This window comes from Tasmannia lanceolata, unplaced genomic scaffold (assembly GCF_043159265.1).
Source record: "Tasmannia lanceolata isolate RefF3 unplaced genomic scaffold, GAP_Taslan_0.1 ptg000005l, whole genome shotgun sequence".
In the NCBI taxonomy this organism is placed as follows: domain Eukaryota; kingdom Viridiplantae; phylum Streptophyta; class Magnoliopsida; order Canellales; family Winteraceae; genus Tasmannia; species Tasmannia lanceolata.
In genome coordinates, this window is record NW_027518682.1 from 14,279,381 (window position 1) to 14,423,559 (window position 144,179).

Below are 144,179 nucleotides of genomic sequence, written 5' to 3' on the forward strand. Positions count from 1 at the left end.
TTTGTTGCATGGTTCTTTTGCTAATGGAGATTTTGAGTACTCAATCCTGCAGGTTTCTTGACAGTGAAACCAAGACTTCCAGTGGGACACACAGAGTCCTTCACTGCCCTTTTTAGCATTCCTAGGCAGTGTTTTAAAATGCAGATGCGGGTCAAATTATGGCCAAAGCAAATCCTAGTTGACACTACTCGATACAGTCGAGTACTCGGTGGCAAAATGAAACTTGGAGAACAACGTGGCCAAGGCAAAAGGGATTCGAAACAGGGAGTCAATACTGACACGGGGGAGTTTTGAAACTATGTTCTTACTTCCTACTTCCTAGCAGGGCGGATCTACGTGTAGGATAAGGGGGCAGCTGCCCCCCTTGAGTTAGGCAAAAATTTCTTATGGGCCCACTCGAATATGTTAACTATTTAAGTTAAGAGGGCTGTTCAAAGTAATACAGGGGTGGTGAAAATATTAAAAATGCTCATCTTTCGACCACTTAAAAATCGAGCTGATAAATGCGCCCCTTTGTATTCTGCCCTTTCGTGTTATTTTATCAAAGTGGGCCCAACTGTACAATTAGCTTGCCTGCGTGTCGCCCCTCTCTCATCTTCCTCAACTTCTTCTCACCGACTCTCTCTCTCTCTCCAGTTGCAGAAGCTTATGGAAGCTCCTGAGACCAGTGTTGCCTTCGGCCATCCATTTCTTTAAGGTTCCCCGAGGGGTCAGTGAAATCAAATACAATACAACACATGTTTATTTTCCTTATAAATAAGTTCTGCTTCTCATAGCTTGGGGCAGCCTCCATCTCCGTTGTTGCTATACTTGTTAGACAATGATTTTGATGACGACTTTCAGGGCAGCCTCCCGAGTATTTGTTTGATCATATCTCCAAGCCCTAACACAAAACCCTTAACCCTAACCCCTCTGGAGAGACAGACAATCTCTAGTTTCAGAATCACCCTGGATGGAAAAAACCCACCAGTCTTAAATATATGGAACATCTCACAAACCAAACAGTTGGATCCTTTCTGGAACATGCTCCATGGAAGATTACCCAACCTGGGCAAAACTAAAATATGAAGAAAAAGTAAAACCCTAATGAGAAAAAAATCCCCTGCCATTACACCACACTGGAATCGGCTACCTTCTTCGCTATACATTTTATTGGGTTGCTGGGAGAAGGCAGGTGGAGTACGATTTTGATTTGAGTTGTTGGGATTTGGGAAATTTAAGAGATGAAGAAGAAGGTGAAAAACCCCTTTAAATTAGCTTTCTTTTGCACTTTAGATTAAAAAACCCCTTGGTTTGGACTTTGAACCACAAATTCCACAGTGGTTAGAGGACTCTCTTTGTTTTCCATTTTATAATATGTTTTTGGGCAGATAATTGATAGGCAAGAAAAAAAAGGACAGTGATATCCCCCCGTCCCCCTCTTATGGCTACCCCCCAACCAGTTTTCGCTGACTTTTAGATACGGGTGGAGAAGCAACCGTTAACTCCAAAGCATAAAAGTTAACAAAAACCTTCTCTTTTTTTCTCTTTTTTTTTTTAATTTTTTTATGTTGGGGCGGGGGGGGGGGGGGGGTTTGCATTTTCACTACTAATTTTTAGGGACGTTAATGCTAGGGTTGCAACTCGGGTTGGGCGGGTCGGGTTTTCCAGAACCCTATCCCACCCGAAAAACTACCTCGGGTCGGATTGGATTAAATATATTATCTTATTTTGCCCATTAAATCCAGAACCCTATCCCACCCGAAAAACTACCTCGGGTCGGATTGGATTAAATATATTATCTTATTTTGCCCATTAAATCCTTGCTCCGCCACTGCTTCCTATCATATGTGTTTTGGCAAAGGGGCTGCCGGTAGGACACTGAAATTGTTCTTTTGTCATAAATTTATTTGTTTATGATGCTGCACTTGAGAACTATCGATATGGTTCGTTATCCTTCTTCTTGATTACTGATCTCTTTATTCTACAGTGAAATTATCATTTCTACATCCGGATCCGGTAGGCTGAAATATGCTACGTGTAGGAACCTTATTTCACCTACATACCCATTTTGATCACTTGCGAGTTGCAAGATACTTTATACTGTTTCTACACTTTTTGGGCAACTGCCTTGTAGTTTTGTGTCTGTTTGGATTGAAATTTAAAATCATTTGCGAGAAACATTTGGGTCGTTTTGTGTCTGTTCGGGTTGAAATTTAAAATCATGTACACAACTCAGTTCTAAACAGGAGTGATAGTGGAGGGATACTCTCTTAACGTAATTACATTGTTAAACGGTGCACCCCCCCCTCCCCCCCCCCCCCCCCCCCCCCCCCCCCTCTCTCTATCACGTGAAAAGATCAGCTAACTTGGATGCAGCTAGACTTGCCAGGGAAGGAGTGGAGAGAGATGAGCTCCACCTCTTTGATTTCTTCCCCGTGATGGGTTGTATTTTATCTTTCTGTTTTCTCTTCTATAGTGCCTGACCTCCTCGGTCATCCCTGTATATTTTATGTTCTCTATTAATGACACATTGCCATTAAAAAAAATGTATTATTCAGTCATTTTATGAACTGATGTTAAAAAAACCTCAAACCTGTTACAAACAAGTACAGGTAAATCTAGTAAGGGCCCGTTTGGATACCTCATGCATTTGTATTTTGATTTGGATCTGAGTTTTGGATATAAACTACATCAATCATCTTCATGAACATGTTTAGAGAGAGAGGGATGTCTCGCTGCTGCCGGAAGTTGCCACAAATATTGATTTCCAAATAATGTCTCGCATAACAGATTTGAAAATCGGAATTTTTTGCACTGTCGTAGCTGATTTGGAAATCTAAAGGATCTAATCCGGTTCAAAATATGAACTAAATCCAAAACTAATCTTGTGGGTGTCCAAACGTGGCCTAGTTGATTTATGTAATGGATTTGAAGCAATGATCACCACATTTCAGCTGCCTGGTTTCTCTTTTTCCTTTGTCTCTCCACTATGAACAAAGAACTGTAATCAATTTAACTGTTTCTGGTGTCTTCTTTGATCTTACATGGATCGATGGAGAGGGAGCCTCTTTGGGTGCTTTTGCTTCTGGTTCTATGAATTTCTGGTGTCTTGTTAATACTAGTTCTAACAAAATGAGTGGGATTTGGATTGTAAAAAGGATTGACATAGGAATTTTTTGGGAACCCATAGGTAAGATTGGCAATGGTACGGTGAAGGAAAAAGTTAATGTTTTGGTAGTGAATTTGTTCTGTTAAGTTTACCTTATCTGGTTTAGGGTATGCCCGGTCCAATCTTATTGATATTTTGTAACGCAGGACAGGACTCCTGTTCCCCAATGCTTTTCTAATATCAATGAAATCTGTCATCTTTCAAAAAAAAATTAATTGTTTCTGCAGCTGGCCTTCTACTACATCTTATGATAGAATTGTAAACCAAGGTTGAGTGTATTTTCAAATCCAAAATTCCCCTTTCCCCTTTGTGGATACTATTTACCATCTGAACAATATTGGAGGAGCCATATGTTTCACCCGTGCAAATCTTACAACTTAATGAGACACAACCTGAAAGATTGAGACGCAGGGAGCCAATTGTCGTGGAGTGTGGGACATTAGATTGAAACGCAACTTGAACGATAGTGAGATTCATAGCCTATCTTCATTGCTGGAGCCCCTATATTCCACCTATTGTACCCTAGTGTGTAGGATTTGGATACTGGATCCTCAAGGTGCCTTTGTTCGTTCATTCTTTTTGGAGGTTAAAGTTAAACACTTCCAACATGGAATGATCAAGGAAGACAAAAAATTGGAAAGCAGCTGCCACTCGAAGAGTAGTTGTCTTTGCATGGACATTGGCGTGCAAGAAAGTTAATACATGCGAACATCTGAAAAAGAGAAATTCCACCTTGAGAACTAGAGCATTTTCTGCAGGGAAAAAGGAAAAATCATTGGATCATTTTATGGTATGGGGTCCTGATGACGAACTCAGCTTGGACAACAAATGTTATCACCGACACAACATTTTTCTTCGCTCGGCAGGGGAGATAGTCATCAACTGCATGTAGTATTCAGTGGCTACAATGTTGCTCATTTTCTACAACTTTGCTGCAATTAATTGACTTCCTGGAATTGCAATCTTGCAGTGGTGTTTAGGTTGGTGACAGAAAGCATATGCTGCTTACTTGGATACTGGTTATTGTTGTTGATATTTGCATTGAAGGCAAGCTAGTAAATTTGTGGGACATCTTGTCCCCTCCTTTGTATTTGGATGCTTTTTTTAGCAATGAAAGTAACCTTTCAAAAAAGAAAAAAAGAAAAAAGATGGGATATGATATTCAGAGGGCTAAAGTATACGTATAAAAGAGTTGAAACAATCCCCTTGTTCGCGAACCAATCTTCAACACAGTTTTCCTTCTCCGAATGTGGGACTAATACACCACAGAGTTGTTGGTAATTAATCTTGACCGCTAGATCATGATCATCTATCCACTTAATTTCTTGGTTTGGAAGATTCTTGACCGCATTGAAAATCTCCTTTGTGGCATTTAAATGGCCTAGGGACTATGTTTTGTGTTTTGGAATTGTGCTAGTCATTTACTTTTCATGTGATACTGTGTTAGTGGTACTTAGGGAAGCTAAGATTAGTTAAGTCTTATTAAATTCGGATTTGGAATGTAGTTTATGTTTTAGACTATGTATCTTCTTCATTTGTAAGTTCTTTAAGTGAAATTTGAAGGGTTTTGAGTAGTACAACAACTTGGGTTACTTTCTTTGTGTGTTTGATATCAAGTGAACAATCTTCTTCTCTTGAAACTCATCTTCTCCCTCCAACCTCGTTGGTTTCATTCCAACAAAGTGGTATCAAAGCATAGGTTAAAGGTTGATCATGGCTTCCAATATGTTGCAACCTCAACTTCCTCGATTCAATGGCAAGAACTACAACCAATTGAGCATCAAAATGAAGGTTTTGTATGGATCTTAAGATCTATGGGATATTGTTGAGACCGGCGTTGAAGAACCGGAGGATCAAGCGGCTCTTACTCCACAACAACTCAATGAGTTGAAGGACAATCGAAAGAAAGACAAGAAGGCCTTGTTCTTTATCTATCAAGCGGTGGATGAAGTCATCTTTGAACGAATTTCATCGGTATCTACGGCAAAAGAAGCATGGGATACACTCTGTACATCGTACAAAGGAGAAGACAAAGTAAAGTTGGTAAGATTACAAACCCTTAGATGTGAGTTTGATGCATTAAGGATGAAAGATTCGGAATTGGTTGAAGATTTTCAATCGTGTTATATCTCTTGTGAATCAATTGAGAGTAAACGGTGAAGATATTCAAGATCAAAGGATAGTAGAGAAAATCCTTAGAAGTTTGACTCAAAAATTTGAGTATATTGTTGTTGCAATTGAAGAATTAAAGGATCTTGCTTCTTTATCCATAGAAAGTTTGTTGGGATCACTCCAATCCCATGAACTACGAATGAAGCAATTTGATTCTTCTCCTCTAGAACAAGCTTTTCAAACTCAAGTCTCTTTTAGGAGAGGCTCTAAAGGAAGAGGAAGAAATTCTTTTCATGGAATGGGGAGAAATGGTGAAGAAAGAAATCAAGAATATGAAAAAGATGAAGGTGGTTCTTCTACAAGAGGAAGAGGGAGAGGAAGACCTCTATCCCAAATTCAATGCTATCATTGTCAAAAGTTTGGTCATACAATGAAGTATTGTAGAAAGAAGATTGCGGAAGAAAGCAAGAAAGACTCCACCTTCATGCATGAGAAAGAAGAAAGTAAAGAAGACACACTTTTTATTGCTTGTAATGTGCAAGAAGTGGCTTTTGAAGAGACGTGGTATATTGATAGTGGTTGTAGTAACCACATGACCGGCAACAAAGGCGTATTTGTAAAGTTGGATGAATCTCTCCAAAGTGAAGTTCAAACGGGTGATGACAAGAGGCTTTCCGTAAGGGGAAGTGGTGATATTCTTGTTCAAACAAAGAAAGGCGTCAAGCGCATCTCCAATGTTTTCTATGTTCCCGGTCTAAAGCAAAATCTCTTGAGTGTTGGGCAACTTCTAATGAAAGGGCACGATGTTCATTTCAAGGAAGATGTATGTGAAATCAAAGACAAGAATCATATTCTCATAGCCAATGTGAGAATGGCTCAAAACAAGATGTTTCCTCTAAAGTTTCAAAGTGAAGCTTTTCCTTACTTCAACACTATTGTCAAGGATATGTCATGGCTATGGCATCTTCGCTATGGTCACTTGAGCTTTAGCACTTTATCTCTCATGAACAAGAAGCATATGGTGAGAGGCATGCCGAATATCGACCGCCAAGATCAAGTGTGTGAAGGATGTGCACTTGGAAAGCATCAAAGAGACTCTTTTCCCATTGGAAAGGCATGGAGGGCAGCAAATCCTCTTAAGCTAGTGCATTCGGATATATGCGGGCCTATGCAAACAACATCAATTGGAGGTAATCGATATTTTCTCACCTTCATTTATGATTATAGTAGAAAGACATGGCTATCTGTTTTGAATGGATTAAAGTATAGTTGGAAAGTAGGTTATGTCATAATACTATTTCAAAAGCGAAGCTGCTGTTGCAGTTATGAAATTTTGCGTCTATTTCCTTGAAATATTTGTAGTAAGGAGCAATCATTTGATTTTCATGTAGCCTGTTATCTCTTTCTTTCAATAAGTAAATCATCAATCAGGACATGTCTTTTAAGGGAAAAACATGTCAAATATGGATACATGCATGTTTCAAGTGAAAAACAGGTAGGGTGTTTTGAGTAGTTTTCAACCCAAAAATTTAGGTATTGTGAGAAGTGTCTGCATGGTTAGGGCGCATCTAAAGCTAGCATTCATGAAGCTAAAAAATGAAAAGATTTGAAAAACCATAGAAATTATGAACAAGTCTTCAGGGCTACATTTTCAAACATTGGCAAGATACAGGTTTGCATATACTTTTAGTTTGTTGCCATGTATTAGTTAATACCTACTTGCGTAAGAAAATTTTAAGATCTCTGAATGACTGGCTGTGTTTGGGTATATGAAATGCAGTCAGAAAAGGCCCAAGTTGGACTCGGTAAAATTCAATCTGAAATGCCATCTGAAAAAGCCCGTGTTGCACCAAACCCACCCCTACAGGGAGAGAAGATGGAAAACCATTACCAATTTACACATTGGATAGAGTACAGAATTTATATTCTAGATTTACAATTTGACATTATGTTGATACAATTTTTCTAGTAAAGAAAGATACTGGTTCACTGAACCAATTACAAATTGCATCATGTTGTCCTTAAACAATCATTCCAGTCAAGGTCACCAAGTTCATCCAGGAGATTATAGTAGAGACCAATTCCAAAATTATGTTTTTTTTTCATGGTTCGAATTGTCATCTCTGTTTCTATAGCTACCAAAAATGTCTTCATCTCCATGCATATAATTAGGGTTGCAACTTGGGTCGGGTTAACATCATTTTGGGATACCTCTATGGTCTTAAAGATCTGTAACATGAGTTGGTGAATTATATGGAGTTTTGTTCACTACGAGAAGCTATCCTATATACTACAGATCAAGATTTTCTATGATTAAAACAGGTCATGCGCACAATTACAGATTATGACTCTCAATGTTCATATGAATCATATTTAAAAAAAAAAAAGAGTATTCAAAAGCGTATTTGACTAAGCTACTGTTTGTTGAGTGTGCACTTTGAATTTGAACATTTCAATATTTTTAATTGGATAAATATAGTGCCTGAAATTATAAGGAGAAGACTCTAGTCAAATGTTGTATATTTTAGCTTTAGAAAATTTATTTGGAGTCGAGAGTATTTATCTCAGTTGGCCTGGGGAAGTCATAATTAATGCTTTGCTCGGCTATGCATAGTTCTTGATTATTTGTCTGGTATATGGAAATGATATTAGCTCAAGCATGTTACAATTGTGGCATCTTGTTGAGAAATGCTTGGCTTGTTCTTTGGATGTCCTTGAAAGGGATTACCATTATGTTTAGACATGCCCATAAATCTGCCTCTGTTTAGCAAAGATGCATACACATATATTTGTTTCTGTTTAACACAGTGCATACACAATTTCTGTACATTTTAGCCCACTGTGTCCACACAATTTCTGTACATTTCAGCCCACTGTGCACACACAATTTCTGTACATTTCAGCCCACTGTGTCCACACAATTTCTGTACATTTCAGCCCACTGTGCACACACAATTTCTGTACATTTCAGCCCACTGTGCACACACAATTTCTGCACAGATTTAACCCCATTGCTGCCCAGTTTCTGCCCAATTTTAGTCCATAAATTCTGCTCATTTTCTGTGCATAAATCTGTCCCAAATTTTGGCACAGTTCGACCCCTGAATCTGTCCTAATTTTGGCATAGTTCAGTCCTTGCTTCAGCCCCTGCTTTTGGATCAGCCCTTGTATCTTGAGCAAATTGATGAAATTCTTGTAGTTCCTATTTCAGCCACTGTTTTGAATTAGTCCCTATTCTGGATCTACATTTGAAAAAAGAATAATCTTTCTCTTACCCTTGGTGGATTGATATCAGCTCTACCATGTTTAACAACTAGTCAAAAATCAATTTTATTTTCTTTTGTTCTCATTGTTTTGTTTAATCTTCTATGGCTGGTAGCGACATTGTTAAATCATCGCAATGATAAAATGAGTTGGGGCTGATTGGAAGAGAAATTGGTGTTGGTTACATCATCACCAAGGAGTAAAAGAGAGTTAACATTTACATCACCATATGCTGATGATAGCACTACTCATTCAGTTCTGAATTTATGACCCATGCATCTTCTATTGATGAGACTGGACTGGTTGTTGTTGACTCTGTCATGCAGGTGCAATTCCCGCCACTAGTTTCTGGGCGGTTTTTAAACCGTATTTTTGGGCAAGTAAACGACAGAATTAGAGAAAATGATAAACTACAAAGTTTTAGGTCTTTTCAAGAGCTTTTCAACAAGTACTCGTGATCAAAATTTAGAGCAGTGGATAAAAAGTTATGCCTGTTTTAGTGGACTGTGTCTGCTAGTATTAGGCTAGTAAATGCATTTGAAAGTTTTTTTGGTTACTATAAAAAAAAAATGTCTTGATGGAATTTTTAAAAGCATGGTGATGTTGTTATCATTTCCCATTTTAGTTTAACCATAGTATAATAGTTGTCTAACCCATGCTTATGAGCCCATTTCATTTGTAGCACTTAGGAAGTTCTGTACTTGTTTTCCTGGTTGCACTATAGAATAGCATTTGTGAAGTTTTATACTCATATTTTTGCAAAATCATTTGTTCCTTTTGGAAGTATTAAATATCAGCATAGTTATATTTGTTAGTTATTTCCATTTAGTTTGGGTATTTTAATTTGGAATAGGAAGGGCCAACCCAGTTTTGTTGAATGCATTGCTACAGCTTATATTTTCTTTTGGAAATGTTTTGTGAAAGATCCTTTGAGATTTTTAATGACCTGTTGGGTGAATTTTTATGATCATTACTTATCCCTTGTTTGCCTTTTCCTCTGGGAAGTGATATTCTTATTACTTGATGGAATTTGTCACATATCACTCAATATATGCTTGTATCGTGATCAGAGTTCATCCATGGTTTTATATCACATTCTATATTTGATTTCTGAATGCGTTCTGGTTGATTTTTTTTTTACTGTTATTATTATTTTTAGGCTAATTAGATGTTTTTTTTTTTTTTTTTTTTGCAAGAATTCTAAATCTTGAATTTCTTACACTGTGGATATGGACATAGTTATATGCTACTTTGATTACATAATTGCTTATTCTAAAATAATAGTCATTATATGCTTAAATTGTTTTCTGTTTACTCCTTTGGTCATTCGAGACTAGTTAGGTCTCATTGATGTTTTTCTTTCCTTTATTGCATGGGCGATGAAGGTGTCAACCTAAGCCCATCATCCTTAAGGGACTCGCTTAGTCCAAATAGTTTTTCCTTCTTTCATTTAGTAGGCTAGCCCAGCCATTTATAGGAGACTTGCTCAGTCCAAATAGCGCTCCCCTCCATTTGTATATAAAAGACTTTCTTATGTATTTTAAGTCATACTTTAACTCAGTCGCACTTTATCTTAGAGTTTTAGAGAGTCTTTGACTCATTTGCCCTCCTTTAGAGTGTCTTTGATATTACTTGTAACCCCTTTTTAGTGTTGTTTGGTTTAGAAGTTTATCCTTAGAGACTACCTTAGTCTTGTTCGAGTTTGACCTGTTCGGAACCTTTATCCATTCTCCTTTTACTTTAAAATTTCAATTATTTGTTTTATGGTGTAGTTCAAGTGTCTTTGACACTGTTTGCTTGTTCGGGGTTTCCCCGTAGCTTTAGGGTTTGGCCCTAGTTTGTTGCTTTGCGTGTTCTCTTTAGGTCTTTGACCAAAAGAGTGAAAACGTTTTAAAAATCTAAAAAACACTTGAACGCTTTAAAATTCAAAGTAAAACATTAGAAATTTGAAACCTAAAAACAATTGAATATTTTTAAAATTCAAAAAAAACATTGAAATATCTTAAAATTCAAAAACATGTTAAAACATTTAAAAATTCATAAAACATTAGAAATTTGAAACCTAAAAACAATTGAATATTTTAAAATTCAAAAACAGTTGAAAAATATCAAAAATCTTAAGTCATTTTGAATTGCTTTTGAACTTTTTAGCGCATTAGGAGAGTTCGTTTCGAACTACGTTGGCTTGATCCTCTCTCACGAGATACGTAGTGCAGCTTGGGATCCACATCCCAAGTCCAGCCAAACCTTTAAAAATAAACATTTCAAATCTTCAAAAAAAATACAAAGCTTCTTCAAAACCTTTTTCAAAAGATCTTCCTTTAGAGTTAGGAGTCTGTCCTAGCTGTTTGATGTGTTTTAGAGTTAAAGGGTTTATTTTGATTTGTATTGATATGGTGTGTCCTGTCGTGTGAGTGTCCCTAGAGTTAGGAGGCCTCGAGTCGATCGGTTAGACATTTAGTCGAACCGATGGCTAGACTAGGCATATAGTCAGCCTATGGTTTTCATTAGGTTGCACAGCCTAGTTACACATAGGATGTAGGATCCACCTGCATTAGCTTAAGGCTAAACAACTTGCATTAGTTAGGGCATATAGAGTCCTAAAAATTACAATTCACTTGAACTTAAGCAATCGTACAAAAAACTTTAAAAATTAGTCGAGTCTAGTGGAATCGAGTCTAGGATAGCGATTCTAAATGGTTAGGCATCGTAGTTTAGAATAGGGCATCGAACTACGTTGACTCCGATTCTTCCCGAGGCCGGGATACGTAGAGCAGCTGGGATGGACGGCCATCTTGGTCCGAGTCAGGTCGCATTAGAGTTAGGACTTGTCTTGTCCTATCATATATAGGTTTGATTTGTGTTTTATGTTTTGATGTGTTTTCTTACTTTCTTGTACTGATACTATACCTTTAGCTGTAGCTTGCATGTGTATGTCCACCAGAACTTAGACACCCATTAGACATGTCACTCATAACCTAGCTTTGCTTAGGTGACACATTTTTCATTTCATTTTGTATGCTTATTTCTTTATCCTCAGGAAATGCATGCTTAGGTAGACGATTCCTGAGAATTGTTCCTATTTCATTTGATTTTTGCCCGAAATCCTTTAAATTTAATAATAAATGGCATAAGAGACCAAGTGCTTGCACTCGGACGAATTGGGGGTGCTCTTAGACTTTCTCCATTCGTAATCAGGCACGAACCCATATATATTTCTGGTTATCCATGGTATACAGAGCATATTTTTGTTTAAAGGATCCATGGCCGTATACCGTGGATGGCGACTCTGAGTTTGTTTAGGTACGTTTCGAATCCGGACTTGTTCCCGAATCGAAAGGTATCTCTTTTATATCGCCACTCGTGCTATGCTATGAAGGTGGCATCCGTTTCGAGAGTTCCTTGGTAGAGCTCTCCTTCACACGTGGATGATCCTAGAGGCCGCTGGGGGCTCGTCCCTCACCTCTCTCTCGGATCGGGGTCCACAGAGATGACCGACATGGGTCTTCTCCATTTCTTTCTTGGTATTGAGGTCAACCAAAGAGAGGATGAAATTTTTATTTCTCAAAAGAAGAATGCAAAGGATTTGCTAAAGAGATTTAGAATGGAAGGTGCTACACATATTAGCACACCTATGAAAGTTGGTTTGAAACTATGCAAGAATGATGATGAGAAATGAGTTGATGCAACTCTTTAAATAAGTCTTGTCGGTGGTCTCATGTACTTGACGGCTACAAGACCGGATCTTATGTTTGCGGTGAGTATGTTTAGTAGATTTATGGAATCACCAAAAAGAAGTCATTGGGAAGCCGGTAAAAGAATCCTAAGGTATGTAAGTGGAACGGTTGATCATGGGATACGTTATGGAAGAGTTAAAGATTCAAGTTTGATTGGTTATTGTGATAGTGATTGGGGCGGAAGTGTTGATGATAGCAAGAGTACTTCCGGCTATATTTTTAATATTGGTTCGGGTGCAATTTCATGGGCATCAAAGAAGCAATCGGTTGTTGCTCTTTCTACAGCGGAAGCGGAGTACATTTCATTATCTTCAGCGGGTTGTCAAGCTCTTTGGCTACAATGGATATTAGAAGAACTCAAACATCCTCAAGAACGTGGTACACATTTATTTTGTGATAATAGTTCGACTATTTCACTCACAAAGAATCCAGTTTTTCATGGCAAAAGCAAGCACATAAGGATCAGTATTATTTCATTCGAGACTTGGTAAATGGTGGAGTTGTCAACGTTCGTTTTTGCAAGACTCAAGATCAAGTTGTGGATATTTTTACAAAGGCTTTGAAGACCAATACATTCATCAAGATGAAGGCAAAACTCGGTATTGTAGTGGTCTAGCTTAAGGGGGGCTGTTGAAAATTAATCTTGACCATTAGATCATGATCATCTATCCACTTGATTTCTTGGTTTGGAAGATTCTTGATCACATTGAAAATCTCCTTTGTGGCATTTAATGGCCTAGGGACTATGTTTTGTGTTTTGGAATTGTGCTAGTCATTTACTTTTTATGTGATACTGTGTTAGTGGTACTTAGGGAAGCTAAGATTAGTTAAGTTTTATTAAATTCGGATTTGGAATGTAGGTTATGTTTTAGACTATGCATCTTCTTCATTTGTAAGTTCTTTAAGTTAAATTTGAAGGGTTTTGAGTATTACAACAACTTGGGTTACTTTCTTTGTGTGTTTGATATCAAGAGGACAATCTTCTTCTCTTGAAACTCATCTTCTCCCTCTAACCTCGTTGGTTTCATTCCAACAAGAGTGTGCTTGGAAAGATCTTCAATGCTGCTAAGGATAGTGGGAGCAGATAAGAGAACTTCTTGACACTTTATCCTACCGTATGTTGGCTCCTGCCTCTTCCTAGAGTTATGAAGGAGGTGAGCAAATAAATGTTTCAGCCAAAGGCAACTCCATCTCATTGATTTTGGCGGACTTTCTCGCGACACCATTGTTGCTATCCTACAATTGGAATCTTGAAGTGTCTCCACAAGTTGACAGTGCCTGCTTTTTTATATTTTTTTGTACCACATAGTTTGTTTTTCTCAAAACTCATTTTGCTTGTTATATAAACTTTGAGCAAATAAATGTTTCAGCCAAGGCAACTCCATCTCATTGATTTTGGCGGACTTTCTTGCGACACCATTGTTGCTATCCTACAATTTGAATATTGAAGTGTCTCCACATGTTGACAGTGCCTGCTTTTTTATATTTTTTTGTACCACATAGTTTGTTTTTCTCAACACTCATTTTGCTTGTTATATGAACTTTGCTTCAATGAAATTAAACCATCCTGATTCCAATACTTTCGTTTCTCTCTTTCTAAACATGGCAAAAAAAAAAAAAGTGGGTTTTATTATCGGTAGGAGCTTGAATTTGCATTCCTTAAACCACATTTCTCACAAGAAGTGTGGTGATTTCCAAAGGTTAATTTGAAAGTTATAAGTGGTGAGAGAATAAAAAAGAGAAATTTCTCACAATAAAAAAGTTACTACTAATAAAAGAGAAATTAAATCCCGCCTGATTCGATCATTGAACAACCTCTAAGACCATGTTTGGCTAACATGAAAATTTTTTCCATGGAATTTTAGTTTATAAGTGGTGAGAGAATGCTAGGGCGTGGGACAAAGAGAGACTAGGAAGGGCATGAATCAGGAGAGGGTGAGAAAAGGTTGAAAAATAAGAGAACAAAAGGCTCTAATCAAAATACAATTTATTTTTTCCTGTTTTTAGTCACTGCTTACCCTCTCCTGCTCTTCATCTCCCACCCTCCCCATAAGCTATCCAATGCCATTCATCCATTCATTCATTTTCCTAGTACCCAAGAATCCGAGCTCCAATGGCATTTTCGGTAGTTTTTCTCAAATCCGGTGGCAGTAATATACACTCCGAAAGAGAGGAGCGGGGTATTTTGGTAAACTTTGGAATATAAAGCCCTAAACGGGAATTACCATGCACCTCTAACCCCGTTGTTGTTTTTTGGCGGTCGGGAGAATTAAAAAAAAAATAACAAAGAAAACGCCTTCTCGCTTCTTCTCAGCTGCCTTCGATTCAAACATAGATTCATGCACAGCTAATTCCAACACTGTCCCTCACTCTATTCAACTCGCCCATATATCCTCTCCAAATTACAGAACCTGCCCCTCTCCCTCTCGTAAACACTTCAAAGGCGAAACTTTTGCTCTAGTGCTCTCCCATGAGCTCTCTCTCCCTATGTAAATCGTTTCCGTTAGGGTTTTTAGGGTTTCAGATTTCTGAAATCCGATCCCGCTTAAGATATTTTATTGATTTTTTTATTCTCTGATGTTGTAATCATACAGTCCATTAGGGTTAGGGTTAGGGTTAGGGCTAGGGCTAGATTTTTATTTTTTTTTGGTATTGGATAGTAAAATGAAGAGCTCTGGTAGATCCCTGGCTAGGGCAAGAGAACCGGGTCTAAAAAAGCCAAGATTGGTACAAGAAGCCGAACCGAATCTTCACAATTCCAACAATAGTGCAATCATCGATCCAGACCGCCCGTTTCCACAGCGTGTTCCTATGGGTGGCGGCGGAGGGCCACTGATTTCTAGGGTTAGGGCAGAGGAGAGAGACAGAGAAGTGGGGAGAGAGGACTCGGCTCGAGGCGCTTATCAGCAGTCCCATCAGGAGCTTGTTACACAGTATAAGACCGCTCTTGCCGAGCTCACTTTCAATTCGAAGCCGATCATTACCAATCTTACAATCATTGCCGGAGAGAATCTTCACTCTGCCAAGTCGATCGTTGCCGCCGTTTGTGCAAACATTCTCGAGGTGAATTGAATTCGGTTTCGATCACTGTATTGCCCTGTAAATCCATAATTTATATTGTCATTTTATTTTAATCCCTGTCATGGACTCATCTTTGTTGGGGGAAAAAAGGAATGGAGAAACATAAATGAAAAAAATAAAGTTATTGATGTTGCAGAGAAGTGCTTTGATCCATGATTTGTGTGGGTAATTAATTCTGTGCGATTTCAATATTTAGATTGCAATGGAAGTTGCTATTTAACTCATTGGGTTTGTTGTTTATTGAAGTATCGGACCTTGATACTCAGGTTATCTCTATCAGTGATAAGAAGAAGTAAAGAATATATTGTCTAACTTTTCCTTGACTGGGTATTAAGTTTCGACTCTGACTTGAGAAGTGAGCTTGGAATTTTGTCTGATTCAATTCGATGTCTATACTGGGCCGTGAGTTGTCTTGTAGTGATGCACGGTGTTGCGAAAACCTTAACGGCTAACTTTACATGTACTAAACTATGGTGGTGATGACATTGAAAATTTTCTAAAGGATTCATTAGCCGACCCCAACTAGTTTGGGACAAAAGCTTAGTTGACTTGAGTTGAGTAAACTATGGCGGTGATGACATTGATTTGTCATGTTGAAGTTGGTACTATAGTTGCACGGTTCTAATTGCGATATGCTAGTGCCCCTCTTTGGAATCCCATGATTCCCAGACACTTTGAAACTCAATATAACCTCTTTTCTACTTTTTGCTGCTGCTTGCTTTGCTGCTTGCTCTGCTGCATCCACTACTGCTTTTTCACCAGTTTAGATAACAGAGGCCAGCTCTTTGTACCACTGTTTTAAAACACGGCCAAAGCAAATCCTAGTTGACTCGGCACACCGCTGTCAAGTACTCAGTTGAGGCAACTTAGTACTAGGTTAACGTGGTCATCGTAGCTGAGAGTCAAAGGAGTTTTGATTGACTTTATAGGAAAAAATGCGGACTCGGACTAGAACACAGCCAAGGTAAAAGGGAGTCGACTCGGGGGAGTCCATGATGATGCGGGGGATTTTTGAAACTATGCTTTTTTATAATTATTGGCCTATGGTCAGCACCTCAAGACGTAAACAAGAGGCACGATGCACCACTAAAGTGTATTTGAGGTGTGAACTTGGATGCTTATCATTTAAAATTGGTGTACTTGTGTTGCTTTTCTCTACATTTTCTTTTTATGAAATGAACTGGTCATAGTCATACTAATCTCTGTTGTTAAAATCTTATGATTTACGATTTGAATCTTACGATTCAAATCGATTCGTGGATTCAACGATTCAAATCGGACATAGAATCTTTTTTCGAAAAAATCTTACGATTCAAGTACGATTCTACTTTGAATCGTGCGATTTTTACGATTTTTATGATTCTGTCTGTTTTGAATTTTGAGAACTTATTGTGATTTCAAAATGAAAATCATTTCAAAATACTTTGTTTACTGCTGACATTTCTTTACATGATGATTATTATAGATTTGAGTATGTCTTTGTTTACTGTTGTGATAAATTATATAATGATTTATTATATGATGAATATAGTTTGTGCTTTGTTTTGTAATTTATTGTGTGATGAATATGGTTTGTGCTTCGGATTACTAATCATGAAATTTTAAATTTAATTTAATAGTTTCAAATGGAAAATAGATAATTACTCATTTTATTCTTATTTTTTACCTTTTTATAGTTTTTAATATTTTTTCTCATTTATATATATAAATCTGAAAAAATCTTACGATTTACGATCCGATTTACGATTCGAACCCTGTTACGATTTAAGATTCGATTCCGATTTTCAGAACCTTGATACTAATGATACGTTTTCATGTTTCACATTGTTCTTGGTACTCACACGCTTAAGAAACTAAATCTGTATCCAAATACTTAAATATTAATTGTGTTATCCAAGATGTATCCAGATTGTGTCTAGTTGTCTTTAGTTAATGTCCATGACTCAATGTGTTGTGTTGCAAAATTGAAGAATCTTCAAGGGAGTGGAGAAGTCTATTGTAGCATTGAGAAATTTAGTTTTCAATGGCATTCTCTAGTAGGCTGCTTCAACCAAATCTTTATGGTTGCTGCGTCAACCAAATCTTTATAGTTGCTGCGTCAACCAAATCTTTATAGTTATTGCTATTTCTGAGAGGCACTTATTGCTATTTCTGAGAGGCACAATTCCTAGATAAGGGTCCGATCATTCGAGGCGTCTTCATGTGGGTAAATAAATGTGTTAGGAGCATAGTTGGCCATTTCGTTTTGGCGGCCATTTCGTTTTAGCTACCGAAATGAAATTTCGGTGGGATTTCGGTCATTTTCGGTGCATTTCGGTCGAAACTTTTCCGTCACACAAAAAAAAAAAGAAGAGAAAAATCCAAAAAAAATAAAAAATCAATAGAAAAGGGATAAAAAAAACTAACAAATAGTCCAAAATATGTGTCCCAAAAGGCATATTCCTTACTTAAACACTTAAAGTCTTGCACAAGTCCAACTGATAGTCTGATACATAGAAGAACATAAAAAAAAAATACATGAAAGTGAAAGATAGACAATAGCTAGTAGCAACAACTCTTAGTCATCATAACCCGGACCCGGATGATCATACTCAATGTCGTCTTTTTCGTCGTCGTCGCCGCCGCCATCACCACCTGGACCACCAGTAGGGACGTCTTCTTCAAGAGGCATGACAAAGTGATCACCGTCGTCCCCGGCCCCAGCCCCAACCATAGTAGTAAGTGCTTCAAAAATTTTCCACCCAATGTCTTCCGGCGTGAAAATGACATCTTCTTCCGCAATCCAATCCATCATAACATCCAGATGGTCTAATGCTCAAAGGGTCACTAGTGGTAGATGATTTCCTCAACAAGTCCCTGAAAAGGAAAACATTTAAGTTTAATGTCAAAGGTTAAACACTTAAACTTAAAAGCTTAAAGTGATGAGGTGAGAGTTGAAAACATTATATTACGTTGTATAACTTTGCCGAAACTTAAGGTTGTAATGGACCAAGTCATCCAATCTCTGGTGCTCCAACCTATTTCTCTTTGCGGAGTGAATGTGTTCGAAAGTGCTCCAGTTCCTTTCACATCCAGTCGCAGTGCAGGTATGACTGAGGATTCTGATCGCAAAGCTCTGTAATTCTTCCACGTCACCTCTGAATTGATTCCACCATGCAACTATAAAGTAACAAATAGTAAAGCATTATTTGCTGAGAAACTGAAAGTTAAAATGAATTATACTTAATTAAACAAACAACTCAAATATACCTGCTCCCAATTTCGTTCAGTTGCGAATTGCAAGCTTCATTCCAAACATACCCTTAGCCTCTCGATAATTCTCAATTTGATTAATGATGAGGTCTTGTGTAGCTTTATCAGGTACCAGTCGAGTGATGCATGCCAGCAAGCCTCTGGTTACTTCACTGTGCCTAGAGAAGGTAGGAGTGAAAAAGAGAGCAGGGTTACCAGTCGAGTGATGCATGCCAGCAAGCCTCTGGTTACTTCACTGTGCCTAGAGAAGGTAGGAGTGAAAAAGAGAGCAGGGTTAAGAAAATATCTTGCTGCACGGAGGGGACTGTGGAGTTGCCTATCCCATTTTTGGTCGATGATCCTCCAGATGGGCATGTAATCTGATTTTTTCTTCAACATCTCTTTGATGTTCTCTTTGACCCTATCCATGACCTCATATAGATAACCAATCGTCGGTTTGTCCTGCCGATCTACCAAACGTAGCACTCACTAAAGGCTCACTGATGTTTAGAATGTACTTGCATTGGTCCCAAAAAGATTTGTCCAATACAATACTAACTACCCCTTCACTCAGTGGGTGTTGGACAAACCTACTAGTACTATACTCATCAGACACGAACATCTGCTGAAGTGCTTTCCGATTCAACACCAGACTTTGTATGCTAATGAAATTTGTAGCAAATCTGGTAGAAGCAGGATGGCACAACTCCTTCCCACCTGTGAACTTTTTCCTCATCAAATTCAAGAGGCCTCCGTGGTTGTAGATGAACTTTGCAGTCGTCCGAGCCCTCTCAATTATGCTTGCTATGTGAGGAAATACACTCGGTTTGCACAGATGCTCCAAAATGAGACCTAAGCAATGGGTTGTGCACGGAGTCCAAAAGAATGTACCATATTTGGCTTTTAGTCTTTTCCCAGCAGCTTTATAACTTGGCTCACTGTCAGTCACAAACTGCACCACATATTCCGGATTCACCTCTGCGACAATCTTTTCAAAGATATTGAATAATTCATCGGCATTCTTCACTATGCCAGATGCATCAACGGATTTGAGGAATATGACTCCTTTAGGGCATTACACCTAAAAGTTGATTAGGGAACGTTGTTTGGTGTCTGTTCATCCATCTGTCATAATGCTACTGCCATTGTATCTCCATGACGACATCTTAATCTCCTCCAAGCAGTTGTTTACCTCATCCATTGTATCTTCAAAATGGAATTCCTTGAAGCATGATAAGTAGGTGCCCTATAACCCGAACCCACGGCATTCACAGCATCAAACATAGGTTGCCAGAATGGTGAATTGACAACGTTGAAAAGGGAGATTGGCATCGTAGCAAAGCATGCCAACCGCCATGTCTGCTCTATCCACTGTTTCTTTGTTAGCCAAAGCACTTTTAATGCTTGGCTGGGCTCTCGGGGTTGTTCGTGGTGCAAAGAAATTCCTTATCCCTCCTGTGATTCGCTTTTTCTTCCTTTTTGTACCACTCGGTTCTACAAGAACTTCCTTACCCTTTCGCTGAGACAATTGTGTAATGCCAATGTCTTCTTCATCATCCTGCTCTTCTTCTTCGTCTGGTGTGCCATAAAAACCTCCAACCTCTGCTCTGGATACGCTCATCCTAGCCCTTTCTTTTTTCTTTGCATCTAAAAGTTGCTTCATTCAGTATTTTACATCTTCAGTCACTTTTTTGCGTGATGCTACCTCACCAGGAACAGCCGCTAAATGTTCTTTCAAGCAGGTTATATCTCCACCTGATATGACTTTGCCACAGAATATGCAAGTTACTTTATTTTCTTGACCTGGAACCAATGTACCGTAAGCCCATGCTGGGTCATCCAATCCAGCGGGTGTCGAACCTATAGAGGATGATCCTCCAGAAGGTCCCGACCCACTCATTCTGAAATGAAGTAGAAGAAGGGGGGAAATGAATTAGAAGAAAGGAAATGGAAACAAATTACAAAAAAAATGAAGTAGAAGGGGACAAATGAAGTAAGAAATAAAATTGAAATGAAAGAAAGGAAATGGAAAGAAATAAAGAGAACCTTGAAGTTGAACTTGAGTTGAAGAGAATAAGATAATATTAGCCTTCACTCACTTGAAATTTGTAGTGTAACTTGTAAGCCTTCACTTGAAATTTGTAGTGTAATTTGTAATTTGTAATTTGTAAGCCTTTGGAAATAGTTCTTGTAGTTGTAAGTTAAAAGGTAGGCCTTCCCTTTGCTCCAAAATGGACTTGAATTGAGCTGAAGAAGAGTGTAGACTTGTAGGAAATTTAGTAGAATAGATAGTGTAAGTGAAAGTAGAGAAGAGAAGGAGAATCACTTATGTAGTTATGTGAAGGTGGAGGAGAAGAAGGTAGGGAAAAGGCTATTTATAGAGTTTTTTATTGATTGTGCAAGTAAAAATGACTAAAATACCCTTCCCAACAGGTATAAACGGTCACATTTTGAGGCTAAAATTGTCAAAAATCCAAAAGAGCCGTTGCACTGGAATTGAGGTAATTTCTGCGAATTTCAGTCAAACTAGCCGTTATAGGCTTTTTTGGACGAAATTGAAAATTTCATCCATTTCGGACGAAATTACCTGAAATTTCGACCGAAACGAAATTTTGGGGATTTCGTTCCGTTTTCAGAACGGAACCGAAACGTTTCGTCCGAAATGGACGAAACGAAACGAAATTTATAACTATGGTCAGGAGTCATAACCTGTAACTTTCATTACCACAATGGAGTGGAATGCTTTTATTCTATGGTTTGTGGACACGGACACAAATGTTGCGTGTCAGCACGGACACATAGGGTCGGACACAAGCACCTAAAATTTAGAAACCGGGACACAGTTAAAATAGAAAGTATATATAATCATGATTTGTGGACATGGATTCATGTGTCGAGTTTCTACACGGATACAAGGTTGTTGACATGGCAATTCCTAAAGTGCTATCCTTCTTTCTTGGCTCGACACCCCCAAGGCCTTTGTGGACTTTTGATCCTTATGCCCTAGGTGCCTATCATAGGCTTGGGGCCCACACGAACTCTGTTGATTTGTGTGTCGAGTTTTGTCACGGATACAAGGTGTCTAACATGGCAACCCCTAAAAATCTAGAAATGGCGACATGCCCTTACAAGTACATACATATAAAATTACTGATTACTATCATAATTTGCAACAATATAAATACGATATTCATTTAATGAAGTAATAAATCTTTTGATTAATCAACTATAATCTAAAACAAAAATGTGATAATCAAATAACAACACAATCATCAATTTAATCTAGTTCTTTTCCGTCTCCAATATGCAATGAGAAAGGGAGACCAGTAGGATTTTTATTTATTTTTTATAATGATAGACCAGTAGGATACGATGAATATAATATTGGAATAAGAGTTTGTTTAAGGTTTTAGATTTAAGGAGGGGGGGATATAACAATAAATGTTTGTTAAAGAAGAGGTAATAAAAGAGTTTATAATAAAAAAATAGCAAGTAACAAAAGAGATTAACACAATATTCAATAATAAAATAAAATTCCACTTCTGAAACGGTACAAAAATGTGTCGACACGCCCACATTAACATCAAGTTGACACTTTTTTTAATGGTAAGTATGATACTTCTAGCAGTACATTTAAAATTGTTGAAAGGAGTGTCGGCACTTGTGGATATCCATGTCAGTGTGTCACAATAAATTCAAAGTGTCAACTAAATTATAGCTTTTTTTACACGGTTCCAACTTTGCTTTCTCGGAGTCTGAAATGTTAATTTTGTTTGGTGCTCTCACTTATCATTTTCTAATTGGTGTTTACTTATTTTTGCTTTGAAATAAATATGTTAGCAGCTGATATATGATTGCTGGATGTTACTTTTTTTTTTCTTCATTTTGATATTGTTGAATTTCCTGTCTGTTCCTTCTATTATATCCACCCAAGAATTGCTTCTTCTGTATTTATTAGATTAATTTATTTGGCATTCGGACATGGGGTTTGTTCATTAAGGGTATTTCATCTGTTACTGCGGTTATTGGAAGAATTTGGTTATGATGTGTTTTATCTGATGTCACAGTTAATGTGCAGGTTCCTAGCGAGCAAAAGCTACCATCCCTCTATCTTCTAGATAGCATTGTGAAGAATATCGGTAGAGATTACATCAAATATTTTGCTGCCAAACTACCCGAGGTTTGAATCCCCCATCTAATTCATCTTGGCATAATTCTTCAAGAATGCTTTTTATTATCATTCTATTTTTCAGAATACATCTATGCTTTTCTCTATTTTCAATGTATCTTAAGGAATATTGGAGATAATATGTTAGGGCTATGCTATATCATGCAATTCTGCACTGGACAAAATAGATAAAGAATACGAAAAATGTTGTATCAAGTAATTCTTTACTTCTTTTTTTTTTTTTGAAAGTTATCAAGTAATTCTTTACTGAAAAAAATAGAATACTTAAATAGGGTTGTTTGATCCCCCATTGTTTCATTGAAACCTAACAGATTTGGATATTAGTGCTTGTGCTCAAATAGAAAGTAAGTTGATAGGGTTTTCTCTCTTAGGTCCTTTATAGGGTTCTTGAGCAGGGGGGTAGTGAATCTATCTATTCTACTTGTAGATTGTGGTCTATCCCTGGTCTTTCCAAAGTTGTTGCTTTTTGTTGGGTTGCTGGATGGATATGATTTTGATGGTGGATCATTAATCTCGCACCTCCCCGCCCCGCTCAATCAATCGCAAGGCTGGTGCATCCCTAACAGATGTATGTTGTCAAGACAAGGAAACTACTATCCATCTTCTACTTTGCCTGTTTGCTTATGGTATGGGCTTTGGTGTCATACTCTCTCTTTGCTTGACGTGAGTTGGCCGTTTCTTGGTTTTATTTAGGCTCTATCGAGGCCCGCTCTTTTTATTTTGCTTTGCCCGTTCGCTTATGGCTTTGGTACTGTCAAATTATCTCTTTGTTCGATGTGAGTGTGCCATTTCCTAGTTTTGTTGATGTTTTCACCGAGGCTTGATTTGCTCCTTTCCTTCCATTGAAGATAACATTTATTTGGTATCTATCCTTTTTAGACACATGTGGATGATTTGGAAAGAGTATGACATATTCTCATGACAAAAGCTGCAATTTGGAGGTAATTAAGTATAAAATTCTAAGCCTCGATATTTATTGGGGTAGAGTGAAAAAAGAGTTAATTTCTAGATGAAGAGACCGCGTACTCTCGCTTTCCAGGAGATCACCTTCTTGGTATCCCCCTTAGCCCGATCATCTTAACTTTAACTTTGATGACTCTTTGTTTAGCTACTTGGAGCCGACAAGCATCAATGGGGTAATAAGAGGTCATGTTAGTGCCATTAGATCTTCTTTCTCGGGGCTGCTTTTGTTAAGGGTTCCGCTGAAGCGGAGGTTCTTCCCCTACTTCAAAGTTTGAAGTGGGCTTTATCTAGCTGGTGATGGGAGACTTTGGAAGTGTTATAAGTTGGGCTTCTCAAGCTAGGAAATTTCCGTGTAGACTGGTTAACCAATAGAGGAGATATTGGATATTTGTGTGTCTTTGGAGGCTTCCTTACAAGTGTTTTATAGGAGAGGATAACTGTGTTCCTTACTCTTTCACGGAGGAGGGGTTAGGAGGGAGGAGCTCAGTGTATGACAGCATTACCCTCTTGAGTTCATTGGTTTTGTTTTTGCCTCTGTTTTGGTTGTTGTGGTATTATGACCTCCTTGGTCACCTCTTCGTAGTATCTTCTCTCTTTTAATAATTCTTTCATTACCCTTTGAAAAAAAGGGAAGACGTTAACAGCATCCAGTCGCTGGGGGCCCTAAAGTTTTACTTCAAGTCATTTTTTATTCCAAATCGGTCCCTCGATTTTCTTTTGCTCCTTCAAGTTATTCCTCATTAGGATGTGCTTTAATTATGTATAGCTGCTACTTCACGTTTTGTTTTGTTTTTTTTTTAGTTATTATGGCTATTTTGAAATCTCTATTAATGCTTTCCTTTTTCCAGGTATTCTGCAAGGCTTATGGGCAGGTTGATTCTTCAATACATCCTGGTATGCGGCATCTTTTTGGGACTTGGAAAGGGGTTTTCCCCCCTGCATCACTTCAAATCATCGAGAAAGAACTTGGCTTCCCTCCTGCCATCAATGGTTCATCGTCTGGAGTCACAACATCTAGGCCTGATTCTCAGTCACAGCGTCCGCCACACAGCATCCATGTAAATCCCAAGTACTTAGAGGCAAGGCAGCGTCTCCAACAAACTACCAGGGTAAGTATAAGTACTACATGTAATTACATCCGTGTAAATCCCAAGTACTTATACATTGCAGTTTTTAGCATGGTTAAGGTAGCAGTAGCATTTGGTTTTGGATTTTGAGAGTTAGACACTTGACGAAATTAATGTTCCATTGGATTTTCAACTTAGGACATGTGAAAGGAACTCTCTCAATGTAACACACTCATATATTCCCTTTTCAGCTTCTGGGTGGCCCATTTTAGACTTAAGACTGACAAAATGGATCGTGTGAAAAAAGAGCTGGACGAGTGGAATCATCTCCTGTATTTTCTTATCACAACATGCACGTTGACACAGCAGTAAAATGGATTTTTATGGTCCTCTAAGATTAGACATGGAAATTCCTTCAATTTTTGTTTTATTAAGACAAAAGATTGAACGCTTATTTATCTTCAAAACCCCTTTCACATAGGTGTTTTTATTAGAGGAACCCAAGACTCTAATGTCCCACACAAGAAACTTTATAAGTACATTAATTTAGATGAATCCCCCACCCTCTCCCCAACTGCTACTTACTCTTGGATCTGCTCTCTGTCCCACGGCTCCCAAATGTTCCCTCATCATTAACATTGAACTCTTACATTGCCATCCCCCTGATCCCTACGAGTTGCTGTATAACTTTGTGATTTTTTACCCGGATCAGACCACTGCTAACCGCAATTCGACTGGAAGGGAAAAAAAAAACTCTTGTATCAAACATTGATATATAGCTAGAACCAAAACTCATCATAACAATATCATAATAAGAATTATTTGTGAAACAACCAATTACTCCAAAAGATTAAGCTGTTAGAGTTGGTGTTATTGAATCATTTATACTTCAGTACTCCCCAGTCCCCCTCACGTGTGGGCCCCTTTTTTCATGGATTATTATTTAATATCAATGAGTTGTGAGTTTTGAACCCAGAACCTATAGCTCCGATACCATGTGAAACAACCGATTACTCCAAAACCTTAAGCTGTTAGAGTTGGTGTTATCTGATCATTTATACTTCAATATTATTAAACATTAACTTAAAACTATTCAACATGCGGTATGATTATTGAGGGTGATTACCCTTCCATGAAGCATAGCTAAATTTTATGCTGTCCAATTTTCTGGGTAATGTGGAAGGGATTGGGTCTTCTATGTGGCCAATCAGCTTTATTGCAGCGAATTTCTTCCTTTTCCCATGGAAGTGCTATTGTCTTCAATTTCTCATCTAGGACAATTTTATTCTTTATATATTGTAGGACTTGCTGTTGGAACAAATTACAATTTCTTTCCTCAATGCGGTGTCATCTTCTCCCATTTCAAAAAAAAAAATGCAGTCATCTTTCTTTTGTCAATCGTTGTCTTCTCTTGCTTTTCTTGGGTAATGCGAAAAGTGTATGGCATTGCTATTCCCTATTTGTGTTATTTTATAATGTTAGCATGCATGTACTGTCGAGTCAAAGAAATGTACTCAAATCTTGGTCTGAGATCTTTGATATTTTGGTTTCAAGAATGATGTTTTGCTTCTTGCCATTGTGCTTCTGTTTCAAATGGGTACAGACAAATACATAGGTTCGTAACTATGGCAATGCAAATGGTTTAACTACCCAATATGGCCCTTGTTTGATTGTTGTTGTCTCAGTGAATTTTTCATATTTATCTATCTGTAGACTTACTTTCTGGGTTGTTCCCTTGGTTTCTGTAATGAAGTCAAAAGGAATAAGCAGTGACAACAGTGGGAGTACAGGCTCAGTCTCGGTTGATGATGGAGATAAGCTTGATAGAACAGCTATTAGTGGTAGTGCAAGGCCGTGGACAGATCTGCCTGTTAAGGTACAGATATGCAATTTATTTAGGGAAATGATATCTGCACATCCATATTTTGATATTTTCACAAACCATCTTGTCTTAAAATTTTAAGTGCTGTCAAAAGGTTATTACTTTTCCCAAAGAACTCTCAGGAGCCAATTAAAGAAGAAAAGACAGTTGGGTTTGTGCACATATCAAAACATGGTTGTGCTGATAACATTCCCCGTTATTTAACTGTTTGATATTTACTTTATGTGATCACTCTTTCTGAAATTGACCTTTCAAACATGGTGTAAGACTGATGTTGCTGCATCCTTTCATGTTGGATGTTGATTTGAGTTCAAAGTTTTCGCAGAATGTCCAGCGTCCTCAAAGAGAGCAATTGAATGAGCCAATTCTTGATAGGAATCCCAATGCAGGATATGGAGATTATGAACGCCAATCAGACATAGAAATTGGAAAATCATGGGAGAGGATTGCAGAGCAAGGACTTGAAAAACCATGGTATGGTGCTGGTAGTGCAGACAGCACTGTTGGACAAAAAAATAGTTTTGATATTCCTAATGTGTATGGAAACCACCGCCCACACAGATCCACACAAGCCAGTAGCCAGCTGCATCCAGCACAGGCCATTGCAAGTAGAAGTAGCAGAGGGACATCAGGGAACTGGAAGAACTCTGAGGAAGAGGAGTACATGTGGGAGGATATGAACTCTAGATTGACAGATCATGGAGGGACTCATAATTCAAGGAAAGATGGGTTGAATCCTGATGATGCAAAAGAGCCGGTAAGCTCGCAAAGAGGCAAATGGATGCCCTCGGAAACTGAACTTCTAGATGCTCGGTGGAACACACTCAATACTTCTAGGTTGGAGAAACCCGCTGGTGGTGAAGGTGGAGTTCCATTACAAACAGAAAGGGTATTCTCCTCTTTAACGTCGTGTGTGATTTGTATCAAAGTTTTAAACATTGGTTTCAGTGTCGGTTTCAGCGGTTTGGGGGGGAATTTCGGCTGAAACCATGTAAAATTCTGACAAAATTTCTTTTTTTTAAAAAAATCCACAGAAATGTATAAAATTTTGGTAATTTCGGTGGAAATCTTCAACATTTCGGTAGAAATTTTGTAAACAAGGGTGAAAAACCTAATTTCGGATTTTGGGGAAATTTCAGGAAAATCATGTAACATTTCGATTCAATGTACTTTCGCTGTCGGGCCCTGGCCGAAACCCAAAATTTCGGCATTTCGGATAAAATTTAAAAACATGATTTGTATTGCTTGGAATTGATTTGTGCTAGTCAGGCTGGTATATCTCGCAGGCTAATTTACATTCCACATGCAGGAGGTTGAAGATCACCTTCCAGCACCTCGTGGCCTACCGGATATTGGGTCAAGGGCGATTAGAGAAACTTTCGCAGATTCATTATCCGGGGGGCTGGCTGCATTTGGGCATCGAGCCCCATCAGTATGGCCATCACAAGTGTCACGCCCAATAGATGTCTTGAACCTGAGTTCGTCTTTAAGCAGGGAAGGACCTGGATTGCATATGGGGCGATCTGTAGGTTCTCTCTCTTCAAGCTCTGGATCCGTGGCAAATGCAGTCTCGGAATCAAGTGGAATGTTTGGGCATCAAAAGCAGCTGCCTGTGCGATCAGCATCACCATCTGAACCCTTATCTGCACACCAGCATCCCCATTCACCTTCATCCTCATCAACCCATCAACATCAGCAATCACGTAGTCAGATGCAGAAACCACCATCTCAACCCCCAATTTTCAGGGAACCCCAAATACTAGGGTACCCTGGAACAGGGAATTCAGACAATGCTGCTGCTGAGGTCCTGGGACAATCTAGGACCAGTAGTTTATTAGCTGCTATTATGAAGAGCGGACTACCCTTGACTAATTCTGCCGCCAGTAGTTTTCCAAGCCTGAGTTACCCAGACTTGTCAATGCCTTCGAATTTGAATATTCAGCCACCTCTACCAAGTGGACCTCCTCCTGTCCAAGGCACAACTTCTCGAGGTAATGTATCGGCCATTGCAACACAGCCTTCGAGAGCCGTACTGCCTCCACTGCCACCAGGCCCACCACCACCGTCGTCCTTGGTAGGTTCATCAGCACAAATGTCAAGCACAGCTAGTGCTGTCCCAAATCCACTTTCAAATCTTCTGAGCTCATTAGTTGCGAAAGGCTTAATATCGGGGCCCGCAACAGAATTGCCAGCCCTTAGTGCACCTATTGTATCCACCAAGCTCCATAATCAGAGCACCGGCCTTACTATCAGCACCCCAATGCCTGTTTTATCAAGCTCAGCAGCCTCAGCCATGGCGCCCTCATCTTCTGTGAATGAACTTCCTTTCTCAGAGTCTTCTCGAAAGGGCACTTCCTTCTCTCAAGCCACAACAGGAGAGATTAAGGACCTAATAGGCATCGAGTTCAAGCCAGAAATTATCCGTGAATTCCATCCATCAGTAATAAGTGCCCTCTTTGATGATCTTCCACATCAATGTAGCATGTGCGGCAATCGGTTCAAACTTCAAGAGCAGCTCGATAGACACGTGGACTGGCATGCTTCAAAGAAGTATGCGATAAGTTGTTGCAATGGAATTTCACAGAAATGGTTTGTGGATTTGAGCATCTGGGTGGGTGGAAATGTAGGACCGCCATCTGAACCTGTTCCCACTTATGTGGAAGCGTGGGTCAAGACAGCTGAGAAATGTGAACCCATGGTCCCTGCAGATGAGAGACAGTGTGTATGTGTTTTATGTGGAGAGACATTTGAAGATTTTTTCAGTCTTGAAAGGGATGAATGGATGTACAAAGGAGCAGTTTATATGACTATACCGGCTGGGGAAGCTGGCGAGGGAGGCACAGATGAGAGTTCTGTGCAGGGTCCTATCGTGCATGCCAACTGTATATCAAGAAGTTTATTTGATGATTTCGAAGTGGCTGAGTATGATAAAGTGGTAGGGTCCCATATTCTCTAAATGTCCTCCAGTCAATTCATAGTCGTTTATGCTTTGTTTGCTTAGGTACCCGTAACACTAAGTCTAAACGGGAAGCCAAAAAAGCCCTATTTAGAGTGTAGGCTTCAATCATTTTCATGGATCAAAGATTAGATATTTAGCCCTTCTATTTTTTTTTCTCCTGCAGGATTACACAGATGGTTGATATTCTAAAGAGAATGCACACCATTCCTATTCCTTTGTAATGCAGGCACAAGCCTAAAAATCAGAAGCAGCGGGACCGGGTCTTACTCTTAACAGTTTACATGTGCATGCTTCCCATGCTAATTGGGTTGTGCCCCAAAATAGGGAGCAAGTCTCCCACTGATCCATATATATCTTTTCTTCTCTGCCATATTTTTGAAAGAAATAGATGCACAGGGAAGGTTACTTATTGGCTGTCTTCTCTAATGTGGTTTGCATGTTGTTGCTTATGTTTTGTTTTAGTTGCGTTGGTGATGGTGCATTGTGCTTAAAACCCGCATCTGATCTTCATTGGCAAGAATGCGCTCTTTCATTCTGTGCATATGGTGCTGCTGGCTCTGCGTTTGGGTGCGTCAAGAATATAAAGATCATCTTTGTATCATTAATACTAACATAAATCATGTTTCCTCAAAATGGGCTTTGTTTCTATGTTTTTTTATCTTTTATCGAGTAAAATGGCAGGTAAATTTGCAAGTCAAATGCTTATATTGAGATTATTGAGGTTTTGTTCCAGATGGTTGTACTAGCCTCTGTGTATTTCCTTGTATTGAGTTCTCTTCATCAAGAAACTAAGCATTGAAACTTTCATACTCGTTGCCCCTTCATCAGCAGAAACTTATCAGTTAAATATCAATGAGACTATAACCCTTTTATTTGCCATGTAAGTGAGCCCAACTAATTTAAGTTGAATCACTTGAATTGGGCCCTTTGATTGATTGGGATGTGCAAAATGTACTTTTTTTTACTAATTATTTGACGTATCATTGTTAAATACCCCTTTCTAAAAGACATTTATTTGGTCCAATTTCTTCCTCGTGGGCGTAAGGGTGTCAATTTTGGCACGGGCTCGGAAGCTCGCTCTAGCTCGGCTTGAATCCTTAACGAGCAGAGCCGAGCTGAGCCCGAGTTAGGCCAGGCTCGGCTCGGCTCGTTAAGGCTCGTTAAGAATTTAATATATTTAAATATATATATACACTGAAAGGGGGAGGCAAAATATGTCAATTCTTTTTTGGAACCCCATTTGTTACTTGGACCACCCCCTTGTGTAAAAAGAGTAGTAAAAAAAACACTAGATAGGGCTGTCCAGGGAAGATGAGGGGTGTAAAATTAATATAATTCGAGCTAGATAAGGCTCGTGAGCCTGGCCGAGCCTGACCGAGCCGAGCTTTTGAGCTTAACGAGCCGAGCCGAGCCTGGCCAAGCTCGGCTCGGCTCAGCTCAGCTCGTTTACACCCCTACGTGGGCGTGATCACCGATTTTTTTTATCCAAACGGTGCTAGTTGAGAACACCTTGATCAGATGACTTGGGCTTTTGCTTCATCGAGGCCTGTACAGAGTTCCACCTAGTAGATAAATGAGGGCTGATGGTATAGAATGATAAGTGGTCTTGATTACTACATTTCCCCGTGGGGAAGCCATACATTGATTGTTGATCATCAGGGTTAATATTTGATCCCAGGCTCACTAGAGAAAGATGTTGCAAATCATAGCAAACTACTTATTGATAGCTACTTTTTTTTTCCTAGGGTTTTTCTTAGTGCCATTCCTTGGCTAATACTCACATAAGAAAGTTTTGTTATCCAACTCACCAAAAGAGAAGAAAAGGAAAAGGAGGCCTAATTTAAGAAAATAGAACCTTGTAGATAGTAGAGCCATAAATACAAGAACTATAACCACTGACTAGGACTCCCATGCTTTGGTGATGGTTATTGACATAGTATCTGAGAAACAGTTCCCTGGTATTAACTTATTCTTATACATGAAAGCTTGAGGGGTCTATGGACTAGGGATGAAGTACATAAGAAGCATAACCCAAAAAGAACTTTTAGATGATTAGTTATTGATATGATCACCCCCCATCCCACCCCACACAAACCCCCCCAAATAAAAGCCTGTACTCTCATTTCTATGGTTTTTTGGGGTGTGAGTAGACATACTCGAAGAGAGTCTCTGAAACCATCCTCCTCTTCAAGCATACCTCATCTCCATTATCATAATCCTCCAAGTCCATTAGCTACAAAAATTACCAAACATCATGAAAAACAAATTTTGGACAAAGAAAATAAAGAAAAGAAAGCAAACACCCATCTCACCTTCCATGGATCGTCTTCCTCTGAATGACCCAACTGAGAAAATCCATTATCTTTAACCTCCTCCTTCCCTATAACAAAGTTAATGCAGTCATAAATGAATAAAGAAGAAGATGTAGAAGAAAACTACTTTCCTTACCTTGTTTTGGTTTTGAGAGATGTGTAGCTCTTGTGGAATACAAAGAAAGCAGTAGGGCCCGGGGGCGACGAAAAAGAAGCTTTTACTTGAATTTCTAAGGGAATAAGGAGAGTGTGGTGGTGCAGTTCTGAGTTCTAGAGATAGTTATATAAATAGATGAAATGAGGGAAGATCAACTTGAGACCAAAGTACCCATGGTAGATTTTTTTTTTACTCAAAAGATCAAAATGTCCATATATGTAAAACTATGAAAATTACCTTGTAAAAAATATCAAAATTCCTATGACAGCCAATAATATGTTTTGAATCAAGGATGTAAGAATATCATTTCTATATAATAGCATTCTTACCAATGGTGCTTATATAGACCACTTACATGATTAAGGGGTGCAACTCGGGTCAAATTTTGGGAATTCGGGTTGAGCTTCTACCCTAAAATCAGGTCGGTTTCGGGTTGATTCCTATTCATTTTCTAGCAAAAGCTCAACCCGACCCAACCCAACCCGAGTTGCACCCCTATAATTAACATAGAAAGAAGATCATGATAAACATGGAAAGAGATAATACTAGAATATTCTAATGTAATCTAGTTACTAATTTAATCTATGTACCTAATATAGCAAGGTTCCTCCTTTAACCAACTTGCCTAATCTACCACCACGATGATCAAACAATGTAATTTCATCCCAATCTGACTGTAAGAACACACCAACGATCGTGAATCCCTTCTAGAATTCTTTTTTTTTTTCCTTCTAGAATCATATCCTTAGCTACAGTTACAAACTGAGATAACTAAAACTAAGGTAAAAACTAAGATAAAGTAAATTAAGACCTTCTCTGGACTCAATCATCTCCTCGATCTTATCTTAATTTCAAAAATAGGTGTAAACAATCCAAGAATAAAATAAACGCCAGCTTGCTACACTGAACTGTTAAATAGTAAGTTGGGTCTGTTAAATAGTAAGTTGGGGTGTATTTTATCCTTGGATAGACTTGCTATCCTCTATTAGGATGACCAGGATAGAATCGGTGGACAGCTGACAAAATAATAGTTTCAAAATAAGCTTATCTGAGCAGGATAGCCCCAGGAAGGAACAGCTTCGCTAAGGATTTGTATCCTCATGTTGAATATCCCTGTTGGAGCCACCATTGTACTAAGAAAGATGGAGAAAGAGAAACTCATTCTCACATGACTGAGGGTGCAACCTCATTGAAATATAATGTGGGGCACAGCTATAGCAAGTGGGTCCCACATTTTCGATCCAAATTGTTCAACTGGCTTTCGATTTCATACGCCCCACTACTAATCAAGCGGATCATATAATCGTAATGAGGTCGGGCCCTACTGAATCAAAGAAATTATATCGAAACAAGAACAATATGGGTTGAGTGGCCCTTGGGATGGGCTTTTGAAAATGTATATGGATGAGCCTTGATGGACCTCCATTGCAGCAAAATCAGCCTTTTACATCATATGAATGGCTGAGATTAATCAGAAAACAGAAATATGGCAGATGTTCAAAATTTTCTGAATTACATAGTCCTGAGGACGGATACTAGATCACCTCTAATCTAAAAGCAGAAAACCTGAGCTAAGAACTAGCCATAGCAGGTCTAGCAGATGAATGGTTAGGATCATCAAACAGGCCAGGGCCCACCTATTGCTTTTTTCTTTTTTCTTTTGTAACAGGGAAATACATCACAATTAACTTTCTCCAATGGAGGGAGTAATCTTTCCCTCCCATTACCATTAGGCAATACTTGATTTTAATTAGAGGAATTCTAATTGAAGGGCACCCTAGCAAAAACCAGCAGCATGGGCACCCCATAGTACCCACGTCACCAATAGCAGTGAAAAATGTAAAAGAATAATAAATGCACGCTGATGCCATGAATCCAATGGGGGCCCTTGCGGCTGATTTTTGCAAGGGTGCCCTTCAGTTTAGCATTCAACTGGTAACTAATACCCATAGGGGATTAGGGCCCATTCAGGGGCGATGGCACTTGAAAGGGAAGGGGGACAATTGCCCCCCTTAATTTTTTGGGAAAAAAAATATACCTTTATTTTTTAATATTTTTTTATACTTACTCTTTTTTTTTAAAATATGCCCCCCTTTCCAAACATCCATAAGATAGAAAATAAGTTTAAATTTTCAATTTTACCATTTTTATATCCCTTCCTTCTAAAAAATATCTTTTTACTATAATTTTTGCCCCCCCCCCTGCGCAAAATTTCTGGCATCGCCCCTCCCATTCTTATGAGGTTTTATAGCAAATCCTTGCACCTTTAGCTCAATAAATTTCACAAGGTGAAACCCCCACTCAAAGCTAAATCCACTAACTTAGTGGCAATCTTCATCCAACCTTGTGCAAAATTTCTGGCATCGCCCCTCCCATTCTTATGAGGTTTTATAACAAATCATTGCACCTTTAGCTCAATAAATTTCACAAGGGGAAACCCCCACTCAAAGCTAAATCCACTAACTTAGTGGCAATCTTCATCCAACCTTGTGCAAAATTTCTGGCATCGCCCCTCCCATTCTTATGAGGTTTTTATAACAAATCCTTGCACCTTTAGCTCAATAAATTTCACAAGGTGAAACCCCACTCAAAGCTAAATCCACTAGCTTAGTGGCAATCTTCATCCAACCGTGACACGGAATAATTTTCTTGTCTCAATTACTAGAAATCATTCTATATAGGACATAAATCTCTGATTTTTTAATCTATCTAATGATTTGAATCGCGAGTATAATAAGAAAAACGAAGGAAAACGATGCGCTGAAGACCTGAATTTTGGCTTTGTGTTCAAAAAAGTCGTTGGAATTATTACTCATTGAACTTTAAAACCATTTTAACATATATTGGGTTATACAAATTTGATAGGGAAATCATGGTATTGGATTCACTTAATATGAGAGACTCTTTATTGGGCCCACCTACATGACATTAGCACCATAACTTCAATCACTTAGCCTATGAGTCTCAATCGTGGATGGGCCATTTCGAACTATCCTTTAGCCCAAAAGTTATAAATATTTGAAAAAGGTATTTCCAATGAGGAAAGTGTCTCTAGTCTCTCCCCTAGATAAGCTTATCTACTCCTCCCTTTAAAAAAAACACAGTGGGCCCACGCTGTTTGGATGATCCAAAGCATTCATTTGATAGGTCCTAACATAGATAGGGTGTGCCCAAAAAATCAGCACCAAAGGATCATCCTAGAACTTCATTTGTTGGGCACACCGTGTCCAGAATGGACGCATGGACGTTTATATGTGTCCATTCTGGGTACCACAAGGCACCACAAAACGAAGTTCTAGGATGACCCTTTGGTGCTGATTTTTTGGGCACACCCTATCTATGTTAGGACCTATCAAATGAATGCTTTGGATCATCCAAACAGCGTGGGCCCACTGTGTTTTTTTAAAGGGAGGAGTAGATAAGCTTATCTAGGGGAGAGACTAGAGACACTTTCCTCATTTCCAATAGGCAATTAGTCGAGGGAAATAATATCAGCACAACCATATTTTGATATTAACACAAACCATCTTGTCTTTTAGTATTTAAAGAACGTTTAAAAGGTTATTACATTTCCCAAAAAAGCTCTCACAAGCCAATTAAAGAAGAAAAGACAGCTGGGCTTGTGCTGATAACATTTCCCTTTGTAAAATGCTCAGAAGAGAGGGGAAATGATATATTTGCTTCCTTTTCTTCCTCAGGCCACGATCTTATAGTGTAAAAAGTGAACTCATAAATACACTGAAAGGTTGGCCCACGGAACAAAAGGGGGCGAATATAACTTCACAAAGAAAGTCACTTTTACACTCCTTAGAGACACTGAATGGCCCCCAGTTCTTCCTTGTTTGTGTGATCAGATCCGTTGAAAATATAGGTATAATTAAATTGGTTTTGATTTTGAGAGTTCATTTCCAGTCCAAAAATGATTATTGGACACAAAATTGAATTAAATTCATTAATATTCACAACAGCAAATGGAAAATATTGACATTGGAAGCTTTTGCCTTTATAGATGGTATAGTCTTGTTAATTTATCACTGAAAATTATGCTAACATTTACACATTAATTCGGAATTTGTTCCTGTTTGGACTGCAACAAAAACATTTCTGACAGAAAACTTTCCACAATTTAGTGGGAAGTGGTATGATTGTGGTTGATTTAGAAGAATATTATCATAAATTGTAGGTCCCTCTAATTAAAAATTGAATTGGGTTGGTTCAATTTGTGTTTTTTTAAGTGTAAAAATGTAGGAAGGTTTATAAATATTTTTCCTTTCCATACTTTTCCAGAAAATTCCGGCAATCCAAACAGGGCAAGGATATGTTTTCCTATTTGATTGGGCTCCAAGTGTTTCCAACAACTTGGTGTGCAAGAAAAAATTGCGATTACTTGTACTTGTTTTCTAAGAAAAATTTTCTAGTACTGGTCTTCGCAAGCAATTCCTCGACTCTTTTGTTAAGTAAGAGTTTATCATCTTCTAAGGCAACTTTTCTTAAGAATAAATGTTTAAAGGAAACTATGTTTTCACCCTGTTTTCCTGCATTCCCACCTCTCTTTCGTTTGCCTTCTCTTGTAAATGAACTCATAGGAAAAAGACATACAAAAACGGGTGGAAAGACTGGGAAAGGAGTGAGAATCGATTTTAGGCCCTATTTGTTTTTGAATTTTGAGTACAAAATTGATTATTGGACTAAACAAACAAAGGCTTCGGCTTAAAAGCTCATAAATTCCACAAACAAAGGCTTCGGCTTAAAAGCTCATATGTTTTTTTACAAACGATATCTTCACTAATAATGACACCATCTTGTGCTTAGCAGACGTCATCTAAAACAAAGATTCAATTATTAAAGGGAAATGATATCTGCGCCCAAGTGTTTTGATAAACATGCGCTCCACTTGTTTGTCGTCGGCATTTAAAGGGCTTTAAGCACTTTTTGAGAACTCTCATCCCTTTAAATACTACACGACAAACAAGTAGAACGCATGTTTATCAACACACTTAGCGCATATATCATTTCCCCTATTAAAATGTCGTCTTATTTTCATAGACGCGACACTATGAGATGCATTTATATGAGAAAAAAGCGATATCAAATGACACATGAAATCAACAAATATGATCTAGACCGTTCATCCAATCCGCCTCACTATAGAAATACCATAGCTTGAAAAGATCTTCTTCTTTTTTCAATTGGTGGTTGCATGCGGATCGAAGAATTAGGATAAACCTACAAATGCGATTTTTCGATTATTGGGTTTTGACAATGTGGCCCACGAGATGGAGAGTCTAAATTATGTGGCCCAAGCTCCCATGCATGTGCATATGATAGTATCATTCCCATAACTTTCAGAAGGCTACTAAGAAATCAAAAAAATTTAAAACCCTAAGGCCAAGGATCTGAAGCTGTTGGCTAGGACGTAAGGATCACAACGTTGAGATAATGACAGGTTGGATCCCATCTTACCCACTTAAAAAATAAAAATATTACATATCTAACAATGTGTGGTTTGGGTCTCGATCGTGTTAAGGTTACACCTAGAAAGTCTTGAAAAATGCAAGCCGTTGTGAGTCGATTTCAGTATATGATATTTCCGGACTTTGTTCAAATCAGAAGATACCTTCAGTAGAGATACGTTTCCCATTACCTGATTGTCTTGTCCCCAAATAAAGCAGATTTGCCAAAATTCTCAGAGTAAACAATAACGGGACGACTTTTTTTTGACATTGGCAATCCTTACTTTCTTATTGACTATAGATAGTTTGTTTTTTTTTTTTTTTTTTAGGGAAATGATATCAGCACAACCATGTTTTGATATTTTTACTAACCCATCTTGTCTTTTAGTATTTAAAAACCCATCTTATCTTTTAGTTGTCAAAGGTTAATAGTTCCCAAAAAATGTCTCACAAGAGAAAAGACAAGCAGGGTTTTTGTGCAGTTATTAAAACATCCCTTTCTCTATTATCTTGCGAATTGTAACAAGAGGAAGATTTCTTTCTTCTAACGCTTCTTCTAGATTTTAAAGTGTTGGTGTCGCCACGACGAGAAAGAACAATTCGTCGGCAAGAAATATGAGTAGAGGGCCAAAAGAGTCAAATGGCGTGGGAGTGCGATGAACGGCCAGTAATGTACCACGTCATCAGGCAACGTGGACGTCATCAGACCAGTAGCTTTCACGAAAGGATGCCCACCTACCGCACCATTTTCGTCATGCGTTTCCATCTCCCACCAAACCCCCCGATCCATCGTGGAGCATGCTCACCAACACTCACTTATTTTTTTATTTATATAACAAAATACTTCTCAAAAAAACAATAATAACAATGATAATAAACCATGAAAAATAATGGCTGCATATTTTGATAATTGCACGAACCCATCTTGTCTTTTCACTTTTAATTAGCTTTTGACCGCTCTGGGGGAACTGTTATAACCTTTGACATCTGTTTAGATAACAAAAGATAAGATGAGTTCGTGCGATTATGGAAAATGGTAGTGCCAATATCAGTAGCCAAAATAAAAATACAATAATTATTGCCTGTAAGCAGGCATTTGAAAATTGATAAGGTATTGACACATTTTTCTTTGAATTAAATAATAAATAGAAGCGTTGAAAAAGAGGCAAAATTCTTTTCAATCTCTCTACCCACCGACCTAACCCTCCAATATGAATTTCATAGGAAGAAAACCTAAAAAATAATAATAATAAGTGAATGTTAAAAAATGAAAAGCGAGGTCAATAAGAAATCTAGAAGGCGTGACGAAAAGAGTAAATACAGTAGGAAGTGGTGTTATTCACCCAAAATTTTGAAACTTTCACCCGTTCAATTTCCCCTATTTGACTGTTGATGATTACTCTTTCAAAAGAGAAGAGCGAAATGGGTTCCCATTTTTTACAGGAGATGTGCCATTATCGGTCACAATAGGGGCTTTTTGGAAATTTACCAGCAGCATGTGCCATTAAATTATAGTTTTTTAATTAGATTTTCGCAGCTGTTATAGGAGAATTTATATGATGGGTGGCCGTGAAAACACCTGAAGTTTGAAAAAAGTAGGTACGGCCTACTTTTTCCGATGATCCAAACCGTTCATCTGTTTGGGCACAGCGTAAATAGGTTGTGCCCAAAAAATCATTTCCCGAGGATGATCCTAACCCTCCGATATGTAGAAGATTCCATAAATGATTTTTGGAAATCTCCATTTTCAGATCAGTTCAGATCGGAGTGTTAAGATCATCCTATGGAAATGATTTTTGGGACACACCCGATTTAAATTGTGCCCAAACAGATGAACGGTTTGGATCATAAAAAAAAGGTGAGCCGTACCTACTTTTTTAGAGTTCGCGTGTTTTCACGGCCACCCATCATATAAATTCTCCAACCTTCAATCATAAAAGTGAAACAAACTACACCAGTTGCTTTATCAAAATATAGTAAAGGGGATATCACCTCCCTATATATATAGAAAAATGATATATTCGCTCCTCTGTTTACTTAGGACAGCGCCCCCATGTTTATGTTTAAAAGAGGAGCCATAAACACACTAGGGGTTTGCTCTGCCAAATAAGGAAGTGATAGATTTTAAATGAACATGATCACTTACCCTGATAGATTTTAAATGACCATACTCATTCGTACACGTGAAATGGGCCCCAGTTGAACCATACCAATAGCGATGAATGTAGTTAGATACCGATGAATATACCAATAGCGATGAATATAGTTAGATACCGATGATTATAGTTAGATACCGGCTATAAAAGGGTGGTAATACCAATAATAGGGATATAATATATTTGCCCTTTATTTTTTTTAGTTGGTACAGCCCCTCTAGTGTAAAAGAGTAGTCATGACCAAGGTTTAAAATTTCGGTTTCAGTAATCGTTTCGGAAATTTCCGGTATCTGAAATTTCGGTTTTCGGTCGAAATTTTAAACCATTGTCATGAGTCATGAATACACTGGAGAGAGCTGTCCCAATTAAAAAAAGGTGGAAGAATATATATCACTTTCCCCCATAATAATGTTTCAAACATTGTATCGTTTGCCGCATTGGTGAGGAAAGTGTATGGAAATGACTTTGGTGAGACGATGAAAAGCCTCACTCTGTGGACCAAGAAATGAAGTCGGAGTCGAACGTGCAAAAAACCATTGATAAGACGGTGAAAAGCGTAGTGAGATTTTCGTGGGACAGCCCCATCTAGTGCATTTCCGCCTACTCTTTCACACTCGAGCTGTCCCAAGTATAAAAAGTGGGGGGGGGGCGAATATATCATTCCCCAGGTGAAAAACGTATGATAAAAATCTATTTAGTTTGCGTAGGGCCAAGTGGCCAACTATGCGGATGGTCCAAATTCTGTCTCAGAATTCATGACTTTTTCAATACATCTCTACTAACCTTCGACTTCCTCAATTTCCCAAAAAAACATAAATAAACCCACATATTACAAGTAAATAACAGTTGCATTACAACAATAACAACACTTAAATATTGACACAATATAACAACAATTCGCTTCTTTGATGAACAATGAACGGATCGATAAATTCGAAAAAATAAAAATAAAAAGCTCCTTTCCTTATTCCTTTTTCTCCCTTGTGTAATGATTGAATCGAATTGGAAAAATTCAATCACGAGAGGAAGGGTTCCAAGGCGTCATATCCATAGGATAACTCCCCAAAACCCTAAGAAAAGATGTAAATTCCTGAACCTCAGCAAGAGCATTCTGAGCCCTAGTCTCAGCCATGGACGCTTCAAAATCCACATAAAACATATACTCAAAATGCTTCGCTGTCCCCACATTCGCATCATCAACCAACCTAATCGGACGGTTCCGATGAGGCCGACTCTCGATCTTAGTCAGACTGATGTTCCTAAACGCGAAAGCGGAGAGCACTTTGAAAAGAACAGAAGTTCCCTTATCATGAGCGAACACGATGCTCGTTTTAAAAGGCCGATCCGTACGCGGAATGATCGGCTCCCGAGCCAACATAACGAAACGAGTCAGGTTACTCGAATCGTCCTGGATCCCATCCGCCAAAATCTGCATACCGTACAACTCCGCCGCCCGTGCGCTCGCGATCGCTGCCGTGTCACGGAGATTATTCGCCGCGACAAACTCGGCCGCTCCAGCCGTGTCATCCACCGCTTCTCTTACCACGTTGAGGCCGAGTTTGGTCAGAGTCAACTCGCACTGAGCGAGTGCTTGTGGATGGGAAATCACTCGGTTTAAATACTCTTTTCTTACGCCGGGAAGAGCTAGGAGGCAGTGGTGGACGGGGAGCTGGACTTCGCCGACGATGTGGAGACGGTGCCGGAGCAATAGATCGTAGTTTCGGTGTATGCTCCCGCCGAGAGAGTTTTCCACGGGAAGAACGGCGCGATCAGCGATCCAGAGCTCAACGGCTTGGAAGGCGACTTCAAACTGATCGCAAGGGATGGCTTCGCAGTTCGGATAGGCTTTCCCGGCGGCGGCTTCGCTGTAAGCTCCGGGAACGCCTTGATACGCGACGCGGAGCTGAGATCCGTGCATCGGTGCTGGAGAGAGATCAGTGATGGTGAGAGGACGTGGACGGTTGGATTCAGAGATCGCGACTAGATCTAGGGTTTTATGACCGTTGACGGAAGTTAGATCGGAGTTTTCAGTTTTTTCTGTTTCTTGTTGTTGAGAAACGGCAACTTTAGAAGCTATTATAGCGCAGGAGGTTTGCCAGTCGTGCTTGTTGAAGCCGATCCCGCCGGAAAAGTTGGTGGCCGTGCCGGAGTCGGAGGGAAAATATGCGCATTGGATGACACGTGTCGGTTTCCGGCGAGGTGGTAGGGTTTGGTCGATTAAGGAGCGGAGTGAGGGATTTGTAGAATGAATCGCCTTCATAATGGAGATTTGAGAATGAAAATATAAAAATATATATACAGAAGAATAAATTAGGGTTAGGGTTTGGAAAAGGAGGAGGAGGAGAAAGCTTGTTGTTCTGATGAGGAACCCAAGCTGAGAGAAGAAGGAGAAGGGTTTGGTGGTTTTATACGAGGGAGGGGAGGCAGTCTACACGCGGGTGGATCGGTCAATCTCATACCTACCCTCTTTCTCTTTCTCCCTCTTTTACCCTTTTCCTACGTTTTATTTTTGTTTATATTATCTGTGTCAGATATGATATTTCCACACCCCTTCAATTTGAAGCTTTTTAATTGGGTAATTGCTGGGAAAAGGTAAGGACCGCTGGAACAGTTGCCAGTCCGCCTGCCCTGTTTGAACGACCCAGTCCTCAATAATGCACGTTTCTGAGCAATGTATATTAAACAAAAAAGATTCGCATCACTTGTTATCAATGATAAATTCGCACCCTCTGGAGGATAACTCGCACCACTTGTACGTGAATTGTTATCCCCCTTTTTCTTTTTTTTTTATTATTGACGTTTTTCCAGAAGAATATTGTTTTATTTACTTTTAAAAAAGTTTTTTCCAAAAACCTACGCCCAAGGTTTGTTTTCTTCTTCCAGACTTCCACTTTGCTCTTTTCCTTATTTTATTATTTTTTCTTTGAATTGGGGTTCTCCACCTCAATGAAATTCAACAGGCCCTGGATCGATTGCAGGAATTTTTCTAGGAAAGTTTGGAAAGGAAAAAAATTTCTAAAATTTTCAACATTTTTGAAACGGAAAAGAAAGAGAGGACACCAACCAATCCTATTTAATTTTTATCTAGAAGGGCCTTCAAATTTTGATAATATCCATCTAAACTGAACATAAACATATTATGTCCCTCTAAATCATGGAAAGAAAAAAAAATTCCTTCAGAAATGTTTTTCTTGGAATCCAAACAAGGTACAAGTAATGAAAATAAGGTTTTTTCATCGTACTCGTCATGAGACTTTGGATACAATCTAGGATGTTAAATTTAGATTAGTGTCGAATGTAGAAAAAAATACTGTTACATTATATAAATTAAAATATGATTATGAATAATCTAATTCAATTATATATCAATAAGTTCCAACTGCTCTATTTCTTTGTTCATCTCAAGTGGTGAGAATCAATGATTTATTAATTATTATTAGGATCAATTACCAATGCGGGACAAAATTTAGGTGGAATTATCAACATGAGCCATGCTTTTCAGAAATTATCAACGAGGGACAAAAGATGTCTTGTTATTAAAAGCTGGACGAAAATGCCCCTTTCTTAAGCAACACGTTTTGCCTTTTCACTTTTCCCTCTTCTCTTCTTTCCCTCTTTTTTTTAACTTTTTTCATTTTCAACTTTTTTTTTTTTTTTCCTTACCGGTCATCTTCTTCATCATTTAGCCACCATTGGAGGCGGGAAAACTCAAAAATTTGAAACGTGAGTTCATTCCCATCTATCTCTCAATATCTAGGTTTTGTTTTTCATTTGTTTTAGCGTTTTGCATTTCTCCTTCTCCCTTTCAATGGAGGATGTGGAAGATGAATCGTAGGGTAAAAAGAAAAAAAAACATGAAAATGAATGAGTGAAAAAAAACAGGAAGTAAAAATGTGTTCATAAGGGACTTGAAAAGCCCATTCGGAATTTGGTAACCCCATTTTTTATACTGGATAACCCCAACCCCAGAGACTTGAAAACCCCCTTCCAAAACTCCAACACCCTTGGGCAATTTTAAGGTACTTCATAAGCCCATTCGTAAATTGGTAACCTCATTTTGATACTAGATAACCCTAATCCCAAATACTTGAAAAACCCCTTCCAAAACTCTAGTACCCTCCGCCAATTTTCAGGGACTTGATAAGCCCATTTGGAAATTGGTAACCCATTTTGATACTTGATAACCCCAATCCCAAAGACTTGAAAACCCCCTTTCAAAACTCCAGTACCCTCGGCCAATTTTCAAGGACTTGATAAGCCCATTCAGAAATTGGTAACCCCATTTTTTATACTAGATAACCCTAATCCCAGAGACTTGAAAACCCCATTCCAGAACTCTAGTACCATTGGCCAATTTTCAGGGACTTGATCACCCCATTCGGAAATTGGTAACGCCATTTTTTATACTAGATAACCCCAATCCTAGAGACTCGAAAACCCGCTTCCAAAACTCCAGTACCCTCGGCCAATTTTCAAGCACTTGATAAGCCCATTCGAAAATTGGTAACCCTACTTTTGAGAGTTACTAACCCCCTTCTAGAGAGTTGATAAACCCCTTCTGCTACAAAACCCCCTGCCTCTAGCAACTCTTCTAATGGCATTACAATTCTGCTCATGATAGAAATAACAAAAGAAATGGATGTTGTTTTTATTAAATGTGCTTCATGTATTACATCACAATTTGTGTATTACAAAAAAAAAATTAAGTAAATCAAAAAATGTGTAGCCATCATTCATGTATTACATCAACTTTTTCTTATACAACCACTTGTCTTCCAAAAAAGTGAGTGAAGCCATCAATGCATTATCTCCAGAACTCACCCTAAAATACAAATCGCTTAAACCGTAAACAAGATAAATCAGAAATAGAAGAATGAAAATAGTGCAAAACCTTAAAAAAAAAAAAAAAAAAACAAAACCTAAATACAAAGAGATAGATGGTAAGAACTCAACATTTAAGTTTTCAAAATTTGCCAGTAACAATAGTGGCTGAACAAGGAGGAAGATGACTAGTAGGGTAAAAAATAAAAAAAGGTGATAATGGAAAAGTAAAAGAAGAGGGAAGAAGGAAAACACAAGGTCAAAACGTGTTGTAAATGCCAAAGGGCATTTTCGTCCAGCTTTTACTGACAAGACCTCTTTTGTCCCTCGTTGATAATTTTTGAAAAGCATGGGTCCTGTTGATAATTTTGCCTAATGTTTGTCCCCCATTGGTAATTTTTCCTTATTATTATTTTAGGAGGAATGCTAAAATGAGCTTGGGTTTCTCATATGTGTGACTGGTAGGGAGCTCCTTGGGTTTCTCCCGGGTTTATCTCCTGGGTTTTTCTCGGGTTAATCTCGGTTCATGGTCTTGGGTGAGAGAGGCAAAGAAAGGGCTGCGGGTTTGTGGGTCTTTGGTTTAATTAATTGTAACCCTTTGTATATTGTTTTCTCATAATGAAAGATAGTGTTCTCGCCCAAAGATGCAGGGAACCACGTAAATCTCAGTGTTCATCTTGTGGCTTGTTTTATTCTTTTATCATGATCAGATCAGATTTGCCGAGTTGATGCACCTATTTAAAAACTACTTTTTTTAGTTCTTTACTTTCTTTCACCATTCTCGGGAGGTTTTATATGAGAAATTAGGTCAAATTATATGGTGTGTGGGTGTGACGTAAGGGAGGTATACCTTCTTTTCTCTCCAGGCCACACCTATGGTAGTGTAAATAGAGTAGTTATAATCCATAAATACACTAGAGGGGTGGCCCGGAGAAGAAAAGGGAGCGAATATATCATTTCCCTTTTGCAAATTTGCTCCTAAAATTGGGTAACCTCAGGGGATCTTACACATAAATAGGTGCTAATACTTGAGTATTAAATCCGTGTGTTAAGCTCAAAATAGTAGGGTGCGACTCGTGTCCATTTTTGCCATCAAATCGTATTGGGTTCAGGTTGATTCCAATTCTTTTTTTTTTAGTAAACGATCAATTCCCTACCCAACACAAATTGCACCCCTACAAAATAGTACTAATACTTGTGGCCAGGAATAAATCCGTTTGCTCGACTCTTTCATAAAAAGTCGAGAGAGAGAGAGAGACTGTATTTGCTATTCTCACCTACGAAAGTGATCCATGCGAATTTGCCTATAAAATCCATATTATAGGAAAACTTAGGTGGCCCCAAAAGTTCATTTAAAACCTTACAAACTGAGTTTTCCAGTTAGTTATAAAAAACATTATTTCGATCTCCACAGTATATAACACTATAACTTGGTGGCCCCAAGGTCATTTCATACCTTATAATCTAAGTTTCCGCACAGCTATTAAATTCTTTATTACTATCAATACAATATACAAATATAGAACTTGTGTTGCGTCGAGGCCACACAGCCTCACCTTTTAACATGCTTTGTCTTATTCATTTAATTTTAATTCATCTGATGTGGTTGTTCTCTCATTCAGAAGTGAGCCGGGAAATGGGTTTCTGCGAAATTGCCTAGCAAATCCCTTTATTATACGTGGTTCAAATGAGGATATTCTGCACATCGCGGCAAATTAAATTACCTAGGAATAAACATAGCGATATAACAGGAAAAAGGCAGTGATAAATCGACTCCCCATGTGTCTATCTCTCCCCTCTTTCTCTCTCTAACCTAGAGGAGAGAGAAAGACACATGGGGAGTCGATTTATCACTCCCCAAATAAAATCCTAACGTCCAGTAAAATTCTAAGTAATTTTTGTCACCTATGCGCAAAGAAACTAAGGGAAACAAAGAAATGTGGCTCTTGCCCTGTAGTCGTATTCATGTCAGATGTACGTATTAAAATCTTTTGAATTGGTGGAGAACCATAAATCTCAGCTCACTATAGTTGGTCCCACCATAGCTGGGTGATCGTCCTGACCAAATATGGTATCTTTTGGAACCCCACCAAAAGATCCAATATTTTTGGATTTATCGGTGTTGATCTTTCTGTTGGGGTTCCATTCAAAAAAAGATCCTACCCAGAAAAGTGAAAGAGATGCGGTTGAGCTTATAAAGGCTTGGGCACCTTCCCCTTAACGGCTAGCTTTTAAGGGTGAGCTCCACCCAGTCCAGACAATTGGTATGAGAGCCAGGGCGTGGTAACTGTTGTCCTTACAAGCCTATCCACACATCCATTCACTTTTCCTATGAGATCTTTGTCTTCACGTGGAACCCCCAATAATCTCCCCCTCGATGTGGAAGCAACATCGACATTCACGCCCCTCCACGCGGGAGCAACATGGGAACTACGAGATCTACCTTGAGGGATTTTCTCCACCATTTGGATACACTAGAGTTATCGAGACCTTACCCGAGGGTTTTTTCCATCCTCGAGGGCACACGCCCTGGCTCTCATACCACTTGCGGGAACCTAGGTAGAACCCATCCTTAAAAACTTTTTTTTATGACGTAGGGTATACCCACGTCATTTTAGGGCGGGATTAATCCCTATGGATGCACGCAATCACCCGTAAACCACATGCATCGGGTAACTCCAAATGGACTCGAACTCGCATCTATGGGAGCAAACCCACGACGCTAGCTGACGTGCCAACCCCGTCCGTGTTAAGCCGTCCTTAAAAGCTAGACGTTTAGGAAAGGGTGCCCAAGCCCTTATAAGCTCATCCACATCTCTCTCACTTTTCTGATGTGGGATCTTGTTTTCGTGTGGCACCCCCAACACCACCACGCACCCACAACACACACGCGAGCGGCTGCAACGCGGGAACCAGGTGATCTTCCCTGAGGGATTTCCTCCATCCTCAAGGGCGAACGGGGTTACCAAGATCTTCTCCGGGGAATTTTCTCCATCCTCGAGGACACATGAGAGTTATCACTCCCCCGACTCTAATACCACTTGTTGGGACCAGGGCAAAACTCACCCTTAAATGCGAGCAGTCCTTATAAGCCCATCCACATCCATTCACTATTCCAATATGAGATCTTTGCTTTCCCGTGGAACCCCAACACTTTCGAGGGGGCGAGTATGCTGTGGAGAACCAAGATCATGTTGGTAATTGCCCCGTGGGGATCAAATAGATTAATGGCCTTGATCACACATGTATGTTGTGTGGGACCCAAGATTGATCACTAATTCATGTCTAACAATTAATGTGCGAGTAGTGAACTTATAAATTTAATCTACACCAAGTATAACAGATAGCAATCTTTGGACCACGACCTATCTCTATGCTAGGAACCAATAAATGAATACTTTGGATCGTAACAATAAGTGGGCTCCTTCGCATGGTCTATTTCATACTAGTTTTTTTCATGCATTTCTAATAAAATGTCACCATTTCAACAAAAAAAAAAACCGAAGTTAAAGGATAAATTTTCTTTTTCCTATTATTGTTGTTATGAATTTACTTTTCACATGACAGCCCTTGCTAGCCGTAAATTCTCCAAAATTTTCACTCTTTGACTTTCCTCTCAAATCGAGAGGAAAAAGAAGGTAAAGAAACGAGAATCTATGTTCCTTTTCTTTTACTTCTCTATTAGGTACAACCAAATGGACTCTAGATGTTGGGAGATATTCCAAACAATTCATTCATTTGTAGTACTATGTGAATGAAACTTAGGAAAATATCCCATGCGAATACAAAAGTCACTTTCTTCTTTTGCTTTTAATGTTCTTTCCATATTTTATTGAATTTTAGTTTTTAATTTCAGTTTTGCTCTTTTTTGGAAAAAAAAAATCTTTAAAAAACATTCAAAATGCATATAAATTTGTTATTTTTTATTTTCTTAGAATACGTTGTTCAAGGTACATATACTTTGCAATACTATATATAGATACAATATAAGAGAATGACGAGACAAAAAAAATGCAAAAGAAAATAGGTTTCAAAATTTACACACCTAAATCACATTTCATACCACTAACATTCTGATAAGATTGGAGAGTGTGTATTTAATGTATATCTCTAACCAGAAAAAGAAGTGTGACACTCGCTTTCTAGTATAGACACTCATTCTGACAAGATTAAAGGATATGTGTCATGTCCCGACCCCACTGTGTAGATATTGTCCGGTTTTGGGTCATCTACCTTCTCCGATTTTGTTTTCGAGCAGCACTAACCGTGCCCGACCCACTCCGCAGGGCCCGCCCCTTAGAGATGTTGAAAACGCGTCTACATAGGGAGATGAGAAATCCACATATATAGACCGGTAACTTTTCCTCCCTTTCCGATGTGGGATCTTTCAATGTGTATATATTAGGCGGTGATCACTGATCTCTCTCGATTGATAATAAGCGTAAGAGTGCTCTCTCTCTCTCTCTCTCTCTCTCTCTCTCTCTCTCTCTCTCTCTCTCTCTCTCTCTCTCTCTCTCTCTCTCTCTCTCTCTCTCTCTCTCTCTCTCTCTCTCTCTCTCTCTCTCTCTCTCTCAGCATTAAACGCTAGAAAAGAAATGAAAATTAAGGGGTGGTGATAAGGGGCAACGAGACTGCAAGAAAAATCGGGTGATGGCCTTATTTTCTAATACGTATTATGCTCTAACATCCTATATAAAAGGTTGCTAATGTGAAAATAAAATATAGGAATGTCAACTTTATATGAGGTTGTCTCGAATAATAACTCTAACCCATGCGTGTCTTCACATAATTTCCCTTTCTGTTGATATATAGTGTTAAATATGAGTCAGTTTGAGCTTGCCTTTTACTCTTTTGAACCTATTACATTTATTTTACCAAATTTCAAAGGGTGTCTGTAGTCTTTGCCCCACCTTCGTCAAGTTTTTTTTTTTTTTTTTTTTTTTTAACTACATTTTTTTGAATTTTTGCCATCCCGTGTTTTTTGCCCAATCAAGGTTTGCTAACTATAGCCAGAAATAAACTGGAGGGGTAACCCGCGAATATGTCACTTCCCTTAAATTATTGCATGGTACGGCTCTCTATTCATCAGTAGAAGTAGGTGAGGAAAATGCAGTGTGTCACGTTTCTCACGCTGAAGGAAACAACGTGTACCACGGTCCATAATGTCCGTATACATTTTGATGTGGACTAACCATACCACGCCACACGTTTCAGCTACCTCTCAACGGGACAGAAACACACACATTTCCACCCAATTTACAGGTTAGTAACACGATTTGGACTCATTCACCAATTAGTCATTCCTGGTCATTCAGTCAGAGGCATGCAATTGGCGGGAAAACTCTCTCTTCATCGTTAAAAGCCATGTTGTATGTATGCGAAGGTTGAAATTTTCGGTGGGAATCCTGTAAAATTACAAAAACATCCGGAAAGGAAACGTCATAGCACAAATGCGTACTCTGAAACCATCACATAAGTAATATAACCATCCATGATAGTTTAAAAATTAAAAAACACCTAGGGACATAAACTGTATCAACGATTATTTACAAGCTGTGATCAAATCAGTAGCACTTCTTTTTCTTCTTTTTTTAATCAAATCACTAGCACTTCTTTTTCTAATTTTTTTGGTTCTAATCACCCGTTCGTTCGACGATCACGAGTGCCAATCTCAGATGGACGGGATAATCTGTTGAGCGAAATTTCATTTCATCCACATAGGAGAAATTGATTCCGGCTCCGGAGCGATTGCAATCACCCCAAGTGTATGCAACTCAAAACATCTGAATTCTAATAAATATATATAACAAATGAAAAAGAAATAAGATTCAGCATCTACACTCAAAGAAGACAGTGTTTGCTAGTGGCAGTTACTGTACACAAATAACCCATTTCTGTAAATTTTCCAGGCCCCATCAACAGACAACAACAGTAAACACAACCACCTAACCAAATGCTCACTAGCACATAAAAGCCCTTCTTGTGTAGTGTTATCTATGACTCAGATACATACATTGTCTGTATCTACCATTACAGACATCAACAAATCTTTTACACAGAAAATTTGCATCTCTAATGTTTCTGGTTCCTGTTGAAGGCCATTGGAGAAACACTTATTCCCAATCGTGATCTCACAAGCACAATGGGAAAAAAAATATCATCTCGGGCGCCCAATTGCTACAGCTTGGAACAGAGTACATTATCTACAATTTAGAATTACAACAGCAGCGAAGATCTTTCTGTGCATCTGGCCATCGACGAACATTAGAAAAATGATACCAACATTGCTAGTATTAAGAATTGCCTCAGAGGCCAACCCATTTCACCCATCTGAAGATTCGACCAACCCGGAAAGGCAATCCATAATCTTTGGCAACGGCTGGGTCTCTCCTTGCGGCCTCTGGGTTCGACCACACGTAAACCCCACGTTCCTGCCGGCTACCCGGTACTGTATTGTCAAGGATTACAGCAACTAGAAATGCGATGACCATGTGAAATGACAATACCGTGTTCATGACATAGTTCAGCTGCAAAAGAAACAAAGTAATATAGTAGGGTTTACAGCCTTATATTAAAGAACCATGGATTTGCAGGCATCAGCACATATGTTTACATTCTCCGCATGAATGTATCTCTGCATTTATGTGAGTAAGCTCCATAAGCATCTCATGACTACATAATATATAGAGAGAGGAAAGTGTTTTTGAGCTCGAGCTCAGATAAGATCTGAGCTCCAGCTCAAAAACTCATGCTGGCCCACATTTTTGGGGTGATCCAAAGCACTCATTTGAAAGGCCCTTACGTGGATAGGGTGCCTACAAAAAATCAGGTCCATAGGATCATCCTAACCCTTCCATTTGTGGAGGGAAAATGGACAGATAATTTGAAAGGCCCTTACATGGATAGGGTGCCTACAAAAAATCAAGTCCATAGGATCATCCTAACCCTTCCATTTGTGAAGGGAAAAAATGGGCAGATCTGTGGAGAAACAGTATCTATCCATTTTTCCCTTCACTTTTGGATGGGTTAGGATGATCCTATGGGCTTGATTTTTGGTACAAACCCAATCCATGTAAGAGCCATTCAAATGAATGCTTTGGATCACCCCGAAAATGCGGGCCCACGCAAGTTTTTGACGCTCGAACTTGGATAAACTATCTGAGCTCGAGCACATAAACACTTTACTCGTATATATAAGTATATAATCTCCGCGTATAAAGTTGCCTCCATGCCCATATGTGATGTGTTCCAATATCAGCATGCTAGCAAAAATAACAAATAGCTGCACGTTGGTGTGGGCATGGCTGCATTCACATATGCATCTATACATAAGCACATGCATATGTTGCCTCGAATGAATGTTATATTGTCTGAGACTCTATCACATTCATCTATATGAGCAGAAACAATAAGTTGTTTGTTCATGTCACTGTTTAAAAACTCCCCAAGTCAATTATCGACTAACTTGAGTTGACTCGATTTACCTTAGCCCATTTCTCATGTAATGAAAGGTTAACTGCATTAATCATTGACTCGCCCAGAGTCAAATCCTATTTAACTTTGCTGAGTTCTCGTCCAAATATGAGTTTTTAAATACTGGTTCACGTAGAGGGCGTGGTCTCCATGTGTATAATTCTCATCTCAATGTGGGCAAATGCCAAAATTCGCACCTGAATGTCAATGTTAGATTAACTCATCCTACCCAAGGCATACCCTTTTAAAACATGGGCACTTCACCCTAATCTCTACTGTAACATGTGGCATGTATGTGGTGACTAAGATACTTTCTACTTGCATCCACCAGAGATAACCAAGGTCAAAAAAACTCAGAATCCTGAGAAACCCAAACATATGATCAATGATCTGAAAATGCATGGTCAGAATACTCCGAACATGAATGACCAAAGGTACATATTCAAATGGCTGATGCCATTTATTGATGACTGATGATCTGATAAAGTTTTTGGACAATGGCTCACCTTCATTGCATTCTAGTGGATGCGGAATGTCAGTACTATATAAGGGGCCATGTGTACAGTGAAGATTGGATCAGAACTACCAATAGGGATGTCGTCAGGAAACAAATTGGATGTGATGTTAGAGAAAGCATAACAGATAAAGAGAGTTATGGAAGTGATTAGGGAAACTCTTGGAAGTGTAATGTCAAGAGTTTAACAGAGAGAATCATGTGTGTTTGCATTCTCGTCAGAAAGAGGGAGGGAGAAATTTGGGAGTGATTTGGTTTCCTATTTGTTTAGAATTCCTTATAAACGAGAGAGAGAGAGAGAGAGAGAGAGAGTAGTGATTGAATGGGAATGGAAGCTAGAAGATTATGTATGGATTGCTGTTACAAGTTAATTTTGGCATATGTGAGCACTAGCATATTAGCCCATATGCACATGTCCATGATGGCATTAATGCTTATCCATGTAAATTAGCACATAGTTGTCTCCATGTACATAGTATCTATCACATGCACATCTGTAACTTATGTCACCATGAACACACCTATCTGCATGCAAGCACACAGCATATGAAAACAAGAATTTCCCCAACTCAATGAGGGAAGAAAATTCAAAATAATATTTTCAGAAAAGCGGTTATTTTCTTTTGATTTAGTGCGAAATTTTACAATCTGAATTAAGAAGCAAATTATACGAAATTGCCAACAATGGAGCATTGGAAAAGTAAAGAGAGCAAGCATACCCCGCCATAGTTCGTGTGGAGAGGCCCATGAGACGCCACAATGTATGGCTGAAAATAACTTGGAACAGATGAGTTTGCATTGGGAACAACACCATATTGCTGGAAATAAGCAGGTATTGACAAGGACAAAAACAAAGAGAGTCCAACTATGATAACATTTCTGGAGCTTCCAGCCTCACTGTAACGTAGGTTTGACAAGCCTAATGCTGCAAGCATGGCCCACATAAAGCAAAGGAGAGCAGCAACCATGACATCCGGAGCTGAAGCAAGAAAGCCCCCCACTTTACCTGTGACCACAGAATAGTTGCATCAGTGGGCAACAAAGACCATGATGGAAAAGAAAAAGAAAAGGGCAAATAAACAAGCTTTTTTGTCTTGGAATGATGAATTTCAACGTCCTTTTAGAGCAAATTATGCTCAACAGATGACTTGTATAGAGATAATTAATTGAAAGAAAAAATTGGCATGCTAGAAAAGCTAGTCAAAAAACATGTCCCATGCATGTTAACTACTAATTTGGGCAAAGTATTGATGATTTTTTCTTTTAAATAGTGGTGCAGTGAATCTATCCTGGGTCTCCTCTATGGCACCAGTGAATCTCCACGGGTGGCCAACCTAACCTCTCAGCCATCACACAACTTTAAGGGAGTCCCCCTCAATAATCATCTGATCTAGCTGTGCTGAGTCAAGTAATCTGACCCCATTGAGAACTGCCCTAATCTCTGCCTTCATTGCATCTTTGATCCTTATTGGACCCAAAAACGTCCAAACCGTTTTGCTCTCAGCTGATCGAAGAATACCCCATATACCTGTTGGTCCGGATGTTTCTGAGACTTGAGCCATCAAAGTTCAGCTTCGACTTCCCAAAGGGAGGGGGCTTCCATCTAGGACGTTGTACCTCCTTGGAGAATCTACTCAAATGGATAACCTCCCAGAACCTATAGAATGAAGACAGAAAGAAGTCTTTGAAGGTTGGAATAATTGACGCCCAGGGGCCAGACCAGACCAACCTTTGAAAAAATCAGCCTCTGTAACCTGCGAGCACCCTTTGAGCCGCTTTTAAACACTCTCCTATTTCTTTCTTTCCAGACCATCCATAGGGTGGCAGCAAAGAAAAGGTTCCACAAGCTCTTGCCTCCGGAAGGCCATGGGTTGTACACTCATGACTAAACTAGGTACACAATGTGCCCAGGGAGAACCCAACAGATTCCAAACAGATCGAAAATGTAGTACCAGATTTCGCAAGTGAACTGACGTTGAACCAACTGATGATCAACCGTCTCAGCATAGACAAGGCATAAAGCACAATAGTTGATAATAATCTTATGACCAGTGGAAGGTGATCCACCATAAGGATCTTATAAAGGAAGGTGATCCGGCAGAAAACGGTAACACAAGAACAAAGTATAGATGATGTTTTCCCTTGTTTTGAGCTATTATTTGTGTACTAAGCGTACAGTTTTACTTTATATCTGTTTATCTAGATGAATAATGCCAACTACAAACGCACATGGCAGACCACTAATTTCGCACAAAGTATAGATGATGTTTTCCTTGTTTTCAGCTATTACATGCATACTATGCATCCATTTCAAAAAAAATTGTGAACTATGCATACAATTTTACTGTATATCTGTTTATCTATATGAAAAATTCTAACAACATATGCAAAGGGCATTTCGCTTAATGAAATCGCTATGCCCAGAGTATTGTGTGTATGTAGTTAGCATTCCTTATTAAAATACATTATTTACTCTATTATTTGACCAAATAGGCTAGTACTTATAATATTAGGTCTTTTGGTGTTATCAAAGAAACCTACAGTTTTGCGATGATTGTCATGCCAGACACCTCATGTCCACCATCAGAAGCCAACACAAAGGTTCATGTCTAAGTTTGACAAACATGTTCAAAAAGAAAAAATTCTTACCAACAAGAGACAAGAATATCAAAATGCAAGCACCAATCTCAACTGATCTCCGGCTTCCAATTTTGGTCACAGCGATGGTGTGAACATTCTCAGTAAGGGTTGTAGACCCAGTTCCTGTGCCCCACAAACCGGCCAAGACACTTGAAAGGCCTTCCAAACCTATCCCACGGCTGAGAACACCACGAGTTGGAGGTCTGGATGCCACCAACAAAGAGGATGCATGGTATGATCCAATCTAGAGCAAGAAGGCCACATTAGCAAATAAGATGGGGAAGTAAAGGACAATTCCAAAATTTCTCCAGAACTTTGAAGCACTTAAGCAAGTAGTTAGTTTACTTGGATAAAACTTAAAAGAATTAATTCCATGGAACAATTTTTCACTCAGTATAATAGCATGTGGGAATGCAAACAATTATGACCATTGATATGAATAGCCTATGCCGTTCATAAGACAGCCACATCGATCAGAAAGAAAATCGATAAAAGCCTCGGATTAGAGAATAGGAAACTCACTGAATCAACTGATGAGATTATGGATACTGCACACATCACAAGAGCCAGTTTCCAGTGAAAGACAGGTGTACCCCATTGTAATGGATATGGAAATCTAAACCATGGGGATGACTTTAATGAGTGGGAAGTATCAACACGGCAGTGTTTCATCTTTAAGACATGCTTTCTGCAGGGACTGTTAATAATATTTGAGGGAGGTAGATTTATATCACAACCCTTGTAGCTATAGGCTCCAGCTTCTGTAAGAAGGAAAGCAATGGCCCATGTGATTCCCAGACCCAATGGAACCTGTAAATTATGCCACAAAATATTAAGAATCGTGCAGAGGTTGAACATTATAAAACTACAATGGTACAATAGGACATGGCCTTACCGCGTAGATTAGAAATATGCGATGACCAAATACAGAGATCTTACGAAGATACTGCAGAAAAAATTATATAACATTAGGAGATAAGCCACAGAGAGTCAGAGATGATATATTCATGGTTTTAAATTTCGGCTGAAATACCAAAATTTCGGATTTTGGTTGGGACCGAAACCGAAACCACCAAAATCCAAAATTTCGGCTCGAGTCTAAAATTTCAGCCAAAATTTCGGGATTTCGGAAATTTCAGCCAAAATTTCGGGGAAATGTAATTTTTTAAATTTTTTTCCAAAATTTCGGCACATTAATGAAATTTGCTTTTTTTTACCAGATTTCGGCCGAATCGGTTTCAGCTAGGTCCGAAACCAAAACCAAAACCAAAATTTTAAACCTTGGATATATCATAAACTCCAAAAGTACAAGAAGAATAAAACAAGCAGCGGAGCGTTTTGCTAGTCTACACTCACAAGTGAGAAAATAATCACAAGCAGTATCTGCACAATACCAATCTCCAAGCAGGTACCTACTTGAGCAAACCCATAACTAAAAAAGGAAAGTCCGACAGCTGCAATGGTCGGGGAAACAACCACAGGATTGATCAACCTGAAACAGAAAATTGATTGCCAAAGCATGAGCATTTGGAAAGTCGGGTATGTACTAGGAACTGAAGTTAGCAGGACTTGAGAAAAAATTCCATCATGGCAATGAACAATGATTCAATACATCCATAGCCTACAAAAATATAAAATTGCTATGTCAAATTTCTGATGCATATATAGTAGAACTTCAGAAATAAAAGCCATGGCAGTTAAACCACCTAGAAGGTTGACATCAAATAAATACCTACTAAAATATATTTCCATAACCTCTATTGCATTAGCCAAATTAGTATTCTTGTCCAAACAACATATCATAAACAGAAATTAAGCAACATATCATAAATAGAAATTAACTTAATGTCAAGAAAATGGACAGATCCATAGTTTCAAACCTCTCCCGTGTCGTCGTGGACTCCTAGAGTCGACTCCCTTTTACCTTGGCCGCATTATTGTCTAAGTCTGTGTTTTGCCCTACAAAGTCAATCAAAACTCCTTTAACTCTTCCGAGTTATGACCACATCAACCGAGTACTCAACCGTGACGTGCCCAGTCAACTAGGATTTGCTTTGGTTGCGTTTTAACCCGCGTTCGCATTTTGAAACTTTGGAGGGAGAGGAACTTCTTTTTCAGTTGTAAAGAACTTTCAAAACTTTGACTCTTTTTTTAATAAAAGAGTCCTTCCGGGAGAGCAAATGACTAATGTAGTGGGTGAAGGGGACTCTTTAAATTTCATCCGTTGGCTAAAAGGCTCGCAAAATCATCCTTGGAGATTTGACAGTCTATTCGATGAGATGCTTGATTGGATTGGATCATATCATATTGTGTTTCGTCGATCTGCAAATTCAGTGGTGGATAGCTTAGCGAGAGATGGAGTGCCTAGGGAAGTTTAGCTTTATTCAATACTCTTCCTCCTTGATTTTTGTATTTAGGGGAGCCTAGAGGCTTCCCTCTTCTTTTATTTCCCTTTGTACTTTGACCATCTCGGTCTTCCTTTCTTTGCAATAAATTTTTCAGCTACCATTCAAAAAAAAAGAGAGTCCTCCTGGGAGAACTCAATCGATTCGTTGAGAATACTAGTATTCTTGGCCCATGCTAGGCATGGGTGTAATACAATGGGTCAATCTCATCAAAAGATGAGGTGTAAAATGTTGAACCCCACACTATGCATGGGCTTAGGTGGAGATCGAGAGGCCCACCTCAGTGTAAAATGGTGGGCCCCATCTTGTGCATAGATTTGGGGGGAGATGGTGGGCCCACTCATGAGGGTAAATTGGCGGGGCCCACCATATACATGATTTTGGCTAGAGATGGTGGGCCCAGCCATTTCAAAATGAGGTGTAAAATGGCATGCCTCACCCATGCTATGCACGGATGCAAAATGATAGACCTGAGCTTATCAATACCTGTGTCATAAAAAAATATAAACAGTAAAAAAATTCAATAAAAATTTCTATGGAAAAACTTTTCGAATAAAAGTGTTCTGGAAAAAAAACGAATGACACTGGAAAGAAACATGTTTGTTTAGGTTATATTATAGATAGATTAACCACGTTGACTCTTTTTTTATAAAGAGTCTTTTCGGGAGAGGAACTCTATTGAGTCATAGAGAATATTAACTACTTTGACTGTTCTTTTGTAAAAGAGTCCTCATGGGAGAGGAACTCCTTTGAGGTGTAGAGAATTTTTAAAACTTTGACTCTTCTTTTAAGAGTCATCCCGGGAGAGGAACTCCTTTGAGTTGTGGAGAATGTTAACAAGTTTGATTATTAGTATGTAAAAGAGTTCAGTCATAAAAGAATGTTAATTCCCATAAGAAATTTTGGCATGCTTTCTCTTTCAAGAGTCCTTATGGAAAGATGCAGTGTTTCAAAACGCAAATGTGTGTCAAAATGCGACTGAAGAAATTCATAGTCAACTCAGCACAACATGGTCAAGTACTCGGTTGACGCGGTCATAATTCGAGAGAGTCAAACGAGTTTTTATTGACTTTGTAAGGCAAGATGCGGAACACGACCAGGACAAAATGCGAAACGCAACCAAGGCAAAAGGGAGTCGACTTGGGGGAGTCCACAATGATGCGGGGGAGTTGTGAAACTATGGGAAAGAAGCACTTTTTAGACTTATGCAATGAAGAAGACTTCTATTGGTGTAGCAATTTATAGACCCATTGGCTTCGGAATCCTCTTCTTTAATCTAAAGGTTGATGAACTTAGGTAAAGTTCTTTTAACTTTCTTTGAGCTCGTCATCTTACTCTTCCATTGATATGCATCTTTCTAGAGAAAATCGTCTTTTTATGGGAGGAGATTTCTCCCTTCTCTTTTTTCTTTTTCTTTTCTTCTTTTTTCTTTTTTTCTTTTTTTCTTTTTTTTTTTGAGGTCGGGGGGAGATTCTGCTTCTCGGAGGAAGCCTTTTTCCTCTCCCGGAGGAGAGGATGTTCTAGTTACAAAGGTTTTTTTTTTCTTTTGCTGCTGCTTCTTCTTCTGAGACAAATGTAGTCTTATCTAAAAAGATGTGATCTCTAAAAAGGATCTTATCTCTTGTGGTTTCGTTATTCTTCCTATTTATAGTTGGGAAACTACCAAAACTTCCTTTCTTTTATTTCTTTTCCTTATCTTCCTCCTTCGTGCGAAGTTACATAGCTCCACTCTTTAGAGTGACTGAGTGAGGACAAGGCTCACTAACTAACTCTTTTTCCACGTTGGAATTTACTTTCTATGCTTATCATGGGTTTCCAATCACCTTCTTTTTTCAAGAGAGGTTTTTACTCTCTTTCTTTTACTACGTCCTTAGATTTATGTCATTGGTTTCCAACCACCTTCCTTTTTTACCAAAGGTCTTTACTCTCTTTTTCTTTTACTTACCTCTTTAGATTTAGGTCGTGGGTTTATGACCAACTCCTCTTTTACCTAAGGTTTTTACTCTATTTTATTTTACATACTCATGTGGAATTTTTTGGCATTTATTTCTTAATTTTCGTGTAATTTATTTCTTTATTTTATTCATGTATATTTGAACTCAACAATGGTAAAATAAGCTTATGGAATTTGTTAACTTTCGTTAGGAGTGTTTATGATAAATTCTTTTAAAAATTAAGCCTTTTAAGGTGTTCTAACCTCAAATGAACTCTTTAAATTTTTAGAGACATCTGTTTTCTTAACCCGGGTGGATTTCTTTAGATTCTCTTAACTCTATAAACCCATGAAGATTTATTCAAGACCATTTCAGTAGGTAGAAACTATAATTTCATATTACACTCCAGCATACATCACACAGCTTATGATATTTTAAGATAAAGGCTAGACGACTCTTTATAGAGGCCTGAGGTCAGATGCATTATTATTATTTTTTATGGGTAAGGTCGGATGCATTATTGACATTCAAGAATAAAGGTCGGAAGCATTGTAAAGGCCAGCAGCCTTCTATCGAAAACGATAAGCAATGATGCCTCCAAGCTATTAGCACGAGAGCCTTCCCTGCCTTTACTTCTCTAGACATGAACATTGCTACCAACTAATATCATTTTTATCGCTCGGTCTAGCTCCAAAGAGAAAATTCAGCATTTTTGGATCACATCACACATGTAAGCTAATATGAACAAATGCAATATGGATCACATAAGTCCATACATGTAGCTAATATGAACATGTGCAATATACTCAAAGGAATAAGGAAATAAAATGACTAACTTTTTCAGGAATTGGACACAAACATTAAACAGATTCACTGTCTAAACCAATCTGTACTATAGAAAAGAAAGATATAACCACTAAGAAGCCCATATGTCTTCAAATGTACTTGTACCTAATGATGCTTCCTAAATCGGCTGACTTCACATGCCAAAAAGATTTCATGCACAGGTAATGATGGATTAAATCTCATAAATTTCAACCAGAGAGGTGAGGCTGTTAAGAAACACACCTCAAAAAGAATGACATCAGCCCACTATACCCCATTATCGCTTGAAATGCGGAAGAAATAATTATAGCCCCTTGCAGCTCCTTCATGATGTGCCTAAATTTCTGCAGTAAAACGTCATTTCAGAACCACTAACAACGTTGCAGAACCACTCACAAAGAACCAATTAATAAAATACTCACTGTTCATGAAAACATCCATAGAATAAAAGGTTAGCAAATACAGTAAAAATTAGTATAAGTGAGTAGACTGCTCTACATCACCATCAGATTTTGCAGAATCTGCAAAAGTATAGAAGTTTGCACAAGTTGCTCACATTAAGGCCATTCTATGTTTACATGTGAAACCAACTTAATTAGCCTAGCATTTAGAAAATTGTAAGTTCATATGGACTATTTCTTTTAGGGAAATGATTTCAGCACTCCAATATTTTGATAAACATGCACTCCCATGTTTGTCGTGTAGTGTTTAAGGGGCTTGTAAGAGCTTTTTGAGAACCATAGTATTCCTCTGACAGCCCTGAAACACTACACGACAAACATGGGAGTGCATGTTTATCAAAATATTGGAGCACTGAAATCATTTCCCTTTCTTATATCAGCAACAGATCAAACTATAACTAATGCATAGCGGGGAATCCTCAAGTAATAAACAAATGTGACAAAACTTTATCCCTTCATAAGAACCTTGGTTTTTGGTTCAACTACGCATGTACGTCAATCATCATTCTCCGGCTCATACGTGGTTTCCAATTCTAATCAAGAAGCAAAAGAGTTCCACTCTCGCTTTAGGGCTTTTCTTTCTCCTAACTAGCAAAAATGTCACAAACAATGCACACAGCAGAGAGAGAGAGAGAGAGAGAGAGAGGGTTGGGTGGACGATCAGAGGTTTCTGACAGACGATAAACAAAGCTTAGTGCGAGAGAGAGAGAGAGAGAGAGAGAGAGAGAGAGAGAGATGTGTGAGAAAGTGGGTCAAGGGTGGGCTGTTATAGTTTTTAGAAAAACACTGAAAGAGAATTAGTGTTTGAGAGAGAAAGAGAGAAGAGTAAATGAAGGATACAAATATTAAATTTTTATGATTTTACAACAAAATGTGCAAAAGTTATTCATGCAAAAATTGCAGGCTTTTATAACTAAATTTTTATGAGGTAAAAATAGAACTAGAGCTTTAAAACGGGATAGATACAAGGTATTTAATAGCTAGAGAGAAATTTTCATGTACAAGGTATTAACAGCTACGGAGAAATTTATAATTATATGTATTTAATAATTACAGGAAACTGTACATTTATAAGGTTTTAAATAACCTCGAGAGCCACCCAACTTTTTTCATTAGGATATTTAATAGTTAAAGGAAACTTTATATTTATAAAGTTTTCAATAAACTCGTGGACCACCCAAGTTTTCCTCAACTCAACTCAACAAAGCCTTTGTCCCGAACTAGTTGGGGTCGGCTAAATGAATCCTTTAGAAACAATTCATGAAGAAGGTAAAAGGAATCCACCCGGCTCTAATCCTGGTTCTTGTTGGGTTCTTCTACGTGGATCATTTTCTTCCATTCTATCATATCCAAGGTCATGTTCTCTATTATGTTCCTAGCTATCAAGTCTTTCCTCAATGTTTCTACCCAAGTTATTTTCGATCTGCCCCTACCTCTTTTTACTCCATCAATTTGGCACGAGTCGCCTCTTCTCACCGGAGCATCCAAAGGCCTACGTTGGATATGTCGAAACCATCTTAAGCGGTGCTCTCTCATCTTCTCCTCAATTGGAGCCACCCCCACCTTTTTACGAATGTCTTCATTTTTAATTCTATCTAGCCTTGTGTGGCCGCAGATCCATCTAAGCATTCGCATCTCAGCTACACTCATCTTATCCACCCAAGTTTTCCTATTATGTTTTATTTTATTTTTTTGAAATGGTCCCAAGTTTTCCCATTATCTAAAAATGAAAAAAAAAATGTGGGAAGAGATAAACACTACCAACTTCTCCATAAGCTTAAGCTGTTGGAGAAAGGCGTTATTTATCTTTTATACTTAACTCCCCCACGCGTGTGGCCCACTTGGCGAACATGCAGCACATGTGGTCCCACTTTGGGCCGACCATCGCATGTGGATTTTTGCTATCCGCGAGGTTTGAACTCGAGACCTTTCGCTTAGATACCATGTTAACTTACCAACTTCTCCAAATAATGCCTTTCTCCAACAGCCCAATCTTATGGAGAAGTTGGTAAGTTAACATGGTATCAGAGCGAAAGGTCTCGAGTTCAAACCTCCCGGATAGCAAAAATCCACATGCGATGGTCGGCCCAAAGTGGGACCACATGTGCCACGTGTTTGCCAAGTGGGCCACACATGCGGGGGAGTGTTAAAGTATAAAAGATAAGTAACGCCTTTCTCCAACAGCTTAAGCTTATGAAGAAGTTGGTAAGTTAACATGGTATCAAAGCGAAAGGTCTCGAGTTCAAACCTCGAGGATAGCAAAAATCCACATGCAATGGTCGGCCCAAAGTGGGACCACATGTGCCACGTGTTCGCCAAGTGGGCCACACGTGTGGTTTTAAATTAGATATTATCATAAATGGAAGAACAGATCTGAACTGGGTTGACCTGTTGGTTTTAAATTTCCACGAAATCCGACACGAAACGACAGAAATATTTCCGTTTTCAACCCCACCGAAATGACTGGAATGCATATCGTAAGTGTAATAGTGGTATACTGTATCAGTATGTATTACATAATCATATTTATATGAATTGCATGTGAAATGCAGTGCATGTATTATGTATAAATTTTTGCTAGAATTACATGTGAAATTTGGTATGAATTAAATTTTCATATATGCGCGACAGTGCGTGTTACTAGGTGTTTGATGTTTTTATACCATTATGTCTTTTTATGTGACGGTCTCTAAGTGTGCATTTGTGCTTATTATAGAATTTTCTGAAATTTCATCTTAAATTCTATCATTTGCATATGTTTCCATATGTTTTGTGATTTTACAGGATTTCTACCGAAATTTCCAACGGAAACCAAAATGTTTCTATTTTCGTGGTGACCGAAACCGAAACCAAAATTTAAAACCTTGATTATTTATTGTGGCATGAAAATTAATGGGTGAAAAAAACTCGCACCGCATGGAGAGAGAGAGAGAGAGAGAGAGAGAGAGAGGTTATACTAACAGAAGAGTGATGGCCTTTTTGGTATGAAAGGCATGAGAGAGTTTGACATCTCTCTCCAAGAGAAAGGGCAGAGGATTACTATTACGGAATATAAATTTTAGTTGTTCAATTCTAAACTCAAATATGATATAATGGGGGAGTTCTCCACCTTTATGAATGGAAAATCTCAATATATGCAATGTGGAAAGCTTGTGATCCAGTCAGTGAATATGTTTGTACCTACCATTTCTTTTCCTTTTTCAATAAATTGTTTGTGCATGGTGGGCAACAGTCGCCGGTTTTTTTTGCCGGGGGCATGAAAGTTCCCAAGAGGATGAAAGCATTCGTTACTCATTCGACAATGATAAGGAAATTGGAAAACTTGATACAAGACTTGAATTGCAGATAAGATGTAAAGGAGGATAAACATTGGGACAATTAATGAAGACATAGAGGACAACCATAATTGATTATATAGATCTCAATTCCAATGGGAATTCAATAGAAAAGATAGTTGAACCTGATAGCTGATTGATTCTATCAAAGTCAATTTCAATGGGAATGTACTGGAAATCTAGACCTAATGGAAATAGGAGGGAGGGTTGGTCATAGAGATGAAGAAAAATATGCAATTTCAGGCCTTGAGGGATCAAAGAATTAAACAAGATTTTAAAAGGGGAACAATTGATAAGTTAAACAGAGCCAGAGATCAGAAATTTCATGAAGAGACTAAATAGGAAAGCTAGTACCATGAGGCAATTTGAGTCATGTCATTGTGTAAGAATTAAGATTGTGTAGGGATTAAAGATTGTGGGGGTAAAAAGAAGAGCCTAAATAATAAAGATTGGGACAATTAATGACGACATAGAGGACAACCATAATAGATTATATAGATCTCAATTCCAATGGGAATTCAATAGAAAAGATAGTTGAACCTGATAGCTGACTGATTCTATCAAAGTCAATTTCATTGGGAATGTACTGGAAATCTAGACCTAATGGAAATAGGGGGTTGTTGTGGAGGGTCATAGAGATGAAGAAAAATATGCAATTTCAGGCCTTGAGGGATCAAAGAATCAAACAAGATTTAATAAGGGGAACAAATGATAAGTTAAACAGAGCCAGAGATCAGAAATTTCATGAAGAGACTAAATAGGAAACCTAGTCCCATGAGGCAATTTGAGTCATGTCATTGTGTAAGAATTAAGATTGTGTAGGGATTAAAGAATGTGTGGGTAAAATGAAGAGCCTAAATGTCTTTTAATTACATCATGTGAGAGAAAAGAAAGATAGCAAACTCGCTAGCTAAGGAATACTACAATCAACATTAGGTGTTGGATAAGCCTTGACCCCAACGTAAAAGTTTTCTATTGTTTATGTTGCAAAGGGAAATGAGAGAAGAGAAAATGTGACACATGTTACACTCTTCATTTCGAGCTTCGTCCCTCAAATGTGGCGCCTCTTTTTAGCGTTGGCCTACACGTGGCACATGCGGCCCCTTTTTTGGGTTTGGCCATTGCATGTGGATTTTGCTATCAAGGAGGTTTGAACCCAGGCATTTGCTTTGATACCATGTGAAACTACCAGTTATTCCAAAAGCTTAAGCTGTTGGAGAAGGCGTTATTTTATCTTTTACACTTTAACTGTGTGAATTCAGAGTGTGTGTGTGTGTGTGCGCGCGCGCGCGCGTGTGTGTGTGTGTGTGTGTGTGTGTGTGTGTGTGTGTGTGTGTGAGAGAGAGAGAGAGAGAGAGAGAGAGAGAAGGGGAGGGAGGGAGAGAGGGAGGGAGGGAGGGAGGGAGGCGTGGGCGTGGGCGTGACGAGAGATAGAGATAGGGAGGGAGGCGTGGAGATGGAGAGAGGAGAGGGAGGTGGTCAATGGTGGTCCCTAGGGATTAGAAACCCTAGGGCTCTAATAACATGTTGCAAAGGGAAATGAGAGGAGCAAATGTGAGTTGGGAGAGTTTTTGAATGGTTTAATAATGAAATTGCTATTTTTGAAAAAGAAAAAATCTTGGAAGTTAAATACCGTGAGAGTTCAATGGCCATAACTCAACTGTGTGAGTCACAATGCCACAATGAAGAAGCAATTAATTACTTGTAGACGTCACTTGGGCTCTAAGTACAAACCTCAGCTATATATTGAGGTGTCCCTCACCAAAACCATAAGCTTATTATGGTTCATGCTGCCTCCATGTCTACACTTGGCATTCTCTGTCAGGTTGTTGACTAGGAATCTAAAAAGTGTACAGTTACTCTCTCTAGGTGGCACTTTATATCTGCATATGATCTTAGACATTATACTTGTTATGGTTGCAGTCTTAGTACAAATGTCCTTGCGTCAAAAAATTGTAAAGAGATTAACTATAGAAATCTAATAATTCTTCTCTCCCCACCCATTCCCCCTTTGTCAGTCTTAGAATAAAAACGCTCAAATAATGAAATATTCGGTTCGTCGAAGTTGAACTGGTCAATCAGGTTGTTGATTAGGGATCTAAAAAGTGTATTGTTACGACTTACGATACCTAAGTGGTAAGCATCGAATAACCCCTAGTAGAGCTACTTGAGATGTGCATATGATCTTAGTACAAGGAGGGAGAGAAGCTGAGAGCCAGCCATCTAGTTTGTGAATTGTCCAGTTCATCTAAGCTGAATTGTCCAATCCATGAACCGGATAGTCCAAGGAATTTTTTAGAAATGGAAGCAGCATGGTCAAACAGAACCAAAATCAAGACAATTCAGATTCAACCCAATCCAGCTTGGTCAAACCAAACCAAAACAGGAACTTGTTCCGTTTTAAAAGATATAATATCTTTCTTAACATTTACTTTTATAGCAAAAGGATCATCAACTCATTTGCTTGAGCGCTAAATCAGATGATAATAGCAAGCCTGAGGCAAACTATAATGACGACCACAAGACCACTGCACAAAGTAATTGAAAACAATGTCTGCGTTGACCACTTGACTGGAATCAGTGACTATATATCTTGTATGCAGTTTGGGACAAATGAAAGTAATTGAAAAGAATGTCTGCGTTGACCACTTGACTGTTTTCTAAGTGCAGGATTACCATCCCGGCCTCACTACCGGTAAAATACAATACATCTAACGCAACATAATTTAACTGTCATTTAGCAGCAGACCACGTCTGACCATTAGTGTGTATCTAATATTAGAACTCTCGTTTCATATTAACTGTAAGAAGTTTTATCTGCAGATCATTCACACTGTAAGTGGCAATAAAAGATCAATTAGATCACATTCGGTATAGTAGACCTTTGAACCGTCCCAAATCTTTTTCCCTAAAATCCAGAGCCGAGCATGAGTGTAGGAATTCAATATTGACTGATTATGTAGTGTTCTGCAAATCAAATAAAGTTTCACACTTTTTTTTAATGGCAAAGTTTTTATTGATCAAAAAGAAAAAAGAGGGGGGAACCCCGCGACCGAGGAGGTCAGAATGGGGACCACTACATAACAAGAACAAAAAGCATGAGCTAGTGTCATGGTAGAAGATAATCAAAAAGCTGTAGACTATCCATAAGAGCCCCTAATCTGGCCATCCTATCCACATCCTCATTTACCGATTTTTTTATGTGATGGAATAAGATTGCAGAGTTCTCTACTCAGTCTTGGATCTCGTCGAGCCAGTGAGAGAATCTCCAAGGTAAGGGATGGTTGCCCCTCAACCACCAGATAACGTTGAGAGAATCACCCTCCACTATCATTCAGTCCAATAGGATAACCTCTAGAATCCTTATCCCTTGAAGTACTGCTCTAACGTCTGCCTCATTGGAGTTTGTAATCCCAATAAGCCCCCAAGAAGGCCCACAACGTAGCTTCTATCTTGTCTCTAAGCACTCCAACTCTGAATGGCCCAAGGTTGCCCAAAAATAGAATCATCAAAATTGAGCTTTAGGAACCCATGATCCAGCATCCCACATAGGAGATTGTGAAGATAACAATTCCAAACTAGCACAGATCTACCTACATCCATACCACAGATCATGAGCGGAAACGAACGTAAAGGATGGCAAGGATCTAACCCAGGCTATGATTATAGCTATCACCTTCCAAAATATGAATTGAGTACTTTTGACCACACCTTTGAACACTCGGACATTTTGTTCCTTTTATAAGACCCGGATCACAGCTAACAGTTCCACACCTTGTTGGTTTATTTGGTTTATATGGCATGTGGCCTTAGATGTCATTTTGTAGTGGTCTCATCATTATTTTTTCATTTCAGTAGGCATTAAGTTTAACAGAACCTCTTCAGCCTAAGATCTTAAACTGGGAGAAACCATCATTAACAAGAGTTGAGTTTCACCATGCGACCAGAGAGTTTGAAAATAAAAAAGCAAAAGAATCACATCCACTGCTGTCATTATCATCGGGCTTGCGCAACCAAACCTTCAAACCTAAGTTTGATTCAAGATGCCTTGTAGAGGTTTCATGCACCAAAGGTAGGGTTCTTTTGTGGACTCGAGATGCCTTGTAGAGGAGTCATGCACCAAAGGCAGGGCTCTTTTGAGGAACCCTCTAAGGTATGCAAGAATGAAACAGGGAAAGTCAACTCTCGACATGGCCTCTCAAGTACCACTAATATTGTCAGGTGATTTGTTTGTAAAATCAATCCAGTAGTCATGACTCATGAATCATGAAAGAATTAATACCAATCCAACTGCCAACAAATTGACTTCCCCTTGGGACAAAAACTATCAAATCTACAACAGTTGCCAACTTCAAGATCCACAACCTCCGGATCTCCAGAATTTGACATCATACAATTGTCAATGGCTAACTTCGTCTCATTCACTGAAATCTCTGGATCACTTTACACATTTTTCATTAATAAAAAGTAGCACTTACTATTATCAAGACAAGAGAATTTTGAAGTAGTAGATCATGAAAAGTTATTCATGGCAGATTACAAAACAAAACTCCTATGAGATGACTAAGTAGAGATGTAGCATAGCATACAAAAAGGTGGTTGTGGTTTTGAAGCAGTACACGACCTAACAGAGCATAAAAGATAGAAGATAGAAGAAATAAGGCAGAGCAAGAAGAGAAACCTACATTCTCGTTCAAATCAATGAACTCATAGGAATTGATGATGGCCAGTGCTGGAGCCAGATAAACAAATGATGGGCCTTGTATTAATGGTAACCTTGACCCGAACGATGTGTGCAACAGTGTTGTCAAACCCGACACAAAAAGCACGGTAGACACCACCATTGAAGTATCTTCCTGTCAATCTATCAATTAGCTCAAAGATCTACAGTTATAGGTCAAACTATACCTATAATTCTTCATAAGGGTAATCAAGAAAAATATGGAAAATTGCTTACGGAATTGCCACCCATTGCTGGTACTATGACAAGCGGAATAAGAATCAAGGAACCCACCATAGAAATGTAATGCTGGAATCCATATAATCCAATGGGAACTGAAAAACACAGGTAAATCACAGATTAAAGATATAAAATAAAAACTATGAGAATTACAGTTTTCCAATAAAAACTAATCTTTAAAGCAGGAGCAAAAAACTTACCTAAACCAGGAGTGTCTCTGAGCTCATACTTCATACGAGAATGCCGAGTCGGAAACTCTCCATCCTGATCCACCTGTGCCACCACATCAACCTCCCGTTCCCGAGTAGACTTCTGCTGCGGCAGTGAATCGGTCGGAACTTGCCCATTTGATCCACCATTCTTCGCAACCTCCTTCGTCTCCCTTCTCTTCTTCACTGCCAGATCTTTATCCGCCGGCATTCTCTCCTTCGCCTCACCATTCACTCCAACTAGAGCACCTCGAGCTCGTCCCGATTCCAGATCCAATTGTTGCTCTACTGGATTAGGTTTCGTAGTTGTTGATTCTACGCCTAGCTTAGGTTTCGGAGGTGTTGATGATACTCCAATTATTTGACCGGAATCACTTGCATTGATATCCCCTGAAAGCTTCGTTTTAAAACCAGTCCTCTTCGCCCAAGACGAAGGAGGCATTGTGGTCGGCTCAGAGGGCACGGGCGGCCATGGTCCGGGCCGCGGGCGTTTCGAACCTTCGCGGCCCTTCATCTCTCTTCTCTACTACTGCATTCCGCGAGAAATGTATCAGATCTGGTCTATAGCTAGGGTTTTGTAGAGTTTTTTTACAGATTTCTAGGGTTTTGAATATGAGATGGAGGAAACAGAGTTAGTATTCAGACTTCAGACAGATGATAGCGGGGTGGGGAGGCGTGTGTCGTGTTGTTTAGTGTGGGAGAAACGACAAAAATAAACAACTCTGAAGTTAATATGGGATGGGAGAGTCAGATACCCGTTTCCTCGCGTATTATTCGGATGATGGAAGGAAAAAAGTAACACTTTAAATGCCGTCGTAATGTACGATATACTCCGTATCTTAGAAAATCAATTCCCTATTATCCTCTCACGCTTAATTGACTGCCATAAATATTGGCTACCGATATTGGCACTGCTATTATGTTATAATTGCACTAACTGGTCTTGTCTTTTATTCATGAACAGCTGTCAAATGTTATTACAGTAAAAGGTTGAACCCTAACAGTTTAATGCCACTGCCATGGATGATATACTCCGTATCCTACAAAATCAAATCCCACTTATCCTCTCACGCTTAATTGGCTGCCATAAATATCGACTATGTATATTGACACTACCATTATTTGATAATTGCACTAACTCACCTTGTCTTTTATTATTTGAACAGCTTCGAATGTTATTACACTAGGGTTGAGCCTTAGCTCAGTTGATTAAGGATTTGTGTAGCCAGCCTTGAGGTCGGAGGTTAAAATCCAACTTACCTAGCTAACACTTTAATGCTGTTGCCATGGAAGAATATTCTTTTTTTTCCTTTTTGAATGATATGATATGCTCTGTATCTTACAAAATCAAATCCCAAATAACCTCTCACGCTTCATTGATTGCCATAAATATTGGCTACTGATATTGGCACTGCCACTATTTGATAATCACACTTACTCATCCTGTCATTATTTGAACAGCTGTCAAATGTTATGGTATATGTTCTCATAATATTCCAACATTGAAATGAAGATATAGATGGTTCAAATGTTCGTCGCCAGCAAAAGAAAAGTGAAGGATTGACAGGTGCTTAAGAGGAGGCCTCGATCTGTTTTACGCGGAAAAAGCTATGTAGGCCATCACGTGTCCCCCAAAATTTAAATAATTCATTTTTAACTCTAATTATTTTGATCATGAATATTACACTATTTTGGTTGAGTTGTCAATGTTTATACATCCCTATCAAAACTAATTAATCAGGCCCAATTTGTTCTGGATTTTAAGAACCGATTGTGACTCGTCACTGGACTCATTAATGTTTAATTTTGAGTCCATTAATCAGTTTTGGACTCATAATTGATTCTCAAAATCCAAAACAAATAGGGTCTCAGTAGGCATGAAGTACTAGTATTAGTATTAGAGATCTGCTAGGTTCCGGCTCACTTTTTAGCAGATTTTGTTGCTGTCTCCTTCGAAAGTGAGCCACGAATTGGCTTTCCGCGTATGCCTTTGGTTTACGCGGAAAGCGTCAAATAAATTCTTTTTAACTCTAACTTTTAAATCATGGATAATAAAATAATTTGAGTAAAAGCTGTCTAAGTTTATATGTCCCTGTCAGACCTAATTAATTAGTAGGCATATTTCTTCATATGGAAATATAAAAATTAAAAAGAACCAATGCCACGCATAGAAGTCGTGTGATATAGCTTTTAATTTATAAATATCTGTCTTGCTCTGCCCTTTTTGGATTTAAAGGGTTTTTTATGCAAATAATGGTAAATTTGTTTTATTACCCTACTTTTATCATTTTTTATGGGCATGCATGGATGTTTAAACTGCCATTTTTATTCAAGATGATAACATGTTAAGGACAACCACCTTTCCAAAGCAACTAAGGACTAGCTTGTTTCCCCTCGTGAAAAGCGATCTGCTAGAGACTTTCGCAGGAAGGCATTTCGCGGTTGGTTGTTGCATGAGAGAGTGGCCACCTAGATGGTTAAATGAATGTGACAAAATATGTTGAAAACCGAGCCTATGTGGCTGCTCCATCATGAAAACAGCCAACCATGAAATGCATTTTTTTTTTCCCCGGTAACGAAGGGTGTCCCCACCCCCTTCGGGGGTAGGACTATTTCCCTACGGATGCGCGCAATCACCCACCAACCATGAAATGCCTTCGCACGGAAGTCCCTTGCAAATCCCCGTGAAAATGATTTTTAAAAAAAAGAGTCACAAAAAGAAGAGTCAGACTCTTCCAAGGAATGCTAAACTAAAGGGTGCCCATGTAGGGTTTTTTTTTTTTTTTGCCATAAAATATAAAAGTAAAGGAACAATAGATGCACTTCGATGAGATGGTCCAATAGGGGCACCCTTGTAGGTGTTTTTTTTTTCTTGCAAGGACATCCTTCAGTTTAGCATTCCTCAACTTATCCATATCACTGAGCATCTTCTTTTTATGAAATCTTCCTAATCTTGCTTTAAGGGAAACACTAGGTACCAGCTTAGCACATGGTTCACAACAAATCACCTTTCTCTTTAAAATAATGGTGTCTTGTCGTGATACTTTGACGAATTAACGATGAAATGTATTTCAATCCATCAGCAATAATTAGCAATTTTGCTTAAGACAGTGGTATTAGATTATTAGGCATGGGACAAGACAAGGAAAAGGATTAGTTTTTTATTAGACAATGCTATAAATTTGGCTTAGCTTGGGGTATTGATCCTTTGGATACATGTTAGATCTATCCACATGTTTTACACTTTTGTAAGAAGCATTTACAGTTGAGTGCGACTTAAATGAGCTTATATACCATGCTCTTTCTCTTTTCTTTTCTTTTTCTTTTTTTGCCAAAATGCCTTTCGAGTATGTATAAACCATGAGTTTTACCCCTTTTACCGTTGTATTCTTACGAAATTACAATAAATTTTAATTTGAAAATGCTATGGCTAAATTTTTAGGCAGAAAAATCACGATTGTATAATTGATTGAATTAGCGGATTATTTATTTTAGTTCAGTCCTCCATGTCGCAATTTTCAAGCATATTTATCCTTGAATGGAATCAGACGATTATAGTCAAAGGTGAAGGTACAATCAGATTGCGGATGAAAATAAAAACTATGAGTATTTTTATTGGGCAGTGATAAATTGAACCCCATATATCTTGAATCGACCCCTTTTAACGTAAAATGTTAGGGCGCGTGAATAAAGTTTTCATATGCCATTAAACACCATACAAGTATACAACTCACATGCCCCAACGTTTCCGTTAAAGGGGTCGATTTAAGATATACGGGGGTAGATTTATCACTTCCCTTTTTATTTTATGTCACCAAAAAATAAGAGTGTTTGAGTTAGGTTTCTGTAGAGGAATAGTTCGATACTTGTGCCAATACTCATCACATAAAATGCATTTTTTGCCTCATGAGCACATTCATGCTTTGGATAGATTGTCATTTGATGTCCGGTAGAATCTTTCACCAAATGGAAAGCTACATCCCTCGACACATGCATATCATCTTGCCATGCTTGCCATATCGCTGACTCTTTTGGCTGAGTATTAATTCTCGCCCGTATATTGCCATGCTTACTATAGTTTGACTTCAAAACCTCAATTGGATCTTGAACTAGCTTGTCTAGTTGCCAATATCATTCAATGTTTTCTACTTCGCAATCTCTCTATCTAGTTACAAATATGTTCACCTACTTCTCGCAATCAAAAACTTTCTCTGGAGTCGCCATTGAAGCATACAAGTTTGATAAAAAAAATACAAATCATAAAGGAAAATGAGTAATGGATAGATGGCTTTTGAGAAACTTGGAAGTTGGTTTTTGCTTACATTCCATCTCACACCCTACGACTGTTTGTTTACTTTTTCTTATGACTTGAGAACAAAAAAAAAAACCATTCAGGCCGTTCGGATTGCAGGAATTTTTTGGAAAATGATTTTTTTTCTTCTAAGAGTTACTATTTTTTACACATGAAAAAGGATGACTTGCACCACCCCTATTTAAGTTTTACTCGGAGAAGCCTCCCATTTATGATAATATCCATTTAAAGTAACTATAATCATGTAATTTCTCTCTAAAACGTGGAAAGAAAAAATCTAAAAAAAAATCCGTCTAAAATGTTTTCCTTGCAATCCAAACACTGCCTTGAAGATTTCCAAATTCCTATTTTGTCTTGTAGTGGTGTACATGTACAACACTTCTTGTTTTGCATTTTGCAGGAGAACTTTAGTCCCACATTGGAAAACAAGTCAGGAAGGAGAGGTGACGCAGTCCCAAAACCCCAGAGATTCCTTGCTGCATAGCAGTGGAGGCAAAATAGATTAAAAGAGGCCCTTCGATTACCATCTTTAGGGAAAATACTTTCATCATCGTTGCGATTTATTTCGTTCCCATCAAAGTTGAATTTCTCAGAGCAAAACTATAAAATATTAGGTTCTCAGAGAACTCAACCTAAAGGCGATTTTTCATTCAATAATCAAAGAAGTCCATTGTAATGCGATTTTTCATTCAATAATCAAAGAAGTCCATTGTAATGCTTTCATAACATCTATTAAGTAAAATAAACCCTTAAAGCCAGCTTAAGACCTAAGCAATTAATCTTATGCATTCATTTAAAGCAACTTAAATAAAAGAAACATGACTAAAATAACCTAAAATATAAATATCGTAGTAGGCATGTAGCATATCCATAAAATGCTCATGACTTCCTCAAATCACAACCAAATTGCGTGATCCTAGGCTCGTTAGACATGTAATAAAAAACTCTGCCAATATAAGTGGTTTTTCTTGTTGGGTGAATTTAGAATAAGAAAAAGAAAGAGGGAGAAGACAGGAACAATAAAGGGCTTTGTTACTAGAAAAATGAAAAGTCAAAAAGCTTTTTAGAAGTAATATGGTAGTATGAGGAATGCTAGACTGAAGGGAGTCCTTGCAGAAATTAAGTGAAAAGGCTCCCCCATTGGCAAGAAGTTACCATCGACAGTTATTTATTTTGCTTTATTATTCACGTATAAATTCAATATGCGTCATCATATCAAAGCATTCATAAATATTCATTTAATCATCTATCTCCCATATGCTCATTGATATATACTGCATTCACTAGTTAAATTTATGCATGATCATCTTTAAATGTAATTTTTTTTTTTTTGTTTTCAAGCGGCGCCTATATACATTCATAATTTTTAAGAGCAATTAAGATATATAAGAGTGGTAAATCTATTTTTTTTTAGTTTTAACTCCGTCCTTTTCACGCTCGTCTTTGTTTTTGGTGTTCGTTTTCACCTCATTTCACACAATTTTTTAGGTTCTTCAAGTTTTCTCCATTTTCCCTTTTGATTTATTGTCAATATTCTGTAGACTTTTTCTTATATTTTCCTTTCTTACGATGTGGTATGACCGTGAACCATGTTATTTTTAAAGACTTGAATCATTTAAAAAACAAAGGAAATAAAAGGAGGAGGAAGAAGAGGAAGAGGAAGAATAACAAGTGGAGAGATTTTATACGGTACCGAGAGCACGAAGTCACATTCTTGAGTTGATCCAGCTGTAGCCTTCTTTTTCAAGACGATAATGTTGAACCAAATATCAAGTGCAGTATTTTTGTCATACTTCATGTTCGGGCACCTTATTAAGTGATAAAGAAGAAAAGAAAGAAGACAAGAACAATAAAGTAGCTATTACTGCAAAAGTGAAAAGTCAAAAAGTTTTTGAGAACAATAAAGTGGCATTTGTATATATTTTTAGGTGTTTTTATATGGTACCCTATCGTCAAGTACCATCAAAACAGTACCACCCTTGATATTTGATCCAACAGCAGATAAATATCAAGGGTTGTATGTCGAACGTACTACCTTGACGGGTCTTCACGGGCAGGGTGACCACCATATAATTTCTCTAATTTTTAGTACAAAAATCATGTGACGAATACTAATTTAAAAGAATTTGCTAGGCTTTTGTCTCTATTCACGAGGTGGGTGGTTTCACATGCCACATACCAGCCAGAAAATGCCTTTTGCGATAGACATCAGCAAGTTCCCTAAGGCTCTGTTTGGTTAGATGAGATTTTAGTTGAAGTAGTTGTCAACAAGGAGGTGACAAGGGTGGAATATGTGTAGACTTGTCTAGAGAATATTAGAGGGAATTTTGGTAGTGTGTTTGGTTAGATGTAAAAGCATGTGGGAGAATGGAGGGGTGTCATTAACAAAATAAATAGTAGAAGAGAGAGAAAGAGAGAAAAAAGTAATGATTACACATGGCATTTCATATTCTACTCTCCCCTCTAAAATTTACCAAAAACAAGGTTTGGCATTGAAAAAGTAGGGGAGGAAATAATCGCCACCTAAGCAAAAAGCTAATAATGATGTCTCTTCCATGTCTAGTAGTCCAATGGGATTTGAGTTAAAAAATGACAACCAAACAAGATTTGGTATTTCCTATTCCTAGAAATGCTCAGCCGTCTTCCCTACTTTTTGCAACCAAACAGAGATTAAAAAGCAAACCCAACCAGTATTATTAACAACTCCTCCATTACAAGTGATAATTTTGGATTTGCTAGGGACCAAAACGATGTTAGCAAATCCCTTTTTTCTATACCGAAGGTCTAACCGCCAAAAAAGAACAGGGGTTTTATTGGTACGGCGCGGCGTGTGTGTCACTTCACTTCAAATGAAGCGAAGAGGCGGCAAACGCAAAAAGCATTCAAAGCCGTTTCGCAAAAATCTAAAATTAGTAAAAAGCCTCAGTCTTCTTCATCCATGTGCCCTATCGAATCCCCCCTGCCATTATTACCTTTTTCAGCCCTCAAATACCCTTCTCTCACCCCCTTCTTCTCTTACTCCCATCTCTCCTTCTCCACCTCGTCCTCGTCTTTTGGCATTCCAGCTAGGGGGTATTTTTTTTCTTCTCTTTATTACTTTCATATCCTTCTCTGCTGTTCTTTGCAGTTAGATAGGGTTTTTTTTTTAATTTTTTAATATCGCAATCTATTTTCTTTCGATTGTTCATGAAATCCTTTCCTTTTAACTTAATCTCTGTTTAGATTTGTCCTTTTTTCCCCTTTTCCATTCCAATCGAAGCATCCGATTTTTTTGATGGAAATGATGAATGATAACCAGTTAGTTTTTTTACCTTTAAATCCCTAACATGTAGAATATATAGCCAAAATGTCCGATTTTGTAATATAACAGTTCCAATTAAATGCTAGTTAATTTACATGTATTAGATACTCAACTTTCTTTTGATAAAAATCCCCTTCGAGTAAATGGGAATGCTGAGGCTATTTTTAAACTGAAAAATCACGATTGTAGAAGTTATTTTGGGGCATTTTCATAAAAAAAAGAGGTTTGATGTAGTATTTAAGGACCTTCTAGGGTTTTTTTCTTTCCAAAAGTTAAAATTTTGGCCGCTTTATAATTTTCGGTGGCCGATCGGGAAATGTGTTGCAGATTAGGGATTTATCGATGAAAATCCCTTTTATGTATTTATATGATAATATTTGGAATCTTGTGGCTGATCGCATCTCTGCTAATAAAAATTGCATGCTCAGTTTATATTTTTGCAAGCTTAATTTGTATTTTGGTGGCAATGAAAATCCAACATGCACATGCTGTATAGGTCATTATTCATTGCATGCATCTCAGATTTAGAAAAAATAAGGCACCACATGCTAGCATGCTCGTTAGGAACACACACATATCCTTAAATCACTTCTCGCAGATTTAGATCATCACTCTGCATGCTTAGACTGAGATAGAAGGATTTTGGTTTCTGTTTTAAATTGCTTGCTTCCCTAATAGAATAGCAATCAGCAGAAGCTGGCATGGAAATAGATTGAATTTGAGAGAAAAGAGTATTCAAAGCAGTTCATAGTAAATGCATCTGGGGAATCTGAAACTAATATGTAAAAAATAGAGATATATAAGAGAAATATGAGATTTGTAAATTTATAAGCATGCAGTTGACATTTTCTGATAGAACTTTGATTTTAATTTTCTTTCCTTCGATCAGTTTAAAATATTTATATTAGAATATTCAACTCAAGGTGCACTATATTTTCTTCTTCAACAACAAGAGGATGAATGCGAGTAACATTAATTACTTAATTTTACGGAGTCCTATAAATATTCTCTTCTATACTATGTTTGATTCTATGAGGCTTGGAAAATATTCTATTTTCATTCGTAATTGTACCGAATTAAGTCATATTAATACTTCTATGAGTTGCCAGGAGAGTGAGTGTGGGGAGAATATAGTTTAATTCTGCAACATATATCCATTTGATAGGAGGCGTTTTTACGAAGATCCATATCCTTTGTATGTCCTTTTCCTTGTTTTGCTTCTGCTGGGAAAGCTCCTTCCTATTAACTTTTTTGAATTTTAGGTTTCTTTCCTTTTTTTATAAAATATTTTCTGTTGTCATTAAAAGAAAATAATAATGTTTGCCATCATTTTAAGATAATTTAATGTCTTGGGTTTCTTTTCTTGTATATTGTCTATTTGAAACAGCTGTCCTTGTTACCCTAGTTGTGTTTAAGTTTACAATGCGATGCAATGTCTTTTTCTCGCTTCTTTTTCTTTATTGCCCTCTCACATGTAAAACTTAATGCTAAAAATGTGATCATGCCTAGTTTGGATAGACAATGAGCAACATGTAACCATTTACCCACCCATGCTTTTCCTGTTATGTACTTATCCATGTCTTTGAGTACTTCGGCGTGGGATCTAATTCATCACTCCTTGACAGCTTGGGTCAAGATATGGCGGATTTGGCTTTGCGGTGTTTCTGTTAGATTCACTAGTTAAAACAGAACTAGTTGAAAAATGGTATAATATATTTTTTTTTTGAAATGGCAATGTATTGAAAAAGGAACCGAGATGGTCCACCAGAAATACAAAGAGGAAAAGCATAAAAAGACAACAAAATACAATGGAAAATATTGGATTTATGTTTGAAAGTTTCTACCCATTAGTTTGAAAAATGGTACTACTTTGATCCAATTCTATACGTGCTCTAGTTGCCCTATTCATCTGTGAGGTGGAAATGGACACTTTTTGCTTACTATCGGAAGGAAATTTTATTTTGTATTCCTTATCCATATAGGTTCCTAGCTCATTACTGTCAAACATGAGGCCTGATCTTGTAGCTATGCTATGATGGAAGAACAGATCTGAACTGGGTTGACCTGTTGGTTACTAGATGTTCTTACATTCTATGTTTTTAATTATGACAATATATTGATTTTTTTTTATCCAGTGCCATTCTTAGAAATTGTGTTTCCATTGGAACTGGATCAATCTGGTGGCTACTGCTTGGGTTTTCCTCTACTGAGAACTGAGAAGTTGCTTATAATTATGAAATTAAATTTGTAAATGGGTTTTTCCATACCTAATGTTCTCTGCGGCGAGTTCTCAATCTAGTACAGTTGTCAGTCTTGGTCATCATCTGTTTTTGCATGTTTATCAATGCTTTTGTTTCAGTTGTTATCCACTTATTATTTTTATTAGTTCTCTGTAGGTCAGCTGGAATCGAACTTAACCTGGAGGTTGTGGCACAAGTCTCCATCTAATTTGGCTATTGGTTAGACACCACACCCTCTCCATTCTCTTTATGGTATTAATTGTAGAAGGCATAATCTTCTTTAAATCAATGGAATGCGAACCTAGATATTTTCTGACACTTCTATGATGCTTCTTTCTTTTGCATTCTTGTTTCCATTTTCAGTGACTTCCCCCATTAATGAACTCGGTGATTGTATCATATGCATGTACTCATTTTCATGCATTGTTTTCTAGGTTTATGACCACATTTTCATTAGTTTATTTGCTTTCACTATTTTGTTATAGGCACAATTTCCTTGAAAGTTTTGGAAAACTATATAGAAACACATCACGTTTTGCATATTCTGATTTGCCATGTGTAAATTATGGTCCACCCAATCACCTGTTTTCTGTTACTCGTGCGTGAGCCTAACTGTATACGACCAATGGCATGCCATTTTTTTAGCACATCTTCCTGTAATGATATTTGGTTATTCTTCTTTCTTTCTTTCTTTTTTTGTATATTTACAACTTTTCAATCATGTTTTTTTTTTTGAAATGGAACTTTTCAATCATGTTATGGGTATAAATGCATTGCATTTGTTGTTCAATCATCTTTCCTTATCAAATTTAATATCTTTAATATTAAAAATGCGTTTAACACTATCCTGATATGTTCATTTATTCTTTAGTGTTCATTCACGCCCCCCACCGCGTGCGATGGAGACATTACCATTGGCCCACGTTCTTCATTTTCCAAATTTTCTTTTACTTGTTAAGCAAAATCCCATCCCACTGTGCACCAACTATTGTCTTGAGCCGGTTCAAATACCTCGCCTAGTTTTTTTTTTTTTGCTAAAATCAATGCTGGTATTATGAAATGACTTACCTCGGGTTATTGTGTATGTTTGATCACAACCTTATCTAAACTCACACATGGGTGTCTATACTCAATGGCCTCTTCATTCTCGAATCTTGATTAAGATGTGTCCTCTTTGAGTCCTATACAAGTCATTGGATGCTATTCAATCTCCGTACTTTGTAATGGTTTTTGATCAGTTATGCACCCTTTTGTTAATGCTAATTTTCATTACTTTGTGAGACATTGTATTCAGGAAGCTGGTTAGCAAGTTAATGTGCGTGAAGATTTGTTGTTTCATTTAATCTCGGTTTCACAAGACATTTGAATTGCTTCCACGAGGAGAGAATATATTTGCAAATGATATCTTATGCTATTATATTTGAAAAACTAACTCTGCAACCATTTTATATTTGGTTTCCTTTTGGCATTTTATTGATAAATTTGTCTGTCATTTATTTCAATTTAGGTTCATGCCTTATACAATTTTAGAATTGCTATATAATACATAAATGTAAGGTTTCTTGCTCTTTTATGGAAATATGGCTCATTGTTCCCTTTTTGACAGGTAAGCTAATATCATGTCCACCATAATCTTTAAGCCTCCAAATCTAGAAGATCCTTCCCAAGTCAAACATCATTCCATTGGAAGAATCTAGCCAGTACATTGAGTAGATTATTTCTCAATTCTCATTTTGGTGTTACGCTCATAATTATTTCAGGTATTGATGGGCCTCTTTTTACAGTTTTGGTGTTCAGTTATGAGTTTGCTACAGTAACTTTAATGGTGACTGCTGTTTAACTTGCACTTCTGCTTTTGGCCAATTATTAAAGTAAGTGGGAGATTTTATTCTTATTTTCTTTTCTGCTTTAAGACAGTCTTGTATATATTTGTATGAAACTTCAAATAGTCTGCTTAAATGGATTATATTCTTAACTTTCTCTGAAGCTCAATTTGTTTTAGTTGTTTTGTATAATGAGATGACTAGTTCTTATTCAACATCCCATCACAATCAATGATAAAATTTTGTATGTTCACAACTGAAGTTCTTATAATGATCGGTTTGTCTATATAGACTATTTGATTACAAGTAGATGGCGTGGCTTAAATTTTCCTTCATCATTTGTCATAGTTGATCATGTCTCGTCTTTTTATAATGCGAAAGTAGTTTTGAGGAGACTATACTTATATCAGCTTCTCTGTGCTGGAGTGACCTATATTACTCGATGTTATCTAAATGATAGAACATGGTTTGTAGTGCCATCAAGAAATAACAGGATGTGTCTATGGTATGTATATTGACTCTAGTCTTTTGCTAACTCTAAATTGGGCACAAGAAATAAGAAAACATACCATATGCTCTGTCATAAGAAGATACTTTGGCTAAAGTATCTTCTTATGATAGAGACCATATGGTGCTTGGAGAGGAATAATACCTTGGAGCAATGTGCAAAGCCCAAAATTGCATGTATTCAAATTCAAGCATTGTGTGTTACGCTTTCAAGCATCATTTAAGGGCGAACATGCTGTTTGGGTTTAGGGAATGAAACGTAACACATTTGAATAAAGGATTACTTTCATAAGGGCAAGGATACCCCAAGAAGTCATTATACTGGGGTTCAATTAGGCTGCGCAGCGGAAGAAATGTATGGGGCAGGGATGTGTAGAAATGAGTGAAGTTATTCCGTTTTACATCGAAAAAAACAACACTTTTTGCTGAACGGTCAGCATGATTTGAAGAAACAAATGAGTGTTGTAGGTCCGGTTTGTCGAACACATTATTTCCATTTTCTTTCATTCTCTGCATAGAAAAAAATGCTAAAGCGTTGCGGAGAATGGTTGCCGAACACAATCTTTGATGGCCCACGGTATTTTCATAACTTGACCAGTAAGTGCCTACATCAGAGGAATTATTATGAACATAGGGAGAGTGCCATCATTATATCTCCTTTAAGTACAAGAATTATCATCTTGTCTTAAGTATGAGACTTTCTATTAAAGGCTTAGTTTATGTTTTCTCAATATTTATACGACGATGACAAGCAACAATAAAGGAGCAACTTAGGCGGGTCATGGTTATATATGGGAGAAATAGGAAAGACACTCCAGGAATTCAATATGCTTAAAAACTTAGAGATGATGGTTATATATGGGAGAAATAGGAAAGACACTCCAGGAATTCAATATGCTTAAAAACTTAGAGATGATGGTTATATATGGGAGAAATAGGAAAGACACTCCAGGAATTCACTAGGCTTAAAAACTTAGAGATGATGGTAGACTAGATTGTAGTACTTGGAAGTCCTTTTGATTCTTAAGAATTTAAAAACACGGATGCGACATGGAATGCGGTTGAAGAAAATCCTGGTCGACTCGGCACGAAGCGGTCGAGTACTCGGTTTACACGTTTGAGTACTCGGTTGACGTGGTCATAATTCGGGAAAGTCAAAGGAGTTTTTATTGACTTGGTAGGGCAAAATGCGGAACAAGGATGCGGCGTAATGCGTAATGCGGCAAAGGTAAAAAGGAGTAGACTCAGGGGTCGATGGGGACACAGGGGAGTTTTAAAACTATGCTTATGATAATATTAGGTGAGTTTTGTTTCGATTAAACTATGGCAGGTGATTAAAGTCTTTGATGTTGAATAAATGATGGTAATTGTAATTTTGAAGTAACAAAAGCTTTTTATTAAAGAAAGAAACAGAAAAGATTATAGCATGTGCAAGAACTTGAAGTCTTCCTAATTTGTGAAGTTTCCAACTTGAGAAAGTACTACTTTTGGTCTAAGATTAGTAATTTGTAATATGGTAAGGAGTTCTTGAGTGGCTTTGGAAAGTAGGAAGTCTAATTTAGAAGTTTTTTGGTTTTAGATGTTACTTTTCGGGGTATTATTGGGCAACATCCGATCCACTGGTACATGACCAATAGAGAAGAAAACCAGTTCTTGTAGAACAGGGACTGATGTGATGATTAGAAGTGAACTATATGGAATTCAAAGAGGACACTACTAGAAAACCGAGATCATGTAATTTTAGACTTTTAGGGGTGTCAATAACCCGGACGGGGTTGGCACGTCGGCTAGCGTCATTTGTTTGCTCCCCATACACGTGAGTTCGAGTCCCCTCGGAGTCACCCGATGCACGTGGTTTATGGGTGATTGCGTGATCCATAGGGATTGGTCCTCCCTAAAATGGGGTGGGGATACCCTATGTCATAAAAACAAAAAAAGTATGCCCCAGAATTTCGCGGATGATTTAAGGGTTGGATTTGTTTGAAATTAAGAGGATTGATCCTTAATGGTAAGAACATAAGGTAGAATAAATTTAGTTCAATCCCACTTTGGCTCCCCCGGTTTGGAACATCAATCAAAATCCATTATATTGAAAATTAGTCCCAAATCAAATTTTGTTTTGAATGGTTAGTCCCAAATCTAAACTGATGCAGAATTAGGTGGAGAATAAAGATCCAAGCAATTCGACTAGGAGACAATCCAATAATATTCAATTGATCTAGAGTTTGAATGCATTTTCACAAATCGATTCATCTAACCATGGAATTCAAAGATAATATTAAGCATTTGAGTATAAAACAAAAATCACTCAGATCTATTCGTTAGATTTAAGATCGGGGCAATCTGTAAATCCGATTATAGAGATTGATCAAATCCATCTTTAGGGTTCAAGATTAGATTCGATCACATGAATCTTTAACATGTCCAGAGTCAAACAAATATTCCATGGGAACTTTTGAACCTGAAAAAACAAAACAAAAACAAAGCCTTTTATGATGGTGATATTCAATTGGGCAATTGGAATTACGAGTTTTTATATGGTGCCCGCCCGAGCGTCAAGTCCCGTGGGGGCGGTACCGCCCTTGGTATTTGATCCAACAGCAGCGCACTTTTTTACAGGCTGTTGTTGGATCAAACATCAAGGGTGGTACTTTTGTCGTACCACCCACGGGACTTGACGCTAGGGCACCATATTATTTATCTGGAATTACAATCAGAAGTGATCATTAGATTCTTTAAGGCAGTTGTAGTAAAAAAACATTGTTCCACGGTTGCGCAAAAACAGGAAGGTAGTACTGATGAGAAAATGAGAAATATTGTGTTTATATTTGAATAGATAGATAGAAGAAAGGATATATTCCAAGGGCATCCCACCTCTAGAGTTTGAGTTGAGAATCACTCATCAAGGTATGTACAAATCATATCATACATGTCGTAGCTATAAGGCTTTACATCATAAATATATATGCACTTAAAGGACTCATGTGTGGGTCTTGTTGACTCAAAACACTACATAGAGAGTTACGTTTCAAAACCCACAAAAATAAGAGAACCCACCTCAAATTCTACGCAAAAGAACTCTCCCCTCTTAAATAAGCTGTGGGAATAGACGGGCCATATATTTATGTCATAAAGCACTTATGACTTGAAAAGGAAAAGATTGAAATATCCTTATAGACTTAAAGTGATATAAATGACTCAAAATTTTGGGAAATGATATTTACGCCCCTTTCATCACCAGGGACACCCATTTGCCAATGTACTTTGCAATCAAAGCCACTGGATTTTTTTGACATAAAGTACATCATCTCCCGTTTTGCCATTGATACACTGACGTTGGGTGTTCCTGGTGATCAAAAGGGGCGTAAATATCACTTCCCAAAATTTTTTGTTTGAACTGATGAAATTTTATTCAAAGAAAGGGCAAACCCAAGCGACCAAGATGGTCATGACAACAACAAAAAAGAGAAAGGAGAGGGCAAGGAAACTGTATGAAAACAGAACTGCCCGCCAAGGGCAGCCCACCTCTAGAGTTTGAGTTGAGAATCACTCATCCAAGGTATGCACAAATCATATCATACATGTCGTAGCTATAAGGCTTTACATCATAAATATATATGCACTTAAAAGACTCATGTGTGGGCCTTGTTTACTCAAAACACTACATAGAGAGTTACGTTTCAAAACCACAAAAATAAGAGAACCCACCTCAAATTCTACGCAAAAGAACTCTCCCCCCTTAAAGAAGTTGTGTGAATAGATGGGCCGTATATTTATTTCATAAATCACTTATGACTTGAAAAGGAAAAGATTGAAATATCCTTATAGACTCAAAGTGATATAAATGACTCAAAATTTTTTGTTTGAACTGATGAAATTTTATTCAAAGAAAGGGCAAACCCAAGCGACCAAGATGGTCATGACAACAACAAGAAAGAGAAAGGAGAGGGCAAGGAAACTATGAAAAAACAGAACTCCCTCAAGCAACTCTAGCCTTTCCCTAGCTACACTGGCTGGCCAACCTATATGGCTCAGCATTTGTCCCTCTTCTGATGTGTTGGAACGTAATAGATGATCCTTGCACTTGATCTTGAATCTCATCAATCCAATGTGCGAATCTTCATGGGTGAGAGAGGCTTTCCTTCAACCATCTGATCACATTCAGGGAGTCCCTCTCTACCGCTAGACTTTCTAAGGAGCTGCTGTCTATGAGCCCAAGCCCCTTCAAGATTGCTCTAATATCCACTTCTTTTGAATCTGCCGTTCCAATGGGGCCTGAGAATTCCCATCTTGTCTCCCCTTGATCGTCTATTAGGAGCCCCCCTATTCCAGTTGGGCCAGGGTTGCCGATGCTTGACCCCATCAAAATTCAGTTTTACCTTTCCCTGCTTTTGTGGATCACATGCACTTGCAGGGTTCCCAGGTGATAGCCCACTGTTAGAGACCTGTCTCCAACCAACAAAAGGTCCCCTAACCATACCAAAGTTCATAAGCTGAGAGGAATATGAAATAAGGGAGGGTCTTTGCCTAAGCAATGGATAAAGCTATCACCTTCATGAAGATGAAATGAGTCCTTTTAACAAGGCCCTTGAACACCCGAGCATTCCTTTCCTTCCATAGAACTTATATGGTAGCTAGAAGGACCACCTTCAAAGAATCTTTCTCTTGTTTCACCATGGCACAGAGAACCAACGGTCTAACAAGTAGCTCATCCTCGAAGGGAATACCCATAGCAAGCCGAACTTGTTCAACACTCTGCTCCATACCTCCTTGGCCATCTTACAATGCAAGAACAAATGATCGACCGTCTCTCCTGATGCCACGCATAAGGCACAATGGTCGATGATTAACATGTTACGACTGTGCAAGTGGTTGACCGTGAGGATTTTGTTTAGGAAGGCTGTCCATCCAAATGCACAGACCCTCGGTGGAGCTGGGATGTCCCAAATCTTAGAGAGAGGCGAGTCCTTGGGCAGGGGCCAATAACTTGTACAATGGCTTGGCGCTAAAATCCCGAGAGGAGCACTGTATCCAAACCATTTTATCTTCCCCTGATTTTTTGATGTAGCATGACTGCACCTTCTCCAACAATCTAGCTATTTGATCCAGCTCCCTATCAAAAAAATTCCTCTTGAAATTATTTTCTATCCAAGTGAAACAATCCTTCACCCATACTTTAATATCTACTGCCACTGCAAGCAGTGCTGCCAATACCTCCTTCAAGGGAGCCGCTTGACACCACTTATCATGCCAAAAATTTATTATTTCCCCCTTTAAACTCTAAACCTGATACCCTCATTGAATTTATATTTTTCTTAGAATCGCCCTCCATACTTGAAGAGCGATGTGTCTAAATTCATCATCCGAGATCCTTTGACCCGAGATTGATCCACATTTGCTTTCATTAGCCTTGGTCCAGAGATCGATACCTTCCTCCCCAAACCCTATGACTAAAATTAAAAGTGATTTAAGACTAATGGTGGCTACCATCATCTCTCTCTCTCTCTTGATCTTCTTGATTCTTGTGATGGATGATCCCCAACATCCACTTTGCACTTTATGATGTAGAAGCGGCGTACGATCGATAATAGAGAAGTAGATCCAATCAAAATGTTACAAAGGAAAATCACGCGGCTTGAAAGCTAACCTACATTTGGAGGGAAACTCCAAGAAATAAGTGCAAGAACACCTTTTCTTCACAAAAAACACTTTCATTCAATTTCCAAAAGCACTCTCTTTCATTCCTTGCATCGCATATCTAAAGAGGAAAGATTCCTCTCCTGCTAATTACATCCCAATAGGAAAGGGGCAAAAGGAAACTCTATAAAGACTTGGACGTCCAACGTGTCTTCTTTTACCATATTTAAAGACAAAGTAATGCCCTACGCTACTTTCCATCCTAAATTAAATTAAATAAGAAACTTCATAAAGTCTTCAAACTAAAATAGAAATTCCTACTCCATCTCACGAATTATATGGTTGCCAACATCAAAATGGCAACATTGTAAAATGAAAGTGATGCCTTATTTGGTAATGTATTAAATAGAAATTTTCTAATTATAGTTTAACTAAATTAGAAGGTTTATAAATACCATAGAAATTTCTAATCTATGATATCTTAAATTAGGAACTTATCCAAATTAGGAACTTCTAAAAATTCACACTTTCTAATTTAAGAGTTTCCCAATTAGAAATTATTTTTATTGGATTTGGATACTACTTGTGGGATGAATTAGAAATTGCTAGTGGCTGAATTGGAAACCACTTGTGGGCTGAATTGGAAACTACTTGTGGGCCCTCTTTGGGTGTTCCATCCAGGCCATGTAGGCCCTGACCAAATCGCCATGTTTCCCTGCATCAGTCGCGCCCTCTTGAAGGAAACTCGATCTCGAGTTTGGTTTAGTATTGTTGACTATTTTTGGAGTATGGATCAAGGTAACCACAACGGGGGTACTTCTTACGCCTACCTCAATTTGAAGCCCTTTCCAACGAACCAAATATTTCTATCACGCTAGTAATTTGACATTTTTGGGCAGGCATTAGGACAAGATTCAGATGGAAAATGTGTTACGTGTACGTAAAGATGCCACTTAAGGCGTAAGATGGGAAAGTCATGTTGGGTTTGATACGTTTAGAAAGTTGCTGCTTCGATTGGTTGTATTAATTAGGAGAATAAAGTTAGTAAGTTGCTGCTATTAATTAGGAGAATAAAGCTAGTAGGTTGCTATTAGGATTGATTGTTGTTTTTAATTAGGATTGCTCTTATTAGGAAGTCTATTTGGTAGGATTATTTCCTGTTTTATTGGTAGTTAGAGAGTCATCTATATATTGCTTGATTGTAATTGAAAGAAGATTATTGAAGGAAGAAATTATTCTAGAAAGTATGTTTTTGCACAAGGACCGACCCTTCCCTCGAAGTGGGTCAAGAGGGCTAGACTTTCCTATAAGATGATCAAATCAACTGCAAACCGATTTGGGTTAGTAACACATGGTATTAGAGCACCACGATCCGTCATAATGTCGAAGAAAATCAAAGAAATAATGGATAAGTGGGATGAGTCATTGAGGGAGATAATAAGGCATTTTCTATGAATGCCAACTTTAATAAGATGGCACTCTCGCTCGGTATGAAGATGGAAGAGCCCCCATGTTTGAAAAAGTTGAATGAAGAGTTCAATGAAAGTATCGTCAAGAAGGCTTGCATAATGAAAAAGAAAAGATGAAGCAGAAAAAGGAGAGAAAAAAAGAAAAGAGAGAAAAAATCATATGGAAGAAATGATGAAAAAACCACAAAAGAAAGGTCGTCACCGAAGAGTCTACAATTCCTCTCCGCCGACAGCCATCCGTGCATCAACATCTTAATCATTCCAAAAAGACCCATCAAAAGTGCTTTGATGAACCGCACGATAAGATCGGTTTGAAGATGGAGTTGCCTCAATCCTTAATCATATGGGATGGTGACTAATCGTAAGACGAAGCAAAGAAGAAAGAGATGAGGGAAGAAAAAGAAAAAGCGGAGAGAAGAATTTTGGAAAGTCTTGCACGAGATCATTTCCTCAAACAACCATCGCTTAATCTCCAACCTTGAGGACAAGGTTGATTTCAAGGCGGGTGGAATATTACGTGCACAGAAAGATGCCACTTAAGACATAAGATGGGAAAGGCAGGTTAGGCACGATAAGTTTAGAAAGTTGCCGCTTCGATTGGTTTTTATAATTAGGAGAATAAAGTTAGTAAGTTGCGGTTATTAATTAGGAGAATAAAGTTAGTAGGTTACCATTACGATTGATTGTTGCCATTAATTAGGAGTGCTCTTCTTTACGAAGCGTATTTGGTAGGATTGTTTCTTGTTTTATTGGTAGTTAGAGAGTCATCATATATTGCTTGATTGTAATTGAAAGAAGATTATTGAAGGAAGAAATTATTCTAGAAATTGTTTTTGTGCACGAGGACTGACCTTTCCCTCAAAGTGGTCGAGGGGTTGATCTCTTCCCTCTAAGAAGATCAAACCCGTTGAGAACCGATTCGGGTTCGTAACAAAATGCGCCTTTGATATGCTTGTTGAACTGAGTTGATTGAGTTAGAAAGAAGCCGTCACTATTCTCAAAAGTGGGGAGGTGTGGCCAATCTTTGTCCTTCAAGGTTCGCTCCATTCGCTGGGTCAATTCTAGTTCTTCATATAACTTGTATGTCAACTCTTCTACTTGACATTTCGGTTTGCTATTGGTGATTTGTAGATCTTCCATGGAAGGATTTTGATGCTTCGGAGAACGATACCTAGAAGTTGAATCCTCTAGGTGCATTGAAAGACATCAGCTGCTGATTTGATTCTTAGGTAGTTGTCATGGGCAATTTCGACGAACCCAACTCTGAATAATATTGGCGGAAGTGACATAACTTCTATATTCATTCTTAGTCTGATACATTTGCCATGTTTTTTTAATTATAAAACAGGCAGCCTTCCTTCTAGCACAGTCATTGGCCTTTTGGCTTTCTGCTCACATATTCTTCTAGCTTGAAACTTTAAGGACTGTTGATAAGTTACCGATCAAATATTTTCAAAAAACGACCATGTACCTCCTCTCAATTATTGAACAACAGTTTTCCCAATTCACGTCACTCTTGTTCCATGAGTATTCAAAAAGATTTGGTGCAAAGGGCTATTAGTCTTCGTGGCACACCGAATCAACTCTTTGTGGCTCATCCGCATTGCTCATTACACGTCTCAATGGATTCAATCCAGGTAATGCACTGGTGCTTGCACTCACCATAGCCAAAGAAGATAGGAATTCCATATGGTTGCTTGAGTCATTACTATTTATAATGATTTTTAGTGTTTTTTTTTGAATGGCAATGATTTTTAGTGGTTTTTATTTAGTTTTTGGGTAATTTTTTTGATCTCTCTAGCATAGGTTGTTATACTCCTTGTAGATTTCTTGTAGTTTACTTGAGTCACTTATTCAACTATTTTTTTTGGGGGGGCCAAGGAGGTACAACATTATGGCTATGTGATAAGCTATGCAGGAATGACTCACATTTTGTTCCCAATGAGTTCATTTTAGACACACTTTTTTACAATCTCTTTGTAAAAGCCGTCTTATAATTCATTGCTTTGTTGATAAGAACGAGTTACATTTTGTTCCCATTCAATCACGTTATGAACGAACTACTTTTTAATAGGCATTTCGTATCTCGTTGCATCTAACCCAGGAAGTTTACTATGTTTCTATGTACATCGACTATTCTACCTCTGAACTACTTTTTAGTAGGGATTTCGTATCTTTGCATCTAATCCTTTACTATGTTTCTAAGTACATCCACTATTCTACCTCTCTTCCTCTTTCTTCCTATCCCTCGTATTCTCCTTTTTGTGTTAGCAGAAAGGTTATTTAAGTTTGAGACGAAGTGCTTAATATAGGGGTGGCACTAGCAGCTTCATACACAGATTGGCAAGAAGCCGAGTAATCAGAAGACTTTCTTTTACCTGAGTAATCCAGTAGTGTCTCTTTTACTTGCCACACAACCCATTTTTTTGGTGCTGCTTTAGGGAGAAGCCGAGTAAATGGAATTCTGGGATTAATGTTCAGTATTCCAAAAAGTCTATTTTTTCCTGTTTTATTGTTAAAACAGTAGAAGCCATCCTGATACCGGGTGTTTGTAACAATGTAGGGCCCTGTTCGTTTATGATTATGACAACCGATTGTGAGTGCTAAACCAATCAAAGTTAAACCTAATTTTGAGTACAATAAATGATTTCACACTCGCAATCGGTTGTCATAATCTTAAACGAATGAGGCTCTACTGTCAGGAAAAACTAATTGAGCCTTTTGAGTCCTTATTGAGTGACATTGAGTCATTGCCAGAGTCCTCCAGTCGATTTAATTCCTGTTGAGATCATTTTGTGAGGTTCTGGTTCACAGTTCATCTGTGTTTGATTTGCTTCCACTAATCTGTTGTAGTTTAGTTGGCTAGGACACTTGGCTTTCATCTGAGAGATCAGGGTTCATGATCCCAGCAATGGAATTGCAAAAGGCATCTCTTGGTATGTGTATTGTGGTTCAACCACAAGATTGTGCGTCAAAGGCCTGCTTACATGCCAAAATCAAAATATCCATGGTTGCCAAGTGAATCATTCAGTAAGAATGTGCTTGGTTTGATCTCTTTAGCTACACATTCTTTCATTTTTTTTTTTCCTTTTTAAACTTATAATATGATTATATTTTAGCATCTCCATTCATTTCTGACTTTTTTCGTCAAAGATTAACATTTTATTAACCCAAGAAAGAAAAATACAGCACAACATGGGGACAAGGTAACCAAACAGCAATACAGAAATCACAATCTCAGTCCTAAGTTCTACATTTCTTCCCCATCTAGCTCTTCACTAAACCTAACAATCTCCACTTCCTCCTCTGTTCATTTCTGACTTTCTCGCCTGTAAAACTTTCCTGCCTTCCAATCTCCAGTATTTAGTAATAGGTGGTGAAAGAGTACTTTGTGACAGTGAAAGTGGAACATGGCTGAACATTTGAGCTGATAATACTTCATCAGAATGATTTTGTTTCTTCGCATACAATTTTGAGTATCAAGTATGGCAAGCAATGTGTCCATCAGTGTATAATTGGATTAATTGGTTAACTACTGAAAGAAGACACATTGGTGTATAAGTTGACATCGTTAGAATTTCTTATCCATTCCCCTCCTATAAAAATATTTAACATTGAAGAAAAAGTTTTGAAGAATGGCTCGATTTCGAGCATGAAAAATGAAATAATCATAATGTTAATCATGTACAAACTACATCGACAATTGATTTATGGGCTCTTACAAATTAACTGGTAGAATTGGTCACAACTGTTGGTGGATGCCTCAGGTTAGAGGTGTGCCATAAATTTTACTGCAATTGTTGGTCAGCGATCTGTTCTTCAATGGACAGATCCTGGTCAAGACTTATTGTTGGTCTTCTGCATCGCCTACTCCTCCGACTTTTTTGAATTCCTTTGTGTCCTAACTAACTTGCTTGATGGGAAGTGCAACCTAGCCATTAGGGGACGAGGTGCTCGCGTTTTCTGGTCGAATCCTCTCACACATACAAATCCTGCAAAAACATTTTAAAGAGCTCGAAAAAATAAGCATGGAGTGAGCCTCTATTACTGATGCATTGTCATACCCTTTTGTCCAAAAGATGGGGGCAAAAGGCTCAATCCCACATTGGGGTAACATATTAGTGCAGGGGTATGAATATTCTCAACTGGTAGGGTCATGGTTTTCATTTCCTTACAAATTAACATAAAAATGCTCGGAACAGTAAAGTGAATATATTACCCACTAAGCTATTAAAATAAATAAATAAAAATGATACCCACTAATTTTGATTTGTCCGTGCATAATAGTTTCCTATAGAAATTCTAGTTCCAGTTTCGGATGTTTGGAAGCAACCACCCCTTTCTTTATTTTGACAGTTGCAGGAATGATATAATGATCCAGTGCAGCTACATATACTGCAGCCATTTCGTTCTACCTAGAGGTGCAGGCATGCAAATGGAGTTTATACCTGCTGGTCTTCGCCCCAGTTCCTGGTCCTATCTATAAAATGATTCATTTGTTCTTGTTTCAAGAAGTCATGACAAAAGAAGTGATGAGTTGTGAACTCCACCATTTGTTTGAATGCATAGTAGGGCATGTGTTATGTGTGCAAGTGGTGAGACCATTCCCATGACCATTGAGCAGAGTTTGTCTGAATTTTGAAACATCAAAAGGATAAACAACAAATATAAATACAGTTATTGGACAACCATGTTGATGATACTAGCAGCCATGCAAGATGAAAAGCATCTTAATGGTACCATAGAAAAGATCAAATTCAGTAAGATGCCTATCACACAATTTTGTATATAGGTGCGCATAACCAATATCATTCCGTAATTCTGTTCTCCGTATTTTTTGTGTGCTTAGAGACAAACATCTGCATAGTAAAAACACTACCATTATTATAGTCGTTTTGAGGCGTTTTCCTTTCTTTGGGCAGGCTTATCACCACATCATTTACTTGCACACACAAATATGTATTTTTGCTATGATTTGGCCGACACTTTGAATTTATTGCTGACACACGTGTTGTGTCGTGTCCACACTCCTTTTGACACTTTTAAATGAATTGCTAGAAGTGTTACTTAGTGCGAGCATGTCGACACATTTTTGTTTTTGTACCGTGCCAAGTGGCACATCCTATTTTATTATTAGACATCATGTTTACCTCTTTTATCATTTTTTTGAATGGTGTTACCTCTTTTATCATTAACTCTTCTTTTATGATTTGTCAACTAATATTTGTTATTATATCCCATCACCTAAACCTAAAACGGCGAACAAAATCTTATTCCAATATTATATTCATTGTATCCTATTGGGCCCCTTTTCTCGCTGCCTCTTGGAGACAGAAGAGAAATAGATTAAATTGATGAATGCCTAGTTATTTGATTTTCTCATGTCCGTTTTATATTATAATTGATTAATACTAAGATTTATTTGTTTGTTAAATGAATACTGCATTTATATTGTTACAAATTATGATAGTCATCAGTAATTTTTTATGTATGTAATGTACGTGTATAAGCGTGTCACTATTTCTAGATTTTTAGGGGTTGCCATGACGGACACCTCGTATCCCGGTCGAAGCTCGACACATGAACCCGTATCTGCAAATCATGATTGTATATACTTCCTATTTTAGTTGTGTCCTTGTTTTTAAATTGTGGGGGTTTGCCATGTCCGACACTTCGTGTACGTGTTGACACACGACACTTGTGTTTGTGGCTACAAGTCAGTATTTTTTGCTTTCAAAACCGTCTCTAGAAACATGACTTTCCCTTAGAAGTTGGGCACACCCTATATTTTTTGTAGCAGTTGTGATACCATAATATATATATATATATTTTTTGTAGCAGTTCTTGGGATATTATTGCTGCTGCTACTAATATGGTATCACAATTAGAAGTTGTGATACCATATTGTGATACCATATTTTAAATTCAACACTGAGTCAATCTATATGAGGGCCCATCAAGGAACAACATTACTCCAATTATATCCCAAGAACCACTCCATTAGAAGTTGTGATACCATATTAGTAGCAGCAGCAGCAGTAGGGAACTACATTATAGATCCAGAACTAAGAGAAAAGTATTCATTAGATGCCAAAAGATAATTCAATATAAAGCTATAGAAATTATAAAGGAAAAAAGCTTTAATACTTCCCTCAAAACTCGAACATTGACTCAAATTAATCTCAGCTCTTTATCGAGCAACTCCGTAAAGATCCAATTGACAATAACAGAAGTCTCTGACATCAAACCCCCAATATTTTGTTGCTATGGGCAAATGCCCTATTAAATGCATTAGAATAATATATAGAAAATTTCGAAATCTTTTTATTACTTCAATCAACCCCTTCAAAGATAAGCTGGTCTGACCCTTACTTTTGTTGATAAAGCTAAGGTTTTTCAGCTTCTGTCAGTTTTGATGGGCATTGTGAGGATTCTATTGTATCTTATTTAAACGATGCAAATATTTGAATGGAGTTCTTTCCTACAGCTTATAGAACTTAAATATCAGAGGTTCATCTGCCATCCTTGGATTTCTATATGTTAGTCTGTAAAGCAGACAAACAACATTCCTTTGTGAGTTTTCATTTAATTTCCATGGTTTGATATTTGCATGCATGTGGAAGGCAAAATCTAACTTATCTAGTCAATGTTAACTAATATATCTTTTCTTCATTTAAGACTGTTGTAAAGACAAAAATTCACTCTTTAGATTTCTGGTCCCTATTTTGTCAATGGTTCTTCAATGTGGTAGGTACATATTGAAGGGCTACACATGTGTATGCATCATTGAGATTGCAAGTCTAGGATGCTAATGTTTTTGTTTGTATCCAAAAGCTATGATAATTTTAAGATTAAGGGATCATCATTTCATACCTCTCCAGAAGCAGTGTTGGATTCCCTCTGTCGTTAGACCTAAGAAGACATAGACAGCTCTGGAGGTCAGCCAACCTGTTTTACCATATATACTTCTCCTACTTTGGAATTAGGATATCATAGTGCTATCCACACTTTACCTCTAAATATTGTTGGTATGGAGGTTCCGAAGAACACGGTCCGTCTTGCCAGATTCCATAACCATGCCCTAGGAACATCAATTGGCTGAAGGCTAGAATCATGATCGGCAAACACCTGCATAAGATTGATTTTGCTTAGTTCAATTTTCCTATGGAAGCTTGATCTGCCGTGCTTGCTTCGATGCCTAGTAGTATCTCCTATTGTTGGAGGAATATGAACTCACCTCGTTAACTTGAAAATAAGTTCCATTGAGTGGAAAGCTTCCCCTCATTGCCGTTCGACAGGGTATCTGTTCAAGTAGGCATTTTAAACATCAATGCAGCACCTAGAAACCAAAATATTCCTTAGAAATAAATATCTTAATTGTAGGGTATGTTGAAGTTGTTAGTGTTCCTCACCAGAAGTGTGCCTCTGACTGTTTGGTTGTTAGCTTCTCGTATGCTACTGCATGCAAAGCATGTGTTCTTGTCGCATAATTTACCTGACTCTCCAGAGTTGCAACATATTTCAGGTGGTTGTGTGGATTGTGCCGTTTCACCTGATATTGAAAATGCATCACTATTCAGCTAGATACAACATAAAACATCAGACAATGTACATTTATAACCGTGGTTGATCGATTTTTTATTTTTTTGCTTACCTGGTGTCCATATAGCAAGAAGGTATGAACATGGATCATCAGGCTCCCTTCGGTCCAACTGTAATTTTTTAGGATGTAAACAAATTAGGAAAACAAAGTTGAATGTATATGAACTGGAAGAAATGTTTATGGAAGTGATTGGGACGTAGTATATACCCCTGCCAGAAGAGGGTGTGAATCTGGAAGTTCATAGCTGCATTTGTGTAGAAAATGTGGTCGTTATATACCATTCAAAATATGATAGTGAGATAATATTCCATTAGAACTGATGCTATTTCTTTTCAAATGTTTCTGTATTTTAAAGAGGAATGATAGAATGAAGGGCGCCCTTGCAAAAACCAGCTTCAAGGGCACCCTTATTGGTTGATTTATGCAAAGTCAACACAGTTTCCACTTTTTTAGGCGCCATCCACTTTTTTCGGCGCCACACTTAGCAGAAATTAACCAATAGGTGCGCCCTTGAAGCTGATTTTTGCAAGGGCACCCTTCATTCTAGCATTTCTAGTATTTTAAACATTAAAACTAAAATGGGGAAGCTAGTATACTCACACTTGGTGCTCTGTTCGCAGTCGGCTCACATTCTTCAGCTTGGGTGTAGGGATAGAAGCGGCTTCTGGGGTTAAAGCAACTAAAGCTTTTGACATGTCACCATCCTGGAGTTCAATATTGTTTTCTTGCATATAATTCTGTACATTCAATGTCAACTCTTCAAAGTTCAGTTTAATTGTAGGGATTTCATCAGGATCCTCCTGCCAGAAAGCATCCTCAATCGCACTTTCTGAGGTATCTATGCTTTCAGGTTCTGGTGTTGCTGGTTCTTCAACAATAGGTTCACATATTTTGATTCCTGGTTGCTTGTTGATTCTGGTCTCTACTTGAGAGTGTGGGGACCCTTCGGGTGGAGGCAACGGCATTGGATTGACAAAGACTCTATGGACTTGTTCAGCGGTTATCGGAACAGCTGATGTCACCAGACTTTTCTCTTCTGGACCTGGAAGGGCAAGCCTTGCACTGCATACAACACAGGTGTGTCACTTATCTATTGCTTTAAAGTATTTGCTATTCAAGATACAGACGCACAAAAATGTATAAACTTGCATGTAAAAATAAATATATCGTGCATGCATTTGTTAATGCTTTGAAGAGTCCTAGTTGGACTTGAATGGCCGAGTCCTAGCTATTTTAAGTTTATTTGTTGATTCTTGATAGGAATCTAAGAGTTAGTTTCCTTTTTAAGTTTAGCAACTAGAATTATGACTAGGACTTTAGTTTCCTTTCATACAACATGTTTCCTAAAATAGGATTAGTTTTCCTTTATGATTCCACCTTGGATGAGTCCTAGCTGTTTTAAGTTTATTAGTTGATTCTTGATAGGAATCTAAGAGTTAGTTTCATTTTTTAGTTGAGCAACTAGAATTATGACCAGGACTTTAGTTTCCTTTCCTTTCATGCAACATGTTTCCTAAAATAGGATTAGTTTCCATTTATGATTCCAGGCCTCGTTATTTTTGTGTTTTCTTTTCCATACATGTAGGCCCATGACCATGGAGGAAGTTGATATTGGATGAATAAAATTATTTGCTTGAGTAAGGTGTGATTCCTTTTTTCTTCATAAGAAAAGTGTGATTCCTCTTTTCTTCATAAGAAAAGAAGCCTTCCAAATCCAAGTGTGATGCTTGATACGTGGTGTGACTCCAAGTAACTACCTTCCCTGTATTTCTTCCTCTCCTCTTCCTCTTCTCAACCCTGCCCACTTTTCTATTCTCTATTCTCAGTGTAAAGAACTGCTACCTACGACACCATCTCACCCTTTCACCTATGACCTTCACCAATCCCTTTCTCCTTCCCCTATCTACCTTTGATCTACAAAGCTAACCTTTGCACCTGCTGTCAACCCCTTAATCCCCATACCTATCACCCTTTTCAGCCCATTGACTTCTCCAAAAATCACCAAGAAACTGCTTCCATTAAAACCTGCTACCAGATTTCCCCAACCAGGCGCCTAAGGCCCATTTCCCCCTATCTGAAATCAAGTGACAGCCCTATACTTTACCTTTGAAACGTTGTGTCCATCCTTTTCTTTATTGCAGCATTTGAACAGCTTAAACCTTTACCTACAGCCTGAGTCTCATTTGAACCTCCCAGCATTCTACTTTCCTATCATATCCTACGACCAGATAACTCGTTACCCGCCCGTAAACCGAAATAAATCTGTATAGTTCATCCTTGTGATTGTCCAACCCCTTTGAACCCTGTCAACACCCCACAATCCACATATGACCATGTAAACTTTTTCTAATTGGACCAGCAACCACCCTTCTACTTATTAATAACCCTTTACAGTCCACTACATTAAGTGTAAATTACTCAGAGCCTTACCCCCACACCCAACAGTCCCTACTCACCCATCGTCCCCTGAAACCTCAACTACCCTCCCATATCACTCCTAAACAAGCCCTAAGACTATTACCCCGATAGTTTATAGACTCGTTACGAACTGTTTTACCCTAGACCAGCCCCTCCTGTCGATATACTGATCCTAATCCAGTCCTTGAAACCCTATTACAGATAATTTACATATCGATTCCAGCCTCTTAAACGCCATCTGTCCTTGACTCCCTGCTATATCCACTACCAGTCCCCTAAACTCATTTATAGCTCTCAGCCATCCCATTCCCTACGATATTACCAACTGATTCCTGTTCAAAACCTTGGAGAATCCTATTCCAGTTGGCTGCCCTGCATCAATTGGTATCAGATGTACTTATCCAATATTCTTCCCTTATCTATCCTGCATAGATTGGTTTCATAGCCCATGTTTTTCCATGGCTACTCACACAGGCAGATCACACCAGTCCCGATAGAATAGGTTAAGTAAATTTAATGTTTTATTTTCATCTAAAAAACTTAATGTTAGAATAGATAAACCTCAAAATTTGTGATAATTGTAAATTTGTTGCACAATAAAGTGGCCGATAGATTAGCTTGAGAGGGTCTTGCAAGGGCGGAGGTGGAGTTGTTCGATTTCCTCCCCCCTTGACTGTCTTTTTTTCTGATCCCTCTCTTGTATCTGTATTTTTGCTTTGATTTGTTCTCTTGATTCCTTGTATAGACTGCCTCGGTCTTTTTCTTGGAATGAAATCTTTTACCATTCAAAAAAAAAAAAAAACTGTAAATTTGTTGCCGTAATATTGAGAAAAAAAGAGATAGAACAAATAAAAAAGTGTGGTCGTAAATCCTAAAGTTTGGAATATGATGTGTTCGACACTGGTACGTCGCCCATTTAGAAGAATCCATGTAACGCAGCCACTTAACCTCATTTTAAACCATTGATGTAATGCTGTCTCAACTTTCTGTATATGATGATATGACAATCGCCACCAATATAATCTATACTGGTTTTCTTTTTCCTGATTATGTGGTTTATGAATCACCCTTATAGTTCATATTATCAGAGTCGAATAAAAGTTATTATTTATATGAATATGAATGTGTCACTAAAATTTGATATACAAATAATGATTACTTGTATGAGATATGCATATGTTGATGGTATGTCACTTGATCTATATGCACTGGTTATATGCAACCAATAAATGATTGAATTATTTTTAGTGCTGATGAGTAATAAACCTTGCAAATGCACTTGCGAAGTGTTTGCACTCTGCTCTCATTGGGCATGCATTGCAGTTAGGCTTGCTCTTTGTACAAAACACCTGCGTGGTACTCGAAAACATTCAGCTCCGGCTAGACTTCTCACACATTTAATCAGTATCAAGTAGAAAAAGACTTAACATATTTATAGATAAATGCCAGAACATACCTTTCCAAATGTAATTAATTGATAGTGTAGCTCGTACCTGTGGTTATGCATAAATAATGTTAGAATAAGCTGATCAGTAAAATGATTTTACACTGTATCGGATGATAATTTATTATGACTTGTTATTCACACTAATGTTTGTGGTAAATTTATGCAGCATTTAACAAATATGAATCAATTTCAAGGAAGATTTCTGAGTTTACAGTGTCCGTTGATCCAGTTTACATAGCCGAGGCCAAAGGTACTTCTGAATTGTTTCCTGTATTGGGTACCTTGGAAAGAGAAAAATGGATTAGAATGGTTTCATGTTGATTGAGAGTCAGCTATGCAGAGGAATTTATATTTCAGCAGGGTTCTCATAATGAAAAAAAATTGATATGGTCAATTTGCTCGCATAGAACACTTACATTTCCAGAAGGTGCAACTGAAGGGATTCCGGCAGTGGTTGAAGGGGAACCCATCCCAGTCTTACACATATGCGACCAACATTTGTGTCAACCTTGTCAAGATACATACATAGTAAGTTTTAGTTTCCTAACATTTTCTTCATAAATAAGTAATATCGTTCCATTGTAAATCTTACTGGGAAAGCAAGATGGTGAAGTGTCAAAAGACGCACACACTCCACACTTTTCAGTCCCAATCCCCGTACGCTTAACAGGTACTCCCTGAAAGGAAAAACACATTGAATTACACATATAATTAACATCTAGCATGTTAACTACCTGCCAGATGCTATCTATTGGCATTGCGCCGACATATTGATTAATATTTTAGACTGCTTGTGGAAAATTGATGAAAATGTGCATTTCCTCTTACTTTGCTTTGTCAGGCGGAACATCTCTTAGCCATTCCAGATCAAGGCTTCCATGTTCTCTTTTGAGACGGTCAAGAAAATCCTGCAAAAAATAAATAATAAGGTGTTTTGATACATTAAAAAGAAAAAATAAAGAGATACGTGTCCAATATAAAGCTGCTATCGGCATGGGAATGGAATTAAGGTGAGCTATAGTCTCTTATATGATATGAACTTTGTAAAGTAATATAGTTATTGTTAGTAATGGATCATATTCATGAGAACATTTTCGATCTGGCTGTCTGGTTCCACAAGCCTATTGGTGTAAAATGTTGAGCTATTTTGGACTTGGAAAATAATGGATGGAACACCATGATGTACCTTGATTCGCTCAGCGAGCATGTTGTTCATTCCCCGTTCCCTGATGGTATTGGAAATTTCTTCGACTTGTGCACTTCTAACTGCTTCCCAATCCAGTGAGTCCATTGAATCACTATCTCTTTCTTTTGCAGGACCTTTGCTACAGGCCTGTCTTCTTAAACTATCCCAGTCAAAAGCCCTCCCTTTTTCTGCCATTTTTTTACCCCTATTTGTTTTTGAAATATTGCTAGTTGTTCCAGCAAGTACCTCTTTGGAACTACTAACTTCTTCTCTTGAATTCGAATCAACTACCTTACTCTCTAGCGGCTCTTGTTTGTCCATTAAGTTTGAGCAGTCTCTGACACCTAAAGTCGGTCCTGAATGGTTGGGAAAATTTGAATTGGCTTGCGGCATTCTGTCTATCCGCCTTTGAGCTAATCCTTCAGGAAGGTTCCTAGGCTCTGCAGCCTTGGTGTTTTCACATTGAAAATCTCTCTCCCTTGCTTTTCGCAGGTAATTGGTTGCATGCTCAACATGTAATTCGGAGCATATATGAGAAGTGTCATGCCCTAATGGGGCCTCAGTCCTCGTCCTTGGAAGATTGTTGAACATGATTGGGTGCTTTCCAAGGTAGGCTTCTGTGACTGAGCAAGGTGATGGGTTCTCAAGGTTATTGCTCACAGGTGCACATGAACCAATGACAGAGGGTGTATTAACACTCGATAATGGCCTCTGCTGAACTGTAAATTCAAAACCATTTCTTTCTTCTGAACAATCGCTAGTTCTTATCTCTGTGATTTCAGAAGCATTTGAAGGCAAACATCTGCTTTCTTCTCCTGAAACCGCTGATCCCGACTCTGGACTTGTATGTAAATCATAATCACTGGAAGGGACACTGGGTAAACCTTTAAATTCATGTTGTGTGTGAGGGTGCTGGGTGGTAGCATTGTAGATGGATGTGCATGAGGCCTTGAGTCCATCCACTCTGTCAAGGTTTGATTTTTGCTTTCCACAATTAGTTTCTTCCCATTGGTTAGGCGCACCTTGAAATTTCTCTTTAGACGGTATGTACCCATTCCCATGAGTATATAGGTCCCGAAACATTGTTGTCCCTGCCATTTGTAGAAGCTTCACGAATGAAGTAGGATCGTCCAAACCAGTGCATTTAAACCCTGTTATCAGATTCTCCGCTTCCGAGTTGGACTCGGAACTTGATCCAATTCGATCAGCTACCTGACTGGGAGAGTCTGTGGAATTTTGAGATGAAACAACAGAACTTTGAGATGAAATTACTTCCTCCCGTGCTCTTGCAGCACCTTCCATCACTGTGACTGATGTGCCCATTCTGTTCTCTGGTGATACTCGACAAGTTTCTTGCCAAGTGTTGTGGACGGCTGAGTGCTTACCTTTTGAAGTCTCCTCTGTGCTACCTCCCAGGTTGCTTCCAAATGACTCATTGCTATTCGCTATTTCCTTCTCTTCTATGGGTTCAACCTCATGTAGTGTTATAGAACCTCGGTCACACACATGTTGACTCAAAATCCTATCCGGCAATTTGATGGTGTCATCAAGGTCGATAAGACACCTATTTTGCTCTTCTGTAGATACGATTGGCTCCTCTGCATGAGGTGCCGTGTTGTTGCTTCTTGACTGGATAGGAAATCTTGCAGCAAGAGCCATGAAAGCAGAGCTGAAAAAACGATTGAAAAATTAAAACATGTTTGAGATAGATGTAGATATTTTGTTCTCAATGTTCTTTCTATATTATCTTTTGTAAAGAACTATCTGAATTCAGAGCTAACACAGAAAGTTTACCTTGAAAGATGGTCAGAGACATTCTGAGTTAGAAAGACACCAACCACTGAGTCCACAACTGATCCTTTCCACCGTGAAAAGCGTCTATCCCCTGTAAAGTATGTCATTTTATTTAGTGGTTATAGAACTATACAAATCTTAGTAACCACATTGCGAAGCTGGACTATGCCAGCCTGTTAGGAAATACATGCTTAAGAAGTCTGAGGCATCATACAAGATATATTTTACATGAAAGAGTAAGCATTTCTGTTAAAAAGAAGTCTGAGGCATCATACAAGATATAATTTTTCAATCCTGCTACTTGCAATGAATGTCACGTACGTCATTAGGAAAAGCCGACAAGTAGAAGAGAAAAAAATAGGAGGTTGGGGGTTGATGACCTGTCTTTGTTGAGAATCAATTAGATTACATGCACATGTAGAATAGCTATCTTGTTTTATGATGTACCTTTATCTCGCTCTTAAGGTTCATGACTTAAATGACTTAACTTTAGCCCTTGCATTGACCTAGTGTGATAGGCTTTTATGTAGATCATCTTATTTTATGGCATTGATGTGCATAACTGCATATGTTGATGACTGCCACATCTTGGCACTCTCTTGCAAGATACTGTTCTTTCACATGGAATCCTTCTTGGATAAGGTCCAGTAGAAATGATTCTATTTGATACATACGGACCCATGAAATGCACTGAATACCTACAAAAAGTTGGTCTCATGAAGCCTGTTTTGGAGTGATATACAATGGGTCCTTGCTCAACCTCTTTGAGGTCATTAGTTTTACTAAAATTCTTTTTTGAAGAGATAAAAATATAGATAATCTGATTTCAAACTAATAAAAATATAGATAATCTGATTTTCAAAAAAAAAATATGGATGATCTGGTTTCAAAATTATCTTGTCACCTCACTTTGATAGCAATGTTGAAGCAGGATAGGAACCTTTGCAGCACCCTTTCCCATATATTACTGGTTAGTTTCAATGTTAAACTACATGCTTTAGGTTTGAATCTGTTCCATTCATTCCTTTTTAGAGGTCTATAAATGAATCCACGCCTCTACTTCACAATGTAGTTAATCAGCGAGCTGTTTCTAATACCTTCTTGCATTGTAATATTACATTTATTACCCTCACTTTGTCATTAGTAAGATTCTTCTCTCAATGCAGGGAACTAGGTGGACGCTAAGTGGTTAAGTTAGATTTTTTGTCCTGGTGAGGCTGCAAAATTAGAACTCATTGCTAGTGCCCATTTCAGACTAGAGAAGAGTTTGTAGTTCAGTATAACTGTATAAAGTTTGGTTGATGGGGGGGAGAATTCTATACCATCCTACAATAGACACGAACCAATCCAGATACAAGAATTGTGCATTAAGATCTATAGCATGTGAACATGTAAATCTGAACAGGCAAACATGGATGAGATTCAGTGTCAAGGTCAAGGGCTACATTGCATTTTAGATCTTTTTGCAAAAGAAAAATATGTATAGGGTTTCTGTTAGTACCTTGTACAAGATGCATGCGGGCAATAAATGATTCTGCTCGTCCGCGAAAGACTCGCCTTTCATTTTCCCACCATTTTTCTTTGTCTGCATCCATTCCTTCAGTATCCTCACTGCCTTCCTTCCACATGAGAAGCTTCCATACTCTATTCGTCTCTAGATCCAAGTCAACTTTGGCTCGAGGGCGCCGTTTCTTAATAGGATTGAACGGGCCCTCGTATGGAACCATCTTGCCATCACCATAAGGAACTAGAGCATTTTGTGCTTCAGCTGTGACGAATGTGCTGCTCCCATTAATATTTAAAAATTTCAATCTGTGGACAATTTCATCTATAAGATCTGGGGATGTTGTCATTGCTTGTGACCGGAAGCCTGCACCCAATGTTTTGTCAAAATTGCTAGTTAGATAACCACGGAAGGAATTGGCCGGAAGGTTGTGTTCACTTCTCAGTTGGCCATGTTTGGTTGAAGACACAGCTAGTCGAAAAGATTTCTGCCCGAGAGGAATACCTCTTGATTCTATCATGGATGGGTGATGGGCATATGCAACATTCACTCGTTCTTGCAGGCACACTTGATTTGCACCGGAATAGGACACAGAGTTGGGAAGTTGAACTGCTACTTTCTTTGGACGCCCCTTTCTTTTCACTTTAGCATGTTTATTTACCGCCAGGGCTTCCATGCTGGCTTGAGCACTTCTGAAGATATTGCTTTCTTTCCTTTCATCACATACTAGTGCTGCTTTGGGAGGCGCTGGCACCAATTGGCTACACCCTGACGATGCAACTAGGGAGGCCAAGTCGTAGACTCGAACAGACCCCTTCGACCTCTTCTTTGTATTCATTCCCTGAGGAGCTTGCTGTTCATTTTGGGTGATTTCCCTTTGGGCACCCATGAACGAACTCACTTCCTTATAAACACATTGAGCTTTCTGATTGCATTCTCCATCCACAGACCTAGCATATGCTTCACATGGAATGTTACTAGTTCTGCTTTGGATTGTCATTTTTGCATCCATGATATTGCATTGAGGGAAAGGCTTTCCAATGCTGGTTTGTAATGTCAAAGGAGTGGTGGCAGTGACTTTATTTGTAGTGCTTGTTGTTCCTCGTGCCCCATCATACACGACTGCTGTCACAGAAGACGATGCATTTGACATGAGGTCGTTATGCCCTATACCCATCCTCTTTTTCTTGAATATGTCAGGAAAGTTCATGGTTTGATTGCTCGAGTTCCCATAGTATACATTGCCAGCTTGCATGGAAAAGAAATGCGATTCATTCGGATTCATGGAGTGGAGATTAGCATCACCAACAGTCTGACTGTACTCCCTCTCTGATCTTTTTCTCTTGCAATTGCTATCACCCAACAGTACATGTGGGCTGCTATTTGAGTTGTGTTGGGTGTCAGTTGCATATGGAAGGCCACTCTGCAATTTGAATGGGGCAATGCTTGTATGGTTCTTATGGGCAGCATCTGAGGGACTGACCATGCAATCTAATTTCTGTGTTTGGATATATGGATGCATGGGAGTCTCGTCTCCTTTTCTGCCACTGACACAAGCGCCAGTGATTTCCGTGTTGCTTTTTTCCCTAGCAAGGGCTTTCATATTTTCCCTTGATGGTTCTTTCCTTGAAACTGTAGTTGAAGGGTTTGGATTTTCAGGCAACACCATGCAATCATCCAGCCACTGCGTTGAGGAGTGATTGAGGTCAATTGCAAGTCCTGCTGGCGACTTCCCCGTTTGTAGTTTCAATGCATCGGCAAACGGCAGAGTTGATTTGGATCCAGAACCGTTATTAATGACTTCACATCCATCTTGGGTCACAGCCTTTGAATCCGAATTAAAATCCCACATGCGTAAAGCAATGCCAGCACCATCATTGACACCGTTGTTTAATCCGTTCTGCTGAACCAGCCCCGTACCAGGGCATCCATCTCCCACTCGAGTGAAATTCAAAGCCCGTTTGCAAGATTTTTCACCTACAGTAGTGGGGGGTGCTGCCTGATCTGAATCGAAATTCAAGGACCGACTGCATGATTTCTCACCTGCTGTTGTGGTTAAATCAACAACTTCTACATTGCCTGGAGGTGTGGACGACACTTTGGGGCCGGTCTTTCGCACATATTTCCTCTTTCCTGTCGGATTTTCTTTGTTACTTGCCTGCTTGAGGTCAATTGCAAGTCCTGCTGGCGACTTCCCCGTTTGTAGTTTCAATGCATCGGCAAACGGCAGAGTTGATTTGGATCCAGAACCGTTATTAATGACTTCACATCCATCTTGGGTCACAGCCTTTGAATCCGAATTAAAATCCCACATGCGTAAAGCAATGCCAGCACCATCATTGACACCGTTGTTTAATCCGTTCTGCTGAACCAGCCCCGTACCAGGGCATCCATCTCCCACTCGAGTGAAATTCAAAGCCCGTTTGCAAGATTTTTCACCTACAGTAGTGGGGGGTGCTGCCTGATCTGAATCGAAATTCAAGGACCGACTGCATGATTTCTCACCTGCTGCATTGCCTGGAGGTGTGGACGACACTTTGGGGCCGGTCTTTCGCACATATTTCCTCTTTCCTGTCGGATTTTCTTTGTTACTTGCCTGCTTGGGTGTCACTGGCTTTGGAGTTTTTTTCTGTTTGCCTTCTTTGATGACCTTTGGCCAATACTTTTTCCTTTTTGGCTTCTGCTGCGGTGTCTTGTTCAGGTCTATGCCATGGCCTTCTCCCATGTCGGATTTCCTGTTTTCCTTCAATGGAGTAGAAAAAACAGTGTCTGACTCAATCAGCTGCGAGGGACCTTGGTCACTGCAGGGCTCTACAGGCTCCTTCGGCTGGGCATCGACAATACACAGGGGGCTACCCTGCTTTCTTTCCTGAGTTACTCTTTCATCCACAAATAAATTTACAGATACAGGAGGTTGGTCATTCTGAAGACTCCTCCCCCGATCCGGTACTGGTGTTACCGGGGCCGTCTGATATGATATGCTTCCATTTGAGGCTCCACCAGCTATTGAATTTGGCGAATAGTTTGTGTTATAAGGTACGGGAAATCCACCTGCATAATTCAAGTAATTTCCATTTCTCACTGAACATAAAACAAATGTTCCATACTAGACAAGATTTATCTTTCTGAAATCTATAATTTGTAGAGAAAACAGAGAGCGGAGTTAGAATATCTTACATTGAGACATCTGTGGTGGGCAGCTGGTAGTAGCATTCAACATGTTCGTCCCGAGCAAGAAATTTTGTTTCACCATTACAGGGATTACAGAGTTTGATTGTAACTGACCCCCATTGATCTGAGGACAATACAAGATTGCCGAGGAGGAACTCGCGCCATTGCTATCTCTCTGTGCTGCCATAACAGATGCTTGTTGTTCTGTGAAAGCCAATATTTGTCCGTGCGGTATGCTGCTCACGCTGCTCACGTGCCATCCCGGCACATTCCTTAGGGCTTGTAAATAAGCCGAAATATTGCTACCAGAGGGTTGGTTCCGGGCACCTGAACTGGAACTGGCCTCCCAATTACTGGGATCTCTCACCCGATCTGCCATAGGATTTGACGGCATGACCGGAATCCGAGATCCTGGAGCCTGGAACCTGTTATCTTGTGGCCGGGGGACGTCTGGCTTTGCCGGCGTGACCGGAATCCAAGTCCCCGGAGGCTGAAATCCGCTCTCTTGAGGCTGTGAGGCGCCTCTCCTTAACCTCATCTCAAGGTTACTTCACAAGATCCAGGCAAAAACTTTGATTTTTCCTCTGTTTTGTTGTTTCTAAGCTGTTTCAGATAAAAAAAACTGTTTCAAACAGGCTGAGATCTCTTTCTCCAAGGTAAATTTGCTTGTAAATTCTGACTAGGTTCTATTCCCTTCTCTTCTTCAAACCCCATTATCTAAATCTCTTCTACCTGCAAAATTCCACATCCTGCAGTTCTTTATACTCAGAGAAGAAGATATTTCTTGATAAGCAAAATTGGGAAAAAAAAAAAGAATCCCACCAAAATCCCCCAATAAAAAAAAAAAACACCAAAGGGGGTTGAAATTAATGGGGAGAAATCACATGCAGGGGGTCGACTCCCCCACACTTATAGCCAACAGATCTACACAACAAGCACCCAGCTATTTCCAGTCGAAAACAAGAAATCCGAAGAAAGAAAGAAAAATCCATGTATTTGGAAAAATAATAAAAGCAAGAGCATCTGGAGAAAGGCTAAAAAAGGAAGACTGAGTCATGCTACAAAATCAAAGAAAATCCACACCCGATCCTGAGATCTCGGTCCCTTCATTTTCTCCATACGGGTCAAAATTAAACAATCAAACAAACAATTAAGAAAATAAATACCCAAACCCTTTAAGAAATTACGTGAGATTTGCAATGCCGGATTCCGAAACCTTATTTTCCGACGACTCTCTGTGAAGAAGGATAAAAAAGAAGGAGAGAAAAGAAGAGTCTTCTTGCTGTACGTCGTTTGAGGAAAAAGAAAAACAAAAGAGAAATTTTTGTTTTTACAGTAGTTTTATAAAAATATGAAAGCAAGTATTTAATATCTCAGTATAAAATTGTTATTTGCGCGAGTGTGAAATGGAAAAAGATGGGTCGCAGCTACCTGCCAACACGTGTATCTCTATAATGAATACAACTCGGGGTCCTCTAATTTCCACTCGCTCGTTAACTCGGGCTATTTATTGCCGAGTCAACCCGGACGAGTCAGTCTAAATTTGATATGTGAACTCGTACAGACAAAAGTAAGACTAATACTTTTCGTATGAAGGCAAATGGTTAGAATTGCACGTGAAATGGATGGATAAAGTATAATAAAGAGGCCTTGATTTCTTTTTCTTATTTTACCTAAGTTAGATTTGTTTTACATCCATTCAATATGAGAATCAGCAATGGAAAGGTTAATTCATTTGTCTTTAAAATCAGAAACAGGGAGAGGATAGTGGATCTGAAACAAGGCACGTTAGGTCATTTATCATTTCTCGGTAGTTATTGGTATTTATTTATGAAATGTAAAACATAAGGAGGATTAGTTTTCTTATGAAATTAACAAGCCATTTTTTCCAAGGAATTCAAAGCCACTCTAGTAAAATCTCATTATTTTTTTACCCTAGAAGTGGTTTTGATAATAGTAAAGGCATCTGTTGCATGACCAAGGCGTATAACTCATGCATTTAGATTGAATATTAGTGCGAGGGTGGTAGTACATATAAGAAACTGAACTGCAAGCGAAGAATAATGGATTGTAACTTTATTTCTTTGAGAAGTTTTCTCACTACTTTTTCAATGAGGGTAAGTTTCATTATGAGAATTTTTTGAAACAAAATGAGTTATTGGAGGAAACTCAACAGAGGTTCAACATGTTCCTTCTTATTCATTTTGCCAGGTTAAAATTTATTTAACGCATAACAAGTCTTTGGAATATTTCATATTCTAGAGATTTTTATAGAAATATTTTCTATATTTGTTCGTCTTTTTTTGGTTTAGTTTTTATTTTCGCTATTATGTGTGTTGTTAATACTTTCCATTTTCTACATATGAAATTTGAAGGTATATATTCACATTTTACATATAAATATTTTTCTTATTCTGTAACGCTTTTGATGATACAAACAAGACCGTAAGTTGGACGTTGAAGGTAGAAGCATGCAGAGATGAGATAGGATTGTTAGAGGTGACTTCTCGTAAAGATCGAAAAGGCCATGCCGTATGACATGCGGCCGGTGAGAGTCATAAGACAAGCTGGTTTCTAAGTTAGTCGAAGATTTAACCCATTTAGTGAATTTAGTGACATTGGATCATATTGAAATCCCCAAGTCAATTATTGAAGAAATGGTTGAGGATAGCTTAATTTTTTTAAAGATTAGCTACTGATTTGATTTGAAATTGTCATATTCATATTTGAACAAAATAGTATCAACCGTCTGATTAGAAAGTATAGATTTTTTTTGGTTCAAACATAATTTCTTAAGCTTGAATTCTGGAAACAATGCGCCCTATCTATCTTCACTTGGGCATACATACATCCCATTTTCTCACATGAGTCCCCCCATTTCTACCGATGAGAGTCGATGGGGTCAGTGTCAATACAATGATGTACCATTTTCATATTTTTCTGTACCCTCATAAATGAACTCTGTTGACATGGACCAATAGGGGAGCCCTTGTTGCTGGCTTTTTGCAAAGCACCCTTCAGTTTATCATTCCTCTTAGATTATTTTCAGCTAAATATGATTACCTGAAAATAAAGATCAAGAGGGTTTATAATTTACATAGTCAATGGCTTCCAAAGAGGTTAAATGTTCTACTCTGAGCCATGATTAACTTCAAATAATCTAATTTGCAAATAAGAATAGGTTTTGGTAGCATCCAAAGGAGCCCGAAGTCCTTATTGTATGTTAAATAATACAATGAGATATAATTATTTGACAATTCCCATGATAAACAACGGTTGGGCTGGGGCACACGCACGCGATTTTTGCATCATCTAGATTGTTCATCTGTGGGACCCTCAATAAAAAATGTTATAGCCTACAATCGCTCTAATCAGGCAATCATGAACAAACAATCGCTTCTTGCATGCCTTCTTGTGTTTTTTTTAAACAATCGATTTGCATCCCACCAATCAAATCGTTTGAATCTTTTAATTCTCTCCAATAATTGTTTTTTTTTTTTTCTCAAACCCTATACTTTTTTTTTTGAAAAGGGCAACAGAATATATATATATATATATATATATATATGTATGTAAAAACAGAACCGAGGTGGTCCTGAAGGAACAAAGATAATACAAAGATAGCAGTACAATAATTCAAGGAGGTAGATAGTCAAAGCACTCAAACGCGGCCCGAAAGACTCCTTTCTTGGCAAGGGTTTCTGCTTCCGCATTGGCCGATCTCCTGACATGGCGAAAAACTATTGAGGAGCCCTTAGCTCTGTCCTCTATTTCCTCTAAGATCTCAAACCCTATACTTTATTCTATTAAATTTGCAAGATGAGGCATACACATCGAGAAGATCGTTTTTTTTTTAAATTTGTTTTAATTCGGGAAACATAAAATAAAATCTATATAAAAAAGATGAAAGAAAAAACATAAATATATTTTGTACGGCATTTTATCCCCAAACTGCAGCTGTCTTAGGGGCTACGTCATACGAAAGTATATCTTTAAGTATTTACTATGAGATTTGCCAGGCCAAATTGCCTTGCAAATCCCATTTACTATTTATCTCATCAACCTGAAAAAAGGAAAGCAAATGAATGAGTTATATAGTGGAGAGATACAGAGAGAGAGAGGATTGTTTTACGTGATATAACTCGAAGATACATGCAAAGCATAAGTCACTCCCATCCATGGTTTAAAATTTCGGTTTCGGTACCGGTTTCGGATCCCTGAAATTTCGATCGAATTTCTGAAATTTCGGTCGAAATTTGGTAATAATTTAAAAAGCTTATTTAATTCATTTCGATCCAAAATTTTGTAACATTTCTTTTTCTTTTTTTTTTTAAATTGCATTTTCCCGAAATTTTGCCAAATTTCGGTTTCGGTCGAAATGTAAAACCATGCTCCCATCATTTGATGTGTGGGTCCCAAGAATTTCCACCAATGGGAGCAAGGTAACTAACTAAAATGGTAGTTTAGTGGGCCGCCTTCCCTTTTTAAAGTATGTTTTAAAGAGTACTTATATGGTGCTTTTTAAGAGGCTGCTGTTGGATCAACTATCAAGGGCGGTACTTTTTTTGTGCCACCCACACAGGACTTCAATATCAGGCACCATATAAATTCTCTGTTTTAATACTTGAATACAAACGTTTATATATGGGATTACCTAGGGACGCTCACTTTTTAGCAGATTTTGTCTCATTCATTTAATTTATCTGAGGCAGCCGCGCAATACCTTTCCGCGAAAGGCCCTAGCAAAAGGGCGGGCTACAAAGTTGCTCTAGATAAATTGCTTAGATACTCCCATGTATCTAATAAAATATTTTTTGTTTGTGTAAGACAAAATATAACCAATGTATTGGTAAAACAATTAGTCTTGTCGGTTTTATTTTTTTCTTAATAGTTAATACTATATTTGGTTACATAATATCCTGGGTTTTGCATGAGTTTTTCGTGATTTTTGTCTGCTAAGCCACTGCATATTGTTTATTTTTGCTCCAAATTAAAATACTGCGTACCTAATTTTTTTGTAGAAACAGAAAGTAGATGATGTTAGTGTAACCTTTTCAATGCAATGGGATTAGGCATGGATTGTGTCGCTCTCTTAAGGTGAATTTGTGCCTCAACAAAAGAACCTCAGTTGCAGCAGATATGAACGCAATCACCTCAAGGATATAACAGCCTGACGCACCATCGATATCTATCTAAACTGTACAATCGAGTAGATCTAAACCACACCATTGGAACACTCTGATTGCCCAGGCAAAATGTAAAAATAGAGAAGGAAGAAGTGGTACAAGACAGAGAGAAAACATAGAGCCAAAAAACGAGAAATAGTAAGTCATTTTTGTTTCAGTTTTTTGTAAAAAAACACAGGGAAGCCTCTCTTCTTAAAGGAGAAAAGTGTCTCTTTGAGACACCCTTAAATCTGCAATGACAACCTTCCAAAACGGCCATTAAAAATAAAGTCATTTTCTAAATGTTATTAAGTACGTTTTTAGCTTATCAAGGAGAAAACGAACTGTCACAACTTTAAGAAATCCAACAATGAAAAAGGAAAACACACGTTTAGGATTTTAAAACTTGAACCCACAATTGTGCCCACGACCCGATCCGGCTTAGCGCACGTGTGTGTTTATTTTAGTTCTTTGTAAAAGGCTCTTACCTATACAAATCCAATGCCCTTGATAGGCCCAAGCCTTTCCCTCCCCACTTCTCCTCTCATATGGATGCAAAAGTTCCTTCCACTTTTTCAATGTGAGACTAAACTTTTTAAGAGGGAAGACACCGTAATTCAAATATTTGAGTTTGGGTGGCAAAACTTCAAACAAAATAAATCTTTTTGAAAAAAGCAAAGAGTCACTTTTTATATTAAAATACTAACAACTAATGGGTTTGTCTTCTTCTTGTCCAGTAATGTAGTACTAGAAAAATCCAAGCAAAAACAACCAAAGGTAGCTTTTGCTAGTGGAATTTCCCCAAAAAGAAGGGTTGAAAAGGGAAATGTCATCAGCACAACCATGTTTTGATATTTGCACTAACTTATGTTGTCTTTTAGTAGTTTTTAATTGGTTCCCGATTGTCAGGTACCGTCATAATAGTACCACCCTTGATATTTGATTCACCAGCAGCGCGCTTTTTAAGAGGCAGCTGTTGGATCAAATATCAAGGATGGTACTTCCATCGTACCACCTTCACCGTACTTGTCAGTTGGCCACCATATAATTTCTCGTCTTTTAGTATCTAAAGAGGTTATTACAGTTCCCAAAAAGCTCTCACAAGCCGCTTAAAAAGGAAAAGACAAGCTAGAACCATGCAAATAGCAAAACGTGGTTGTGCTGATATCATTTCCCATGGAAAACTGCTTTAGGTAAATTGCTTAGAAAGCTCCATGCACCTAAATATTTTCCCGGGATTTGCTAGGCAATTATGTGGGAAAGCTATTACATGGCTCACTTTTGCAAGAGACAAAAGTCAACTCAGATGGGTTGAATAAATAAGACAAAATCTGCTAAAAAGTGTGCCTGTAGCTGTAGTTTCCTTCAAAAGTGAGCTGCCGCAAAATTGCTTAGCAAATCCCTTTATAGAAAATGGTAAAAATGGAGGGATTTGCTTGAATAAAGACAAAATCTGTTGAAAAGTGAGCCTATGTGGCTGCTCTTTCATGCGAGAGTCTGTCCGCCAAATGCCTTCTGCGATGGTCCCTAGCAAATCCCAAAAATGGAATATAATCTATGACCATTAGGGCCCATTTGGATACCTCATATTTTTTATTTGGATTTGGAATTGAGTTTTGAATACAAAATGAATAGATCTGCCAGCATGAGCTGGGGGAGACGGAGAGGGAAGAGGGTACTTCCTACTAGAGGGGAGAGGTTGAGGAGCAAAGAGGGTGAAGGAAATTGCCAAACGTGTGGATTTCCAATAACTTATTTCCACAGTATTTTTGGAAATCTTATTTTTTCACTGTCAGTCATTGATTTGGGGAAATCCAAGGATTTGATCCGGATCCAAATCACAACACAAAATGGGCTGCAAATGTGAGAAATTCAAATCAAAATCTTCCCGGGGCCTTTATTTCATTGTAGTTTTGGGAAACAATCCTTACTGTTGGTTTTTTCTAAACCTTTTTTTATCTTATTATATTTTGCTAATAAGATATTGCCACCCGCTTCTGTTTGTTTCTTGCTGAAAATGCTTCTATTTCTTGGAAAAATCAAACAAAAGCATATAGTATTTCACTTTACTCAATTTAATTAATTATTACTATTTTTACGAGTTAAATGGGTCCGAGTCACTGATTCAACTCGCCACATTCAACCGTTTTTTCATCTTGCAGAGCTTTGTTCAAGTGACGAGACGCCTTGTGGGTTGGGAAAAAAACATACACGCTTTCCGAACTCCGTTGTCTTTGTACTCGTGATCGAATCTTATTTTTCTTCTCAGTTCTTTTGCCGTCAAATTTGCCGGTATTTACTATTTAGTCTGTTATCACTCATTCTCGGTTGAAAAAGAAAAAAAGATTAAAAATGTTCTTAAAATTCGCCATACATGTTTCGCACTCGGACAAGCTCCTAACGGAGCGCGTTAACTTACGTAGCGAGTGGTGATAGATTTCTTCAAGAAAGAAGCATCTATTTGTCCCTTTCTCTTTTTCTCACTGACAGGATAAACTACCCCTTTTATTTTTCGCAAACAAAAAGATTCTTTCCACTTTATCCGTACGCCTCAGCTAAATTACTTGAATGCCCCTAATGTTTTTAATAATTGTTATCTAGAAGATCCCGTAACTTTGTCATTAAATGACTAAATTACCCCTTTGATTTCAATATTATTAATTACTGGGGGTGACCCACGCGTTGATGACATGTGAGGCATGTGATATACGCGTACCTCGCGCAACCAAACACGGTGGTTGAAGTCTGATAACTTCAATTTCTCTCTATTTTTAGGAAGAGCGATGATGAGTTCGCACTCCTGTAGGATAATTCGCACCCCAGTTAACGTGTAAAAGCATTAAAGTCTGTCACATAATTCACTTTACAGGGATGTGAATTATCCTAGACGGGGTGTGAATTTATCATCGCCTTTTTAGGAATTTGGTAAAAGATATTATTATTAGGAAGAGCTGCCAATGGGTGACACCAAAATACAAGAATTGTATGAGGGGGACACACTTTTGAAGAATTGTTAGAGGGACGAAATTGGGGTTATCAAGTCTCTAAAAGAGGGTTCCCAACCCTCTAAATGGGGTTATAAAACTCTAAAAAGAAGGTTATCAAGCCTCTTTAACAATTTTTGAAAAGGGTGTCCCCAGTTCACAATTCTTGTATTTTGGTGCCCCCCATTGGCAATTTTTCCTTATTATTACACTCCTTGCTAAAATTCATTAATTGGGCCCACTTTTGCCATGATCAGATTCATTCGAACCACAATCATGTGTCCGGAGAAAAGTCACTATGAATACCTTGATATAACGTTCCATCCAGCATTAAATGTTAAGGGGGGTAGGCTCCTATAATTGCCTTTTGCCATTGATAGTAAGGAGGAATTACAGATGCAAGGGCTCTATCTATACAAGGCCGGAGAATGGCCCTCGAATAGATCCACGTCATTTTCAAAGTTGGTTGAGAAACTGAATTCGGTTGCACTTAATGACGTGAATCCGCCCTTCTTTAGACGTTGCATAAAGAGGCCCTTGCATCTATCATTCTTCTGATATTAATAGTGTCTTTTGGGTAGAGTTCTCTCTTAAATTTTGCTCATAATCCCATCTACAAAGTATTTCCCAAGTAGGCATTAAAAATTTTGAAATGGTAAAAATTTTAAAATAATTTTCTCAAAATCCCGATATAATGCAGTATTTTTATTTTATTTTTACAAAAATGCCTTTCAGTCACTTAAAATAAGGAGTTTTTTTTTTTTTTTTGGGTCTTTTTAGGCCTAGCCTTTCTCCTATTAAAAATGATTACTTGCTTGCAAAAAAAAGGAACATCAATCTTCACTTAGGCTCTATTTCTTCAATTTCGATGTACAATGGGCGTAAAACAAATTTTATGCTAATTTATAAGTTCAAATTGGGCGAAAAATTTGTTTTGCGCTCACGTTTAAAGAAACGGAGCCTTTGTGCAATATAATCAGATGATCAAGATTATCCTACGAGCGATTTATCAGCTGTGACTAGGGCTGTCAAACATATCCAATTCGGACCTGGTCCACCTATATCTTTGTCACAGTCCATTTAAATCCTAACTTGATTGGGTCCAATTTGATTAGATCTATTGATCCAATTTTCTATGCCTGCCCCATACTGTCCCATCAAGAAAACTGAGACATATTGTCCTTGGCTGTAACTGGTTAAAATTTTGTACAAAGTTAGAATCTTCAAAATGTTTCTCCATTCCCTACAAAAGAGAATATAGTGAGTGATTTTACTAATAATTTTTAGGGATCTACTAGGGACCATCGTAGAAGGCATTTCGCGGAGCGTCTGTTGCATGAGAGAGCAGCCATCTCAGATGAATTAAATGAATACGACAAAATCTAAGCCTATGATCTCTAATGCAACAGGCACCCGCAAAAATGCCTTTAGCGATGGTCCCTGGCAAATCCCTAATATTTTCGGTCCTCTACGAGGAGAACATATTCAAAAGTTATTGACTTTTCTTTTCTATTTAAAAAAAAAGACTGTTTGACTTTTCTTGGTTGGTTTAAAAGAAAAGTCACATTGTAATTCAAAATTACAACTTGTGGCCTTTTGTCCTTTTGTGTCACAATTTTGCTCTTTTGAGGGTTTGTGGATTTCAAACTCAGCTTTAAATTCCCCTTCATTTCTTCTTTAGTTTTGTGGAGATCTTTAGTCACACATTTGAAGAATGAGAGCATAAAAGACGGGTGTGTATATATATATATATATATATATATATATATATATGAGGAATATGATTGTGAGCTTGAAGCTCATATTGCTTATATGAGCTTGAGGGCCCAAACACATGTGGACCCACATTGTTAGGATGATCTAAAGCATTCATTTGAAAGGTCCTTACATTGATAGCATGTGTACAAAAAATCAGCTCCATAGGATCATCCTAACCCATCCAAAAGTGGAGGGCAAAATGGACAGACATTGTTTCCCACAAATCTGCCCATTTTTGCCCTCTGCTTTTGGACGGGTTAGGATGATTCAATGGAGCTGATTTTTGGTACACACCCTATCTATGATAGGGCCTTGCAAATGAATGGCTTGGATCACCACAAAAAATGTAGGACCCATGTGTTTGGGCCCTCAAGCTCATATAAGTTATATGAGCTTCAAGCTCACAATCATTTTCCTCTATATATATATATATATATATATATATATATATATATATATATATATATATATATAAGTTGAATGTCTAAGGATTGAGGACTCTTAGAGAGAACTTTGTAGTTTGTGGGAAAATCTTTACCACGCACGTGCCGGGATAGGCCGGGTCATGGCATGCGTGTTTGTAATTTATTTTTCATTTACTTTATTTATATGATTTTTATTTATCCTTATAGTTATTATGCTTATCTTTCTTTAGTGGACCATTAGGAAACGGCTAATGCACGATTAATGCGTAACGTTTCGCGCTTTAAGTGCCATTTTAGCTTTATTTTTCTTTTCTTGAATTTTTTTTAATGTAACAGAAAGGAATCCAAAAGGAAGAAGTCATCCAGGTTGTTTCTGGTGTCTGGTTTCTATCTTTTACATTCTCATCCGCCACTTTCTTTTGATCAAGGCGATCGACAAGATATGAGAGTTTGAAAGGCATCCAAGCTGGCTTGAGTGCACACACCTAGAGCGAGAGTTGATGTATTCTATATATCAGCCTTAATGTATAGACTCAAGGTCTATAGCTTCAAATCTTGAGCGATCAAAACTTGAGATAAACGCCTTATTAGTTTATCTAAGTATCTAGACAAAACAATTACATAGTTAGTTAATTCCGATCAAGCTTACACCTTTCCTCGGATCCTCCTTGCTCCAGGGTTGAAAACGACGATGAGAACCGGCCTCTTTCTCCCTCTCTTAAGGTATATAAAATACTTTGAAAGAGAAAAGGCTTCTCAAAAGAGAAAGAGAATAAACACTAATAGGTAAAGTAAGAAAAACACACTAGCATACCTATGCAATGAACAATGACAAACCAGACTACTAACTCCTAAAACTCTACACAACTAAAAATAAAAAATATGTAACAGTATCCTCTGAACTTGGGTGACCAGCCACCCAAGCTGCCTACGTATCCAATCCCCTTCTTGGAAGCAAGGTTTACATAGTTTTGTGGCTTATTCTAAGCTACAATGCCTATTTGTGCCTGGACCACTAAGATTAAACTCGACCCTAAGGACTCGACTTATTTTTAAAGCTTCTTGACTGCGATTATTTAAGTAGATTGTGAGTTTTAGGACTCCCTATATGCCTTAACTACATGCAAGTTATCCTTAAATTAATGCAAGTGGTTCCTACATTTTGTGTGCAACTAGGTTGTATCTTAAGGAAAACAGATAGGCTCACTAAGTGAATCCTAATCTAGCCATCAGCCGACTATGCGAAGCTGCATAGTCAAAACTGACCGCACAGGGGCTCCTGACTCTATGACTCTCTTAACGCTAACACAAACACATAACATCCAAAACACTCAACACATCTAGGATAAATTCCTAACTCTAAAGGAAGATCTTTTCGAAAACAAGGTTTTAAAAATAGTTTGTATGATTTCTTTTTGAAGGTTTGACCGGACTTGGGATAAAGATCCCAAGCTGCCTACGTACCTCATAAAAGTTGATCAAGCCAACGTAGTTCTGAAACAAACTTCCTAACTACACTCTTAAAACTATGAAATTTTCTAGTTTTTCAATGTTTTAACGTTTTTAAGTTATGAATTTCTAATTTTTTGGATTTTATAATTTTCAAGTGTTTTTAGATTTTTAAAATATTTTCACCATTTTGGTCAAAGGCTAAAGGAAACACACAAAGTAACACCCTAGGGCTAGAGGAGACAACCCCTAAACTAGTAAACTAGTGTCCCAAGGACATGAAAATGATCTAAGATCCCAAGCAAGCAAAGCTCTAATAAGACTGCGTTAGTCTCTAACCAAGGGGAGCGGTAACTATCTAGATGTGATTTGATTTTATTAAGCTTAAGACCCTATGTGACTATGAGATCTAAGTTATATAAGCTCAATTTGAAGTCTCTATTGCAGCCGCCTAACATCTTTTAGTTAATCATTTTCACATCTTTTATTTCAGTTTTAATTTCACTTGCATGCATTTAACATTTTTGTATCACAAAGCATGGAATTCAAGGCATCCAAACATAGCAAGACTCAAAACAATTAACTTAAGCATGAGTGAAAGCATATAGCATGCATAATATCAGAAACTAAACTCAAAACATTCAAAGCATTTCACCTCATCCATCACAAACTAGGCTAAGCATAAATCAAGCATCAAAAGCATACATTTGCATTTTACATGGAAGCTGAAAATTTGTATTGAAAATTACACTATCCAAATGGCATAACTAAAAAAAGTGATACACATCAAAGTTGTAGAGAAAATATAAGAGAACATTTGATTAGTTATGTACTTCACCGGTTCTCTTTGGAAGTGGCCGGAAAACGGCCATCTTTGAGGTGATTTCAGATTTTATTTATGCAGTTTTGTTTTGAACAGTTCCAATTTTGTTTTGCAAAACAGAGAAACCAAAACATATTTTTAAGAAAAGTGTTCAACACCAAAGTTTCAGGAAATTCATTGAGAAATTTTTTTTCCAATTGACAACTCTGGCTGGATTTGGCAGGAAAAGGGTCATCTCTGATCAAGCAGCAAGCTGAAAATAAGGTGTTTTTGGATGAAATCTTTAAAATGTCATAACTTTTTCATTTATTTGCCAAATTAAGGCCATAATATGTCAAATTGAAGGTATTGCAGTGCTCTACAACCTTTAATAGTCCATTGATTTTAGATTTGACCAAAAATTATAAGAAATGGTAAAAAAAATCTGGACAATATTTAATTTTGAGGTTTTTCAAGACATTTCAAAGCCAAAATTCACATCTAAGAAGCCTACCTCTAACCATTTGCATTACATATATTTTCAGACTTGAATTAATGAATATTATGCTCAAATTTCAAGCTTAAGATGATAGAAATGAGAAAAATTGCAAAGCTCTATAACTTTAGAAATTCTAACCGAAATTTAACAAAAAATTGCAAATAAAAATCTGGACAGCATGCAATTCAGCATTTTCAACATCGTAGAAGAGCATTTCACATCAAAACCCTAGATCTATCATGGATTTCACTAGATATTCACAGCACAAACATATTAATACATATATCTTTGAATTCCAAAACCTAAAACATCAGATCTAAAGATTTTCACAAAAATCATCCAAGAATTCACCATTTTAACCTAAATTTTTAGCTGAAATCTTAAAATTGCATAACGTTTTTGTTTCTTGGTCAATTTTAGGCCATATTATGTCAAATCGAAGATTTCAAAATTTTCTACGATCCTACGAGAGATATTTCACTCAAATTCGGTCAAAAATTAATGAAAACGGGCAAAAACTATGCTGGACAACATGTAATTTTGCCATTATTGCATCAAAATTCAACAAAAACTCAAAATCCATGGAGAATTCTCTTGGAGCATATTATTAGACCTGATTTTTGACATGTTTTGTTGAATTTTAACCCTATGTTGTTAGATCTAACCATTTTCATGCATATTTAGCCTAGATTTGTCATTTTAAGCCAATTTTTAAGAAAATTTTTATAATAAACTCAAAATCTACCAACCTTTGTTTGAGAAACTTCAAATTCTAGCAACTTTTGAGTAGCTTTAAACCTCTTATTGAAGAATTCCAGCAGCTTTTGAACTCTTCTCTTGGATCTCTCTTTGAAAGCATATTCTCATACTTCTTTCTCTCTTTAGATCTCCCTCTTTCTCTCTCTAAAACTCTTTCTCACTCTAGAATTTTCTCTAGAAAGCTCTATCTCCCTCTCTAAAAAGCTCTCTCTCTCTAGAAAACTCTCTTTCTCTTAAGCACAAACCCTAGATCTAGGAGAGAGATCCCCAAATGAGGATCCTTGATCTCTTATTTATAGAAAAATGTGTTAATTTTTTACCCACATAAGTTTTCCAAAAAATACTCTTTAATGTATATTTTGTGCTTTGACTAAAAATTGGGTAATTTCAAGTAAAATTCTTCATGGGCGAATTTACAGGGATAATACACCCCCCTTTCTCTTCTAGTGGAAAAACTAGCTGGCTTATAGGATATTTAACTCCCCTCTGCTACACTATATTACACTAGGCAACGATCTACACTCGTTTACTAGGCAAACTTTGATGGATTTCGATGAAATTTTAAAATCACTTACTTGGGATCCTAACCTACCCTAAAACATAATTTGGGACTTTAGATCACTAATTTGATAGGGTTTCTACCCTAACAAAGCTATTACGGTTCGGTCAAAATGAGGTGTCTACAGCTGGTTGTGATTAATCTAAATTGATCACACATACATTCATACATGTATATATTGCACTTCCAAGTGATAAATAAACTACTACGTAATGGATCAGTCGAGGACTAAATAGGTTATGGTACAACTAGAGGTAAACTATAATAAAATAATTCTAGATTAAACATTTATTATAAAATAGCATGCATACGAAATGGTTATTTAAGTAAACTAAAACTTTCTAATAAACAAAGCAACTTCAAACTACTAAGAAAAATATAATAAAATTGATTAAAACCACCTTAGCATGAAGAATAGATGAAGAATAGCTCTAACATGATGCTTGAAGAATAGTTCCCCAGCAAATGTATATCATATAGTAAGCCATGGATGTTGTTGGCTTGCTAGACGGCTACTAACGATTCAAGAAACACAATTACAAATGGAGAAGACGACAAGTTATTCGAACCAAGACTGGTGAACTGAAAAGACAAGGGAGAAGGATGTAGCACCGATTGGCATCCGACGAATGGAGATATAGTTGACGAATGGGATATTTCCTTTTTAGGGTTTTAGTGGTTAGAGAGAGAGAGAGAGAGAGAGAGAGAGATGAATTTGATCTTTCAATTTTTTTAATCAAATGTATGTGATTTTCTGTTTTATTTTATTATATGTGACTATTGTATATCAAAAATATCCTTCATGTTTACCATTTAAGTTCAAAAATAATTTTAAGTTTAAATATATGATGGTATTGGATTGAAGGTGGTTCGTCTCACCCATTTGGCCGACAGTGTGCATGTGCTGGTGTGTTAAAACCAGTCCATGTTCAACGTGTTTGACCAATTTTGACCCAAAGCACCAAACCAACCATATGATCTCTCACAACTAAGGTTTCTCGGTCATCGACTTGGTCACTTCTCCAAATCAAACGAGTACGAAGGACTAAGTTTCTCTCCTTTGCCCCCTCTAGTGGACATTTTTTTGTGTCTGTCACATCTGATTAAAACATAGTTGTATGTCTAACATGGGACATTCCATTGGACCCACATTATTTGCTCAACTGTTGTAGAGTGAAATCATTTGGATCCATAAGATCGGCCAAGTCCGTTGACAATCCTAACTATGACATAGCCACCACCTCTTCGTACTACGCGAAGCGATTTCTCATGTAGTGATGTCGTGTGTAGTATAGCAGCGGGGGCACATAAGTGCTTGCAACCGTCGAGTTGCATGGCAATCCATCATTCACAAGTTACATTCTTACATACTCTCTCCCATCTTTATCTTGAGATACAATATTTAAGAGCATGGGACGAATACCAAATATGGGGACGTTTTTGTTAAAGATTTTTCAAAATCAAGTGTTTTTGGTCAAAACAATTTTTGGAAAATATTTTCTTTAAGTGTGTTTTGGAAAAAGAAAAGCTTTTCTTTGGAAATAGTTGCTTTTTGCAAGAGAAAGAGAATAGTGTAATGTAGTTGAAAAGATAGTCCCAAATCGGATGAGAGAAAAGAAAGAGAATGGCTTATAAAGCACTACACTTTTCTATTACTTGTTTGATTGCACATTGGGTTGAACCCATGGTTGGACCCGCGGGACGGTGCAACGCACCGTTCGCGCACACGCACGCGCGGCGTGGGCAATGGGCTATAGGGCGCATAGTGGCGCTTTATTGGCGTTTTTTTAGGCGCACTTTTTTTAGGCGCACTTTGCAAACTAAATTAATAACTAAACCATTTCCCTCAGTAGATAGAACTTCTAATCTGTTAGACCTTGTACATAGCGATGTATGCGATATACATAGTGTTCCTACCAAGGGAGGTAAAAAGTATTTTGTTACTTTTATAGATGATTTTACTAAATTTTGCTATGTATATTTACTTAGTCATAAAGATGAAGTGTTGGAAAAGTTTAAGGTTTATAAAACAGAAGTAGAAAATCAATGTGAAACATGCATTAAATGCCTTAGATCTGATAGGGGTGGTGAATACCATTTTCCTCTAATCTGTGAATCAGTGGGCATAGTTCATGAAACTTCTGCCCCTTATACACCACAGCAAAATGGTGTAGCAGAAAGAAAAAATAGAACTTTAACTGAAATGGTTAATGCTATGCTTGTTAATTCTGGTTTGAATAAAAGTTTTTGGGGTGAAGCATTACTTACTGCTTGTTACATATTGAATAGGGTACCAAGTAAAAAGAATAATGTAACCCCTTATGAGCTTTGGAAGAAAAGAAAGCCAAACTTGAATTATCTTAAAGTTTGGGGTTGTAGAGCCATTGTTAAAGTTCCTAAACCTAAATTAAGAAAATTAGGTGAGAAGGGTATAGAGTGTATTTTTTTAGGATATGCTAGCCATAGTAAGGCATATAGGTTTCTAGTTATAGAACCTAATGATTTTCTACAAATTAATACAATAATTGAATCTAGAGATGCCTTCTTCTATGAGAATAGGTTCACTTCAATTCCAAAAGAAGTTCAGCCTAGTAATACTGTGGAACTTTCTTTAGAACCACAAACAAAAGATGGTGAACCTAGTGAAATAAGAAGAAGTAAAAGAGATAGAAGTGAAAAGAGTTTTGGTCCTGACTTTGTTACTTACCTAGTAGAAGGGACAAGAGAAAAACTCAAATCTTCTATAATGTTAGATTTAAATGTAGAAAGTGACCCTCAAACCTATACGGAAGCCATAAAGTCACAGGATGTCGCTTTTTGGAAAGAAGCAATTAATGACGAAATGGATTCTATTATGGGTAATAAGACTTGGTATTTAGTTGATCTACCACCTGGATCTAAACCTATTGGGTGTAAGTGGATCTTCAAAAAGAAGATCAAAGTAGATGGAACTATAGAAAAGTTTAAAGCTAGGTTAGTTGCCAAAGGGTTTACTCAAAAACCCGGAATTGATTATTTTGATACATATGCACCCGTTGCTAGGATTTCTACCATTAGAGTCTTGATTGCTCTTGCTTCCATATACAAACTTCACATTCACCAAATGGATGTTAAAACAGCATTCTTAAATGGTGAACTTGATGAAGAAGTGTATATGGAACAACCTGAAGGTTTCATTTTACCTGGTCAAGAGCATAAAGTCTGTAAATTAGTCAAATCTTTATATGGCCTAAAGCAAGCTCCTAAGCAATGGCATGAAAGATTTGATAAGGTGTTAGTCTCTAATGGTTATAGAATTCATGAGTCAGATAAATGTGTATATAGTAACTTTAAAGGTGGTAGTGGTGTTATTATATGTTTATATGTTGATGATATGTTAATATTTAGTACAGATTTTGAATGTATTCAAAGTACTAAATTATTTTTATCTCAAAACTTTGATATGAAAGATATGGGTGAAGCAGATGTGATCTTGGGTATAAGAATCATAAGACATAACAGTAGTTTGATTCTAACCCAGTCACATTATATTGAAAAAGTTCTTAAAAAGTTTAATCATTTTGATTGTTCACCTGCTTCAACTCCTTTTGATCCTAGTGGGAAGTTATATCTTAATTCTGGAAGGACTATTTCTCAACTAGGGTATGCTAGTGTGATTGGTAGCCTTATGTATGCTATGACCTGTACTAGGCCAGACATAGCATTTGCTGTGGGTAAGCTTAGTAGGTTTACCAGTAATCCAAATTTCTCTCATTGGAATGCAGTCTATAGAGTATTAAAATATTTAAAGAAAACTATAGACTATGGTTTATGTTATGGTGGGTATCCAACTGTAATAGAAGGATACACTGACGCTAGTTGGATAACTGAGCGTATAGATCATACATCAACCAGTGGGTGGATTTTCACCCTTGGTGGGGGAGCAGTCTCCTGGGCCTCTAAGAAACAAACATGCATTTCAACATCCACTATGGAAGCAGAGTTTATAGCTCTGGCAGCATGTTGTAAAGAGGCGGAATGGCTTCGGAATTTGTTATTGGAAATTCCGTTATGGCCTAATCCTATGCCATCGATTTATGTCCACTGTGATAGTCAGGCCACACTATCAAGGGCGTATAATCATGTTTATAATGGTAAGTCCAGGCATATAGGACTTAGACACAGTACTGTGAGAGAGTTACTTACTAATGGAGTAGTAACTATTGATTTTGTGAGATCAAGCCAAAATTTGGCTGATCCATTTACTAAAGCTCTTGCGAGAGATATGGTGTGTAAAACATCATTAGGGATGGGGTTAAAGCCATTACCAAATAGTCACCAATGATGGAACCTCGACTCAACACTTGAATAAATATCAAGTCTTGAGTTCAATGAGTCAAAGTACATCATATGGAGTGATTGCAAGCACTATAATATATATTATATTTTCATCCCAAGGTAGAGTGCATGGTACCTGTAATGTATAAAAGGGAAAGGCTGAGCATTTGAGCTCTTAATAGACTTATAACAAAGTGTTGGAGTGTTATAGTTACAGGGGCACTTTTGATAAGTCTACCTATGTGAGTGTGGGAGTGGTGCCGCTTCCTATGAGACCTGGCTAGTTTCTAGAGCACTCATGAAACCAAGATATAGACACAAGGCCAATTCATGTGTCGGTTTTTTAGAAATTGCCTAAAGAGATAAATTCTTATGTGTGAGATGTGTCCGGTTAACCAAATATAATCGCTAGTTCAAAGACATGTCTACTATGCAATTCTGGTTAACTTTGATGTGTTTTCACTAAGTAAAGGTTCAAATCGAAAGATACCTTTATTTATGCATAAAAAATTCCAAGCCTGATGAGAAAATCTTTTTTGATTTTGAAAATGGTGGGGGATTGTTAAAGATTTTTCAAAATCAAGTGTTTTTGGTCAAAACAATTTTTGGAAAATATTTTCTTTAAGTGTGTTTTGGAAAAAGAAAAACTTTTCTTTGGAAATAGTTGCTTTTTGCAAGAGAAAGAGAATAGTGTAATGTAGTTGAAAAGATAGTCCCAAATCGGATGAGAGAAAAGAAAGAGAAGAGCTTATAAAGCACTACACTTTTCTATTACTTGTTTGATTGCACATTGGGTTGAACCCATTGTTGGACCCGCGGGACGGTGCAACGCACCGTTCGCGCACGCGCGGCGTGGGCAATGGGCTATAGGGCGCATAGTGGCGCTTTATTGGCATTTTTTTAGGCGCACTTTGCACTTCGCACGCCGCATCGTAGCGAGGAGCGATTGGAGCCTTTAATTTTTCCAGATCTGATCTGGACCGTTGGATCTAGACGATTGTGGATCGGTCTAGTGGGTGGGCCGAATAGTTCAAAGGCCCATCAAGCCCAAGCCCAGTGTCGAATAGTTCGATTGGGTTGGGCTTTGATTCGAGCACAACGGTCGGCCCAGCAGGCCCAGTGCTCCAACGGTCAGTGGGTGCGATCCATTGGGTTGTGTCCCTTCCCAACGGTCAAGGATCTAAGGGGTGCGATCTGTACCATAGATGGATCATCTAACGGTTAGATGGGAGGACGGGAATTTAAATATCCCAACAGACTCTCTAGGATTGATCTGGTTCGTTGAATCGCGTATGGACGCGATCTAACGGCCAGAATTCAAACCGATCTGGAAAGACTCTATACAGGGGTGCTTTTCACACTGAAAAGACACCAGAGGCTCTATAAAAGTTGCAGAACCCAACCATTTCAAAGTACAATCGAATTTACCCATTTCTGGATAAATTCTTAAGACTTCTAGTGCATTATACTCTCTTTCTTGCTCCCACCAAAATTCGTTTTACTAAACTATTTTCTTATTGTTTATCTAATTACTGTTATACTGCAGTAACAGAAATTAGACTGATTCTCTCAGGCTTGTAAGATTCTAAGGGCATTTCGGATTTGACTCCGCTTGTGCATAGCGTAGTCAAATTAGTAGGACATTCCTACTGGCTTCATTGTATCTTGGAGGCAGTTCGCGGATCCCCTTTGCACACTTCTAGTGGGGGCGAAATCTGTCTTAAGGAAAGCGATTTCGCGCCTTGAAGCAAACTGGTTACTGCTTTTTCTTTCCAACAGATACAGAATTATTTCTCTAACAGTTTTCCCCTTTACATGGGCAGTGAACAGATAATGCATTACTACACCAGTCTCCTCCACGCTGTGCTTCTCTCGATTGTCATATCGTTCCTACTATGGCATAGTTGTGGCCCTCAAATCATCGTCGATTTTCCTGCTAAATAGAAGTGTTCTTTCAAAAATAGAAAATAAAAAAAGATTTAAGACACTATGGTGATATTTTTTATGGTGTCTGGGTCACATCTGATTAAAAAATAGATGACATGAGGACATTCCGCTGGACCCACATTATTTGTCCCACTATAGTGTGCCAAAATCATTTGAATCCATCGAATTGTCCTAGTACGTTGACAATCCTAACTATGACATATCTACTACCTCTTTGTGCTGAAGCGATTTCTCAAAGTCGTGATGTCGTGCGTTGTGCAGCAGCGGGGCGTAGATATTGCTTGCAATCATGGAGTTACATGGGAACCCATCATTCGAAAGCTTTCCTTACCCGTTTTTGTGGATTACTGTTCATGTCTCCTCCGCTCTGTACTTCCCTGGATCATCGGATCATCCCTACACGTGGCACAATTGTGGCCCTGAAATCGTCGTCGATTTTTCTCCGGAACACATAAAAAGAAAATACAAATAGATCTGAGACGCTCTTAAGGACATTTTTTATTGTGTGTCAATCACATCCAATTAAAAATTGTTGTCCGTATAACATGAAATATTCATCGGACCCAAATCATTTATCCCAATATGGTGTATTGAAGTCATTTGGATCCATCGGATCTTCGATGTCCGTTAACAATTCTAACTATGACATTAATGAATTAGGCTTAAGTGCTCCGAGCTTGGGAGGTGCATCTCATGGTATCATTCTCGAACTAACAGAAGAGTATACTAAAGGGGAAGTGATATATCCGCCCTTTTAACACAAGGAACACCCCCTTTCAGTGTTTGTGGCAACCAGGGGCACTGAATTCTTCTGACAAAAGTACGGCAGCCCCACTTTGGTCACTGATACAGTGACAGTGGGTGTTCTTGGTGAACAAAAGGGGCGGATATATCATTTCCCTATTAAAGAATCGGAAAGACTGGCCCACAATAACCTTAACTGTCGGATCAATGATTAGAAAATGAAGTAAAAAAATGGATTATTTGATTGGTCCACCTTAATGGGTAGAAGTCTAACCAAAAATTGTTACGAAGGTCCCGTCATAAATGAAAAACCTAAAATCGTTATCCAAGGTCCCATCATACATGAATGGTCAAGATTATTGAAGTTTGTGCCCTTGTGTCACATCTATGATAAGTAACTACATGGTACAAGGGCTCACACTTTAGGGAGATGATTTTTTAGCCCCCTGTAAGATTATACGCCCCCTCTTCGCGTGATTTGTGGCATACTTTAACGCTTTTTGACGCCAAATCACATGACAAGGGGGCGCATAATCCTTAGGGGGGTGAAAAAAACACAGCCACTTCATATGAATTAAATGAATAAGACAAGATCTGCAAAAAAGTGGGCCTGTGTGGTTGTTCTTTCCTGCAAAAGTCTGCCATACACCTTTGAGCGAAATTGCGTAACAAATCCCTTAATTTTATTTTAAAGCTTCTCTAAATACAGAGTTTTTATATGGTGTAAGCCCCTATATCCCTTATTTTTCAAAAGCTACAGAACCGACCACACTATAGGATGATCCACACCGTCCATGTGATGGGCCACAACATACATAGGTTGTGCCCAAAAAATTATTTCTATAGGATGATCCCAATAACTGCATATTATGGAAATCTCTATAGATCGGAGGGCTGGGATCATCCTATGAAAATGATTTGTTGGGAACAACTTATTTATGTTGTGGCCCATCACAAGGATGGTTTGGATCATCCTATGATGTGGTCCACACTGTGCTTTTTGAAAAATACGAAACTATAACACCATATAAAATCTCAAGGAGGAAGTGAAAACGAAAGAAAGTGCTACCAATATCAAAATAAGGGGGAGTGGATATCAGCTCATATATTTTAACCTTAAAATAGGGAGATGATTAGGATAATTCGCTCCCCCTTATAACGTGAATTGTGGGTTTTTGACGTCAAATCACGTTATCAGGGGTGTGAAATTATCCTAGAGGGGGTGTGAATTTATCATCACCCTTAAAATAATGGCACAAAAAAAATTGTATTTTGGTTTTATTACCTCGCTGGCGAGGGCATTTTATAGTAATAGGCATTTTCTCAATTTCTCGCCAGATTCGTATAAACGATTCATTCAACTCATGCAATAAATAGGCGATTTTGTCCCAAAATTAGCAGTTTTTATTCGTATAGTTAATGATGGAATTTTTTTATTATTTATTGAAGAGGATTCTAAAGATCACCAAAGAGATGGCGGAAATAAACGAGAAAGTGGAGATTTTCTCTTCATCTCGTGCCAAAAAGAGTATTCACCATGATATCTTATTATAAGCACGTGACCGTGGGTAAAATTTCCTTCTCTGTCTTTACAACTGTAACATGTAGGTATGGACCGTATGGTGGGTGGATTTTGTTGTTTTCTTTCTTCAAATGCTTTTACATCGGTGAATGAGAAATAAGTCATTAATTAAGAAAAGCATTTCTCTTTTTCTATTTTCCTGCCTAATATGGGGATTTAGATAAGTGAAGTGATATATTCGTCCCCTTTTCTTCCCTGGACATCCCCCTCTAGGGTGTTTATCACTACTCTTTTACACTACAAGGAGCTCTCCCTGGGAAGAAAAGTGGGAAAATATATCATTTCCCTTTACAAAACCTATTACACTATTTGAGTAAGATTTATTTACCTGGGTGGTAAGAAAATTAAAATATTCTTCTTCTTTTTTTTCCTTTTTTGATGAGTGTGATAAAAAAAAACTTCATTAAATTGGGACTTTGGGTGGGTTTATGCCGATTAGCATACTAAGCATCATTAGTTATTTGATCAGAGTTAATTAATTTGGATTTAGTGGAATGGGTTTGTGTGTGGTGGCCTGGTGGGGATTCCTTTTTTGCTTTTAGCTTAGACAGAGAAAGGGGAACTGAAGATGTGGACAAGAGAAGCCTTGCCAATAAGTGGGGCTTAGTACCCCACTTGGTGTGTGGTTCAATGTTCTCTCTCTCTCTCTCTCTAGTCTCTAAGATGTGGACAAGAGAAGCCTTGCCAATAAGTGGGGCCTAGTACCTCTCTCTCTCTCTCGCTGTACTCATGTATAGAGCCGGCCTAAGACAAAACAGGGCTAAAAAGTTGAAAAGGAAGCTCCAAAGAAATATCACAAGAATACTGTTATGTTTGTTTACTAGATAGCTTATAAACAGAAGATGGTGCCTCAAAACAAGTCGTAATTCTATTGTGGTTGATTAAACATTCCTTTCCCCAATGTTGGTCTTCAATATTTTAATGGTTAGAGAGGGGGAGCGGCTTATAAAAAAATATTGTTAATACATAACGTACATTTTCTTAGGTTTTGAGGGTACCCATGCTTGATTGCTTGACAAAATGGTTGATTTTACATGGGGACCACCTGCACCGACAAAAACATGGGAAGCCCCACATTAATGGTAGACTGCCGTCACCGATGAGCCGCCGATGAGTCTTTTGTCACTGTAGCGAGTCTTCCCGATGTAGTACACGCAATTCCCTCTATCTACAACGTTAAAGTTTGACTCATTTTCCAAGGTTGATTGTCTGACAATGCGAAGCCCTGGTGACATGTTTTCAATTTGAAAGAAATGTTGACTTTTTTTCTTTTCTGAAAAAGGAGAAAGTATTATTATAATTCAAAAGGGATTTCCTAGCGCCCCATCGTATAGCATCCATCGCAGACGGTCTGTTGCATGTCAGCGGAGCCACCTCATGAATGAAGACAACAGCTGCTGTAAAGTGAGCCTGTGTGGTTGGTTTGACCCACAACAGACCATCTGCGATGGACTCTAGCAAATCCCAATTCAAAATTATAATTTGTGTACCCTACTTCGTCTTTTTGTAGCTTACGTGTGCACTTTTGAGCTTCTGAGTTTTTGTAGTTTACAAGCCCCAAATTTGAATTTCCCTCCATTCTTCTTGAGCTCTGTGGAGACCGTTAGTCTCACATTGGAAGAATGATAGGAGAAAAAAGAGCATATATGTTGGAGTTTTATTTCTAAGGATTGGGGATTCTTAGACAGAAAACCATGGTGTTTGACTGAAAAATCTTTACCAGGCTATATTTTTTATTTTTATTTTTATTTTTTATTTTAATGTTATTTCGGTTTTAATAACCACATAATAAGTCCAGACTTATCTCTTTTTATTCTTGTTAGGCAACGTTCCAGAATGTTTTCTTAACGTGTCCTTTAATTAAGGACGTGTCTGTTGGGAGTCTTTTATGAGATGTTTTGTGCTAAGTGAGATGCACGAACAGAAACAATTTCTTCTAGAGTTTTCATCCTTTGCAACTTTCTAGTTCTTCCTCTTTGTAAAAGTTTGGGGTCGTTTTTCGCTCTAATCAAGGGTGTGTAAGCATGTTTGCCAGGCATCCGAGTAGCGCGAGTGTACACCCCTAGAGCGGAGTTGTTGAATATTGAAGACATATGTCAGAATACCAAATTTGCACCACGACTCGTCTTATATGGGGCGATTCTTCTCTATATTATTTAGTTATTGTTTTATTTCTACATATCAATTACTGATAAAACTCAAAGGTATAATCCGAAATACTTCAATTTCCACCTCAAAAGCTATGTTTGGCAACCATGAGAAAAAAAATCATGGAGTTTTTCTTACCCAAGGTAAGACCAGGGGAGAGAGAGAGAGACAGAGAGAGAGAGAGAGAGAGAGAGAGAGAGAGGAGAAGAAGAAGAAGAAGAAGAATTTCTTGTTTATAATAAGTTTTAAGTTTTCCCTGTTTTCCAAACATGCCCTTAATTTTTGCATAAATATTTATCGCTTGGAGTCCATATTAAAATGTGTGATGAAAAATGTACCTCATTTTTATAGTGGTTGTTGGAGATTATGTCAAATATTCTAACATCACTACAAGAAAACTAAGATTTATCGGCGTACCTCTACTGGCGGTCTATAAAACCGCCCCTAAATATCAATAATTACCGGCAGTCACAAAAATAACTGCTGTCGTATATAATTTTTAGGCGCCAAGAGTCGACCCCGCCAAAACCTCCGACGGAGCTTATCACCGGCATCACAACCTCCCATAAATGTTATACCATGACAAGCTATCTATCACAAACCGCCAGTCTCTGGTCGACAAAAAACACACGCTGAACCTTTACCTGTCATTGGTATTAACCGGCAGTTATGAACGCCGAGAAAGGGATTTACACTGGTTGTCTTTATGACCATCGGTGAACATCTAGCATATAATTGCAAAAATACATGCCCTAGCTTGTATGGATCAAGGCACGTCGGAAATCACACTTTTCTTAGAGTTAATAGGCCCTGCCACCCTGGGTTTGCTGGCATTTGTCTCCTAAGATACAATGATCCTTTGGGGTTGTTTCTGTGCAGTGAAACGCTCTCACGAACTCCCAATCGCCCGTATAACAAAAAAGAGATGATAAATAATGTAAAACAAGAAAAAAAATGAATCTAAGGAGTTTTTCAAGGTTATAGTAATCATAGTAAGTAGGTAAATGATTGCAGAAAGTTAGTTTAAAAAATAATCACCTATTAAGGGTGTCGTACAATCCAACATATAAATTTACCCTTTTAACTTTTACTGGTTTTTATTTTTGTTTCGATTTGTAACTATTCTTCTTCAACCCCACCAGAAGCCCTCTTGCACGGTGGTGTTCAACGATTTCCATCACACTTCATCTTTGGAAGAAGAACAGAAAGATAACGAGGAAGAGGAACAAGAACACGAGGGAGAAGAGGAAGATTTGTTACCAATTAAATCCAAATTTTATCGATTCAATCAGAATTTTTAACAAGAAGAAGAGGGAGAAGAGGAAGATTTGTTACCAATTAAACCCAAATTTTATCGATTCAATCATAATTTTTACGGATTCTATCCTATTTTTGCTGATTCCCAATTTAACCCAATTCTTCTTCCTCATCATTTTCTTTATCTCCTCCTTATTCTTCTTTCAAGTTGAATAGCACATTGCGACAAATACAACCACATGAGGAGTGAAAAGATATCAATTGACTGAGATGAAAAAACAGAAAAAATGGTAGGGAAAAAGGAGTTGAGAATGCAATAGAAGTGGGCAAAATAGTCTTTTAGACTGTACGACACCTCTACTCGGCGACTAGCTTTCAAAGTGCCTTTCTGCAGTAAATTCAGTAACATTCTATAATTACTTAATAAAATACCCTTATTTTTCGTATAACAATTGAATTTTTTTACTCTAATGTCATAAGATTACTAAAAAGGGGAGTGCCCAGTAAACAAAGACGGCGAATTTATCATCTCCCAGAACTAATCCAAGTTTAAATCAAGGGATCCTTGGAGCCCATTAATATATTTTATTTCCCGTATGTGAACGGATTCATCTAAGCCATTTTTAATTATGGTGGGTATCTCTAGGAGTGGCCAACCGGTTCAGTTCTCGGTTCTCGGTTCCTTTTTTTCGGTTCTCGGTTCTCGGTTCCATGAATCGTAAGAACCGAACCGAACCGTAGTACACAGTAGGACCGAACCGAACTAATCGGTTCGGTCCGGTCCGGTTCTTCGGTTCTAATGGCTAATTATTAATTATTAATTATAATTTATAAAAACTTTTAATTAAAATTATAATATAAGTTACTTTCTTATTATAAGAATAGTATTAACTATTACTTATTAATATTATAAGTAATTTATATTATTAAGTATATCTATAATAGAAATATAAAAATATTATATATATATATATATATATATATATATATATATATATGAGAGAACGGTTCCTACACAATGTGTAGAGAGTTCTCTACACACTAGCTTAAAATACAGTGGAGGCCCACATTGTTTGGGTGATCCAAGCCATCCATTTTAAAGGCCCTCACATAGATAGGGTGTCTACAAAAAATCAGATCCATAGGATCATCCCAACCCTACGATTTGTGGAGGTAAAATTGATGTCTTTAAACCTTAACAAATTAGTCCATTTTTTGCCTCCACAGTTCGAATGGTTAGGATCATCCTATGGATCTGATTTTTTGTGGACACCCAATCTATGTGAGGTCCTTAAAAATGAATGGTTTGGATCACCCAAATAATGTGGCCCCCACTGTATTTTAAGCTAGTGTGTAGATAACTTATCTACACATATGTGTAGGAACCGTTTTCTCTCTCTCTCTCTCTCTCTCTCTCTCTCTCTATATATATATATATATATATATATATATATATATATATATATATATATATATATATATATATATTCAAAGTTCGGTTCTTCGGTTCCGGAACCGAACCGAGAACATTAGACCCGGAACCGAACTGAATAAGTTCGGTTCTTCATCAGTGGAAACGAACCGGACCAAAAATATTTTTTTACAGTTCGGTTCCGGTTCGGTTCTTCGGTTCTGGCCACCCCTAGGTATCTCTTTAAGCACAATATAGGTGGTGGAGAGGACTAAAAAGAAGCTCCACACCCAATCTCACTACTCCAAAAGCTTTTGCATACATAGTTTTCTTGATCTTGATAGCACATTTCCAAAGTTCTCAAGTGAAAAAAACAAGGTTACATGATGACGTTTGCTTACCTTTATTCACTATTTACATGATGATGTGTTTTTGCCCTCACTACTATACACTATCTCCCCCCATTTTAAAATAAGAGTAGATGCTTGTAATCATTGGATTGCTATAGACATCCCCCTTTTTTTATGCTAAAAGCTATGGACAATTGATACTAGAAAATCTACTTCATGTTTAACTATACAGGGGCCAATACCTTTATAGTTTTGTATCACTATTTTCTTTAGGTGGAGACTATGGTGTTGGAAGTCGGAGAGGAGCTCTAATTTTGCCCAGCAGGATGAGATCACCTTTCATTTAGTTCTTGTATTCGATGATTATGGGTTAATTCAATTTTACTTTGTTCTCGAAAGAAAATGAATTTAGCAGCGGAGACAACTGGGTCCTCAGATGAGATAATGTGGGCCATTTTACTTGATTTTGTAGCAAAATAAGAAACCGCTTGGAAAAATATATTTTCATAGGAAAGTCCCCAAATAAACTGAATAGAAATATGATTTATATATTATAAGGAATGTTAAATTGAAGGGCACGCTTCTAAAAACCTAGCTGCAAGTGCACCCCATTGATTCCACATCACCCAACCCTATTTATCATTCCTTTAATTTTCTCTTTTTCAGTACGGTTATAAATCAGTTGGGTGACGTGGATCCAATGGGAAGCCCTTGTCGCTGGGTTTCTGCAAGAGCGCTCTTCAGTTTATCATTCCTCTAGTATTATATTTGCGGACTTATTTGTATGACTATTTTATTTAATTTGAGGAAATTATATCTGCACTCCCTTTTTTTATAATGACACTTTTCACTTTATTAAATGATTTTCTATTTGACGGTTGGGTTTTGAAAATTGTAACAACCTTTAACGGCTAACTAGAAAAGTAATAAAAAGAGAGATATGTCATTATTATAAAAAAGGGAGTGCCGATATCATTTCCGTTTACTGTCAAGCCCAATAAACAAGATTTGATGCCTAAAAAATATGCTACAAATAAGATAAAAAAAATTAAAGTCGAAGAATAAGAAACTTATTCCACGCCACGCATTCTTGGATGGAATTGGACATGCAATCTATGGCTACCATGCATGAGAAACAGAAAAATAATCTACTGGTATGTAGATGAAAATGATGAGTAAGCATGTGAACGTGCTTGGGCGCCCTTGGCCTTGAGCCTCTCTGCCGTCTCTGATCCTCATTGAATTATTAAAAATAGAGTAAAGCGCATGCACACCAGGTCTCTTTTACAGTTAATACAGAGACATGTTTTCAAGCTGCAGATTATGGTTAGAAGGTGATAGCTCCTATCAGTGGAAGGGATGATTCAAGGTTCCTCTTCAGAGTTGATCACTAACTGAAGTTAGGACCATGATGATTTTTATGATGCGAGTAGTATAGGATGGCGAAGGCCAATAGATGTTTGTGATGTTAACAAATAGGTGCAGATATATACCAACTAAAATCTTTAGGATAGGAGAAATTATATGGTGGCCGATCCTGAAGTCCTGTGACGTACCACCCTTGATATTTGATCCAACATCAGCCTCTTCAAAAGTGCACTGCTGTTGGATCAAATATCAAGCATGGTACCACTTTCACGGTACCTGACGGTCGGGCACAGGGGCGATGGCACTTGACAAGAAAGGGGGACAATTGCCCCCCTTAATTTTTTTGGAAAAAAATATATATACCTTTATTTTTTAATATTTTTTTATACTTACCCCCTTTTTAAAAAAATATGCCCCCCTTTCCAATCATCCCTAAGATAGAAAATAAGTTTTAAATTTTAATTTTACCATTTTTATATTCCTTCCTTAATCCTTGTGCAAAATTTAATATAATTTTTGCCCCCCTGTACAAAATTTTAGATAGAAATTTTTTCTATCTTAATTTTAAGATAGAAAAAAAATTACTATAATTTTTGCCCCCTTTGTGCAAAATTTCTGGCTTCGCCCCTGGTGGGGGCATCATATAAAAACTTGATAGGAGAAATTATCACACAAGCAAAAGTAGAAAAATTTTAGATTCGTGTCTTATTTCCACATGGATATACTCTTCTTGTAGTTTCCTAATTGGTTTAGGAAAGAGGAGTGTGTTTGGACTTTGTATGGTTGAGAGAGAGAGAGAGAGAGAGAGAGAGGCATAGGCATATGAAAGAGGTGGTTCTCCGCGCTTAGTCTCATGACCGGAACATCGATTGATTGTTCGTGGTTTGACTAGTGTCAAATGCTTCATGGCATTCACTTGATCACTAGTTGTAGTATTTAAAGGGAAACTGCTATGTTGTATGAAACAAGTTCTAATATCATGCATGCAAATATTGTCCATTGGCTTCTCATATGATGCATTCACATACCTGGCAAAGTGAGGCCCACTTGTTCAATGATCCAAATTATTCGTCTTTTAGGCACTGCCATGAATTGGGCACCCACTCCCAAATAGTTGAACAATGAAAATAGATGGCGAGTGCCTAATCGAATTGATTGGGTCATGTAGGAACAAGGTTCTAAATTTCGTATGGTTGTCTGTCAAACAAAAGTAGCCCTTACCCTCAATTTGTCCCATATGTCAAAACGAATCTAATCCTCTATTTTGTAGCCGAAAATAGATGGTGAAAAAACAAAGAAGCAACTATAACTGCATATTCATGGGAATGCTCCCAATGATGAGAGTTTGAATCCCCCCTCTAGTAAACCCGATGCGCGTGGCTTACGGGTGATGGCGTGCATCCATAAGGATTAGTCCCTCCCTAACATGGCGTGGGGATACCCTATGTCATAAAAAAATAAAAAAAATAAATAAATAAATAAAAAACCTTGTAAACATACTGTTTGGTTACTTTGTTACATGCCTAATTAGCCGTAACGCAAATAAATAAAATAAAAATAGAGAAAAGAGGGAGAGAGAGAGAGAGAGGTTGAGGCAACCGGACCTCCTAGTGATTCAAATCGAGAGGAACCATGACTCTCCAAGAACAAAGTTTCCTTTGTGTTGTAAAATTTTTCTTCTCTTCCCCTTTCATTGAAATACATAAACTTAAATACAAGTATAATGAGAATGCCACATCATCAACCCACTTACCACTAACATGACACATAATAAAAACTAACACCCATGACTCTAGACCACAAACCCACAAACCTAAAATGCAAATCCCTACAATAATTACCTTGCAACTCCTCCCATACACCATAACATATACGTATCGTTCCTCCCCCCTTACAAACGACCTTGTCCTCAAGGTCGAAATATTAAATAAAATACATTAATCCGCCCGGATCCCAAACCATAATGGGCATGATTTGCTTGAGCAACGTGATTAACATTGGACTTCCATCTTCGAAAATAATGCTTGCAATCTTTGGAACTCCACCTTCAAAATCCACCGTGATCAAACTTGAAAAAAAAAAATATGATTTTCATCTTTTTCGGCATCAATTATTGCAGTTTTCTCTACACGAACATCAGCTTCCTCAAGTTTCAATTGTTTATCTTCTTTGCGCATTTCCTTGATTTCTGATTTTGTTCAAGCCTTTCGCAAATCGCCGGTGTTCGTCCATCATTTTCAAAGCCAGTGATTTAATCTCCTGCAAATCTTCACGTATGGATTCCCAAAACTCCGAAGACGCAGCCATAGTGCAGGATCGACGGCTCTGATACCACTTGTTACGTGCCTAATCAGCCTTAACGCAAATAAACAAAATAAAAATAGAGAAAAGAGGGAGAGAGAGGTTGATTCGAGGCAACCGGACCTCCTAGCGGTTCAAATCGAGAGGAACCATGACTCTCCAAGAACAAAGTTTCCTTTGTGCTGTAAAATTTTCTTCTCTTCCCCTTTCACTGAAATACATAAACTCAAATACAAGTACAATGAGAATGCCACATCATCAACCCACTTACCACTTACCACTAACATGATACATAATAAAAACTAACACCCATGACTCTAAACCACATACCCACAAACCTAAAATGCAAATCCCTACAATAACTATCTTGCAACTCCTCCCATACACCATAACATATATGTATCATACTTTTTAATAGAGCCAGAAGTCGAACGCCCACCTTCCACCTCATTGCTTAGGCATACTCTCTATCTCTTCTTTTATTTCTTTCTCATTTTCATTTAATAGATAGATAGTCAATAATTTATTATTATTTGTCCTCCAAGACTCGAATGCCTTTGATTTGGGTTCGAAGTTCCCTAAAAAAAATTCAAAGAAGCTATGGAGACATGTGCAAGATAGGTAAGAGATTTCCATTCCTGTCATCATTTGTGTTTGAGGTTCCCTGATAGATATTCAAGAAGCTATGGGGACATGAGGATAGGTATAACATATCTAAAAATAGGGTGAAAATATCATTTCCCTTATTATTAATTATTAGGGATATGGTGCTACTATTTCAATAGCCAATTTGTATGTCTGGTTTTTTAATATGGAAAATTCCACAACTAATTAAGTTCGTGTTAGGCGTACCGTTTGAAACTCCGTTTTGGGGCCAAACGGCCGTTTGGGAGTGTTTGGGTGCACAGCCGCCGTTTGAAACACTGTTTTGAACCCTCAAAACGGCGTTTTGCAAACAGAGGGGGCGAGGTCCGTTTGCAAAACGCCGTTTTGAATGGAGTTTTTGGGCTGTGCGTTTTTACGTGTTTGCCCTCACCAAAACCCATTTTTACATGATGATGCTTTCATGGGTTCGGTTCGGGACCGCATTCGTGATGAATTATGTGCTATTTAAATTACTCATTGTGCCACTTTTTAAATTTAGTTTTTGTGAACAATAGTATAACTATTTATGGCAATGATGTTTAATTTTAATTGTGTTTGAATGAGATCCTAATGACCTTTTAATATTGGGCCTAATGAGAGAGTAGTTGAGTTACATTGAGGCCAACCAAACAATGCCATTTTTGGTAATTTTACCACTAAAACTCCGTTTGGGGCATTTGCAACCAAACACACAATACTTCCGTATGCCGTTTAAAACGCCGTTTTGATCTGGCCAATCAAACATGAAAACGTCGTTTGGCAAAACGTTGTTTTGAACCAAAACGCCGTTTTGCAAAACTGCATTTCAAACGCTATTTCAAACGGTACGCCAAACACACCCTAAGTCACTTTTGTTGTGGGCAACAAGGTGATCTTTGTTGGGAAGCAAGGCCTTCCTGTGTGAATCAAAGATCAAAATAACCCTACAAATGTGTCAGCGTATATGCCAGGGAAATAATCCTCACTACAGATAAAATAATGCAAAATCAGAAAGCGAACAATGTTAGGTGCAGCCACAAACGAAATCACGAGACCAAATTTATGTAAAAATCCTTCAATGTGAAGGGAAAAACCACATGACAAATTTGAGAGATCCACTAAAATAGAAAAAGATTGACTCTGGCCAAAGGACCTTCAACCCCGCGCAATTCAACTCTTCCTTAGCGGTAAGGAACGTACCACTAGATTCTGGCTCTGAGGCGGAATCGGCATCATGCATTTCTTCTCCCTCCTCTCTCTTCCTCTTCTTTTTACATTTCTTATAGGGATAAGTTATTCTCTCTCTCTCTCTCTCTCTCTCTCTCTCTCTCTCTCTCTCTCCAATTAGGAAACCTCCTTGTTTCCTAGTTTCAATGGGACCCACATAATGGGATGTGTGGTATGTGGGCCCACGTCATGGGTTGGACCCCACAACAATCTTCATATAAGAAGCCTCCATTAGGGCCATACCAAAATGGTTACTCTATTATTATTGTTTTTATTATTATTATTAGGTAAATGACTTCATTTTTGGAAAAAAGAATATGAAGGAGATGAGAATGGAGCCATTTTTTAAGAAAATGACAAACAAGAGGGGCAAAAATATTATTTTGTTCTTCTACTTGCTGAGGTTGTTATTGTTGTTGTTATTATTGAATCTACCTAGTATGTTGAGTTGTCAGATCGATGGAGGGAATAAAAAAATATTTTTCAGCAGTGTTCCACACTCAAGTCTTCTAATAAGATGAATGGCCTAGATCATGCCATGCCATGTGAGTTTCAAGCTGATGAATGGCCTATATCATGCCCTCTCATGTGGGTTACAAGCTGTTCTCTTCTTCCACGGGAACCTATTATCATTACCCTTCTCTCTTCTCTGCAAGGCCTCTTTATTCTCTATAAACCTTTTTCCTAGTAACCACACAAAGTGCAAAACCCACAGTTTCAGCTTTCCATAAAACGCCTGTACTATTTTCTGCCACCATCATCCAACTCTCACACACAATCAATTACAACTGGACCTTATGATATGTAGTCCCTTTCAAGCTTACCTAACATAAAATGGAAAATAATTATTATGATTAAAATAAAGTTAAGCACTCCAAAACTCTCTCTCATTACGGAGGAAATTTTTTTTTTTTTTGTCAAAAAAGAAAAGAAACAGAGATGGCCCAACAAAAAGTGTGAAGAGGAAAGAGAAAATATGCATCCAACAACGATGGGTTAACAACTACTCTCCCATCTACCACATTTATTTACTTTGTTATGTTATAACCAAGAGTTTGGTGGGTTGAAGCGAGCAAGAACTCTTAGGTGGGGCCCATAGATCAGTTCAACCAACACTTCTCTATGAAAGCTTGAGAAGGGAAGCTCTACTAGTATTTTTCAAGGTAAAGGTGGAGAAAGTTGTACTGAATAAATAAAACTAATATAATATCTGTCCTTCTAGACTCCATAATAGAGACCATCTTTTCCTCTTTTTTCGTACGTGTTAGAAAAGAAGCATAGAGGAAAATGGGGTGAAGGACCACCAAGTCTACTCTCTATAGTTCCCTTTTTTATTGATGAGAGATGAGAGATGAGATGGGCTATCCATGAAAATTTTGAAAGCTTTCAAGCATAGATGGAAGCTAGCATGTAGAAAATAAACCTAGAACTTAAAGTGGAGTAGTGATAGTTAGTGGGTTTTTTCAATGGGTTGATTTGTTTTGATGATGAAACCAAGGTAGATGAGTTTAGAAAATTCGTACACGCACATGGATGGGTTGTTTAGTAAAATTATATGGGGAGACTTGGCACATGTCTTGGGTGGTACAAGAATCCAAATGGGCGTGATAAGCAATATTTGTGGCTGAGGTTAATAACACCAAGACGCGTCGCGAGGAGTGACTTGAAGTCCCTGTGAATGACTTTGTGGTGGTCAAGGGTGGCCTAATTTAGGGACACAAACAATTGGACTATCCGAAAGACTTTGACTTGGGATTTGTGGTCCTATAGAATTTTTTTTCTCTGTTTCTTCTACTCTACGATCCCAGGCCTTACCTTTCTAATAAAATTTCACCATTTCATAAAATAAAAAAAGTTCTCCCATATGGGGGTAGTTACAGTAGGTGAGTCCCTTGATATTTGATCCAAAGACAGTGACTTTTAATCTATGTCTTACCCCAGCAAATTTCACCTCTCAAAATACACACGCATGTGGTTTTGGTGCGGAAAAGACTAGATAAATTGCAAATGGCTTGAACTGACTTTTTTTCTTCTGGAGGGATGGATGATCATACCCGTTAGATTAATTGTTAGGCTGCTTTAATTTTCAAAATCAACGGACCCCAAGCCTGAAAATAGATGGGTCCGGTTTCATTAACAAACCTTAAAAATAGGGAACTTCAGAAATGGCACCAGAGGTAAGAGGGAGCAGAAAGGTAATGTTTGCTTAGCCCAATCAATACTTTATTTTCCCTCCGCCACACAATTGAACACTACCAATTTGTTCAATGAATTGCCTAATCAAGACCCCTTGATCTGGTGGACCATCATGAGGCAACCCACATGATCTTCAAAATACCAAAAAACGTTTTAAGGGCTAGGATCATCCGATCAACATGGTCTAATACATCACAGGGCTAGGATCATCCGATCAATGTGGGGCCAACAACAATGGACCAGACATTTGTTCGCCAGTCAGATCAACAGAGCTGATCACAACCACAAGGCACATTTGGGATCCCAAGAAGAGCCCAACAGTTTTTCTACTCACTATCTATTCGAGTGCGCCCATCAGACACTCCATATTGCCTAACAATTGGCCCCTCCTGTACAATTTCTGAACCGAGCAAAAACACCTTTTTATGATGGGGCATACTTGCCATCACCTTCACAAGTGCTAATGGTTATTTGGCAAATACTGTAGACACAATCAAATGTTGCATTTACAACCTACTTAAAAACAGGCAATTAGTAGTAGAATACAAATGGATGTGATATCAAATACAACTTTAACATGCATTCTTTTTTGCCTTTTCTTTTT

The 144,179-nt window shown here is 38.0% G+C and overlaps 5 protein-coding genes and 2 long non-coding RNA genes across 16 annotated transcripts in view; 2 read left to right on the forward strand and 5 right to left on the reverse strand.

Moving 5' to 3' along the window:
- The first annotated feature begins 14,228 nt into the window (after positions 1 to 14,228).
- On the forward strand, positions 14,229 to 30,515 carry LOC143877606 (pre-mRNA cleavage complex 2 Pcf11-like protein). Of its 3 annotated transcripts, none has more exons than XM_077379750.1 (7): positions 14,229 to 15,327; positions 22,655 to 22,756; positions 24,577 to 24,837; positions 26,549 to 26,671; positions 26,994 to 27,566; positions 27,987 to 29,612; positions 29,800 to 30,515. In XM_077379750.1, the coding sequence occupies exons 1-7, from the start codon at positions 14,929 to 14,931 to the stop codon at positions 29,815 to 29,817; spliced, it is 3,102 nt and encodes a 1,033-aa protein (XP_077235865.1). In that variant the 5' UTR covers positions 14,229 to 14,928; the 3' UTR covers positions 29,818 to 30,515. The 3 variants fall into 3 exon arrangements, with proteins under 3 accessions (XP_077235865.1, XP_077235866.1, XP_077235867.1); XM_077379751.1 differs by having other exon boundaries at positions 14,234 to 15,327; positions 27,003 to 27,566; XM_077379752.1 differs by having other exon boundaries at positions 15,190 to 15,327; positions 22,644 to 22,756.
- Positions 30,516 to 31,475: 960 nt separating this feature from the next.
- Positions 31,476 to 32,359, reverse strand: LOC143876686 (uncharacterized). 2 transcript variants are annotated; one of them, XR_013250458.1, is made up of 4 exons: positions 32,343 to 32,359; positions 32,085 to 32,218; positions 31,949 to 32,016; positions 31,476 to 31,869 (listed from the first exon to the last, which is right to left on the reverse strand). It is a non-coding gene; the product is annotated as an uncharacterized LOC143876686 (long non-coding RNA). The 2 variants fall into 2 exon arrangements; XR_013250457.1 differs by having other exon boundaries at positions 32,085 to 32,346.
- An 8,184-nt stretch (positions 32,360 to 40,543) lies between these two features.
- On the reverse strand, positions 40,544 to 42,099 carry LOC143877608 (arogenate dehydratase 3-like). Its single transcript, XM_077379753.1, has one exon. The coding sequence runs from the start codon at positions 41,972 to 41,974 to the stop codon at positions 40,727 to 40,729; it is 1,248 nt and encodes a 415-aa protein (XP_077235868.1). The 5' UTR covers positions 41,975 to 42,099; the 3' UTR covers positions 40,544 to 40,726.
- Positions 42,100 to 50,321: 8,222 nt separating this feature from the next.
- Positions 50,322 to 70,023, reverse strand: LOC143877609 (nucleobase-ascorbate transporter 12-like). Its single transcript, XM_077379754.1, has 10 exons — positions 69,283 to 70,023; positions 69,080 to 69,177; positions 68,808 to 68,978; positions 60,570 to 60,670; positions 56,519 to 56,654; positions 56,058 to 56,108; positions 55,685 to 55,972; positions 55,172 to 55,406; positions 53,242 to 53,528; positions 50,322 to 51,062 (listed from the first exon to the last, which is right to left on the reverse strand). The coding sequence occupies exons 1-10, from the start codon at positions 69,803 to 69,805 to the stop codon at positions 50,841 to 50,843; spliced, it is 2,112 nt and encodes a 703-aa protein (XP_077235869.1). The 5' UTR covers positions 69,806 to 70,023; the 3' UTR covers positions 50,322 to 50,840.
- Positions 70,024 to 76,334: 6,311 nt separating this feature from the next.
- Positions 76,335 to 108,716, forward strand: LOC143877611 (uncharacterized). Of its 4 annotated transcripts, none has more exons than XR_013250683.1 (8): positions 76,335 to 76,675; positions 79,301 to 79,363; positions 80,751 to 80,904; positions 96,804 to 97,260; positions 100,215 to 100,576; positions 100,890 to 101,058; positions 104,195 to 107,568; positions 107,678 to 108,716. It is a non-coding gene; the product is annotated as an uncharacterized LOC143877611 (long non-coding RNA). The 4 variants fall into 4 exon arrangements; XR_013250685.1 differs by having other exon boundaries at positions 107,687 to 108,716; XR_013250686.1 differs by having other exon boundaries at positions 107,733 to 108,716.
- On the reverse strand, positions 92,137 to 109,024 carry LOC143877610 (protein ROS1A-like). 4 transcript variants are annotated; one of them, XM_077379759.1, is made up of 20 exons: positions 108,891 to 109,024; positions 107,710 to 108,435; positions 105,037 to 107,583; positions 104,530 to 104,898; positions 103,029 to 103,119; positions 101,235 to 102,903; positions 100,877 to 100,956; positions 100,641 to 100,725; positions 100,465 to 100,556; positions 100,261 to 100,329; positions 100,058 to 100,094; positions 99,868 to 99,950; positions 96,784 to 97,245; positions 96,391 to 96,427; positions 96,235 to 96,292; positions 95,993 to 96,132; positions 95,818 to 95,883; positions 95,594 to 95,708; positions 95,454 to 95,492; positions 92,137 to 92,572 (listed from the first exon to the last, which is right to left on the reverse strand). In XM_077379759.1, exons 2-20 carry the CDS (start codon positions 108,239 to 108,241, stop codon positions 92,448 to 92,450), a joined length of 6,696 nt encoding a protein of 2,231 aa, XP_077235874.1. In that variant the 5' UTR covers positions 108,242 to 108,435; positions 108,891 to 109,024; the 3' UTR covers positions 92,137 to 92,447. The 4 variants fall into 4 exon arrangements, with proteins under 4 accessions (XP_077235874.1, XP_077235873.1, XP_077235870.1 ...); XM_077379758.1 differs by having other exon boundaries at positions 104,530 to 107,583; positions 108,920 to 109,024; XM_077379755.1 differs by having other exon boundaries at positions 104,530 to 107,583.
- Positions 109,025 to 144,059: 35,035 nt separating this feature from the next.
- LOC143877612 (26S proteasome regulatory subunit 6B homolog) overlaps positions 144,060 to 144,179 on the reverse strand; it is a 16,951-nt gene continuing 16,831 nt past the window's right edge. Inside the window, exon 6 of the mRNA XM_077379760.1 lies at positions 144,060 to 144,179. This exon is cut by the window's right edge and continues 216 nt beyond it. The gene's annotated coding sequence lies outside the window, so the exon portion shown is untranslated.

Excerpts from the sequence above, each read along its gene's own strand:
- LOC143877610 (XM_077379758.1), bottom strand. The coding sequence starts at position 108,241 with ATGAGGTTAAGGAGAGGCGCCTCACAGCCTCAAGAGAGCGGATTTCAG. Across the intron at positions 100,726-100,876 it reads GTTCCGCCTGACAAAGCAAA|GGAGTACCTGTTAAGCGTAC; the intron begins GTAAGAGGAAAT and ends TTTTCCTTTCAG. Across the intron at positions 95,493-95,593 it reads CATACCAACAATATTTAGAG|GTCTAACGACAGAGGGAATC; the intron begins GTAAAGTGTGGA and ends ATGTCTTCTTAG.
- LOC143877608 (XM_077379753.1), bottom strand. The coding sequence starts at position 41,974 with ATGAAGGCGATTCATTCTACAAATCCCTCACTCCGCTCCTTAATCGAC.
- LOC143877606 (XM_077379750.1), top strand. The coding sequence starts at position 14,929 with ATGAAGAGCTCTGGTAGATCCCTGGCTAGGGCAAGAGAACCGGGTCTA. Across the intron at positions 22,757-24,576 it reads TTGCTGCCAAACTACCCGAG|GTATTCTGCAAGGCTTATGG; the intron begins GTTTGAATCCCC and ends TCCTTTTTCCAG. Across the intron at positions 26,672-26,993 it reads GGACAGATCTGCCTGTTAAG|TTTTCGCAGAATGTCCAGCG; the intron begins GTACAGATATGC and ends TTGAGTTCAAAG.
- LOC143877609 (XM_077379754.1), bottom strand. The coding sequence starts at position 69,805 with ATGAAGGGCCGCGAAGGTTCGAAACGCCCGCGGCCCGGACCATGGCCG. Across the intron at positions 60,671-68,807 it reads TCATTGATTTGAACGAGAAT|AAATTTAGGCACATCATGAA; the intron begins GTAGGTTTCTCT and ends GTTTTACTGCAG. Across the intron at positions 56,109-56,518 it reads TTGTGATTATTTTCTCACTT|TATCTTCGTAAGATCTCTGT; the intron begins GTGAGTGTAGAC and ends TTTTTTCTGCAG.